General features: G+C 45.0%; 1 protein-coding gene and 1 pseudogene across 3 annotated transcripts; both read right to left on the bottom strand.

Moving 5' to 3' along the window:
• Positions 1-326: 326 nt before the first annotated feature.
• LOC139276923 (monocarboxylate transporter 5-like) lies at positions 327-82,623 on the bottom strand. 3 transcript variants are annotated; one of them, XM_070894917.1, is made up of 8 exons: positions 82,411-82,623; positions 22,080-22,212; positions 17,785-17,928; positions 16,519-16,680; positions 10,846-11,523; positions 6,630-6,841; positions 4,668-4,761; positions 327-3,355 (listed from the first exon to the last, which is right to left on the bottom strand). In XM_070894917.1, the coding sequence occupies exons 1-8, from the start codon at positions 82,498-82,500 to the stop codon at positions 3,117-3,119; spliced, it is 1,752 nt and encodes a 583-aa protein (XP_070751018.1). In that variant the 5' UTR covers positions 82,501-82,623; the 3' UTR covers positions 327-3,116. The 3 variants fall into 3 exon arrangements, with proteins under 3 accessions (XP_070751018.1, XP_070751020.1, XP_070751021.1); XM_070894919.1 differs by lacking the exon at positions 17,785-17,928; XM_070894920.1 differs by lacking the exons at positions 22,080-22,212; positions 82,411-82,623 and adding an exon at positions 81,966-82,028.
• On the bottom strand, positions 72,117-72,354 carry LOC139277753 (U2 spliceosomal RNA; annotated as a pseudogene).
• Positions 82,624-121,896: the final 39,273 nt, after the last annotated feature.

Below are 121,896 nucleotides of genomic sequence, written 5' to 3'. Positions count from 1 at the left end.
CTCCCTGACATGAATGTTAATGCATGTTTCACTACCAGGCTACTCTACTGATCAGGCACTTTAATTAACCTCAATAGGAAATATTAAGGACAAATGGAATGTCTCAGAGCTATGCATTAAGGGCTATAAACTTGTTTCATTACTAGTATTTAATATATGTTGGTGACAAGTTGTTCATTTTAAGTCAATGCTGAAAAAATACTTTTACCAGCCTGGCTCGGAGGAGAGATGTGCCTGAGAGCAGGTCACCTCCCCCCACCTTCCCCCCTCCCCCACCTCCCCCCTCCCCCCTACTTTCTGCCACAGCTGCCTTGTGACCAGGGAAGCTGGTGAGGAATTGGAAGGATTTCCCTCTTCAGAAACTTTTATTAGCCCCACCAATGGCAAAGGGAGAGCTGGAAAGCTACCATACTGATGGCAGGAGTCTACCACATTGCTGCTGGAAGTCTGCCATGTTGATGTCAAGAGTCCATGACATCTGACAGCAGATGAGCACCACGCCAGACTAGAGTCTGCAGTGACAGAGTTTTAACCAACAACAGCAGCCTGTCCACCATTGGAGGACAGTTACCTATAAACACTAATCCTGGGCTACATTCAACTCATTGCACCACCCAACTCAGTAATTCTGTTGAAGTACTAATGCTGAGGGTTTGCTGGAGAAAATGTGAACATATCAAAAAATAAAATCCTGATGTACCATTCTCATCGACTGCCTGTCATTTATTATCTAATAATGATTTGAGCCTGATATTTGTCTGTGAGTTTGCTGAAAATGTACCAGGGTACAAGTAATTAAGCAAACTGTTCACGACAAATACAACATCCAGAAAAATGGTTACCTCTATATTTCAATCAACTAGACTATGCAAGTTACAATTAGTGACAGCACAATTGATATTTTATAACATCTTCATGATAAAATTCCTCAACTGTTTACATCATAAGTAGAAATCTCTGTCAATGTATTAAGTACCTGTGTGTATTATCCTTTCTAATTGGATATTTTCTATTTGTTATTTAATCCATATATCACACATAACCTTTTTAATTTTCTCTTCAATCATGTTTTGGCCATTTACATTTCAGCAACGAAGTACTTTTTCCCTCGATACGGACACCTTAACAGTTCCCCATATACTTTACCACATATCCCCACAACTAAAATTTATAACATAATAAATACATTTAAAAGTCTACAATTCCAACAAAAAAAATCACAGATGTACCAAGACAAGCTCAAATCACTCCACCAACATTCCCCCACGTAGCTCGTACACCCCGCTGGGTCTTATGAACATCTCTGACCTCGGAGAAACTCTCCCTCAACACTTCATGACCTCACTTGTCCCGCCTGTCTGACCTGAACAACAGTTACCAGAAATACACCTTCTTCTCCCCAACTATGTAAAACAACATGGGAGGTCATTGAGGACAAATAATTAAACAAATGAGACAATTTGCTGCAGAAAATGAGTAAGGAATTTGCTGAAGAAATATAATTAAATAATGTCCAGAGTATGTGCCGCTTCAGCTAAATTCCAAACCTTATTTTTTGAACCATTTATGAGGGAGAGAAAATGGAAAGCAGAGCAGTATAGCAACAAGGCCAGGACAGGTACAAGTGTACGGCAAATCAAGTGTGCACCATCTATAAGATGCACTGCAGCAACTCGCCAAGGCTTCTTCAGCAGCACCTCCTAAACCCGCGACCTCTACCATCTAGAAGGACAAGGGCAGCAGGCGCATGGGAACTCCATCACCTCCAAGTTCCTCTCCAAATTACGCACCATCCTGACTTGGAAATATATCGTCGTTCCTTCATCGTCGCTGGGTCAAAATCCTGGAACTCCCTCCCTAACAGCACTGTGGGAGAACATTCACCACACGCACTGCAGCGGTTCAAGAAGGAGGCGCACCACCACCTTCTCAAGGGCAATTAAGGATGAGCAATAAATGCTGGCCTTGCCAGTGATGCCCACATCCCAGAACGAATAAAAAAAATACAACGCTGGAGAGGAGAGGTAGGAATTATGAAGTAAAATAATATCGATCTGAGAGAGAGAGCGAGAGAGAGAGAGATGGGGGCAGTGAATGAGCTTGTATAGAGAGAAGAAAGGTATTAAATCAGTTGAGTAAACTGGGAGAGAACAAGGACTCTACCAGTCACAAAGCACTGAGGCAGGAAAGGGCAAAAGCAAGAGGCCAATCAATAACAACTTGCCTTTATCTAGCAACTTTAATACAGAAAAAATGTCCCAAGGCACTATAAAGATAGGGGGGAACAAATGCCATATTAATTAGTGAGCAATCCTGTAGTGCATCATGCAATCGATAATCAATGTTTCGTCCCTCACAGAACTAGATTTGGGCTCTGAATCAATGCCCACCCATTCCATGACATTGATACACTAACCCTCTGTTCCACATAGATCTTCAGCTATTTGATATTTGTTCTTTACTTAATATGCATTTGCCCCCAATTTCTTTCAGGTAATTTTTGCTACTTCATGTGTTATACATAGTTAGGATTTCAGGTGATATGTTCTCAGGATTCTCCCAGTGTTGAGAATACACTAATCCCAGAATGGGGCTAATAGCAACATGGGAATTCATTTTGAACTCCACAAGATTTCTTTATTGAAAATATTCTAGTCACCGTCAATCCAGTAAAACTTACTTTTCAGCTCTCCGACAATACTGATGGTCTCATTTGTACCAGTCCCTGGGTTATGTGTTATAAAATACATTCAAAAAGATAAAATACGAAAATATCAGAAATATTGCTCTGTTGAAATTATTATACTTTTCAGTATTCAATATGAATTTTCAATTAAAGTGCTGCTTTCCTTCTTTCCAACTTTGATTGGTCTGAAATTGGTATTTAAAAAGTTCAGCCCAAAAGAGCCATCAAACTTCCAGTTTCTCCTCAACGTGATAGATGGAAATGTGTGACCACCATCCACCAATTGCTTTCTGTTGGACAAGAGTGCTTTCATTCATTTATTATTCTGTTACCATCTAAAGGTCTGTATAACTGAAGACACCAGGAGTAGCAGTATCAAAGGCTTGGTACTCCCAGTCTAGCTAAAGCACCGGTGGGTCTGAGCCTTTCCTCAGACCATGCTTTCCAGCTCGAGGCACTCCTTCTTCATGGATGAGCACTCAGGAGATGGAGGGAGAACATTCCCCTGAGCCAAGTTGTTGGAATCTTCCATTACACTTTTCTCAGCCCCTTGCGACAGTTTTCTCTCAGCCAGTGGTACCAAAAATAAAACGAGGCATGACAAGAGGTAACAAGCGCCAGCCAACTGAAATGAAGCGTCGTAGTTCTTGGTGAAGTCATAAAGAATCCCTAAGAACAAGAGAAGTGGACTTTAGCCGACTAACAGGAATTTTTAAAACTTTGACACAATCAAAACCTGTTTGGAGTGTAATTTTGCAGCTTTCAATATATGATTTCTAAAGATTATAAACAGAGGATAGTTACTTTGGATAGGAACATGTGAACAGGAGGAGGTCATTCAGCCCCTCGAGCCTGCTCCGCCATTCAATTAGATAGGGGTACGTTGGCATAGTGGTTATTGTTACTGGGCGAGTAATCCAGAAGGCCTGGACTAATGATCCAGAGGTGTGAGTTCAAATCCCAGCACGGCAGCTGGGGAATTTAAATTCAGTTAAATAAATTCGGAATTAAAAAGCTTGCGTCAATAATGGTGGCCATGAAACTATTGGATTGTTGTAAAAACCCAACTGGTTCACTAATGTTGTTTAGTGAAGGAAATCTGCCGTCCTTACCTGGTCTGGCCTATATGTGACTCCAGACCCACAATATGGTTGACTCTCAATTGCCCTCTGAAATGACCTAGCAAGCCATTAAGTTGTATTCAAGAAGGCAGCTTACCACCACCTTCTTGAGGGCAATTAGGGATAGGTAATAAATGCTAGCCTTGGCAGTGACGCCCACATCCTGTGAATTAATTTTTTTTAAATCATGACTGATTCTGTACCTCAACTCCATTTACCCACCTTAGCTCCGTACCCCTTGATACACTTACCAAACAAAAATCTATCTATCTCAGTCTTGAAAGCTCCAATTGTCCCAGCATCCACAGCCTATTGGGGGAGAAAATTTTAAATTTCTACCTTCCTTTGTGCTTCTAGATTTTGCTGCTGAATAGCCTAGCTCTAATTCTAAGATTATGTCCCCTCATTCTTAATTCTCCCATCAGAGGAAATAGTTTCTCAATATCTACCCTATCAAATGTTTTTAACATTTTAAACATCTCGATCCGATCACCCCTCAATCTTCCATACTCAAGGGAATACAAATCTGGGACCTACCAGACCTCTGTGCATCAGCTATACTTACTGCCTTAACCAGCTGAGCTATGGATAGAACTAACCTATATTCTTTCAAGCAATTGCTTTCAAAATCCATTAACATCTTTCAGCACTTTCACAGTAAGGAAAGGACATTCACTTGGGACAGGTGAGATATCTGTGCCCAACCGGTGAGTTGAAAGTATCATGTTTGAATTGTATCCACAATCACTGAAACGCCATGTCTCAACCTTTTCTACACTCCCAAACTACAGCTTTTGAGTCTAACTTCATCTGATGATATTTTAGGTGAGGGTAGGAGCACACCACGAGGTTCTGCTTACCTGCAGCTGGCGGTCCTATCAAACAGCCAATCCCCACAAAGAACTGGAAGAGGCCTATTCCTTTCTGTATTCTATCGATTCCAATAAAGTCAACCTAAAAAGAAAATTCCAATCAAAGCAGAATTCAGACATAAAATGCATTGAGAATTTTCATAATTCTGAAGCCAGGATAATGAATACACTTTAAGAATGTTTATTAATAAAGGGGGAGGCTAGCTCCAGCTCCAGTACTGCAACATTCTATTATATTCAAAAAGGATTTAGATGTAGTCCTTACTACTAGGGGGATCAAGGGGTATGGCGAGAAAGCAGGAATGGGGTACTGAAGTTGCATGTTCAGCCATGAACTCATTGAATGGCGGTGCAGGCTAGAAGGGCCGAATGGCCTATTTTCTATGTTTCTATGTTTCTATTCGCACAACCAAGGACCTCACTGTAAAGTTCAAAGCTGATATTTAAACTTGCCGGACGTCACTGATTTTATTCTGCTGGATTTTAGCTAAGATGCTTTCTGACTGAAATTATGCACCTACCATGTTGTAATTTAAATAGATTTACAATGCGGCCTATTGTAAAAGACCCTTAATTTAAGTTTGCTGCAAGTTATTGTGGCACTGAATACTAAGATCTGAATTTCGAGCCATAAATACTCACCTAACAGTTTACTGACAAGTTTCTTTACATGAAATAGAATTATATAGAATGACATAGAATCTGCAGCACAGGGACAGGTCATTCAGCTTAACTGGTCTATCCCGGTGTATATACTCCACATGAACCTACTCCCACTCTAATGACCTCTTTCCACCATGCTTGTCGCCCACTCCCACCCAAATATCCCTTAATCCTTTCTCCCTCATGTTTGCATCAAGCCTCCCTTTCAATACTTCAATAATATCCACATTACAACAGTGACGACACGCCAAAAGTACTTCATTGGCTATAAAGCACTTTGAGATGAATTGTAGTCATGAAAGGCGCTATATAAATGCAAGTCTTTCCTTCTTTCCTTTCAACCACTCCATGTGGCAGCGAGTTCCAAATTCTCACCACTCTCTGTGTAAAGAAAATCCTCCTACAATTTGAACGGTTAGTGATTTGTGCCCCGCCCACAAGTGGAAACACTTGCTCCACATACACCCTATCAAAATCCCTTCATAATTTTTAAGACCTCTATCAAGACTCCTCTTAACTTTCTCTTTTCCAGTGCAAAGAACCCCAGTCTGCCCAATCTTTCCTGACTGTAGCATCCCGACAATTCTGGTAACATCCTTGTAAATTTTTTCTGCATTTTTTCCAATGCTTCAATATCCTTTCTGTAGTATGGAGACCAGAACTGTACATAGTACACAAGACACCATCACCTCCAAGTTCCCCTCCAATTCACACACCATCCTGACTTGGATATATATCGTCGTTCCTTCATCGTCGCTGGGTCAAAATCCTGGAATTCCCTCCCTAACAGCACTGTGGGAGTACCTGCACCACACGGGTCTGCAGCGGTTCAAGAAGGCAGCTCACCACCACCACCTTGAGGGCAATTAGGGATGGGCAATAAATGCTGACCTTACCAGTGACGCCCACATCCCGTGAACGAATAAAAGAAAACTCCAAGGTGTGGTCTAACCAAGGTTCCCTATAAATTTAACATTACCTCCCTGCTTTTGTTTTCTAATCCACTAGAAATGAACCCGAGTACTTTTTCTGCACTCTTTATGGCCACATCCACTTGTGTTGCTACATTTAGTGATAAGGTGGCTGGTTGGAGGCTAGAAAGCTTACTGGCATAAAGGGAGGTGGAATCACCCTCGGTGATTCAGACATACCTCCCAGTGGCTTCTTACTGAGCAGCTTAGATTGAGGGCTGGAAGGAGGCAGGTGAACTGTTTGCAGTGAGTGGTGGGAAGGACCTAAATGGGGTAGGAATAAAAGAAGTAAAATGATGAATAAATTCCCTCTCACCAAGACTGGAAGCAACAAGGTCAGATAACCCCCACAGAAGATGGCAAAGAACACTATGTACACCATCAGTGTTGAGAATGTTTGTGCTGGGGGTGACAGAAGATTGACAGCTCCACAAAACAGAAGGTAGACTTTATGGTATTGATACTTCTTCGTCCAGTTACGGTCAGCGACATAGCCAGAGATGAGCTGAGCCACAATCTCAACGATTCCTGGGGGGAAAAGTTGTATGTTAGGAGAGTACTCTGTGACTGTACGTCAGCAGTTAAAATACACAAGTTAGAAACATACTGTATGTGGCAAGAAGGTTACTCTTTTTTGTAAAATCATACAGCACAGAAGGAGGCCATTTGGCTCATCATGTCCATGCCAGCCCTTTGAACGAGCTGTCCAATCAGTCCCTGCTCTCTCCCCATAGGCCTGCAATTTTGACCCCTTCAAGGATATATGTATATTAAATCTGAGCACATAATCTAGGCTGACACTTCCGTGCACTCCTGAGGGACTGCTGTATTATTATTGGACATCTCCTTCTCTTTCTCCTTGGAGCAGAGAAGGCTAAGAGGAGATTTGATAGAAGTAGCTCAGTGGGTAGCACACTTGCCTCTCAGTTAAAAGGTTGTAGGTTCAAGTCCCACTCCAGGGAATTGAGCACAAAAATCTAAGCTCACACTCCAAGTGCAGTGCTGAGAGAATGCTGCATTTTCGGAGGAGCCGTCTTTCGGATGAGACGTTAAACCAAGGTCCTGTCTGCTCTCTCAAGTGGACGTAAAAGATCCCATGGCATTATTTCGAAGAAGAGCAGGGGAGTTATCCCTGGTGTCCTGGCCAATATTTATCTCTCAACATAACAAAAACAGATTATATGGTCATCGTCACATTGCTGTTTGTGGGAGCATGTTGTGCGGAAATTGGCAGCCGCATTTCCCACATTACAACAGTGACTACACGCCAAAAGTACTTAATTGGCTGTAAAGCGCTTTGAGACATGCAGTGGTCATGAAAGGTGCTATATAAATGCAAGTCTATCTTTCTTTCTTTAAAATCATGAAGGATATAAACAGAGTAAACAAAGAGAAATTGTTTTCAATGGTTGAAGGGTCAATAACGAGAGGGCACCGATATAAGGTGATTGGCAAAAGAACCAGAGGCGATATGAAGAAAAATTTCTTTACACAACAAGTGGTTAGGATTTGGAATGCACTGCCTGATAGGGTGGTGGATACGGATTCAATAGGGAATTGGAAAAATACTTGAAGGAGAAAAAATTGTAGGGATATGGGGAAAGAGCGGGGGGTGTGGGACTAACTGGATTGTTCTTCGAAAGAGCCGGCGCAGACTCGATGGGCCGAATGGCCGCCTTCCGTGTTGTACTGTTCTATGATTCTATGATCCCAGATGAGATATTCAACTGATGTCTGATCTGCCTTCTTAGGTGGATGTAAACAATGTCATTGCACTATTCGTAGTGGAGTTTTCCTGGTCAACATTTATCCTTCATCACTAAAACATTATCTGGTCATTTATTGCACTGCTGTTTGTGGGATCTTGCTGTGCACTGTGTTTCCCTATATTACAACAGTGACTACACTTCAAAGGTATTTCAGAAACTGCGATGTGATTTCCAATATCCTGAGGTCATGAAAGTGCGAGATATCTCTGTTTTCTTTACTGATTTAAATCTATTTCCCACCACTGCATGGCACCATGTGCATATTGTTTGAAGATCCCCGAATGGCCAATTATAGAATGACATTGGAAGTTGCCTCAGTAGCAGCTATGTCATGCACCCTCCAGGATAGGACGGGGTGACCCCAAAAATCGGAAGAAAACCCGAAAAATGGGCGAGAACAACAACAAAACTGAATAATGATTTCTGCAGTGTAATCTAGATTCGTTGCCAAAAGTAATGATTGCGATCAAAATAGTTACCGCGACCACAGCTAACTAACTAACTAACAGAAAACAGAGAGTCGGGATAAATGGTTCATTCTTGGGTTGGCAATCAGTAACTAGTGGGGTGCCGCAGGGATCAGTGCTGGGATCCCAACTATTTACAATCTTTATTAATGACTTGGAAGAAGGGCGGCGTGTAACGTAGCCAAGTTTGCTGATGATACAAAGATGGGAGGAAAAGCAATGTGTGAGGAAGACACAAAAAATATGCAAAAGGTCATAGATAGGCTAAGTGAGTGGGCAAAAATTTGGCAGATGGAGTATAATGTTGGAAAGTTTGGCAGAAAAAAGCAAAGATCAAGTTATTATTTAAATGGAGGAAAATTGCAAAGTGCTGCAGTACAGAGAGACCTGGGAATACTTGTGCATGAAACACAAAAGGTTAGTATGCAGGTACAGCATGTGATCAGGAAGGCCAATGGAATCTTGGCCTTTACTGCAAAGAGGATGGAGTATAAAAGCAGGGAAGTCTTGCTACAGTTATACAGGGAATTGGTGAGGCCACACCTGGAATACTGTGTACAGTTTTGTTTTTCATATTTACGAAAGACTATACTTGCTTTGGAGGTGGTTCAGAAAAAGTTCACTAGGTTGATTCCGGAGATGAGAGGGTTGACTTATGAGGAAAGGTTGAGGAGGTTGGGCCTCTACTCATTGGAATTCAGAAGAATTCAGGTGATCTTATCGAAACGTATAAGATTATTAGGGGGCTTGACAAGGTGGATGCAGAGAGGATGTTTCCACTGATAGGGGCGACTAGATCTAGGGGGCATAATCTTAGAATAATTTAAAACTGAGATGAGGAGGAATTTCTTCTCTCAGAGGGTTGGAAATCTGTGGAATTCACTGCCTCAGATAGCTGTGGAAGCCGGGACATTGAATAAATTTAAGACAGAGATAGACAGCTTCTTAACTGATAAGGGATTAAGGGGTTCTGGGGAGCGGTCAGGGAAGTGGATCTGAGTCCATGATCGGATCAGCCATGATTGTATTAAATGGTGGAGCAGGCTCGAGGGGCCGTATGGCCTACTCCTGCACCCATTTCTTATGTTCTTATGTTTGTTGTACTATTAAACACCTCACTGATTATTGATACTTAATTTAACTTATACCTTAGAATGACATGTATTTTGCAACAACCAAAACAATTTTTTTTCAAACAGAAAATTGTTATGTTGTGAATCTGTCTCTATTCATTATGACAGAACACATTGTTAAAGCAATGGAAAAAAAGTTGATGCATCCTGTCTCATTTGAATTTGTTGGATCGGGAATTGGCTTGGATCCAGACACCCTGCTCTGAAGAACTAACTTAGACAAAGAAGTGAGGAGCGTCAACAAAGCAGCGAAATGAACAGTTCACTTTCAGACTCGCACTATTGTGGTTTCCAATTATAGCACACTTACACAATCAAAGGCAAGCGCACAGATCAACTCACTGTGTGCGCCACTCAGTAGCAGTCTACAGCTGAAATCTGTCAGCGATAGTCAGTTGCTTTATATGGATTTTAATTCTGGAAGTGGGAGAGTGGTATGGTGCGATGGATCACATCCTGGTGTAGTGAGCTCCCAGTTCCAGTGGGGCCGTCTGAATTGAATGAGGTGGGTGGCAGCAAGGAATAGCGAGATTTTCTCTAGAGAACGCAAGAGAAGATCAGGCCAGTCATGGTCCAGCAGAACCGCAGGAAATGAAACAAATAATTAAACATGGCAGAATCCGAAATCCTTCAGTTTTGATTTTTTTTTTTGCTGGTACCAATCAAATTCTGGGCTGTATATTCAGCTTATTGTATCCAAACATTGTTACCATTTTAACCACTGCCATCAGGTCCAACAAGGACCTATTTCCCTTAGCAGGAAGGCCAATAACCAGCGGGCATAGATTTAAAGTAATTCTTAGAGGGGAGTTGAGAACTTTTTTCACCCAGAGGGCGGTGGGGTCTGGTACTCACTGCCTGAAAGGGTGGTAGAGGCAGGAACCTTCAGCACATTTAAAAAGTACTTGGATGTGCACTTGAAGTGCCGTAACCTACAGGGCTACAGACCAAGAGCTGAAAAGTGGGATTAGGCTGGATAGCTCTTTTTGGCTGACACACACACGATGGGCCGAATGGTCTCCTTCTGTGCCGTAAATTTTTATGCCTCTATGCTTCTATAACTGAGTAACAAGGGGCTGATATAAGGAATTATCTGTGTGTGTGTGTGTGTGTGTGTGTGTGACTAGCTGTACATGTACATAACTATATAGTAAAGTACTTACCAGCAACAGAAATGAGTAAGGTGGCTTGGAACGGTTCAATGCCCAAAGCCTTGGCCTTGGCTACCAGGTGAAAATATGGTATGAAGTAGGCCAGTTGGCTGAAGAAGGTACAAGTAGTGAAAATAATGAAGAGTGGGTTAGTGAGTAGCGTAAAATCGATGAGGTGTCTCACACCAACAGAAACAGACTTCAGTTGGGCACCAAGCTCACGACAGAAGCCCTTGTGCCTTGTGTCAGTTGGCATGGCAACTGTGGTCAGTATTTGGTTTGAATTTCCATTCTGGACTTTGCAGCCTGGCAGGGTAGTGGAAGGCAATTGGCTTAATAAAATCGGTTCCTGAGATAAAGGGAACTCCTTGGGCTGTAAAACTGCCGAGCCTTCGGCAGCACGATGGTTTTGCGCAGGGGCAAGTTTCTCAATACGTGGTACAGAATTAGATTCCTCCAGGCCATTCTGAGTTGAGAGAGATGATCCCTTGACTGGTTCATGGTGGTGACTGACTGGAGGCGGTGCCCTTGACACTCCACCCGCGATCGCGTCCTTTTTGCCTTCAAGAGGTTGCAGCTTCTTCTGGTGCTCGCTATCCACAGCCGAGTCTTGCTTCAAATAAAGTGGGCGATTCAGCATTCCCAGCGGAATCAAGTGCAGGGTTAATCCACACAGAATAAGTATTGCACCTGCACAACACGAGCAGCCAAAATCATTAACTTGTTAACAAATGACTTTAAAAGGCACACTGTTAAGTGCCTCTTTTCATTTGCAAATAGTAAAAAAACAAACAAGTTTGGGAATGTGCAAAGTTGACAATGTCAACATTACCAAAATATACCGTGCGAAGTGAGCAATTGTACAGAGTTTAACAGATACTTACTTACAGTGCAATAGCAACAGTAAGCCAATTAAATAGCTTTATATGTAGAATAACAACAACAACTTGTATTTATATAGTGCCTTTAACGTAGTGAAACATCCCAAGGTGCTTCACAAGAGTATTATGAGCTAAAATGTTGACACCAAGCCGCCTAAGTAGAAATAATGGTTATATGGGAGGGAGGTGCAAGTTATAATCTAATTGAGGAGTTCAGATGGGTTTTATGCAATGTTTTCGTTGAGGTGTCTGGAGGTCACACGCAGACCGCTTGTCAGCTTCACAATGGAAAAACTGTGCCTGCGCGGTAATTTGAATGGGTGTGCAGCCCCTTAAAGGGGCCGGGCACCCCCAAAAAATTAGAGGGAACATTAAAGAGTAACTTTGCAAGGCTCCAATTCCAGTACACAGAAGACTAAGTCACACAATTGGCCCATCTCTGGCCTGCGCTCCTATCTAGTAAGGCTTCGTGTTGGGAGCCTCATTTTGCAAATTTACCCCTGCAGAATAAAGATCACCTGAGGATGTTACCAGGAACTAGGATACAACAGCCCCTGAATTTATTTCACTTCAAATCATTACAGCCATCAGGAAAAGGGAGCTTTACTCCCACGCATTTTATAGGTGCTGCCCTCCAGTCAGTCACTATTGGCCGAAACACGGGATCAGGTATCTCAATCTCCCAGAGTGCAGTGCAGCCTGAGGTATCGATGGGGCCTTTTCTCCGCTGCGCTGCATTTTGGGAAGGCAGGGTCACCATGTCGCCTCCTGTTCAAACGGTTCCTGAGCTCAAACCGGGCGCTGTTGGGGAGGAGTTAAACTAATATGGCAGGGGGATGGGAACCAATGCAGGGAGACAGCGGGAAACAAAATGGAGACAGAAGCAAAAGACAGAAAGGTGATGAGTAAAAGTGGAGGGCAGAGAAACCCAAGGCAAAAAACAAAAAGGGCCACTTTGCAGCAAAATTCTAAAGGGTCAAAGTGTGTTAAAAAGGCAAGCCTGAAGGCTCTGTGCCTCAATGCAAGGACTATTCGGAATAAGGTAGACGAATTAACTGTGCAGATAGCAGTTAACGGATACGATGTGGTTGGCATCACGGAGACATGGCTCCAGGGTGACCAAGGGTATTCAACATTTAGGAAGGATAGACAGAAAGGAAAAGGAGGCGGGGTGGCGTTGCTGGTTAAAGAGGAAATTAATGCAATTGTAAGGGAAGACATCAGCTTGGATGATGTGGAATCGGTATGGGTGGAGCTACAGAATACCAAAGGGCAGAAAACGCTAGTGGGAGTTGTATACAGACCTCCAAACAGTAGTAGTGATGTTGGGGAGGGCATCAAACAGGAAATTAGGGGTGCATGCAATAAAGGTGCAGCAGTTATCATGGGTGACTTTAATATGCATATAGATTGGGCTAACCAAACTGGAAACAATACGGTGGAGGAGAATTTCCTGGAGTGCATAAGGGATGGTTTTCTAGACCAATATGTTGAAGAACCAACTAGGGGGGAGGCCATCTTAGACTGGGTGTTGTGTAATGAGAGAGGATTAATTAGCAATCTCGTTGTGCAAAGCCCCTTGGGGAAGAGTGATCATAATATGGTGGAATTCTACATTAGGATGGAGAATGAAACAGTTAATTCAGAGACCATGGTCCAGAACTTAAAGAAGGGTAACTTTGAAGGTATGAGGCGTGAATTGGCTAGGATAGATTGGCGAATGATACTTAAGGGGTTGACAGTGGATGGGCAATGGCAGACATTTAGAGACTGCATGGATGAACTACAACAATTGTACATCCCTGTCTGGCGTAAAAATAAAAAAGTGAAGGTGGCTCAACCATGACTATCAAGGGAAATCAGGGATAGTATTAAAGCCAAGGAAGTGGCATACAAATTGGCCAGAAATAGCAGCGAACCCAGGGACTGGGAGAAATTTAGAACTTAGTAGAGGAGGACAAAGGGTTTGATTAGGGCAGGGAAAATAGATTACGAGAGGAAGCTTGCAGGGAATATTAAAATGGACTGCAAAAGCTTCTATAGATATGTAAAGAGAAAAAGGTTAGTAAAGACAAACGTAGGTCCCTTGCAGTCAGAATCAGGGGAAGTCATAACACAGAACAAAGAAATGGCAGACCAATTGAACAAGTACTTTGGTTCAGTATTCACTAAGGAGGACACAAACAACCTTCCGGATATATAGGGGTCAGAGGGTCTAGTAAGAAGGAGGAACTGAGGGAAATACTTATTAGTCGGGAAATTGTGTTGGGGAAATTGATGGGATTGAAGGCCGATAAATCCCCAGGGCCTGATGGTCTGCATCCCAGAGTACTTAAGGAGGTAGCCTTGGAAATAGCGGATGCATTGACAGTCATTTCCCAACATTCCATAGACTCTGCATTAGTTCCTATGGAGTGGAGGGTAGCCAATGTAACTCCACTTTTTAAAAAAGGAGGGAGAGAGAAAACAGGGAACTATAGACCGGTCAGCCTGACATCGGTAGTGGGTAAAATGATGGAATCAATTATTAAGGATGTCATAGCAGCGCATTTGGAAAAAGGTGACATGATAGGTCCAAGTCAGCATGGATTTGTGAAAGGGAAATCATGCTTGACAAATCTTCTGGAATTTTTTGAGGATGTTTCCAGTAAAGTGGACAAGGGAGAACCAGTTGATGTAGTGTATTTGGACTTTCAGAAGGCTTTCGACAAGGCCCCACACAAGAAATTAACGTGCAAAGTTAAAGTACATGGGATTGGGGGTAGTGTGCTGACGTGGATTGAGAACTGGTTGGCAGACAGGAAGCAAAGAATAGGAGTAAATGGGTACTTTTCAGAATGTCAGGCAGTGACTAGTGGGGTACCACAAGGTTCTGTGCTGGGGCCCCAGCTGTTTACATTGTACATTAATGATTTAGACGAGGGGATTAAATGTAGTCTCTCCAAATTTTCAGATGACACTAAGTTGGGTGGCAGTGTGAGCTGCGAGGAGGATGCTATGAGGCTGCAGAGTGACTTGGATAGGTTAGGTGAGTGGGCAAATGCATGGCAGATGAAGTATAATGTGGATAAATGTGAGGTTATCCACTTTGGTGGTAAAAACAGAGAGACAGACTATTATCTGAATGGTGACAGATTAGGAAAAGGGGAGATGCAACGAGACCTGGGTATCATGGTACATTAGTCATTGAAGGTTGGCATGCAGGTACAGCAGGCGGTTAAGAAAGCAAATGGCATGTTGGCCTTCATAGCGAGGGGAGTTGAGTACAGAGGCAGGGAGGTGTTACTACAGTTGTACAGGGCCTTGGTGAGGCCACACCTGGAGTATTGTGTACAGTTTTGGTCTCCTAACTTGAGGAAGGACATTCTTGCTATTGAGAGAGTGCAGCGAAGGTTCACCAGACTGATTCCCGGGATGGCGGGACTGACATATCAAGAAAGACTGGTTCAACTGGGCTTGTATTCACTGGAGTTCAGAAGAATGAGAGGGGATCTCATAGAAACGTTTAAAATTCTGACGGGTTTAGACCGGTTAGATGCAGGAAGAATGTTCCCAATGTTGGGGAAGTCCAGAACCAGGGGTCACAGTCTAAGGATAAGGGGTAAGCCATTTAGGACCGAGATGAAGAGAAACGTCTTCACCCAGAGAGTGGTGAACCTGTGGAATTCTCTACCACAGCAAGTTGTTGAGGCCAATTCACTAAATATATTCAAAAAGGAGTTAGAAGTAGTCCTTATTACTAGGGGGATCAAGAGGTATGGCGAGAAAGCAGGAATGGGGTACTGAAGTTGCATGTTCAGCCATGAACTCATTGAATGGCGGTGGGCTCGAAGGACCGAATGGCCTATTCCTGCACCTATTTTCTATGTTTCTATGTTTCTATGTTTCTAAGAAGCTCGCCCCACCCCCGGGGTTTCTGTACATTCATATTTAAAAAAACAAAGATTGAATTTTTCCAGTTTATCCAAAAATAAAGTTGAAGTCCAACAGCTGCCAACCAGAGGGCTAATGAATATGACTCTATTTGGGGACAAGTTTCCTGAACCGGGGACTCTTCTGGGGATGCTGTTTGCCCAGGGACACAATACCTCATCCAGGGACTGTCCCCAGAAAACGGGGGCATATGGCCAGCCTAGCCTTGCTAATAAAGGCAGCAGTGGAATTGCAAGTATACCTTAGTCTACATAGGAAAAAAAACACTTGACAATGCTGTTTTGATCTCCTTAATAAGGAAGGATATACTTGCCTTGAAGGCGGTGCAACAAAGGTTCACTGGATTGATTCCTGGGATGAGAGGGCTGTCTTCTGATGAGAGATTGTGTCGATTGGGCCTATACTCTCTGGAGTTTAGAAGAATGAAAGGTGATCTCATTGAAACATACAAGATTCTGAAGGGGATTGACAGGGTAGGTGCTGAGCGGTGTTTCCCCTGGCTGAAATATCTAGAACTAGGGGGCACAGTCGCAGGATAAGGGGTAGGCCATTTAAGAGATGAGGAGGGATTTCTTCACTCAGAGGGTTGTGAGCCTTTGGAGTTCTCTGCCTCAGAGGGCTGTGGATGCTGAGTCTCTGGCTGAGATTAATAGATTTTTGGAGTCTCGGGGAATCAAAGGATATGGAAATGGGGTGGGAAAGTGAAGTTGAGGTCGATGATCAGCCATGATCTTATTGAACGGCGGAGCAGGATCTCGGGGCCATATGATCTACTCCTGCTCCTATTTCTCATGTTCTTATGTATATGTATCTGCTTAAGAGTAATTCATTTGTAATGAAATTTGCAATGAGAATTTAGCTGGTTACCTACCTTGCCAGCCGTATTCATTGAGAAGGTACTGAAGGAACGGAGCCAGGGCAAAGGTGAGCCCTGTTCCTGAGCGGGAAATGGCATAGGCGGTGGTAAGCCTTCTGCGGAAGTACTTGGTTGTGTTTAGAGCTGCAGCCTGGGACAGGAAGGCAAACCCACACCCTGCAAAGAGATACCAAGAAATACATTACAGAACAAGTGCTTTCAGGGTTAACGGTGATTTCTTACCTTAGGGATTCCCTTTACACCAAAAGCTTTATCATTCAGCAGCGCTGTGGCACAACAATGTGGAGGTTTAATGCTGTGATCTACGGCGGGAGAGGGGCGTAGGTAAAGCCTGTGATTCCTCCATGAAGAATTTTCCGGTGTCAGCAATATTGACAGCGGGAGGCTCAAAGCCGAGGGTAGGATCTCCGCCTCTAGACAGCTCTCCTCCTTTAAAGCCTACCTTTTTGACCAGGTCACCTGTCCTAACATCTTATGTGAATCAGTGCCAAATTGTGTTTGATAAGGCTCCTGTGATGTTTTACTACAGTAAAGGCACTACATAAATGCAAGGTGTTGTTGTAGGATGAGAGGGAGGAATATTAGATGTCTGACTCTCACAGACTTGGTGAATTATACAGAATGACGTTAGCAAAGGGCTGGGGGGCGAATCTCCAGCATGTCCCTTTGCTAGGATTGGCACACGGCACAGAGAGACTCTTGGGAGGAAAGGGCAGGTGGGGGAAATAACTTCCCAAACGTAAAAGCGATGGAAGGGTAAACTCAGTGATGTTGTGTTCCCTGCGTGGAGCATCACTCGATGGGAGCACAGGTATGTCTCTGACTATTACAGGGCCAGCTCTGGAATCTAGGCCATAAGTGCAGCATTGCTGAATTTTCCTCGAATAGAGGTTGTACCCGTGGAACTACAGTTACACAACACCCTCTGCTGCACCAGTAATAACTGTGTGTGATGGATGAGCTGTCTATAGTGCAAGTGGACTGGCTGATAGGGATATCTTCAATGATCAGGTTTGGCCATGCCCTGTGTGCTCATCTTCACTCAGAGCCTTATCTTCCAGTCTGAGACCCTGTTCCTCCCTGAAGTGAAACATTTAAGTAGCTCCCTTAATATTGTAGAATCATAAAACACAGAAGACCATTCAGTCCATTGTGCCTGTGCCTCTCACACTGGAAAATAGAAGCACTGGAGTTCACAACCAGCTCCTGCTGCTAGTAAAGCCTTATTACAAGGGACATTTTAGTAAATATTGCCCTTACCTGCCAATAAACCAAGGGTGACATACAGAAAGGCAATTCTCTCAACATAGGAACTTAAGAACAATCCAGTAGATACCATGACTGCTCCCAGAATTCCAGTCTGCTTCTCACCTATCTTTGCACAGGATATACCAGCAATTGGACCTGGAACAGAAACACAAGAAAATCCCAAAATAGTGTGACTTCAGGGAGAAAACCTGGGCTACGATCACTTGGTGTTCTCCTATTAATAGTGGCTCAGAATCATTTCCATTGGCAGCATTCAGTGTTAAATAAACACTGACATCACCTCCCACCCCACCAATGGCTCACTCTGTAAAGGCAGTGAATAGATAGTGAGTCACACAGACAATTAAGATTCCACATTTGGTACCCAGTCTGTGCAGAGTTAATGGACTTCAGTATGAGTTTGACGATAGGTGTGCTACAATTGGCCATAGCACCCCTGGACTAGGGAGCGGGAAATCAGCTATGGTTCCCTACATAAACTTGTGCTCATCCAAAACTCTGCTGCCTGTATCGTAACTCGCTCCAAATCTTGTTCCCCCATCATCTCTGTGCTCGCTGACCTTCACTGGCTCCCGCTCTGACAATGCCGCAATTTTAAAATCCTCACCCTTGTTTTCAAATCCCTCCATGGCCTCACCCCTCCCTATCTCTGTAGCCTCCTTCAGCCCTAGAAATCTTCGAGATCTCTGCGCTCTTCTAATCCTGGCCTCTTGCACATCCTGATTTTAATCGCTCAACCATTGCCGGCCGTGTTTTCAGCTGCCTTGGCCCTAAGGTCTAGATTTCCCTCTCTTGACCTCTACGCTTCTCTACCTCTCTCTCCTCTTTTAATATGCTCCTTAAGACCTACCTCTTTGACCAAGCTTTTGATCATCTGTTCGGATATCTACTTCTGTGGCTCAGTGTCAAAAATGTCTTTATTGATATTATTATTGTCAAGCGCCTTGGGATGTTTTGCTGCGTTAAATGTGCTATATAAATGCAAGTTGTTGTTGTTGTTCAGCTCCTGATCACTATCCAGTGATCCCTGCTCCTTGTGCAGTGGGCAAGGACAGGATTTGCCTGGTTTTAATCCCCCCATGGTAGAATAGCCTTCCTAACGCTCACTGCATAACCGAACCTATATATTGATGGTCTTTCGGACAATATACCAGAGGACGACTAAGCACTAGACACTAACCTCCAGCAAGAGAAAGGAGATCAAGAGGATGGAAAAATTGGCAGAAAAATTAGGAAAAAACATACGTTGACACTGCAAACCTAAACTACCTCTATGCCCCAAAATAAGCCGCTTAACGTAATAACTTCAGCTTAGCGTCTACCAGTACTGATGTTAGCTGCTGTGCTTTCCTGTAGAATAGGATGTTGTGATTGTGACTTCTTCGCAAGTGAAAACAAGGAGAGGGTGACTCCCAAAAGGGGTTGTTCTGGAATGATGGGTTTTAATTACATTTGTTTTAATTGCTCATATTGGTACTTAGCAGCTGTGTTCCTACACGCACAAATCCTGTCATATCTTTCGCACTGTATGTGAGGTTGGAATCGGAGAGCAAGTCACCTCTTTCTGCATCACTTATAAAATGAAAATTAGATCTAATTAAAGAGGCAGAACCAATTACTCGAAATGAGTGCATCGAAATGAATCCTTGTGAAATAGTCCATTAAGGGAAAACCGGACTGATCATTAGTATTGTACACTAGAACAAATTACTAGACGCTGAGTATGGCTAATTAATAATGACAGGTCATTTTTACTGCCATTATACGGAAAATGTAGTCTTCGATTTCCACAGGTCCGTGGCCCACTCCTGGTGTAAGTTGACCAAGAATGCAATGGAGGGAAATGCGTTGTCCAGGACCAGGCTACACCAGATCCCAGGCCAGCTAACCAGTTTGCACAGCCCTGGGCTCTCGAACACCGAGTGACCTGCCACCTGCACCTGAGGGTCCAGGTGACTGTCTCAGGCCTGGACCCTCCTAAACATCCTGACAGCAACATTTTATTCAAGGGGGACGATCAAGACAAGCAGATAGCTAACACACCTGCAGACCAATGAACAGCTGGTCAACGCTGCTTATCCCGCATTCCCCCCCACCCCCCACCCCAACCCCTCGCTGGTGCCTGCCGCTGCCCTTTAAATTAGGTGACCCCCACTTCACCCCTGACCCCGATGTAACTAGTAGAATGGACAAGGGAGGACCAGTGGATGTGGTGTATTTGGACTTTCTAAAGGCTTTTGACAAGGTCCCACACAAGAGATTAGTTGCAAAATTAAAGCACATGGTATTGGGGGTAATGTATTGACGTGGATAGAGAACTGGTTGGCAGACAGGAAGCAAAGAGTAGGAATAAATGGGTCCTTTTCAGAATGGCAGGCAGTGACTAGTGGGGTACCGCAAGGTTCAGTGCTGGGACCCCAGCTATTTACAATATACATTAATGATTTAGACGAAGGACTTGAATGTACTATCTCCAAGTTTGCAGATGACACTAAGCTGGGTGGCAGTGTGAGCTGTGAGGAGGACACTAAGAGGCTACAGGGTGACTTGGACAGGTTAGGTGAATGGGCAAATGCATGGCAGATGCAGTATAATGTAGATAAATGTGAGGTTATCCACTTTGGCGGCAAAAACAGGAAGGCAGAATATTATCTGAATGGTGACAGATTAGGAAAAGGGGAGGTGCAACAAGACCTGGGTGTCATGGTACATCAGTCATTGAAAGTTGGCATGCAGGTACAGCAGGCAAATGACATATCGAGAGGAATTGATTATAGGAGTGTGAATGTTTAAAAATGTATAGAGACATTGAAGTTGAGAACGTGAAAATTGTATAGGGACAGTATAAGCTAACAAAGAATTCATGGAGGAATAGCCATGACATCTCAGACTCGAGACTGCGAAATGTTACAACACTAACACATATTGAAACAAAACCCACAGTTTGCAGAAAAACCTCAAGGTCTTATTAAATCATGTTATTAACCTGAAACATTAACAGAAGGTCTTTGTTTAAAATCAGACCATACTTAGATTGGCTTATGAGTGGACAAAGGGAAAGAGGGATCAAAGGGGATAGGCTGAACTAGGATGTCACTCATATTGTATCTTGTTATCTTTTTCCGAAAATGTATAACCGTCGTGCCTTTACAATGTAACGTCACCTTGTCCATAGGAAGTGTGTACGCTCTATCAAGAGAGTATTCCTTCTGTCTGATAAGGTCCCCGATCGGGATTTGCTTTTTAAATAAAAGCTTGCTTTGTTTAAACCACAATCGGTATTCGACTCAGTGATTTCACTGAACCAGATTGAGGTAAAAGAATCCAGGAATCAACAGGAGCAGGGAGGTCTTACTACAATTGTACAGGCCTTGGTGAGGCCACACCTTGAATCTTGTGTACAGTTTTGGTCTCCAAATCTGAGGAAGAACATTCTTGCTATTGAGGTTCACCAGACTGATTCCCGGGATAGCAAGACTGACATGTGAAGAAAGATTGGATCGACTAGGCTTAGATTCACTGGAATTTAGAAGAATGAGAGGGGATCTCATAGAAACATATAAAATTCTGACGGGATTGGACAGGTTAGATGCAGGAAGAATGTTCCCGATGTTGGGGAAGTCCAGAACCAGGGGTCACAGTCTAAGGATAAGGGGTAAGCCATTTAGGACCGAGATGAGGAGAAACTTCTTCACTCAGAGAATTGTGAACCTGTGGAATTCTCTACCACAGAAAGTTGTTGAGGTCAGTTCGTTAGATATATTCAAAAGGGAGTTAGATGTGGCCCTTACGGCTAAAGGGATCAATGGGTATGGAGAGAAAGCAGGAATGGGGTACTGAAGATGCATGATCAGCAATGATTATATTGAATTGTGGTGCAGGCTCGAAGGGCTGAATGGCATACTCAGGCACTTATTTTCTATGTTTCTATGTTTCCATGAATCGCGGCAGTCAATTTGCGCACAGCAAACTCCCAGAAACAACAGTGTGATAATGATGAGATAATCTGTTTTCAGTGATGTTGATTGAGGAATAAATATTGGCCAGAACTCCTCTGCTCTTCTTCTAAATAGTGCCATGGGATCTTTTAAGTCCACCTCGATTTTAACGCCTCATCCGAAAGACATTGCGGAGAAAGATTGATAAGCAAGTGTGGCAATAATATGCCAACATGTTTTGTAGACAGCACGTGCATGCAAATGTAATATTTTAAATATATTATATAGTTATGTGCCATAATTTTACACTATATAGGAAGGAAATATAGGAAGGCCTATTACTAGTACCTGCTGTTAAACGTACACATGACATAATAGATCCAATCCAGCTGATCTGTTCCATAGATGTTTGGAATGTTTCCTGAAGTGCAACAGATAAGATCCCAAACGATTTTAGTATTCCCATTGCCAACAGATTTATCTACAAAATCAAAGAGAGAGAACAGTAATTACATTCAGAGCTTTAATCTGGTATCTTCCCCGTGGCTACCCACTGCTAAGCAACATATCATGTGTGCTTATCAATGGAGGATTGAAAATCAAGGTCCCACATGGCACAGACTGTTGTTAAACCAACAAAGCTGTGCGACTATTTTCGCAGTTGTGAGCAACATTGCTTTTATTAGTGTTATTAGTGTTATTGTTGCTCCACTGGGCACTGATATTGTGCTACACTTCCATAAAATTACATGGTTCATTCACCTGGAATTACAACACCATCACCACCAACAATAAATTATGGCCTAGAAATTGGCCCACTTACCGCCACGAGTCACCGCTGCGATCCGATCTAAAAATGACGGCTGCCACTCTAGCGCCCTTATGTGGCGTGGAACTCGGCAACTGCCATTTTGGTGTGGCCCTCAGTATGTTGGCATATTCTTGCCACACTTGCTTGTCAATCTTTCTCCGCAAATGTAAATTAAGAGGTGACGTCAATCAGCGTGCAACGTCAACTTAACGTTACCTCAGCGAACTTGTACCTTAGTGTTGAGTTCAGCGCTGGGTCCAAAGCTCTCCATGAATACCCAGTATTCAGCAGATTGACAAAGGCACTGTCAGCACTTCTTAAAGCGACACACACATCTTCCAGGCGCTGTCAGCACCTCTTAAAGTGACACACACATCTTCCAGGTAAGTTTGCATTTAAGCTTTTGGACTGGATTTTTTTGATTTTATTGAAGTAGTGGCTTGGTGCAATACATGTTAAAAGTTTTTCAAGTGCGCAGGGAGTGCAGGGATTGCTACTTGACGCTTGCAAGGCCTCGGATGGTAAAGGAAGGCCTCTGAGAAGACAGTAACTGCTGGAAATACTCAGCAGGTAAGGCAACATCCGTGGAGAGAGAAATAGAATTCATGTCAAGATGCTGTTGATCTGCTGTGTATTTCCAACATTTTATGTTGTCATTTCAGATTTACATCATCCACTCGCAGAGAGAAGAGGAGGAAGCAGAAGAGGAGGAATCATAAGGAAGGATGCAACCCAGACAGCCCCTTTCTGGCCGGGATATCCAGGGTGAAATCATCCAGTTGCGGTACCAGTGACCATAACTCCAATTCTCCTTTCAACATTTGTCCCACACCTTACTCTGTCGCTGACCATCACAATGTCCATGGCCACAATGCTGAAATAAAAGTCACCACAAAGCAAACTTTCCAATCCAACTTTATACATCTATCCATCCAATATGACATCAAGAAATCAACTCATCACCCTCACACATTCCCTTAGTGACTATCTTTTGTGTGCCTTTGCCTATCCTACTGATGCAATGCAGTGTTACCCCAGTGGCTGCAGCATGGCTGGTGGAAGGCTGCTGATTTTCAATGGGGGACACTGCAAGTGGCCTTGCTGGTTGACCTTGAGGAGCTAGTAGCTGGGAGCGTCAAATCGAGTGACGGTTTTTTGTTCTTCTGCTTCATTCTCCTCTCCCTCTTCTTAGCCAACCACTGGCTGGGCAGGTTGGATTCGTGGGTGTGTGAAATGAGGAAGGCACAAGGGTGGAGTTGTGGTGAGGGGAGGGCGGGAAAGCAAAAGGTGCATGACTTATGAGGATACCAGCATTTTGTGTTTTCTCAGCCTTGCTGCTGGCTAAGAATGGCCTGTGCCATCTCCTCCAAGGAGGTGAGGTGAAGTTAGGAATGGGAACTGTGCCTCATGATTGTTGGTAGGTAAGTGATTTGGGGAGGGGGGAGTCATGCATTGAGTTGTGTATATGGACTGGAGGCGATTACAGAGATGGGGAGAGGTGAAGCCATTAAGGGAATTAGGAAACTGCTTTTTGGCTATGAATACAAGACACAAGTATTGAGAGTGTAATTTCTTCTCTCCTTCTCGGCTATCCATGTTCCTGTGCCTTGCAGCATTCTTGGCCAGATAGGGTTACAGGTGGTCAGCTCTTAATCATCACTTTCTGCTATTTCATATTATCTGGAGTTGTGTGAGACACCTACTGTGACTCACCAGCAATTTGTTCTCCCCTTTCAGTGGGGAAAATCTTCTTGATTCTCAGTGCCTTATGTTGTGACCTATCTGTCCCAATCTCCAATGGCTTGACATTTATGGAGCCACATCACACCACATTCCTCCGGGGCTCACGCAAGTCACACAGGGAGATGATAAGATGGGAATGGGTTAAATTCTAAAGGTTTGTTAAGTTTTTGATGAGTCACAGGATCGAGATTGCTCAGTGGGTTGCAGTTTTCAGCTTATCACTATGCTTGCTGAAACAGAAATATGGCCTTGAAGTGACACTAATTGGCTGATAAGGCAAGCCATTATCTACATAATTCCAGAATGACTCAGGTTACCATGGTTAGACTTATTTATCTATTTATATCTGAAAATGAAATGTGATTCAGGAACCATAATGGGGTAGAAATTCCGACATCCCTGGGCCCGTTCGAAGTTCCTACGGACCCAGGAAGGCATCGGAAAAGCCAGTTTTCAGTGCGCAATGCGCATGCGGTGAAAACCAGCTTTTCTGATCTGTCAAGCTGGAGCTTGACAGATCGTAGATATCTTGGGAGCAAGGACATTTGTAGGGGCAAGATTGCGGGATTTACGCATATCTTGCCCTGCAAATGTCCTCAAAAATCTTGCGCCAGAAAAAGCAGGCACATAGCCTACTTTTACAGGCGTAAGTTTAAAAACATAGAAAAAACATGATTACAATAAAAATTTTAAAAACATATTTATGTTAAAACCCTGCCCACTCAGGTAATGTTATTTTAAACCCTAACCCTAACTTTTTTTTAAAGTCGGCAATTATGTTTTCTTTAAAAAACATGTATAACAACTTTAATTTCTATTAGTGTATTGTGTGAGGTGTTTTTAAAATGTTTTATGTAGTTTTTGTACGTTTTGGGGTTTTTCTTAATCATTGTAATAGGAGTTTCATAACTTACGAAACTCCTATTAAAATGAATGAGAAAATACTTATCTGTGATTGGGTGTCCAGGCACACGTGACTCCTGCGCAAGTCCCTACGAGCAAGCGACGGCAGGGAGAGGAGGCCTGTGGATCAGGAGTTCTAGGGGGCGTAGCAGGTTCAGCTAAGTGCACATTTTATATCTATTATTTTGTGCGTTGCCCGCAGGGAGTCCTTGAGAGAAATTTCTGCCCCAATGAGTTCCTGAGAGAAAAATAATTTCTTGTTTTAAAAAAAAGGCTCTGGTTTATGGTGTATAAAGTTTGTTAATCACCTTCATATTGCTTGATTCAAATATAATTCTGATTGAAGTATAAATTATAACGGACCAAAGCAGTATCCATTTTCTCCAATTATTTAGAGTTTGCATAGATCATGGAATGATGTGTGACATAGGAACCTCAATGGAGAGAAAATTACATTTAAAATGGACAGGGATAACCAAAATATCATACTTGTCATGAATAGGTATAGTTGTAGTATATATAGTGAGCACCTTGAGACGTTTTACTACGTTTAAGGTGCTAGATAAATAGAAACATGGGCCCCAAGTTTCCACATGATTTGCTCCTGATTTTTAGGAGCAACTGGTGGAGAATGGACTATCTTAGAAATTGCAATTCTCCACATTTTTTTTTTGCAGTTCTAGTCAGTTAGAACAGCTTCACTTAGGAACAGAATTTTTTCTTCAAAACGGGGCGTGTCCGGCCACTGACGCCTGATTTGAAAGTTTCCACAGTGAAAACGTACTCCAAACTAACTTAGAATGGAGCAAGTGAAGATTTTTGTAGGCCTGAAAAAACCTTGTCTACACATTAAAAAATCAGGCGCAAGTTACAAATCAGGCGTCCGGAACGAGGTGGAGTGGGGGGGGGGGGGGGGAGCGGGCGGAAGGGAAGTCATTAAATTCTACAATAAATCCTTATTTATACTTATACAAATATTATACAAATAAATCCAACCTGAATAAAAATTTATAAGCAAAGAAAAGATTAAATAAACCATCTTCCCACCTGTGTGAAAGTGCTTCAGGCAGGGAGAATGATGCAGGAAGCCTCAAGTTGAGGCAGCCGTTCCCGATGGCAGGGGTGGGGGAGGGTGTGAGGGCCCGACCGACCACAGCGGGGGGGAGGCAGGGAGGAGGCAGCCATTCCCGATGGCATGGGGGGGGGGGGAGGATGCAGTAAGGGCCCGACCGACCGCAGCGGGGGGCAGGCAGGGAGCAGGCAGCCGTTTCCGACGGCGGGCGGGTGGGTGGGCGGCGGGGGGAGGCAGTAAGGGCCCGACCGACCGCAGCGGGGGGGAGGCAGGGAGGAGGCAGCCGTTCCCAACGGCGGGGGGGGGGGGTGGGTGAGGAGGCAGTGAGAAGGCTGCAGGAAGCCTCAGAAGACTTCTGAGGCAGCCGTTCCCGACGGCAGGGGGTCGGGGTGGGGGGAGGCCCCCCCTGCCGTCGGTCGGGCCCGTCGGGAAACGGCTGCCTCAACTTCTGAGGCTTCCTGCAGCCTTCTCACTGCTGCAAGAAGCCTCAGTGCTGATCATGGAAGGGCAATGTGCTTTTATTAAAAAATTTTAAAAAATTAAACAGCTACAAAGAACTACAAAAATGGCCGAGTGCCAATGTTACCTTCACACTGCACGTGCGCGAACGCTCCAACGCGCACGCGCAAGGTTGCCGGCACGAAAAAAACTAATTTAAATGGTACCCGCCCCCTCCCACTTACAGAATCAGCGCGAGTGGTAGGCTCCGCCCCCTGGGCGCCACGCCAAGCTGCCATGGAGCTGCAGGGCGCTCCAGAATTGCGCGTTTTTTTTCAGGCGCCGTTTTCGGCGCGAAAAATGGGCGCCCAGCTTGGAGGGGCGCCCGTTTTGTAGCGTGTGGAAACTTGGGGCCATGGAAACATAGAAAATAGGTGCAGGAGCAGGCCATTCGGCCCTTCGAACCTGCACCACCATTCAATAAGATCATGGCTGATCATTCCCTTAGTACCCCTTTCCTGCTTTCTCTCCATACCCCTTGATCCCTTTAGCCGTAAGGGCCATATCTAACTCCCTCTTGAATATATCCAATGAAATGGCATCAACAACTCTCTCCGGTAGGGAATTCTGCAGGTTAACAACTCTCTAGATGAAGAAGTTTCTCCTCATCTCAGTCCTAAATGGCCTACCACTTATCCTAAGACTGTGTCCCCTGGTTCTGGACTTCCCCAACATCGGGAACATTCTTCCCGCATCTAACCTGTCCAGTCCCGGCAGAATCTTGTAAGTTTCTATGAGATCCCCTCTCATCCTTCTAAACTCCAGTGTATAAAGGCCCAGTCAATCCAGTCTCTCCTCATATGTCAGTCCCGCCATCCCGGGAATCAGTCTGGTGAACCTTCGCTGCGCTCCCTCAATAGCAAGAACGTCCTTCCTCAGATTAGGAGACCAAAACTGAACACAATATTCCAGGTGAGGCCTCACCAAGGCCCTGTACAACTGCAGTAAGACCTCCCTGCTCCGACACTCAAATCCTCTAGCTAATAAGGCCAACATACCATTTGCCTTCTTCATCGCCTGTTGTACCTGCATGCCAACTTTAAATGACTGATGAACCATGACATCCAGGTCTCATTGCATCTCCCCCTTTCCTAATCTGCCGCCATTCAGATAATATTCTGCCTTCGTATTTTTGCCCCCAAAATGGATAACCTCACATTTATTCACATTATACTGCATCTGCCATGCATTTGGCACTCACCTAACCTGTCCAAGTCACCCTGCAGCCTATTAGCGTCCTCCTCACAGCTCACACCGCCACCCAGTTTAGTGTCATCTATAAACTTGGAGATATTACACTCAATCCCTTCATCTAAATCATTAATGTATATTGTAAAGAGCTGGGGTCCCAGCACTGAACCCTGCGGTACTCCACGAGTCACTGCCTGCCATTCTGAAAAGGACCCATTTATCCCGACTCTCTGCTTCCTGTCTGCCAACTAGTTCTCTATCCACATCAGTACATTACCCCCAATACCATGTGCTTTGATTTTGCACACCAATCTCTTGTGTGGGACCTTGTCAAAAGCCTTTTGAAAGTCCAAATATATCACATCCACTGGTTTGCCCTTGTCCACTCTTACCAGTTACATCCTCAAAAAATTCCAGAAGATTCGTCAAGCATGATTTCCCTTTTATAAATCCATGCTGACTTGGACCGATCCTGTCACTGCTTTTCAAATGCGCTGCTATTTCATCTTTAATAATTGATTCCAACATCTTCCCCACTACTGATGTCAGGCTAACTGGTCTATAATTACCCGTTTTCTCTCTCCCTCCTTTCTTAAACAGTGGTGTTACATTAGCTACCCTCCAGTCCATAGGAACTGATCCAGAGTCGATAGACTGTTGGAAAATGATCACCAATGCATCCACTATTTCTACAGCCACTTCCTTAAGTACTCTGGGATGCAGGCTATCAGGTCCAGGGGATTTATCGGCTTTCAATCCCATCAATTTCCCTAACACAATTTCCCGCTTTATAAGGATATCCTTCAGTTCCTCCTTCTCACTAGACCCTCGGTCTCCTAGTATTTCCGGAAGGTTATTTGTGTCTTCCTTCGTGAAAACAGATCCAAAGTATTTGTTTAATTGGTCCGCCATTTCTTTGTTCCCCATTATAAATTCACCTGAATCTGACTGCAAGGGACCTACGCTTGTTTTCACTAATCTTTTTCTCTTCACATATCTATAGAAGCTTTTGCAGACAGTTTTTATGTTCCCAGCAAGCTTCCTCTCATAATCTATTTTCCCCCTCCTAATTAAACCCTTTGTCCTCCTCTGCTGTATTACAAAATTCTCCCAATTCTACGGTTTGCTGCTTTTTCTGGCCAATTTATATGCCTCTTCCTTAGATTTAACACTCTCCTTAATTTCCCTTGTTAGCCACGGTTGAGTCACCTCCCCCATTTTATTTTTACTCCAGACAGGGATGTACAATTGTTGAAGTTCATCCATGTGATATTTAAATGTTTGCCATGACTTGGCTAGAATAGACTGGCAAGTGATACTTCAAGGGTTGACGGTGGATAGGCCTCTCATATCATCGAAGTTACCTTTCCCCAAGTTCAGGATCCTAGTCTCTGAATTAACTGTGTCACTCTCCATCTTAATAAAGAATCCCACCATATTATGGTCACTCTTCCCCAAGGGGCCTCGCGCAACAAGATTGTTAATTAGTCCTTTCTCATTACACATCACCCAGTCTAGGATGGCCAGCCCTCTAGTTGGTTCCTCAACAGAAAACCACCCCTAATAAGCTCTAGGAAATCCTCCTCCGCCACATTGCTACCAGTTTGGTTAGCCCAGTCAATATGTAGATTAAAGTCGCCCATGATAACTGCTGTACCTTTATTGCACGCATCCCTAATTTCTTGTTTGATGCTGTCCCCATCCTCATTACTACGGTTTGGTGGTCTGTACACAACTCACACTAGCGTTTTCTGCCCTTTGGTATTCTGTAGCTCCATCCATACAGATTCCACATCATCCAAGCTAATGTCCTTCCTTACTATTGCATTAATTTCTTCCATAACCAGCAACGCCACCCTACCTCCTTTTCTTTTCTGTCTATCCTTCCTAAATGTTGAATACCCCTGGATGTTGAGTTCCCAGCTTTGGTCACCCTGGAGCCATGTCTCCGTGATGCCAATTACATCATATTCGTTAACTGCTATCTGCACAGTTAATTCATCCATCTTATTCCAAATATTCCTTGCAATGAGGCTCAGAGCCTTCAGGCTTATCTTTTTAACACCCTTTGCCCCTTTAGGATTTTGCTGTAATGTGGCCTTTTTTGCTTTTTGCCTTGGGTTTCTCTGCCGTCCACTTTTACTTTCTATCTTTTGCTTCTGTCCTCATTCTACTTCCCTCTGTCTCCCTACAGAGGTTCCCATCCCCCTGCCATATTAGTTTAACCTCTCCCCAACAGCACTAGCAAACACTCCCCCTAGGACATTGGTTCCGGTCCTGCCCAGGTGCAGACGGTCCGCTTTGTACTGGTCCCATCTCCCTCAGAACTGGTTCCAATGTCCAAGAAATTTGAATCCCTCCCTTGTGCACCACTCCTCAAGCCATGTATTCATCTGAGCTATCCTGCGATTCCTACTCTGACTAGCACGTGGCACTGGTAGCAATCCTGAGATTACTACTTTTGAGGTCCTACTTTTTAATTTAGCTCCTAGCTCCCTAAATTCATCTTGTAGGACCTCATCCCGTTTTTTACCTATATTGTTGGTACCTGTATGCACCACGACAACTGGCTGTTTACCCTCCCCCTTCAAAATGTCCAGCACCCGCTCCGAGATATCCTTGACCCTTGCACCAGGGACGCAACATACTATCCTGGAGTCTCGATTGCAGCCGCAGAAACGTCTATCTATTCCCCTTACAATAGAATCCCCTATCACTATAGCTCTCCCATTCTTTTTCCTGCGCTCCTGTGCAGCAGAGCCACCCACAGTACCATGGACTTGGCTGCTGCTGCCCTCCCCTGGTGAGTCATCTCCCTCAACGGTACCCAAAGCGGTGTATCTGTTTTGCAGGGGGATGACCGCAGGGGACCCCTGCACTACCTTCCTTCCGCTGCTCTTCCTGTTGGTCGCCCATCCCCTATCTGGCTGTATAACCTTTACGTGCAGTAAGACCAACTCACTAAACGTGCTATTCACGTCATTCTCAGCATCGTGGGTGCTTCAGAGTGCATCCACCCGCAGCTCCAGTGCTGCAATGCGGTTTGTTAGGAGCTGCAGCTGGATACACTTCCCGCATATGTAGTCGTCAGGGACTGGAAGTGTCCCTGACTTCCCACATAGTACAACACGTGTCCGAGCATTATTATTATTATTATTATTATTAGTAATAATAATACTGAATTGTAATGAACAGATGACAACTGCAGTAAAGTACTTGCTCTTAAAATGGAATTGAGTGTTTCTTCACACAAACAGACTACACTGGATAACAACATGAATATTAAGTAGCGAAGGAACTTGACTGTTGCAATTGGTAATGGTATCAATTAATTTTATTGGCATAGATTCAAAAATATTTGTTGCAGTGAGGCTGTATAGTTCCATGGGTTTCACTAACATTTCTTCTCAAAAGGGCGACCCGAGGTACCATTTACTTCTGAAGTGGCAATGTGATTAGGTAAATATGAAATTGCAGAACCCACTGCCTAAAATCACAACAATTACGGATTGTCTTTGAGTTCTTTTGTTGCAGTGGTGATATCGCTGCCTTAATTAGAAAATATGAACATTCATTATTTTAAAGAAATTAACATTTTGGCTCCATGAAAAGTATTTGGAAATATTTCCATCTCATTCTAAACTGTTGAAAGTAGTTTTGTTTATGGTTGCTCAGCCTCAGAGCTAGAGTGCGTATTGCCTTAACTGTGAAGATCCGGGTTGCACAGTCCTCAAAACTGTGCACACTATACTCACGCCTCTCCTGGGCCCCGATCACGTCGCTCCACGATCACTCGCCACTCCTCCGCCCCAACCTCGCTCCTGCTGTAACTGCCCACGCTCCAATCAACGACCTGGATTATAGTGACGTCCAATCCAGTCTCCCTCTTCACAGCTATCGCTCTCCAGCGCGCGCTGTACCTTGAAGTGGTATGCTCCATGCTGCTCATTTGAAGGTCTCGACCTGCTGATGGTCCTTGCAGGTCGGGGTCGCCGCACCGAAGAGGCGAGGGCCCAGGGCAGCATGGGTCAGCCCACACTGCAATATGTGTGCGCATTCTGTCCGTACATCAGAGCAGTCTCCAGTCGTCTTGGTTAATCCTTGCCACTGGACCAAGACCTAGCTCTGTCTAGCCTGTGTGGTGGCTGGTGTGCACCACACGGGCATCTTCCAACCTTCAACATGTAGTTCGGGACCTGGAATATTAGGTCCTTCATTGAAACACCTGTGAACTCATCCCTTTTTGGCATGGAAGAAAGTCATTCTCAATACGAGGGACTGCCTATGATAAGAACATAAGAACATAATAGGAGCAGGAGTTGGCCATTTGGCCCCTCGAGTCTGCTCCACCATTCAATAAGATCATGGCTGATTGATCATGGACTCAGCTCCACTTCCCTGCCCACTCCGCATAACCCTTTGCTCCCTTATCGCTCAAAAATCTGTCTATCTCCGTCTTAAATATATTCAATGACCCAGCCTCCACAGCTGTCTGGGGCAGAGAATTCCATAGATTTACAACCCTATGAGAAGAAATTTCTCCTCATCTCAGTTTTAAATGGGCGGCCACTTATTCTGAGATTATGTCTCCTAGTCTTAGTTTCCCCTATGAGTGGAAATATCCTCTCTGCATCCACCTTGTCGAGCCCCCTCTTTATCTTATAAGTTTCAATAAGATTTATTCTTCTGAACTCCAATATGCGTAGGCCCAACCTACTCAATCTATCCTCATAAGTCAACCTCCTCATCTCCGGAATCAACCTAATGAACCTTCTCTGAACAGCCTCCAAATCAAGTATATCCTTCCTTAAATATGGAGACCAAAACTATACGCAGTACTTCAGATGTGGCCTTACCAATACCCTGTACAGTTGTAGCAGGACTTCTCTGCTTTAAAACTCTATCCCCTTTGCAATAAAGGCCAACATTCCATTTGCCTTCCTGATTACTTGCTGTACCTGCATACTAACTTTTTGTGTTTCATGCACAAGGACCCCAGGTCCCTCTGTACTGCAGCACTTTGCAAGTTTTCTCCATTTAAATTATAATTTGCTTTTCTATTATTTCTACCAAAGTGGATAACGTCACATTTTCCCACATTATACTCCATCTGCCAAATTTTTGCCCACTTACTTAGCCTGTCTATGGGCTAGATTTTACACATTTTTTCCATACTTAATGCCCACTTAATGTCCATTTTACTGCTGAAATGACGTATAATGCCCATATATCACCCATTTAGCCACAAAATGGAAACTGACGGGCATTTTTCGGAAACTTATCGCCGAGCATTACTTTCCTCATGTGCGTAACGCCGGGAAAAAATAATACCGCCTGCCCACTTTTTTGGGCCGGAATCATCAGAATGGGTGAAATCAACACTCATAATATCGCCCAGCGTTAGTTTCCACACGGAATTAACGCCGAGATTCAATAATACCGCCCGTCCATTTTATTTTGTCGTAAAGATCATATTTTCCGAAACTAGCGGCCATGAGATCGCCCAGCGTCACTTTCACCACCTAGCACACATATCCCCCACAATATCGCGCGCCAAAAAAAAGTGGAACGAACCGGAACTAATCACAGCATTATGGACATCATGGTTTACATCACATGTCACATCCTTTAAAAGGCTGCTGTGCTTCAACTGTGGGGGAGTTCGGATGTGGAGGTCATTAGAATTGATGTGAACATCTGTACAAACATCGTGACCATACTGTGACCGATTGGAATTTAATAGGTGTCTTCGTCAGGACATTCATTGCTTGTGACCAATCGGTGGAAAACAGAGAGCTATTGCAATGGGGCCTGTCATTTCTCACCTTCTCTTGATGAATAATTACATGCTGCAGACTCGAGATGGCTGAAGGTACGCTCCACAGCATTATGTGCCTAATGTAAGATGTGCCAGACTGATGAGGAGGACCAGACATTACACCCCCCGCAGATACAGGGACAAGCGGTCTTACCTCAACTTGCCCGACACCACCTGCCTTCGGAGACTGCGCTTCCACAAAGAGGTTATCACTGAGGTATGCCAGCTCATAAAGGGAGATCTGCAGCCTGCCAGCACCATCAGGTCAAAGTCACCGCGGCACTGTCTTTCTAAGCGTCGGGTTCTTTTCAGGCCTCAGCTGGCGACATTTGCAGTCTGTCTCAGCATGCCACACATTTCTGCATTAGACAGGTCACTGAAGCCCTGTACACATGCAGGAGGGACTTGATCAGATTCCCTATGACCAGGGAGGCACAAAGTGAGAGGGCTTTAGGATTCTTCAGAATTGCAAACTTCCCTAAGGTGCAGGGAGCAAAGACTGTACGCAATCGCGATGCGGGCACCTTTTCAGGATACTGAGGTTTTCAGGAACCGCAAGGGATTCCATTCCCTGAATGTCTAACTCGTTGTCGACCACCAGCAAATTATTATAGCAGTGAATGCTAAATTTCCAGGCAGCATCCATGATGCTCACATCCTGCGTGAGAGCACTGTATCTGGCTTTTTTAACAATCAGCCACAAGGTCAATGCTGGATGCTTGGTGACAAAGGATATGGCCTCGCCACCTGGCTGATGACCCCCCCCTGCATGACACCCACACCAAAGCCGAGAGGCGATACAATGAGAGCCACAGAGCCACTTGCAATATCGTGGAGAAAACCATTGGAGTGTTTAAATGGCTAAAGGGATCAAGGGGTATGGAGAGAAAGCAGGAACGGGGTACTGAAGGAATAATCAGCCATGATCTTATTGAATGGTAGTGCAGGCTCGAAGGGCCGAATGGCCTACTCCTGCACCTATTTTCTATGTTTCTATGTTTAAGCAGCACTTTAGATTTCTGGACTTTAAAGGTGAGCTCCAATGCCACTCTGAACAGGTAGCTTAATTCATGATGGTGTGCTCCATGCTGCACAACTTGGCTATCAGGAGGGGACAAGAATTGCCTGATGAGTCTGACAGTCCATCTCACCAGAGAGAGGAAGAGGAGGATGAGGAGGCGGATGCTGACATCAGCCCAGACAATCAGGCTGATGCTGAAGCCTTGCCCTCACCCACCTGTAGACCACATGAAAGGGCCCATGGTGGCATGATAGCTGCAAGAGCCTTACATCAGGAGCTCATCAATGATCGCTTTGCCTGAAAGAAAGTTGGTATTATTTACCAGGCTGACACACTGCTGGGAGTGTGCAGGTCATACATCAATGGTGGGCATCACCTTGGTAACAGTTAAAGTTTAAGTTGATTGAAGTTAAGTGTAATTATACCCTTTGATGTAAAAGAATCACTAGAGTGTAATCTGAGCCAATGCGCAACAAGGTTTTGTTAAATAAAAAATATTTAAACTGAACAGTTGTCTCAAATCATCAGTGTTTCTGTAAAAAACAACCCTCCCCCCCGCCCCCTGCCCCCCGCTCCCTCCCCCCCCCCCCCACGCTTCTCATCCCCACCTCTACCCCTTCTCCTTCCCCTCCTGACTCCAAGCCACCTGGCCGAGGAGCTCCTCAGGTGATGCTTCATTGGGGCGGGGGGGGATGACGGCCAAACCGCTGCTTGGACAGATACGGGAGAGGACGGTCCCGAGGTGGGAACGTGCTCCGCGCCAGAAGCAAGATGGCGCTCCTGGCTCTCATGTTTGGTTGGCAATGGGGGTTTGGCACTTGGGGTGCAATGCCATGCTCCGGGACCACTGGGAGCCCCCTGCCACCAGTGCTCCTGATTACTGGCGCCAGGGCCTCCACCATCCCTTCCATGTTATATATTATTTGTTGGTCAAAAACTCGGTGCCAACTACGTTCTTAGTGCTTAGTAGGCTTTTTGCTGCTGGTGAATCTCCCTCATGCCTCCCACAACAGCCAAACAAGCACACACACCAGCGACACATGTTTTCAGTCCCTTTCAGCTCCCTCTCTCTCAGTCTCCTCTTCTGCGCATGTCATGATGACCCTTGACCTCCTGAATCACGGGAATTGAGCGTTGCCATGCTGTTGCTAAGGACAGCGACACTTTACGGCAGAAGATCAGCGAGATTTAACGCTACCACCCATTTCATATCGCTCGCGGTAACGCCCAATTTCAAAAATGGAGACTAGGTGCTTTGAGAATGGGCGAGAAGCCGACAATCTCAAAACCCATTTTTACCGCCCATGCCGGAAATAACGCCCATTTTACACAAAAGTGTAAAATCTAGCCCTATATCCCTTTGCAGATTTTTGTGTCCTCCTCACAATTTGCTTTCCCACCCACCTTTGTATCATCAGCAAACTTGGCTACATTACACTCGGTCCCTTCATCCAAGTCATTAATATAGATTGTAAATAGTTTGCCAACCGTAAAATGTCCCATTTATCCCGACTCTCTGCTTTCTGTTAGTTAGCCAATCCTCTATCATGCTAATATATTACACCCAAGCCCGTGAACTTTTATCTTGTGCAGTAACCTTCGATAAGTGGCATCTTATCGAATGCCTTCTGGAAATCCAAATACACCACATCCACTGGTTCCCCCTTTATCCACCCTGCTTATTACATCCTCAAAGAACTCCAGCAAATTTGTCAAACATGATTTCCCTTTCATAAAACCATGCTGACTCTGCTTGATTGAATCATGCTTTTCCAAATGTCCCGCTACTGCTTCCTTAATAATGGACTCCAGCACTTTCCCAACAGATGTTAGGCTAACTGGTCTGTAGTTTCCTGCTTTTTGTCTGCTCCTTTTTTTAAATAGGGGTATTACATTTGAGGTTTTCCAACCCACTGGGACCACCCCAGAATCCAGGGAATTTTGGTACATTACAACCAATGCATCCACTATCTCTGCAGCCACTTCTTTTAAGTCCCTAGTGTCATGTATGTAACCTCTATGTAACACCACTGCAATACTGTATATACTTAAGCAATGCACACCTTGACCACAGGGGGTGAACTTGGGGAGACACTCCTTACCTGGTCATCTAGGTATATAAAGGGAGGTCCCAAGCAGGGTCATCACTTCTTGATCCTGTGAATAAAGGTTCAGATCATAGAGTGACCTTGTCCATAGAATGTGCCTCGTGTGGGTTTTGTGCCATTGAGTAAGAACTTTACATTGGCGACAAGAAACAGAAATCAACGACCCAAGAGAATGGCCACCGGTAGCACAGAGGAATGGTACTGTGTTGGTGAGGACTGGGACGATTTCATTGAGAGGCTGCAGCAAAACTTTGTCACGAAAGAATGGCTGGGGGATGCAGCGGCTGACAAGCGAAGAGCACATCTGCTGACCAGCTGCGGACCTAAGACTTACACGCTCATGAAGGATCTACTAGCACCCAAAAAGCCGGCGGACAAAACCTTTGAAGAGCTCAGCAAACTAATCGGTGAGCACCTCAAACTGGCGAGCAGCATACACATGGCCCTACACAGATTCTATACCCACCGTCGTGAAGGACAGAGCATGCCGGACTTCGTTGCAGACCTCCGGCGTTTGGCCAGCCTCTGTAAGTTCACAGATGCCTGCAGGGGGGAGATGTTAAGGAATTTCTTTATTGAGGGCAACGGTCATGCGGGGATTTTCCGAAAGTTAATTGAGACCAAGGACTTGACTTTGGAAGCGGCGGCGTTGATGGCTCAGACTTTCATGGCGGGGGAGGAGGAAACCAAAATAATATATGCGCACAATTCTGCCTCCAACGCGACGGGGGATCAAGGACTCAATATGATAAATGTGACTCAGAGCCCCACAGGCAGGCAAGGGCAGTTCGACGCACCCCAGACAGTAATAGACCCCAGAGCAGGTTTTCAACAGAGACAATGGCAGGCTGAACGGACATTTACGACATCACAGTGGACAATGCGGTCCGGGATGGGGCCATTGACACCCACTAACAGGGTACTCAAGGGCAGTCAAAGGGATAATCAGTGAGGAATGCCAGGTCATATCTCCTTTGTTCACAACAATGGGAATCTCAGCTCATGCTGGAGGTGTGGGGGCAAACACTCTGCCAGGACTTGCAGGTTTCAACAATTCGTCTGCAGAAATTGCAACCTCAGTGGCCATTTAGCTCGAATGTGCAGGAAGCCTGTAACCAGGCTAACTTACAAGGTGGATGGTCCAGAAGAGGGGTCTGTGATGCAGGATGACTCTTGGGGCAAATCCACGGACGCTGAAGTTCAGCGGGTTCATGTGGCAAACATTCACAGCTCATATACCAAAACGCCACCAATGATGATGAAGGTTTTATTAAATGGCATCCCTGTATGCATGGAGCTGGACACAGGGGTCAGCCAGTCACTCACGAGCGTTCAACAATTCGAAAAGCTATGGCCACACAAAGCCAGTAGACCCAAACTAGAATGCATTGAGACACAACTACGGACGTATACCAAAGAAATCATTCCAGTACTAGGCAGTGCAATGTTGGCAGTCACACACAATGGATCAGTGAACCGGCTGCCGCTCTGGATTGTCCCGGGCAATGGTCCCGCACTGTTGGCAAGGAGCTGGTTAGCTGAGATGAACTGGAAATGGGGGGATGTGCACGCAATGTCATCTGTGGAACGAAGTTCATGCTCAGAAGTCCTACAACAATTTGAGTCACTATTCCAACCTGGCGTCGGGATGTTCAAAGGTACCAAAGTAGTGATACGCATCACCCCGGACGCCAGACCAGTGCACCACAAAGCCAGAGCGGTGCCGTATGTGATGCGGGAGAAAATTGAGAGTGATTTGGACCGTTTGCTGAGAGAGGGCATCATCTTGCCCGTTGAATTCAGCGACTGGGCGAGCCCCATTGTTCCCGTCCTAAAAGCGGATGGTTCTGTCAGGATCTGTGGTGACTACAAGGCCACTATCAATCGGGTGTCCCTAAAAAAAAGCCTTCCAATGAAAGCAAAACAACAAACAAAGTAACACAACACAACAGTTGTGAGGAGGACACAAAAAGGCTTCAAGGGGATATAGACAGGCTAAGTGAGTGGGCAAGCACATGGCAAATTGAAGATAATGTGGAGAATTGTGAAGTTATCCACTTTGGTCGGAAAAATAGAAAAGCAGAGTATTTTTTAAATTGTGAGAGATTGGGAAATGTTGATGTTCAGAGGGCACTGGGTGTCCTTGAACACGAATCACTGAAAGTTAACATGCAGGCACAGCAATCAATTAAGAAAGCAAATGGTATGTTGGCCTTTATTACAAGAGGATTTGAGTATAAGAGTAAAGACGTCTTACTGCAATTGCAGTGCCCTGGTGAGACCACACCTGGAGTACTGTGTACAGTTTTGGTCTCCTTACCTAAGGAAGAATATACTTGCCATAGAGGGAGTGCATGAAGTTTCACCAGACTACCAGGCTGATTCCTGGGATGGGGAGATTGTCCTATGAGGAGAGATTGAGTAGACTACGCCTATATTCTCTAGAGTTTAGAAGAATGAGAGGTGATCTCATTGAAACGTACAAAATTCTTACAGGGCTTGACAGGGTAGATGCTTCCCCTGGCTGGGGAGTCTAGAACCAGAGGTCACAGTCTCAATATAAGGGGTCGGCCATTTAGGACTGAGATGAGGAGACATTTTTTCACTTAGAGAGTTGTGAATCTTTGGAATTCTCTGCTCCAGAGGGCTGTGGAAGCTCAGTCGTTGAGTATACTCAAGACAGAGATCGATAGATTTTTGAATATTAAGGGAATCAAGGGATATGGAGATAGTGCAGGCAAGTGGAGTTGAGGTAGAAGATCAGCCATGATCTCATTGAATGGCAGAGCAGGCTCGAGTGGGGCAAATGGCCTACTTCTGCTCCTATTTCTTCTGTTCACTCTATGCCAGTAAATTTTAACTTTTGCCGACATTGTAAAATGGGCAGTATTAGATTAGCTGCCTGTTATATAGCTATCTTTGTAGACATATGAACATATTCCTCGAGGAAGAAGTCCTGTGCACATCTCAGGAATGCCATTCCCTTTTCTCGCCGTCTCAATCAATGTGTGAATAATTAAAATCTCCATGAACCCTATTCACACAATTATTAGCTCTAGTGATACACGTGTGGGACTTCCATTCAGAACCTGATTCCAATCCCATCTGTACCATTCGAGTGTGGCTACTTCTCTGTAAGTGAGAACTGCAAATTCTTGGCTGTCTTCTATCGTGGAGCGTCTCATGATAACAGAACATTCAGTTGAAAAAAACAGGAAAGAAAACAACAGAAAATATTCAGCGGAGTAGCCTTGACATCCAGTGGAGAATGTATCCATGCAGGCAATACAGAGTAGCATTGACTTCATATATAATGAGGTCTCCACCTAGAACACCTCCCAGTTCAAGGAGGACTGCATCAAGAAGATTGAAAGTGGAGATCTTTCACTGGAGAATATTATTTAATAGCATAGTTAAGCCTGATTCTATCCTCAAGCAATGCCCACACACACGCACTTACCAGTAGAAGTCACTGGATAGCGGTCAGGAGTGAGAATTATGGCTTATTCCCCTCGCCCAGTTCAGGTCATCCACACACAAAATATGCAGTGCCTCCTTTCGCTAACTTAGCTGAGATCATTCAGCGGCAGCTCAGTTGGTATTATTCCCACCTCTGCGTCAGATGGTTGTTTATTCAAATCCCACTCCAGAAACTTGAGCACAAAAATTCTCGACTGTCAGAGGTGCCGTCTTTCGATGTGACGTTAAACTGAGGCCCTGTCTGCTCTCTCAGGTATACATAAAAGATCTCATGGTACTGTTTCGAAGAGAAGCAGGGGAGTTATCCCTGGTGTCTGGGCCAATATTTATCCCTCAATCAACATCACCAATGATTATCTGGTCATTATCACATTGCTGTTTAGTGGCAGCTTGCTGTGTGTAAATTGGCTGCCGCGTTTTTTTTATTATTCATTCACGGTATGTGGGCATTGCTGGCAAGGCCGGCATTTATTGCCCATCCCTAATTGCCCTTGAGAAGGTGTTGGTGAGCCGCCCTTTTGAACCACTGCAGTCCTGGGTAATATCACAGAGCTGTTACGGATGGAGTTCAGGATTTTGACCCAGTGACGATGAAGGTTTCCTACATTACAACAGTGAGTACATTTCAAAAAGTACTTCATTGGCTGTAAAGCGCTTTGGGAAGTCCTGAGGTTGTGAAAGGTGCTCGAAAAATGCAAGCCTTTCTTTCTTGGTGATGATCTGCAATCTTTTGGTCTGAATAGCTCAGTACTACATCAGGTTACTAAGCCAGCAGCATGGGGGGGGGGGGGATGAATTATCTTGTTAATTAAATCAAAACTGTGCACAACGCCCATGGAATAAAAATGTATAATATTTCCAGCTGTTTAGTTTTTACAAAGCACACTGGACCAGTATGATGACACAAACCAATAATCCTAGGGGCTGGATTGTCAGGTCTTCAGCGTCCGTTTTTCGCCCTGGAGCAGCGGCAATGGCACCGGTGAGATGGTTTGGCCGGGCGGGCAGCCTCCAGCGCCCCGCAGCAATACTCAGGTCCGGTTTAGTGGTGGCGCGAAGCAGCACCGTCGGGAAGAACTGCGCCCGGTGTGCAAAGCCCCTGATTGCGACACCGGCGCGAGTTTAAACTTCAGCCCGACCCGTACTCCCCGAAGCCTGGCCGCAATGAATGCCTGGGAAATCAGGCAGTCCAACGATTCAGACAGCAAAGAGGTAAGTAATGGACTCCTAAGGTAAGTGTAATTGTTTTTTCTTTGAATTTGTTTGTGATTTATCTTGTGGTGGCGTGGGCAATGTTTTGGGAATGTTTTTGTTACTCAGGGCCCAGCTGCCCAATTTTACTTACTTAAGCGCAAACTGTTCCCGGCCGCTAACTTTCCCGCCCCGCCGTCTTTACCGCCCCAAAAACATCAAAGCCGAAAATCCTGCCCCATTTCTTTGCCTCCCGATCCTTTTAATCTGTAGTGCTTGGAACAATGGAATAAGGGTTGTTGTTAATATTTATTCTATATATATTCTACATTTATCCGCAGCATAACTAAGACTGCCTATTTCCACCTCCATAACATCGCCAGTCTCCGCCCTTGCCTCAGCTCATCCGCTGCTGAAGCCCTCATCCATGCCTTTGTTGGACTATTCCAACGCATTCCTGGCTGGCCTCCCACATTCTACCCTACGTAAACTTGAGGAGATCCAAATCTCTGCTGCCTGTGTCCTAATTCGTACCAAGTCCCACTGACCCATCACACATGTGCTCGCTGACCTACACTGGCTTCCGGTTAAGCAATGCCTCAATTTCAAATTTCCCATTCTTATTTTCAAATCCCTCCATGGTTTTGCCCCTCCCTATCTCTGTAATCTCCTCCAGCCCCACAACACCCCGAGATATCTGCGCTCCTCTAATTCTGTCCTCGTGATTATAATCGTTCAACCATTGGTGGCCGTAGCTTCTGTTGCCTAGGCCCCAAGCTCTGGAATTCCCTGCCTAAACCTCTCCGCCTCTCTACCTCTCTTTCCTCCTTCAAGACGCTCCTTAAAACCTACCTCTTTGACCAAGTTTTTGGTCACCTGCGCTAATTTAGAAACACAGAAACATAGAAAATAGGTGCAGGAGTAGGCCATACGGCCCTTCGAGCCTGCACCACCATGCAATAAGATCATGGCTGATCATTCATTCAGTAGCCCTTTCCTGCTTTCTCTCCATACCCCTTGATCCCCTTTAGCCCTAAGGGCCATATCTAACTCCCTCTTGAATATATCCAATGAACTGGCATCAACAACTCTCTGTGGCAGGGAATTCCACAGATTAACAACTCTCTGAGTGAAGAAGTTTCTCCTCAATCTCAGTCCTAAACGGTCTGGCCCTTATCCTAAGACTGTGTCCCCTGGTTCTGGACTTCCCCAACATCGGGAACATTCTTCCTGCATCTAGCCTGTCCAGTCCAGTCAGAATCTTATATGTTTCTATGAGATCCCCTCTCATCCTTCAAAACTCCAGTGCATAAAGGCCCAGTTGATCCAGTATCTCCTCATATGTCAGTTCAGCCATCCCTGCACTCCCTCAATAGCAAGAATGTCCTTCCTCAGATTAGGAGACCAAAACTGAACACAATATTCCAGGTGGGGCCTCACCAAGGCCCTGTACAAGATTTCCCTGCTCCTATACTCAAATCCCCTTGCTATGAAGGCCAACATACCATTTGCCTTCTTCAACGCCTGCTGTACCTCCATGCCAACTTTCAATGACTGATGAACCATGACACCCAGGTCTCGCTGCACCTCCCCTTTTCCTAATCTGCCGCCATTCAAATAGTATTCTGCCTTCGTGTTTTTGCCCCCAAAGTGGATAACCTCACATTTATCCACATTATACTGCATCTGCCATGTATTTGGCCATTCACCTAACCTGTCCAAGTCACCCTGCAGCCTCTTAGTGTCCTCCTCACAGCTCACACCGCCACCAAAGTTTAGTGTCATCTGCAAACTTAGAGATATTACACTCAATTCCATCATCTAAATCATTAATATATATTGTAAAGAGCTGGGGTCCCAGCACTGAGCCCTGCGGCACTCTACTAGTCACTGCCTGCCATTCTGAAAAGGACCCGTTAATCCCGACTCTCTGCTTCCTGTCTGCCAACCAGTTCTCTATCCACGTCAGTACATTACTCCCAATGCCATGTGCTTAGATTTTGCACACCAATCTCCTGTGTGGGACCTTGTCAAAAGCCTTTTGAAAGTCCAAATACACCACATCCACTGGTTCTCCCTTGTCCACGCTATTAGTTACATCCTCAAAAAATTCCAGAAGATTTGTCAAGCATGATTTCCCTTTCATAAATCCATGCTGACTTGGACCAATCCTATCACTGCTCTCCAAATGCGCTGCTATTTCATCCTTAATGACTGATTCCAACATTTTCCCCACCATCGATGTCAGGCAAAGGACCTACGTTTGTCTTCACTTGTCTTTTTCTCTTCACATATCTATAATTACCCGTTTTTTCTCTCCCTCCTTTTTAAAAAAGTGGCGTTACATTAGCAATCCAGAGTCGATAGACTGTTGAAAAATTATCACCAATGCATCCACTATTTCTAGGGCCACTTCCTTAAGTACTCTGGAATGTAGACTATCAGGCCCTGGGGATTTATCAGCCTTCATTTCCGTCAATTTCGCCAACACAATTTCCCGCCTAATAAGGATTTCCTTCAGTTCCTCCTTCTCACTAGACCCTCAGTCCCCTAGTACATCCGGAAGGTTATTTGTGTCTTCCTTTGTGAAGACAGAATCAAAGTACGTGTTCAATTGGTCTGCCATTTCTTTGTTCCCCATTATATATTCACCCAAATCCGACTGCAAAGGACCTACGTTTGTCTTCACTTGTCTTTTTCTCTTCACATATCTATAGAAGCTTTTGCAGTCAGTTTTTATGTTTCCGGCAAGCTTCCTCTCATACTCTATTTTCCCCCTCTTAATTAAAACTTTTGTCCTCCTCTGCTGATTTCTAAAATTCTCCCAGTCCGCCGGTTTGCTGCTCTTTCTAGTTCATTTGTATGCCTCTTCCTTGGAATTAATACGATCCTTAATTTCCTTTGTTAGCCACAGTTGAGCCACCTTCCCCGTTTTATTTTTACTCAAGACAGGGATGTACAATTGCTGAAGTTCATCCATATGCTCTTCAAAGGTTTGCCATTGCCTATCCACCGTCAATCCTTTAAGTATCATTTGCCAGTCTAATCTAACCAATTTGCGCCTCATAGCATCAAAGTTATCTTTCCGTAAGTTCAGGACCCTAGTTTCTGAATTAACTTTGTCACTCTCCATCTTAATAAGGAATTTTACCATATTATAGTCACTCTTCCCCAAGGGGCCTCGCAGAACAAGATTGCTAATTAGTCCCTTCGCATTACACATCACCCAGTCTAGGATGGCCAGCTCTCTGGTTGGTTCCTCAACATATTGGTTTAGAAAACCATCCCTAATACACTCCAGGAAATCCTCCTCCACCGCATTGCTACCAGTTAGGTTAGCCCAATCAATATGTAGATTAAAGTCGCCCATGATTACTGCTGTACTGGCGAGAGGCAGCGGCTTATAAAGGCTCAGCAGTCGGGCAGTCCGGGGAGAGAGGCGGGAGTCGGTGAGAGGCAGCAGCCTATAAAGGCTCAGCAGTCGGGCAGTCCGGGGAGAGAGGCGGAGCTTGTGCAGCTCCAGCTGGGAGAGAAAGCAAAAAACAAGTAGAAAGAAATCAAAAGGTGACATCACAGCCAAGGGGGTAAGTGATTGGCTGGTGATTGGTGAGTAGCTTTCTTTTTCTTTCTTTTTTATATCAGTCAGTAACTTTTAACATTGTTGTTGCCAATTTAAGTGTATCTAAATGTTAAGTCATGGCAGGGGAGCTCGGTCACATGATATGCTCCTCCTGTACCATGTGGGAACTCAGGGGCACTTCCGGTGTCCCTGACGACTACATCTGCGGGAAGTGTATCCGCCTCCAGCTCCTGACGGACCACGTTGCGGAATTGGAGCTGAGGGTGGATTCACTTTGGAGCATCCACGATGCTGAGAATGATGTGAGTAGCACGTGTAGCGAGTTGGTCTTACCGCAGGTGAAGGGTCCACAGCCAGCTAGGGAATGGAAGTCCAGCAGGAAGAGTAGTGCAAGGAAGGTAGTGCAGGGGTCCCCTGTGGTCATCCCTCTGCAAAACAGATACACTGCTTTGACTACTGTTGAGGGAGATGACTCATCAGGGAGGGCAGCAGCAGTCAAGTTCATGGCACCGTGGGTGGCTCTGTTGCACAGGAGGGCAGGAAAAAGAGTGGGAGAGCGATAGTGATAGGGGATTCAATTGTAAGGGGAATAGATAGGCGTTTCTGTGGCCGCAACCGAGACTCCAGGATGGTATGTTGCCTCCCTGGTGCAAGGGTCAAGGATGTCTCGGAGCGGGTGCAGGACATTCTAAAAAGGGAGGGAGAACAGCCAGTTGTCGTGGTGCACATTGGTACCAACGACATAGGTAAAAAAAGGGATGAGGCCCTACGAAACGAATTTAAGGAGCTAGGAGCTAAATTAAAAAGTAGGACCTCAAAAGTAGTAATCTCGGGATTGCTACCAGTGCCACGTGCTAGTCAGATTAGGAATCGCAGGATAGCGCAGATGAATATGTAGCTTGAGCAGTGGTGCAGCAGGGAGGGATTCAAATTCCTGGGCATTGAGTGAGTTCTGGGGGAGGTGGGACCAGTACAAAGCAGACGGTCTGCACCTGGGCAGGACCAGAACCAATGTCCTAGGGGGAGTGTTTGCTAGTGCTGTTGGGGAGGAGTTAAACTAAGATGGCAGGGGGATGGGAACCAATGCAGGGAGACAGAGGGAAACAAAAAGGAGACAAAAGCAAAAGAGAGAAAGGAGATGAGGAAAAGTGGAGGGCAGAGAAACCCAAGGCAAAGAACAAAAAGGGCCACTATACAGCAAAATTCTAAAAGGACAAAGGTTGTTAAAAAAACAAGCCTGAAGGCTTTGTGTCTTAATGCAAGGAGTATCCATAATAAAGTGGATGAATAACTGTGCAAATAGATGTTAACAAATATGATGTGATTGGGATTACAGAGACGTGGCTCCAGGATGATCAGGGCTGGGAACTCAACATCCAGGGGTATTCAACATTCAGGAAGAATAGAATAAAAGGAAAAGGAGGTGGGGTAGCATTGCTGGTTAAAGAGGAGATTAATGCAATAGTTAGGAAGGACATTAGGTTGGATGATGTGGAATCTATATGGGTAGAGCTGCAGAACACCAAAGGGCAAAAAACATTAGTGGGAGTTGTGTACAGACCTCCAAACAGTAGTAGTGATGTTGGGGAGAGCATCAAACAGGAAATTAGGGGTGCATGCAATAAAGGTGCAGCAGTTATAATGGGTGACTTTAATATGCACATAGATTGGGCTAACCAAACTGGAAGCAATACGGTGGAGGAGGATTTCCTGGAGTGCATAAGGGATGGTTTTCTAGACCAATATGTCGAGGAACCAACTAGGGGGGAGGCCATCTTAGACTGGGTGTTGTGTAATGAGAGAGGATTAATTAGCAATCTCGTTGTGCGAGGCTCCTTGGGGAAGAGTGACCATAATATGGTGGAATTCTGCATTAGGATGGAGAATGAAACAGTTAATTCAGAGACCATGGTCCAGAACTTAAAGAAGGGTAACTTTGAAGGTATGATGCGTGAATTGTCTAGGATAGATTGGCGAATGATACTGAAGGGGTTGACTGTGGATGGGCAATGGCAGACATTTAGAGACCGCATGGATGAACTACAACAATTGTACATTCCTGTCTGGCGTAAAAATAAAAAAGTGAAGGTGGCTCAACCGTGGCTATCAAGGAAAATCAGGGATAGTATTAAAGCCAAGGAAGTGGCATACAAATTGGCCAGAAATAGCAGATCTCAACTGGTGGAGAACTAGGGGTCACCAGTACACGACAGGTAACCAGGTATAAAAGGGAGTTCACCATGCTGTACCCTCTCTCAGGAGCTGTAATAAATGGACTAAGGTCACCCAATTCAAGTACAATACCTTGCCTCGTGGAGTCATTACTAGAGTGCTTACAGACACAATGCTTAACTGATCAGTTTGACATGAGATCTTTTTTTCCCCTGCAGTTCTGGGTTCCTAATGACTCAAAACATGATCTCACTATGGTATTATGAAGTGCTGCAATAATTAAAGATTTATGGTCCTGTAGCTTTACATTTATGGTGTTATTTTTTAGTCGAGTAAACAAGTCTAGTGTCATGTTAACAGTAATGTGATTTTGCAATAATGGAAATGTAAAGCTGTCACTTCAGTATAAATATTGGGACTACACGTCTTTGCTGCATCTGTCACACATTGCGTACTCTGTCCATATTGCAAAATGCTTCTCAGAAACCACGAGTTTGTGTAATATGATGAAGGGTGAACAATCAGAAATCTCCCATAGCTTTTTATGCTAGAAAAGTAGTGAGTCATGGCTGTTACTATTATAACTGAGGGTTTTAGAATGTGGATGGAATGTATAACGGAAATAATGTTGTAACTAAGAACCTAATATAGGAATGGATTGCAACAGAGATTGGCAAAACTGGCAGCTTGATAAGAGTTGGATGTAGCACAGAAATAATATCATAAATGAGAGAAAGAGGCCATTTTCACTGCCTCCTCAAATTATGGTAAGTTCTTTCTCTAATATGATATATTAAAACATCTCATTCCCTGCCCCATATGATATATTACATACTTCAACACATATATAATATCCACTTTTAAATGCTTCCCAAAAATCCTTAAAAACCAAGTTATTGTTTGAAGTCTTATGTAACAGTTAGAAAAATGCCCCAGATGTTACAAAGTGCAAGGTCATAGATCCATAATGTTACAATCTCAGGCTCTCTCTCAACACTTTTAGCCGATTCCATGCAAAGAGCTAATTTTCTTCAGCAGATTTTCATCTTCTATGAACCAGAATGCACATCCTTAAGTATGTTCTGAAGTAATAGCCTGCATCACAGAATTAACACTTATCCCATTATATAGAGTTAGTCGGCCCACTATATTCTCCTTTCATTTTGGAAGGGGGTAAATAACACTCCATCAGACTATTAAGTTTTGGCTAACAGGTTTGTCAGATTTATTTATACATAAGATAATTACACAGAAGGAAAAAATACAACCAGAGAGCAGCAGTGCAATACTTCCTTTACACTGTACATCTTATTGAAACTTATAAGATAATGAGGGGGCTTGATAAGGTGGATGCAGAGAGAATATTTCCACTCATAGGGGAAACTAAAACTAGGGGGCATAAAACTGATAAGGAGAAATTTCTTCTCTCAACGGGTTGTAAACCTATGGAATTCTCTGCCCCAGAGAGCTGTGGAGGCTGGGTCATTGAATATATTTAAGACGGAGATAGACAGATTTTTGAGCGATAAGGGAAGGGAGTAAAGGATTATGGGTAGCAGGCAGGGATGTGGAGCTGAGTCAATGATCGATCAGCCAAGATCCTATTGAATGGCGGAGCTGGCTCGAGGGGCCAAATGGCCTACTCCTGCTCCTTTTTCTTATGTTCTTATGTTTACAGTAATCTTTTCAAAATAATTAAAAAATCCCAATCTTTAGCAATTTTCCAATAACATTTTAGTAATAGTCTCTGATTGAAAATTCTGTGGGAAATGATTCCTGAAGGTGTTCCTATTCCTTCCCCAACAAGTATAATGGAAGGATAATGTAGGACACTGCAGACTGCTGGGTTGTTCGTCAAATATAAGTCTCTCCTTACTTTGATTATAGAGCAGTTAGCCTAACAAGTGTTGTCTGGAAATTACGAGAGTCTATAATTAAGGATAGGGTGTCTGAACACCTTGAAAACTTTCAGCTGATCAGTGAGAGCCAGCATGGATTTGTGAAAGGTAGGTCATGCCTGGCGAATATGATTGAATTTTTTGAAGAGGTGACTGAAGTGGTGGACAGATGAATGTCTATGGAAGTTATTTATATGGACTTCCAGAAAGCATTTGATAAAGTCCCTCATAAGAGACCGTTAGCTAAAGTTTTAGCTCATGGAATTGTGCAAGTTATTGACCTGGTTAGGAAATTGGCTGAGTGGCAGGAGACAGAGAATAGGGATAATGGGTAGGTACTCAAATTGGCATTTTGTGACTAGTGGCATCCCGCAGGGATCTGTGTTGGGGCCTCAACTATTCACTGTATTTATTAATGACTTAGATGATGGGATAGAGAGCCACATATCTAAATTTGCCAATGACACAAAAATAGGCAGCATTGTAAGCGGTGTCGATGGAAGCATAAAATTACAAAGTGAAAGTAATAGATTCAGTGAGTGGGCAAAACTGTGGCAAATGATTTCAATGTAGGCAAATGTGAGATCCACTTTGGGACTAAAAAGGATAAGATCAGAGTACCTTCTAAATGGCGGCATTAGGTCACAGATCAGCCACGATCTCAAGGAATGGCGAAACAGGCTCGAAGGGCTAAATGGCCGAATCCTGTTCCTATGATGCTAAAGCAGGATGATTTGATGATCACATTACGTATGTAATTACGATTACTGTAGGTGTTAAGCATGAACAATCGAACTCTATCTCTTTGAACCAAAATGCCATATCTGAGAGAAAGGGGACTTGCTTAACTAATGAATACTTTGCACAGGACCATCACTCCCCTTGCTTTCCTAATTACCAGCTATATTGATTGTCATGTTTTCCCATAGACAACCTGGCTCTGGTCTCACTCTGAAATCCAGCAAGGAGAAAAAAAGGTTTCTCCATCTTAGCTCCAGTTACAAAATAAAACAGCACCTTTTCCATGTTTGGAGATATGGAAAATGCAGAGTACAACACAGAAATGTTCTTGATTGAAGCATTGCAGTGTTCTTCTTCCATCACACATTAAAAATTTCACTGTGTCCACTCCAGGCATATTTTAGGACCACATGCTGAGAAATTGCAAATTCCCAGCCCATGATTCTCCTTCAATGGCTGCAAGATACAGGCGGGAAGAGTGCAATTTTCTGATATGCATTCCCAGTATGTACCAGCAGGGGGCAGAGTGAATTTTTTACCCCATAAATCCTATATCCGCACTAGATAGTTGTAGGGTATGTTAGTGCAATGGTTATCAATATTCCCTCTATTTTGGGGGGGGAGGGTGCACGGTTCCTTTAACTGGCTGCGAGACCCATTCAAATTTCCGTGCATGCGCGCTTTTTTTTCATTCGTTCCTGGGAGGTGGGTGTCGCTGGCAAGGCCAGCATTTATTGCCCATCCCTAATTGCCCTTGAGAAGATGGTGGTGAGCCGCCTTCTTGAACCGTTGCATTTCTTGCATTAAAAAGCCGGTGAGCGACCTGCGCGGGACCTCCAGACCATTGTGCGGCCGTGTAGCCGCGCAGCTTAACGAGAACATTGGTGGTCATCTTACTAATGATCCAGAGGCCTGGACGAATGGCAGTTTGAGAATTTGAATTCATTTGAAAAAGGTCTGGAAATAAAAGTGATGCCCGAAGCCTGTCAGATTGTTGTAAAAAAAACAAACTGGCTCAGTAACATCCTTTAGGGAAGGAATCCTACCGTCCTTACCCGGTCTGGTCTATACATGACTTCAGTCCCACACCAATATAGTTGATTCTTAACTGCCCTCTGAAGTGGCATGGCAAGCCATTCAAATGTATATCCGATCATTAACAGCGGTTCAAGTAAAAGGCCCATCACCACCTTCTTGGGTCAACTAGGAATGGGCAATAAGTGTCACACTTGTCCGCAATGCCCACCTCCACAGAATGAATCATTTAAAAAACTGATCCACCATGTAACGGTATTAATAACCAAAAATTGTGTCTGAGGAAGACAACTCTGAAGATTTACAGATAAGGGGATGAGATCAAACGTCCAACATCTGATAAGCACAACAAAAATATCAGGAGCTTGCCAGTACAATTTGAAGAGCTTCCACTGGGAGTGGCATATCAGTCGCATGGGTTCAGAAGTAGTCCTCCCATCTAAAGTATTCGCAGCTTTTTTTAAATAACTTTTTGGGCTAGCAGAAGGCAAGAAAGGCAGAATTTCCCTTTTCATTATACAGCACTTGTATTAACAGTCTTTCGATTACCATCATCACAAGCGCCTCTGTATAACATATTTGTACACTTCTCCTAATATGGCAGGGGGATGGGAACCTATGCAGCGAGACAGGGCGAAGTAATATGGAGTCAGAAACAGATGGTAGAAAGGTAAAAAGCAATAGCGGAAGGCCGAGTAAACAAAGGCAAGAAACAAAAAGGGCCACACTACATCATAATTCTAAAAGGACAAAGAGTGTTAAAAAAACAAGCCTGAAGGCTTTGTGTCTTAATGCAAGCAGTATACCTAATAAGGTGGATGAACTAACTGTGCAAATAGATGTTAACAGATATAATGTGATTGGGATTACAGAGACGTGGCTCCAGGATGATCAGGACTGGAAACTCAACATCCAAGGGTATTCAACATTCAGGAAGAATAGAATAAAAGGAAAAAGAGGTGGGGTAGCATTGCTGGTTAAAGAGGAGATTAATGCAATAGTTAGGAAGGACATTAGTTTGGATGATGTGGAATCTATATGGGTAAAGCTGCAGAACACCAAAGGGCAAAAAACGTTAGTGGGAGTTGTGTTCAGACCTCCAAACAGTAGTAGTAATGTTGGGGAGGGCATCAAACAGGAAATGAGGGGTGCATGCAATAAAGGTGCAGCAGTTATCATGGGTGACTTTAATATGCATATAGATTGGGCTAACCAAACTGGAAGCAATACGGTGGAGGAGGATTTCCTGGAGTGCATAAGGGATGGTTTTCTGGACCAATATGTCGAGGAACCAACTAGGAGGGAGGCCATCTTAGACTGGGTGTGTGTAATGAGAGGGGATTAATTAGCAATCTCGTTGTGCAAGGCCCCTTGGGGAAGAGTGACCATAATATGGTGGAATTCTACATTAGGATGGAGAATGAAACAGTTAATTCAGAGACCATGGTCCAGAACTTAAAGAAGGGTAACTTTGAAGGTATGATGCGTGAATTAGCTAGGATAGATTGGCGAATGATACTTAAGGGGTTGACAGTGGATGGGCAATGGCAAACATTTAGAGACCGCATGGATGAACTACAACAATTGTACATCCCTGTCTGATGTAAAAATAAAAAAGGGAAGGTGGCTCAACCATGGCTATCAAGGGAAATCAGGGATAGTATTAAAGCTAAGGAAGTGGCATACAAATTGGCCAGAAATAGCAGCAAACCCAGGGACTGGGAGAAATTTAGAACTCAGCAGAGGAGGACAAAGGGTTTGATTAGGGCGGGGGAAATAGAGTACGAGAGGAAGCTTGCAGGGAACATTAAGACGGATTGCAAAAGCTTCTATAGATATGTAAAGAGAAAAAGGTTAGTAAAGACAAACATAGGTCCCCTGCAGTCAGAATCAGAGGAAGTCATAACGGGGAACAAAGAAATGGCAGACCAATTGAACAAGTACTTTGGTTCGGTATTCACTAAGGAGGACACAAACAACCTTCCGGATATAAAAGGGGTCAGAGGATCTTGTAAGAAGGAGGAACTGAGGGAAATCCTATTAGTCGAGAAATTGTATTGGGGAAATTGATGGGATTGAAGGCCGATAAATCCTCAGGGCCTGATGGACTGCATCCCAGAGTACTTAAGGAGGTGGCCTTGGAAATAGCAGATGCATTGACAGTCATTTTCCAACATTCCATAGACTCTGGATCAGTTCCTATCGAGTGGAGGGTAGCCAATGTAACCCCACTTTTTAAAAAAGGAGGGAGAGAGAAAACAGGGAATTATCGACCGGTCAGCCTGACATCGGTAGTGGGTAAAATGATGGAATCAATTATTAAGGATGTCATAGCAGCGCATTTGGAAAGAGGTGACATGATAGGTCCAAGTCAGCATGGATTTGTGAAAGGGAAATCATGCTTGACAAATCTTCTGGAATTTTTTGAGGATGTTTCCAGTAGAGTGGACAAGGGAGAACCAGTTGATGTGGTATATTTTACTTTCAGAAGGCCTTTGACAAGGTCCCACACAAGAGATTAATGTGTAAAGTTAAAGTACATGGGATTGGGGGCAGTGTGCTGACGTGGATTGAGAACTGGTTGGCAGACAGGAAGCAAAGAGTAGGGGTAAATGGGTACTTTTCAGACTGACAGGCAGTGACTAGTGGGGTACCGCAAGGTTCTGTGCTGGGGCCCCAGCTGTTTACATTGTACATTAATGATTTAGATGAGAGGATTAAATGTAGTATCTCCAAATTTGCGGATGACACTAAGTTGGGTGGCAGTGTAAGCTGCAGGGATGATGCTATGAGGCTGCAGAGTGACTTGGATAGGTTAGGTAAGTAGGCAAATGCATGGCAGATGAAGTATAATGTGGATAAATGTGAGGTTATCCACTTTGGTGGTAAAAACAGAGAGACAGATTATTATCTGAATGGTGACAGATTAGGAAAAGGGGAGGTGCAACGAGACCTGGGTGTCATGGTACATCAGTCATTGAAGGTTGGCATGCAGGTACAGCAGGCGGTTAAGAAAGCAAATGGCATGTTGGCCTTCATAGCGAGGGGAGTTGAGTACAGGGGCAGGGAGATGTTACTACAGTTGTACAGGGCCTTGGTGAGGCCACACCTGGAGTATTGTGTACAGTTTTGGTCTCCTAACTTGAGGAAGGACATTCTTGCTATTGAGGGAGTGCAACGAAGGTTCACCAGACTGATTCCCGGGATGGTGGGACTGACATATCAAGAAAGACTGGATCAAGTGGGCTTGTATTCACTGGAGTTCAGAAGAATGAGAGGGGATCTCATAGAAATGTTTAAAATTCTGACGGGTTTAAACAGGTTAGATGCAAGAAGAATGTTCCCAATGTTGGGGAAGTCCAGAACGAGGGGTCACAGTCTAAGGATAAGGGGTAAGCCATTTAGGACCGAGATGAGGAGAAACTTCTTCACCCAGAGAGTGGTGAACCTGTGGAATTCTCTACCACAGAAAGTTGTTGAGGCCAATTCACTAAATATATTCAAAAAGGAGTTAGATGTAGTCCTTACTACTAGGGGGATCAAGGGGTATGGCAAGAAAGCAAGAATGGGGTACTGAAGTTGCATGTTCAGCCATGAACTTATTGAATGGCGGTGCAGGCTCGAAGGGCCGAATGGCCTACTCCTGCACCTATTTTCTATGTTTCTATGTTTCCTTCCATCCAGTGTAGCTTCGACTAAAACATTGGCCCAGAACTTGCAGTTATAATGACGGCAAAACTATCAACAGTCATCGCCATTGTTGTGTAAAACTGACAGCAACTCCCGGAGTCTGCACACACGGATTTAAAAGCAGAAATCCTGAAGTTGCTGTAAGTGATATCTTGCTCCTCCACAGGGTGCACTATTGCGGTCCTTGTAGATGGAAATCAATTAGAAATCATTGTATTCATATGAACTTCCATTTTTTAAGTTCTATTCTCGCTGTAAAAGCCCTTGTAAAAGTTACGCCTTGTTCATTGAGGTGTAACTGAGTTTTTAACTATGTACTATGTCGTAATTATTGCTGAACAACCTCTCTGAAAAACTATTTTTTTATTTGTGAAGTCTAGTTTTCTCCATTCCATGATAAAATTCCATAGATCTTTAAAATAATAAAAATTCATTCTGAATTTTTTTTAAGTTTATGATATTTCTGTTTCCACCATAATTCCAATGTGTATGTCCCAATTTTTATTTCACTTTCTTTAAAATTATAAAAAGTGAATGATAAACCCTGTTTGTTACTTCTTCGTTTGCTGACTGTGAGAATGCTTCAATGTGATTGGCTGCTTAGCCTCCTTGATGACACCACTGTTGTTGGATGGCAGAGATGGTGCAAGAATTAAATTAATGTCAGAAAAGGTGAAATCAATGCCACAAAGCCCGCTAAAGGTTGTGGGCAGCTATCTTTAAGGTCAGCAGTGAGCACTGTCACTTCGCTGCTGACCACAAAATCCGGGCCAATAACTTATTACTCAGCTCTACCTTCACACTTTGAGCAGCTCTCTTTCCCTTTTATAATAGAGTCTGCTGGAGAGTGTCCTTCACTCTCAAACTTAACCCTCACTTTGTGCATGTACCTGTCTTCTGTCTCCTTCTCAGTACGTATCCTGTTTTAGTTTCACATTCACTTTATTAAACGTGAATGAGTTGACAATTAAGAATTCTGGAGCAGGAGTGTCAAAACTTTGTGGCTTTGTGGGCCGTTTATGTGTGCACCTTAAGCCTCATGTCGCTTAAATCCATCTTGCATATATCTCAAGTTGCTTACACTGATGGACCTTGGTGTCTCTGATTTAGGAGTTAGTCACCAGTAAGATAACCGTGCTAAGAAGAACTCTTTCCAAAAGGCCAGGCTCTCAAAATTCCAACGTGGTAAACCAGCAAATAATAATGATGCACACCAACAAGCTCATAACATGCCAAGTCCAAATAAGGTTGACTTGCCAGGGCGCGAGAGCTGCATGTGGCTTTCAGACTGGAGTTAGGATAGCTTTGTTCTGGAGAAAGACATTGCAAGCCGAGTGAACACGGCTATGTTGTAAGGCACACTAGCAAACATTGGTTTGCTACATCTATGCCAGTTGACCTTGGTGTTCTATAAACTTCACTGAAACGCTTTGTGCTCTTTGTTATCAAGCCAGACCTCATATACTGGATAATGGGTAAGACATTCCTCACATGTTCCGGTCTTAATCTTTCCTTTTTCAATGTATGTGTCTACAGCCTTGAAATTAGACTGTATGATATTAGCCTACCAACCTTCAACACGTTCCTATGAAATTCCTTTATCTTCTATTGTAATGCAGCAGCTAACCCATTTAACATAAATTATGCTGTGTGAAATTATTATACAAATCCTCAATTAACTTATATTAAGCTTCTCTGCTCTATTTTATTTTAAATGAGTTAATGCCTCTGCTAAAATATCGGCCAAAGAAATTTCATAAAATAATGTAAAATATTAATACGCTAATATTCACATAGCATAATTTCAAGGCCTATGATTTTTTTTTCGCCACAATTTGACTCTTGATCATGGTCATCTCCAGCTGCAGTAACAGCCATGCCTTCAAATGGCTGCCAACAACTAAACAGAAAAGGTATCGCCACTGTTTACATGTGCGCTGAACTTATCACTAATTCAGGTGAGCCACGTTCCCACCTTGTGTATTTTACCTAAACTCTCTCTACATACTGCTCTATAAGCCAAGATGGTGAACAAGCAACGTCCTCTTGCTCCTCTGCCAAGTTCTTCTTAAAGCAGGATCCAGGCAATGCAAAGGAGTGATCTTGTGTGACTAACCTTCTGATTTTGCCTTTCATCCTTGCTAAACCATTCCTCCATTCTAACAACGAAGTGACCATTTGTACTGTGCTTTTTCGTCGAGTCCCCGCCCCCAATCCTCCTGCCCGGTCAAGTACCCGCCCCCGATGCCTCCCGCCCGAACAGGAAGTGCCGGAACCAGAAGTGTGGCCCCGAACCGGAATTAGTCCAACCGCATGTGCTGCTGATCCTCCGAGAGCCTGCCGACGGACCAAACTTGCTGATCCTCAGGCAGCTGGACGGGCAGAGGGACGGCTGGGTGGGGAAAGAATCGGCCGGCGGGGAGAAAGAGCTGAGCCACAGAGGCGGCGGTCGGCAAGGGGGAAGATAGAGAGCTTCGGGGAGGGGGGGGCATCTATGGAGAGCTTGGGGGATGGGAGAGAGAGCTTGGGTGGGAGAGGGAAGAGAGAGCTTGGGGGGAGGGGAGAAAGAGCTTGGGGGGGAGGAGAGAGAGAGTTTTGGGGGATGAGGGGAGAGAGAGCTTTGGGAGAAAGAGAAAGAGAGAGAGTGCTTGGGGAGGGGGAGTGAGAGTTCTTCGGAGGGGGGGTGAGAGTGCTTCGGGGGTGGGGGGGTGAGAGTGCTTTGGTGGGGGGAGAGAGCTTCGGGGGGGGGGAGAGAGAGCTTTGGGGGGGGAAGAGAGAGCTTGGCTGGGGGGAGAGAAAGAGTGAGTTGGGGAGGGGGAAGAGCGAGTCTGGAGGGGAGAGAGAGCCTGAGGGGTGGGGGGGGAGAGAGACATGGGGGGGAGGGTAGAGAGAGACAGGGTGGGGTGAAGAGAGAGACTGGGTGGGGGATCGGAGGGAAGAGAGATTCTTCTAATCCAGAAGTCACGACACTGTCATTATTCACTTCGTACCCAATAAACCTGTTAACAATCCGCACACAATGCCCTATCTATAGCGGGGGGAAGGGGGTCATGCACTTACGCTGGGGCAAGGGACTTCGGCTGGCACATGATGGCTTCTGGGGAGATGTATTCTCTGTGGCTTCAAAGTGCATCGAGTTAAAATTTGTGAAGTCAGTTAGAACTTGGGCTGGGCGGTTCCAGTTACACATTCCAGAGAAACATTAGAGTGTGACTTATCCTCCAAGAGGACCAATCAGAGACAATGGGCGGCCATCTTTACAGTACAAATAAACACGTCCTTCTAACAATGCTACATAGACCAGGAGCTTACCAAACCCCTGTGCCTTCTGAACCCTTCCATTCCCCCTAGACACACAACTCCGCTGCCACAGCCATAGGTTTTAGTTAAATCAATACAGAGGCAATCCCAGAAAATCACCTCGACATGCAGTTGTCACTAATCCAATCTACTGCCTTGTCTCTGTAGAACTTATTAACACATTTGTTGAGCGACTGTTACTAAGAACAAGTCTCATACACTCTGGAGTGGTTAATGATTACAGCACACCGCAAGAAAAGGGTGACTCAGTGTTTCTTTCATTCTGAAGTGGGCAATTTATCTTACTTCCATGTGAAAGGCTTCCTCTACTCTGTAACCACCCCCCCCCCCCCCTCCCTCCCCACCTCAAATACACCTTTCTCATGTTGCATATTCCCCAACAGTAATGGCAAAATAATAAAGTGCCCTCTAAATTTTAAATTAATCCCTGCTCCGTGTCTGGCTGCAGTACATCAAACCGATTTATAATGGTGCACATTGGTACCAACGACATAGGTAAAAAAAGGGATGAGGTCCTACGAAACGAATTTAAGGAGCTAGGAGCTAAATTAAAAAGTAGGACCTCAAAAGTAGTAATCTCGGGATTGCTACCAGTGCCACGTGATAGTCAGAGTAGGAATCGCAGGATAGCGCAGATGAATACGTGGCTTGAGCAGTGGTGCAGCAGGGAGGGATTCAAATTCCTGGGGCATTGGAACCGGTTCTGGGGGAGGTGGGACCAGTACAAAGCGGACAGTCTGCAACTGGGCAGGACCGGAACCAATGTCCTAGGGGGAGTGTTTGCTAGTGCTGTTGGGGAGGAGTTAAACTAATATGGCAGGGGGATGGGAATCAATGCAGGGAGACAGAGGGAAACAAAAAGGAGACAAAAGCAAAAGACAGAAAGGAGATGAGGAAAAGTGGAGGGCAGCGAAACCCAAGACAAAAAATAAAAAGGGCCACTGTACAGCAAAATTCTAAAAGGAAAAAGGGTGTTAAAAAAACAAGTCTGAAGGCTTTGTGTCTTAATGCAAGGAGTATCCGTAATAAGGTAGATGAATTAACTGTGCAAATAGATGTTAACAAATATGATGTGATTGGGATTACGGAGACGTGGCTCCAGGATAATCAGGGCTGGGAACTCAACATCCAGGGTTATTCAACATTCAGGAAGGATAGAATAAAAGGAAAAGGAGGTGGGGTAGCATTGCTGGTTAAAGAAGAGATTAATGCAATAGTTAGAATGGACATTAGCTTGGATGATGTGGAATCTATATGGGTAGAACTGCAGAACACCAAAGGGCAAAAAACGTTAGTGGGAGTTGTGTACAGACCTCCAAACAGTAGTAGTAACGTTGGGGAGGGCATCAAACAGGAAATTAGGGGTGCATGCAATAAGGGTGCAGCAGTTATAATGGGTGACTTTAATATGCACATAGATTGGGCTAACCAAACTGGAAGCAATACGGTGGAGGAGGATTTCCTGGAGTGCATAAGGGATGGTTTTCCAGACCAATATGTCGAGGAACCAACTAGGGGGGAGGCCATCTTAGACTGGGTGTTGTCTAATGAGAGAGGATTAATTAGCAATACCGTTGTGCGAGGCCCCTTGGGGAAGAGTGACCATAATATGGTGGAATTCTACATTAGGATGGAGAATGAAACAGTTAATTCAGAGACCATGGTCCAGAACTTAAAGAAGGGTAACTTTGAAGGTATGAGGCATGAATTAGCTAGGATTGATTGGCGAATGATACTTAAGGGGTTGACTGTGGATGGGCAGGGCAGACATTTAGAGACCGCATGGATGAACTACAACAATTGTACATTCCTATCTGTCGTAAAAATAAAAAAGGGAAGGTGGATCAACCGTGGCTATCAAGGGAAATCAGGGATAGTATTAAAGCCAAGGAAGTGGCATACAAATTGGCCAGAAATAGCAGTGAACCCGGAGACTGGGAGAAATTTAGAACTCAGCAGAGGAGGACAAAGGGTTTGATTAGGGCAGGGAAAATGGAGTACGAGAAGAAGCTTGCAGGGAACATTAAGACGGATTGCAAAAGTTTCTATAGATATGTAAAGAGAAAAAGGTTAGTGAAGACAAACGTAGGTCCCCTGCAGTCAAAATCAGGGGAAGTCATAACGGGGAACAAAGAAATGGCGGACCAATTGAACAAGTACTTTGGTTCGGTATTCACTAAGGAGGACACTAACAACCTTCCGGATATAAGAGGGGTCAGAGGTTCTAGTAAGGAGGAGGAACTGAGGGAAATCCTTATTAGTCGGGAAATTGTGTTGGGGAAATTAATGGGTTTGAAGGCCAATAAATCCCCAGGGCCTGATGGACTGCATCCCAGAGTACTTAAGGAGGTGGCCTTGGAAATAGCGGATGCATTGACAGTCATTTTCCAACATTCCATTGACTCTGGATTAGTTCCTATCGAGTGGAGGGTAGCCAATGTAACCCCACTTTTTAAAAAAGGAGGGAGAGAGAAAACAGGGAATTATAGACCGGTAAGCCTGACATCGGTAGTGGGTAAGATGATGGAATCAATTATTAAAGATGTCATAGCAGCGCATTTGGAAAGGGTGACATGATAGGTCCAAGTCAACATGGATTTGTGAAAGGGAAATCATGCTTGACAAATCTTCTAGAATTTTTTGAGGATGTTTCCAGTAAAGTGGACAAGGGAGAACCAGTTGATGTGGTATATTTGGACTTTCAGAAGGCTTTCGACAAGGTCCCACACAAAAGATTAATGTGCAAAGTTAAAGTACAAGGGATTGGGGGTAGTGTGCTGACATGGATTGAGAACTGGTTGTCAGACAGGAAGCAAAGAGTAGGAGTAAATGGGTACTTTTCAGAATGGCAGGCGGTGACTAGTGGGGTACCGCAAGGTTCTGTGCTGGGGCCCCAGTTGTTTACGCTGTACATTAATGATTTAGACGAGGGGATTAAATGTAGTATCACCAAATTTGTGGATGACGCTAAGTTAGGTGGCAGTGTGAGCTGCGAGGAGGATGCTATGAGGCTGCAGAGTGACTTGGATAGGTTAGGTGAGTGGGCAAATGCATGGCAGATGAAGTATAATGTGGATAAATGTGAGGTTATCCACTTTGGTGGTAAAAACAGAGAGACAGACTATTATCTGAATGGTGACAGATTAGGAAAAGGGGAGGTGCAACAAGACCTGGGTGTCATGGTACATCAGTCATTGAAGGTTGGCATGCAGGTACAGCAGGCGGTTAAGAAAGCAAATGGCATGTTGGCCTTCATAGCGAGGGGATTTGAGTACAGGGGCAGGGAGGTGTTGCTACAGTTGTACAGGGCATTGTTGAGGCCACACCTAGAGTATTGTGTACAGTTTTGGTCTCTTAACCTGAGGAAGGATATTCTTGCTATTGAGGGAGTGCAGCGAAGGTTCACCAGACTGATTCCCGGGATGGTGGGACTGACATATCAAGAAAGACTGGATCAACTGGGCTTGTATTCACTGGAGTTCAGAAGAATGAGAGGGGACCTCATAGAAACGTTTAAAATTCTGACGGGTTTAGACAGGTTAGATGCAGGAAGAATGTTCCCAATGTTGGGGAAGTCCAGAACGAGGGGTCACAGTCTAAGGATAAAGGGTAAGCCATTTAGGACCAAGATGAGGAGGAACTTCTTCACCCAGAGAGTGGTGAATCTGTGGAATTCTCTACCACAGAAAGTTGTTGAGGCCAATTCACTAAATATATTCAAAAAAGTGTTAGATGTAGTCCTTACTACTAAGGGGATCAAGGGGTATGGTGAGAAAGCAGGAATGGGGTACTGAAGTTGCATGTTCAGCTATGAACTCATTGAATGGCGGTGCAGGCTAGAAGGGCCGAATGGCCTACTCCTGCACCTATTTTCTATGTTTCTATGTTTCCATAATAAACTAGCTGTTTGGACTTTGAAAATAACCAATATCTCTCTGAAGTGAAAGCAATGAACTCTAACAGCCTTTATCATGTACAGAGGAGAGGGCAAAATTGTGCAATTAATTCTGTGCCAATGTGCTGATCTGTGCGAATGTTTTGTCTTCTGCAGGGTCCCCCGCTCCTGGTCTGTTACTAAATTATTCCTTCGCAGCTTTAAACAATTCACAGTGCACTATCGAAAAGTAAACACTGCCTTCAAAAAAAGAAAACATTGCACTAAAAACATAAATGCTGGAAATACTCAGCAGGTCAGGCAGCATCTGTAGAGAGAAACAGAGTTAAGGTTCATCAGAACTGGAAAAAGTTAGAGGAAGGCAGAAGAGATTAAATGACAAAAGGGATAATGGTGCGAGGCAAAAGGAAATGGTAATGGGCCAAGTTAAGAAACAAAAGGGTGGAAGGGGTAGCAGTGGGAGAGCATTTCGGTGTTAGTGATCACAATTCAGTTAGATTTCAGGTAGTTATGCAAAAGGACGAAGATCAACCAGGAATAAAAGTTCTCAATTGTGGAAAATCTAACTTTGCTAAACTGAGAGGTGATTTAGCCATAGTGGGCTGGAAACAGCTACTTGAAGGTAAATCAGTGTCAGAGTAGTGGGAAGCATTCAAGAAGGAGATCCTGAGGGTCAGAGCAAGTATGTTCCCTTAAAGAAAAAGGATGGGACTAACAAGTCTAGAGCCCTCTGGATGTCAAGGGACATACGAGGTAGGATAAAGAAAAAAAGGGAGGCTTATGACAGATACCGTGGGCTCAATACGGCAGAAAGTCTAGAGAGTATAGAAAGGGGTGCAATTAACATAAGAACATAAGAAATAGGAGCAGGATTGGCCATACGACCCCTCGAGCCTGCTCTGCCATTTAATACGATCATGGCTGATCTGATCATGGACTCAGGTCCACTTTCCATCCCACTCCACATAACCCCTTATTCCCTTATTGATTAAGAAACTGTCTATCTCTGTCTTAAATTTATTCAATGTCCCAACTTCCACAGCTCTCTGGGGCAGCAAATTCCACAGATCCACAACTCTCTGAGAAAATAAATTTCTCCTCATCTCAGTTTTAAATGGGCGGCTCCTTATTCTAAGATTATGCCCCCTAGTTCTAGTCTCCCCCATCAGTGGAAACATTCTCTCTGCATCTACCTTGTCAAGTCCCCTCATAATCTTATACGTTTCGATAAGATCACCTCTCAATCTTCTGAATTACAATGAGTAGAGGCCCAACCTACTCAACCTTTCCTCATAAGTCAACCCCCTCATCTCCGGAATCAACCTAGTGAACCTTCTCTGAACTGCCTCCAAAGCAAATATATCCTTTCGTAAATATGGAATCCAAAACTGCACGCAGTATTCCAGGTGTGGTCTCACCAATACCCTGTATAACTGTAGCAAGACTTCCCTGCTTTTATACTCCATCCCCTTTGCAATAAAGGCCAAGATTCCATTGGCCTTCCTGATCACTTACTGTACCTGCATACTAAACTTTTGTGTTTCATGCACAAGTACTCCCAGGTCCTGCTGTACTGCAGCACTTTACAATCTTTCTCCATTTAAATAATAACTTGCTCTTTGATTTTTTTTCTGCCAAAGTGCACGACTTCACACTTTCCAACATTATACTCATCTGCCAAATTTTTGCCCACTCACTTAGCCTGTCTATGTCCTTTTGCAGATTTTGTGTGTCCTCCTCACACATTGATTTTCCTCCCATCTTTGTATCGTCAGCAAACTTGGCTACGTTACACTCGGTCCCTTCTTCCAAGTCGTTAATATAGATTCTAAAAAGGACATTAGGAATGCATCAGGAATGCAAAGAGAGAGCATGAAAAATGTTGGCAAGTAAAATCAAGGAAATCCCAAAGATGTTTTATAAATACATTAAGAGCTAGAGGATAACTAGAGAAAGAGTAGGGTCTATTAGAGATCAAAAAGGTGATCTGTGTGTGGAGGCGGAAGACGTGGTTATGGTTCTGAATGAATACTTTGCGCCTGTTTTCACAAAAGAAAGGGGCGATGCAGACATTGCAACCAGGGAAGAGGAGTGTGAAATATTAGATGAAATAAACAGAGACGAGGAGAAATTTCTTCTTTCAGAGGGTTGTTAATCTGTGGAATTCGCTGCCTCAGAGAGCTGTGGAAGCTGGGACATTGAATAAATTTAAGACAGAAATAGACAGTTTCTTAAATGATAAGGGGATAAGGGGTTATGGGGAACGGGCGGGGAAGTGGAGCTGAGTCCATGATCAGATCAGCCATGATCGTATAAAATGGTGAAGCAGGCTCGAGGGGCCGTATGGTCTACTCCTGTTCCTATTTCTTATGTTCTTATCTAAACATAGTGAGAGAGGAAGTATTAAGGGGCTTAACAACTTTGAAAGTGGATAAATCCCCAGGCCCGGATGAAATGTATCCCAGGCTGTTAAGTGAAGTAAAGGAGGAAATAGCAGAGGCTCTAACAATCATTTTCCAATCCTCTCTGACTATAGGTGTAGTGCCAGAGGACTGGAGGACTGCTAATGTTGTACCATTGTTTAAGAAGGGAGAAAGGGAGAGACCGAGTAATTACAGGCTCGGTGGTGGGAAAATTATTGGAAAAAATTCTGAGGGACAGGATAAGTCTTCATTTAGAAAGCCACGGATTGATCAAGGACAGTCAGCATGGATTTGTTAAGTGAAGAGGTAACACGGAGGGTCGATGAGGGTAGTGCATTTGATGTAGTGTATATGGATTTTAGCAAGGCTTTTGATAAGGTCCCACATGGCAGACTGGTTACGAAAGTAAAAGTCTCTGGGATCCAGGGCAAAGTGGCAAGTTGGATCCAAAATTGGCTCAGAGGCAGGAAGCAAAGGGTAATGGTTGATGGGCGTTTTTGTGACTGGCAGGATGTTTCTAGTGGGATTCCGCAGGGATCAGTACTAAGTCCCTTGCTTTTTGTGGTATATATCAATGATTTGGACTTGAATATAGGGGGTTTGATTACGAAGTTTGCAGATGATACAAAAATAGGCTGATAATGAAAATAGGCTGAAAATAGATTGATAATGAAGAAGAAAGCTGCAGGAGGTTATCAATGAACTGGTCAGGTAGGCAGAACAGTGGCAAATGGAGTTCAATCCAGAGAAGTGTGAGGTAGTGCATTTGTGGAGGGCTAACAAGGCAAGGGACTATACATTAAATGATAGGACACTGAGAAGTGTAGAGGAACAAAGGGACCTTGGAGTGCAGGTCCACAGATCCCTGAAAGTAGCAGGCCAGGTAGTAAGGTGGAATACTTGCCTTTATTAGTCGAGGCATAGAATATAAGAGCAAGGAGGTTATGCTTGAACTCTATGAAACACTAGTAAGACCACAGCTAGAGTACTGCGTGCACTTCTGGTTACCTCATTACAGGAAAGATGTGATTTCACTGGAGAGGGTACAGAGGAGATTTACGAGGATGCTGCCTGGTCTGGAAAATTTTAGCTATGAGGAAAGATTGAAAAGGCTGGGTTTGTTTTGCGTGGAACAGAGGAGGCTGAGGGGTGTCCTCATTGAGGTATTTAAAATGATGAGGGCCCAAGATAGAGTGGACAGGAAGGACCTATTTCCCTTAGCAGACGGGCAACAACCAGGGGATATCAATTTAAGTAATTGGTAAGAGGTTAGAGGAGATATGACGGGAAATTTCTTCACCAGAGGGTGGTTGGGGTCTGGAACTCACTGCCTGAAACGATGGTAGAGGCAGAAACCCTCACCACATTTAAGGGGTGCTTGGATGTGCACTTGAAGTGCTCTAACCTGCAGGGCAACAGACCAAGAGCTGGAAAGTGGGATTAGGTTGGATAGCTATTTGTCGACCGACACGGACACGATGGGCTGAAATGGCCCCCTTCCGTGCCGTAAATTTCTATGATTCTATGAAAAGATGAGTCTAGGTAGGGTGTAAATGGCAGAATCATCAACGGCTGCGGTGGGAAAGAGAAAAAGTAAAAAAAGAAAAAAAATATGTGCAGAGGTTATGGTTTGAAATTGTTGAACTCGATGTTTGAGTGCAGAAGGCTGTAAAGTACCTAAACAAAAGATAAGCTGTTCCTTGAGCTTGCATTGAGCTTCATTGGATCAGTGTAGGACAGAGAGATCAGATTGGGAGTAGAGCATAGAATTAAAGTGACAGGCGACCAGAAGCTCAGGGTCACGCTTACGGGCTGAACGGAGGTGAACTGCAGTTGTAGTGCTGGGAATCAGTTCCATTACTAGTTATTATTCAGTAATGTTTACCATTGCTTGCATTTGATGAGAAATAATTACTTCTTGGCGGGGGTGTAGGGGTAGACACAGGAACTCCAGTGGTGTCTGGAAGACATGTTTCTATGCCTGTTAGCCTAGCTTGTATCTACTGCATTTCATGCTTCCTGTCCTATGTTGCATTTACTTGGGAAACATCTCAAGCCTTGCCTCCTAGCAGCTAGTTCCAGAATTGGTACACATCTTGGTTTAAGTTCTAGACTCATATCTCAGAAGTTCTTACAGTTCTGCACAGGACTGTATTGTTGCGAGTATACATCAACAATTTGGATTCAGAAACCCAATGCATACTGGTCAAATTCATAACCAATTCTAAACTGTGGCTGGGGGGATGGGGGGGTGGGGGAGGGGGGAGAACAGGCAGAGTAGTCAAAGAAAGCAGCCAGAATTTATTTTTTATTCATTCAAGGAATGTGGGCATTACTGGCAAGGCCGACATTTACGGCCCATCCTGAATTGCCCTTGAGAAAGTGGTGGTGAGCCGCCTTCTTGAACCACTGCAGTCCATGTGGTGAAGGTACTCCCACAGTGCTGACTTTGTTGTGGCGGTTGGTACAATTGACTGGCTTGCGATGCTATCTCAGGGGGCAGTTAAGAATCAAGTACATTGCTGTGGGTCTGGAGTCACATATAGGCCAGACCGTAAGTACAGCAAATTTCCTTCCCTAAAGGACATTAGTGAAGCAGTTGGGTTTTTCCGACAATTTGATAGTTTCATGGTCAACATTATTGACACGAGATTTTTAATTCCAGATTTATATAATTGAATTTAAATGCTACAAATAGAGTTATACAAGATCTGTAAATGGGAAGAGCAGCGGCAGATTTTTGTTTTCATTCGTTCATGGGATAGCAAGACCAGCATTTATTGCCCATCCCTAATTGCCCTTGAGAAGTGGTGGTGAGCCAAGTCCAAGGTACTATTATATTGCAGAAAAATGCAGATCATAAATATGTTTGTGAGGGGGTTGGGAGCTTGGTGTTGAAATTGCTAAAGGCAAATTTTCATGGACTCTGTAGTTGGTAGTAGATGGCATTGAAATGTCATATTGCAGTGGAACAGGATGCTATACTACATTGCTAGCTCAGTTGAGCACGTCAAAAGATGCCATACTAAAACTGTATAGTGCTCTGGTCAGACAGCCCCTTGAATATTGTGTTCAGTTTTATTCATCAAGAGATTTTTTTTTTAATTCACATTATAGAGACGATGCAGAAAAGAGACATAATGCTGATTCCTGGCATCCAAGGAATGAGTTAGGAGGGAAGACTGAAGAAACTGGGCTACTTAGACTTTAAAGGAATTGACTGAGTGGGGCCTTAAAAAAGTATACAAGATGGCATAGATAAAGTAATTTGTCCAACTGAACCCAGACATGAGAGCAAGGCATGGGCTAAAAAATTTTTAATTACATCTTAAAACAGATGTCAGAAAGAATTTCTTCCTGTCAAGAGACTAAAACCTTAGATTCGTTCAAGATATATTTGGATAAAGTGATGGGCAATGTAGGTTTTTTTCTGGATGGATGAGCCAAGATAAAGAACTAGCTGAACGCACACAACAGAAATGACCTTCTTCATCCTCAAGGCCACCAATTTATGGGTTTCATGGAAAGATGGATGGCATTACAGAATTTAATCCCCAAGATCGTGGTAAGAATCTCAGAATGCAATGTAATTAAAATCAGATTCAACTTGTTCAATCACTGCAAATGGATGGAATTGCAGAATGTGCTTCCCAAAAGACTGGCAACGATCCCAGAATCTCTCACTAAATCAGTAGCCCTACTCATCTGTATTTACCTTGTGCGCACTGAGGATCCAGGTAAAAAATCCATTCAGATTCAGTCAGCATGCTAGTGAAGCACTCTCTTGTACCATGTCATTATCTTTTATTTATCTTAAGTTACGTACACTGTTATAAAATACTGGTTCTTTTTGTTTACCTTGACTTATTTACCTTTAATAATGTTGGGCAGAATTATGAACATTCTCTTTGACATGAAGTACTTTGAGAGATTTCAATGTGATGTAGCATTATATAAATGGAAGAATTAAATTAGAATATTGATTATTGGTTATTAATGTATGCCATTAAGTAATTAAATATATTTTGTCGATCTTTGAAAAAACACATTGATTGAGGTTATCAGGTAGAAGCAGAAGTCACCATCAGAAATTCCTTGAAAGATTTTGTAGATTTTTGAGAAGCAATGAAAACATAGAGGGAAGATTTCCTCTGTGCTCTAAGCATCACAAATTCCGTAAGCCTGTTTTATGATTTAAATGCACAAATGCACAGTGAAATCTCCTACCCCATTTTGGGAGTTGACTGCAAAAAATCCTACCAAAATTTGGAGGGGGGATTGGGGAACCTCACCACCATCCTCCAAAACCATGAAACTTTCATGAAATATTTCAAAATTAAAGATAAATTATTGGATGGATTCTCAAATAATTCTTATGACCTAATACACTGGCCATATTTCTTAGGCGCTTAGCATTTTCAATCTATTTAGGCCACAACACAGCGGTAAGAGGCCTAGAAGGTGACCCAGTCAAGGAGCCTGCACTGTGGGGTGCAAGGAACCAAATAGAGGAAAATACAAAAATAGGGATAAGGAAAATGTATTCTCAGGATTTCGCATGTTTATAAACAGAGTAATAATCTAGTGCGCCTGCATGTTATAGAATTGTTTCTTGTATTTGTGAACTGGCCAGTATTTATGAGCCAGTTGTGATTAGTTCACAGATGGCTTTTTTGTGTCTTACCAAATGTAATGTATTTGCTTCATGGGTTCTTTGCTTAAGAATTCATAGCAACACATTGCTATTAAGAACTAGTTGGTTTATTAACAAAGGTTAAACAATCACACTACACATTACCAATTCAACCACTGGGCTCACAATTGCATACCTGATCGCGAATGACCTAGACTCAACTGACTGAGGTTTTATTGGGGTCTTGTGAACATCACGTGACTGGCTAAGCCATTCATAATGCAACAGCTCCAAAAACCTGTGAGCATCTTCACAGTTGCATACATTACACCAGAGGAGGCCATTTGGACTGACTGGAGAGTTAGAGGCCGACTGCACTCTCAACGGCGGTGAGGCTCCGACCAGCTCCAACCACAGGTTTTGGCCCTACCTTCACACCTCGCCTTCACGCATGAGCCTTCCCTGCTTCGGGCCTTCACTCCACCGCTGACGTTCGGGCCTTCACTTTACCGGCGATGTTCGGGCCTTCACTCCATCGCCAAGGTTCGGGCCTTCACTCCACCACCAACGTTCGGGCCTTCACTCCACCGGCGACGTTCAGGCCTTCACTCCATCGGCGACATTCAGGCCTTCACTCCATCGGCGACATTCAGGCCTTCACTCCACCGGCGACATTCAGGCCTTCACTCCATCGGCGACATTCAGGCCTTCACTCCACCGGCGACGTTCAGGCCTTCACTCCACCAGTGACGTTCAGGCCTTCACTCCACCACCAACGTTCGGGCCTTCACTCCATCGGCGACGTTCAGGCCTTCACTCCACCGGCGACGTTCAGGCCTTCACTCCACCACCAACGTTCGGGCCTTCACTCCATCGGCGACGTTCAGGCCTTCACTCCACCGGCGACGTTCAGGCCTTCACTCCACCGGCGACGTTCAGGCCTTCACTCCACCACCAACGTTCGGGCCTTCACTCCACCGGCGACATTCAGGCCTTCACTCCACCGGCAAGGTTCGGGCCTTCACTCCACCACCAACGTTCGGGCCTTCACTCCATCGGCGATGTTCGGGCCTTCACTCCACCAGTGACGTTCTGACCTTCACTCCACCGACGACGTTCGGGCCTTCACTCCATCGGCGACGTTCGGGCCTTCACTCCACCGCCAAGGTTCAGGGTTTCACTCCACCGGCGACGTTCGGGCCTTCACTCCATCGGCGACGTTCGGGCCTTCACGCCACCAGTGACGTTCTGACCTTCACTCCACCAGCGACGTTCGGGCCTTCACTCCATCGGCGACGTTCGGGCCTTCACTCCACCGGCGAGGTTCTGACCTTCACTCCACCAGCGACGTTCGGGCCTTCACTCCATCGGCGACGTTCGGGCCTTCACTCCACCAGTGACGTTCTGACCTTCACTCCACCAGCGACGTTCGGGCCTTCACTCCATCGGCGACGTTCGGGCCTTCACTCCACCGGCGACGTTCTGACCTTCACTCCACCAGCGACGTTCGGGCCTTCACTCCATCGGCGACGTTCGGGCCTTCACTCCACCGCCAAGGTTCAGGCCTTCACTCCACCGGCGACGTTCGGGCCTTCACTCCACCGCCAAGGTTCAGGCCTTCACTACACCACCAACGTTCAGGCCTTCACTCTACCGGCGACGTTCGGGCCTTCACTCCATCGGCGACGTTCGGGCCTTCACTCCACCGCCAAGGTTCAGACCTTCACTACACCACCAACATTCGGGCCTTCACTCCACCGGCGACGTTCGGGCCTTCACTCCATCGGCGACGTTCGGGCCTTCACGCCACCAGTGACGTTCTGACCTTCACTCCACCGGCGACGTTCGGGACTGCCTCCCTCCGGCGACGTTTGGGACTTCCACCCACCGGTGACATTCGGGCCTACATCCCTCCGGCAATGTCCTGGCCTTCATTCCTCCAGCAATGTTCTCCCCTGGTCACTGGCCCTACTCAACGGTGGAGTCTCTGTCGAGCACGTGTGTGCACAATGGCTGTAGCCACTCTGACCTCTCCTCCTTCCACAAAATGGACCTCTGACCATCCCAATGCCTGCCCTCAGCCAGGCCTCGGTTTTCTCACCACCTCACCGAAGGATGCTGCTCAGTGCCGAGATTACGGCTCACATCCCGTCGTAAGCAACTAGGCTCATACAGCAGTGCCTGGTCTCCAGTCGTCGTGGACCCCCTTACCACTGGACCAAGAGCTTGCTCTGCTAAGCCCGTGTGGGAGCCGTTGTGCAACGGCCACCCCACGTTAAAAGAACTCACGCACAGGCATCTTCCACCCTTCAAAATGAAGTTCGGGACCTGGAACTTCAGGACCCTCATGGACAACTCCAACAGCGACAGATCACACTGTCATCGGTGCCCGGGAACTAAACAAGCGCAGGCAGCGGAAGGAGCGTGCAGCAAACCAGACTCCCCACCCTCCCTTTCCTTCACCGACTGTCTATCCCACCTGTGACAGAGACTATAATTCCCATATTGGACTGTACAGTCATCTGAGAACTCATTTTTAGAGTGGAAGCAAGTCTTCCTCGATTTCGAGGGACTGCCTATGATGATGATGATGGTGTACTCTACTGAGAATGAGTTATTTTTTAACTAAATGAGGAAGAAATGACTACATTTCCACTGATTGTGTCATGATGACTTTCAAAATTCTTCTTTGCCAATTCATTGCATTAGGTTTCAAATTGCTGAGTCAGTGCAATTTTTCGTTACCACTATTGCCAGGTGAAGAAGTCTTTTTTTTAAATTATGGCTTCCGACGGTAAATTTGATCCCAAGCATAAATATGCCCGACATTACTGGGTCTAATTTCCCCAGACTGTTAAAGAAGGATGACTATTGCGCATTGACATGGTCAATAACTTGTTTTTAATTCTCAACAGAAGTTGTAACTTTTTCTAAAATCGCAAAAATGTCCATTCATTACTTTTTCCATGCCCTATTTCTGGAAGGAATTTCTCTCTCATATTAGATTCTTTCTACCACCCCCGTTCCTCTCCAGAGAGTATGTGTGTTTTTTTTTATTCGTTGCCAATCTTTCCAATTCTTTGTCAAATCACAAACGCCAGAGGTCACCTTGCACACATCAAGGATCACTCTGCGCCAATGCTCTTAGCCAAAAGGCCTAGAGCCACTGCACCGTTCCTGGAAGTACTGCAATACCAGATTCGTGCCATGGAGGTGGATGGGTCAGGCCCCCCACATACCTCCGTGGAGGTGGATGGGTCAAGCCACCCCACCCACCTCCTATTTCCAAAAAGCATAGGAGAATCACCTTCCTGATCCAGGGAGAACCACGTTGGGGTCATGGTTACTCCCCTGTCAGGTCAGTTACGCATGATCTTAGCCAAAAGGCCGAGAAGCGATCCTTTTGGCTAAGATCATGCTTATGTGTTACTTGGAGACTAACCACTTGAGCATCCAATGGATGAACGGTCTTCCGAACGAACTGCTTCCTCTCCTGCAGAGGAATACCTCACAGTCAAACTATGCACAGTTTCACGCCTGGCTAGGCAGCCAATATCAGGCATCTATCAAGCGTGGACAAAGACTTTTCTTAAGTATCCCATCCAATAAGTGGCCTTTCCCCCAATACTTAATATTAAGTCTTTGCGTTCTGCCACTGTGGCGATTTCAGGAGGATTATGAGGTCCAGAATGGTGTCAAAACATAGAGAGTCTCTTTAGTTTTTGCCCCAGCCACTATTGGAAATCCTTAGCAGAAGGTTAGTTATTATACCTAATGTTTCATCCAAGATACCTCTTCCCGGAGACTCAACTCATTTAGAAACATGGCAATTTTTATGCTCTTAACATTTTCAGTCTCTCTAAAGCACAGAACAGGCAAGTTACTGACTCTCTCAGTTAGCTGTTCAGGCCTGGAAACATAAATGGGTAGAAATTGGAGTAATTTGCGCCTCCTGTTAGCACTGCCGTTAACGACTCCCGCTAAATTTGGCAGGAATTCAGCGGCGGCACTACGGCGTTGCGCCCCGATCTCCCGCGCCCGGAGATTGTGATGTCATTGCCGTGCGCATCTTCCCGGACCCTAAATTGGGTATCGCCCCCTGAAGCTGCGCCGGGCAATGACAGCGACAGCTTCAGGGACCACGTACCGGGGGATCAGCCGCTAGCAGGGCGAAATTTAAAGGCGAGGTGGCCTGCTGTACCTGAAAGAAAATCTCCATTTTTCTTTTCTGCACAGGTGCCGCTTTGGACGTGGGGTCCGAGCCGCGATCGCTTGGCCCGGCACTCTGCTTGAGTGATTGGCGGCACCCCTGCTCCCCGGTGGTCCAGGTAGGTGGGTTCCCAATATGCAGAGTATGCAGCTTTGGCCCTTTCCTTTAATTCAGGGACGAGCCCCCCATACACGGCAGCTCTACGCGGCCCAGTGCGTAGTGCTGCTGATCCGTGCCCCCATGCTCCCGCCCCAGGAAGGAAGTGGAGCGCTTGATTTAGCACTCCACTTCCCTTCGGGGGCGGTAACCCAATTTATCGCAAGGGGCGAGACTTCTGCACCTGCCGCAAAGTCTCGCACCTTACGAGGTGTTACCCCTCCTTCCAAAATATGGGACGCTCCCGAATTTCTCGACCAAAGGGTTGAGATCACCCGAGTGGGTTTTTAAATGACTTTATGCATACAGAAAATATATAATTGCCACCAATCTGTAACCTTAAATGCTGCATGGGAGTTTACCACACCCATGCAGCATTTAAGAATCACACCATCAAGTGATGAGTTACAAGAGAACTCACTTGACAAATGTGACTTATTCCAAATAAGTCTCAAATTGCCAATAAGTAGTGTCTAAATTCAAAGCTACAGGAATGAATGACTGGGATCCACAGAGCGAATTGCATATATTGCTTCAACAATTTATTAAATAACATTCTTGGACTTCCTTGGAGCTAGGCTAAGAGAACATGAACAATAAATGCGTTCCATTATTACGATGGATGCCAAGATGCTCCTTAAAACCTATCTCTTGATCAGGCTTTTGGTCATCTGCCCTAATTTCTCCTTATGTGGCTCAGTGTTAAATTTTGTTTCATGACACTCCCGTGAAGCGCCTTGGGACATTTTATTACATTAAAGGCTCTATATAAATAAACATTGTTGTGGTGCAACATAAGAAACAGCTGAATGGCCTCCAAAAGATGAAGCAGTTAAGTTGGTCCATGATAAATTCTGAATAGGAAGGATATGGTTAGAAAATTGACACCTAGAAAAAGACTGCGACTCAACAAAGGATAGGAATGGTACTTAGCATGGCATAGAGGTGGCAACCACATGCACTGTTAGGTTATATTATGTCATGTCATTTGCCTTGTGTCAATTTCCACATTACTTGTAGTTCATCAATTTGATATGGAGGTAATATGGCACATTGTAACATATAAAACTGTTCATTGTCCTCTTGCATATGCATCCTTGAACAGCTTTTACCATGCATGCACACATTCTTGAGGTTTCTTTTCAGAAGATAAAACACTCAACAACACCCCCTTCACTATGACATTATAAATGGACTGTTCATGGATCCTTCTCCACTCGGGAAACCATATGAAACACCATCTAGCAATCTACTCTAACATGACTCATGTTATTTACAGCTTATTTTCTAATATCGAAACCATATAAAACATACTTTTGTTAATATCCCCCCTCACTGTAACACTCTGTCCAGAATTCTGAGTAAAACCACATCCAGAATGATTTCTGTCTCAATGAGTGAGATTAACTGTGCAACTCATGAGCAAGGAACCAACATCTGAGTAATGGGAGGAAAAGCAATAAGTGAGGAGGACACAAAACATCTGCAAAAGGACATAGTCAGGCTAAGTGAGTGGACAAAAATGTGGCAGATGGAGTATAGTGTTGGAAAGTGTGAGGTCATGCACTTTGGCAGAAAAAAAATCAAAGAGCAAGTTATTATTTAAATGGAGAAAGATTGCAAAGTGCCGCAGTACAGCGGGACCTGGGGGTATTTGTGCATGAAACACAAAAGGATAGTGTTATGTATTCAACCTTATGTAACCAGTATTATAACGCCACCAGAGGGCGAACCTGTTGGAGTCCTAAGGGACCCTAGCATCCCTTGGGAGCACTGTCTATAAGCAGGCCTCCCATGCTGTACTGGCACGTTGGAGTTCGAATAAAGGAATTAAGATCACACTTACTCATGTCTACAGTACTCAGTTACATTACTTTAGTATGAACATAACAATTGGTGATGAGATAACGAACCATCACGCGAAAATGCAGAGAACTGTTGGTATCCTGGAGAAATTCTCAGAAGGGGACAATTGGGAGGCCTTCGTGGAGCGACTCAGCCAATACTTCATGGCCAACGAGCTGGAAGGGGACGAGAACGCTGCCAAAAGAAGGGCGATCCTCTTCACCGTCTGTGGGGCAACAACCTATGGCCTCATGAAGAATTTTCTCGCTCCGGTGAAACCAACAGCCAAATCATATGAAGAACTGTGTACGTTGGTCCGGGAGCACCTAAATCCGAAGGAGAGCATTCTGATGGCAAGGTATCGATTTTATACATGTCAACGGTCTAAAGGCCAGGAAGTGGTGAGCTACATTGCCGAACTAAGGCACCTTGCAGGACATTGCGAATTCGATGGATTCCTGGAACAAATGCCAAGAGACATTTTGTGCATGGCATTGGCCATGAGGTTATCCTTCGCAAACTATTGACTGTTGAAACACCGAACCTGAGCAAAGCCATAACGATAGCCCAGTCATTTATGTCTATCAGCGATAACATCAAACAAATTTCGCAGCATAAAGAGGTTTTGGCAAGTACTGTACACAAAGTAACGTAATTTTCAGGCAGGAATGCATATGGCAGAACGTACAAGCCTGCAGTTGCACGACCTCAGATGACCCAGAGTCCGCCATCAAGCGTTAATGCGAGGCAATTGACACCTTGTTGGCGGTACGGAGGCGATCATCGAGTCCATCAATGCCGCTTTAAACACTATGCGTGCAAAGGCTGTGGAACAATGAGACACCTCCAGCGAGTGTGCAGACGAGCTGCAAAACTTATGGAATTCCCTGCCGCAGAGAGTTGCTGATGCCAGTTCATTGGATATATTCAAGAGGGAGTTAGATATGGTCCTTACGGCTAAGGGGATCAAGGGGTATGGAGAGAAAGCAGGAAAAGGGTACTGAGGGAATGATCAGCCATGATCTTATTGAATGGCGGTGCAGGCTCGAAGGGCCGAATGGCCTACTCCTGCACCTATTTTCTATATTTCTATGTTTCTATGTTTCTATGTTAAACCACCACGTTGCAGAGGAAGACCGATCCATGGCGGATCAAATTGAACTAGAGACTCAAACCGAGGAGGCAGAAGTGTATGGGGTATACACCTTCACCACGAAATGTCCACCGATCATGTTAAAAGTCGAACTGAATGGAATTCCAGTATCCATGGAACTGGTCACGGGTGCTAGTCAGTCTATCATGAGCACAAAGGCCTTCGACAGGCTGTGGTGCAACAAGGCACACAGGCCCAAGCTGAGCCCCATTCACACCAAGCTGAAAACTTAACTAAAGAGCTGATCCCTGTAATTGGCAGTGCAGCAGTAAAAGTCTCCTATGATGGAGCAGTGCATGAACTCCCACTATGGATTGTACCAGGAGATGGCCCCACACTATTCGGCAGAAGCTGGCTGGCAAAAATCCGCTGGAACTGGGACGACATCTGAGCGCTCTCGTCCATCAACGATGCCTCATGTGCCCAGGTTCTGAGCAAGTTTCCGTCGTTATTTGAGCCAGGCATCGGAAGTTTCTCAGGTGCGAAGATCCACCTGGTTCCCGGTACACGACCCATCCAACGCAAGGCACGGGCGGTGCCATATATGATGCGAGAGAAAGTGGAGATCGAGCTAGACAGGCTGCAATGAGAGGGCATCATCGCGCCGGTGGAGTTCAACGAGTGAGCCAGTCCGATTGTTCCAGTCCTCAAGGGCGATGGCACGGTCAGAATTTGTGGGGACTATAAAGTAAAAATTAACTGTTTTTCGCTGCAGAACCAGTACCCGCTACCCAAGACAGACAACCTATTTGCGACGCTGGCAATAGGGAAGACGTTCACCAAATTGGACCTGACCTCTGCCTACATGATGCAGGAGCTGGTGGAATCTTTGAAAGGCCTCACCTGCATCAACACGCACAAAGTTCTGTTCATCTACAATAGATGCGCATTTGGGATTCGATCGGCCGCAGCTATTTTTCAAAGGAACATTGAGAGCCTGCTAAAGTCGGTCCCGCGCACCGTGGTTTTCCAGGACGACATATTGATCACAGGTCAGGACACCATCGAATATTTGAAGAACCTGGAAGAGGTTCTAAGTCGGCTAGATCGTGTGGGACTCAGGTTGAAATGCTCGAAGTGTGTTTTCCTGGCGCCAGAGGTAGCGTTCTTAGGGAGAAGAATCGGCAGACGGCATCAGACACCAAGATGGAGGCCATCAAGAATGTGCCGAGGCCACAGAATGTGAGGGAGCTGCGGTCATTCCTGGGACTCCTCAATTATTTTGGTTATTTCCTACCCGGGTTAAGCACCTTGCTAAAAGCTCTACATGAGTTGCTATGCAAGGGAGATGACAGGGTATGGGAGAAATCACAAGAGGTTGCTTTTGAGAAAGCTAGAAATCTGTTATGTTCCAACAAACTGCTTGTTCTGTATGACCCATGTAAACGTTTAGTGCTAGCTTGCGATGCGTCTTCGTACGGGGTCGGGTGTGTGTTACAAGCAAACGAATCGCGAACATTGCAATCGGTCGCCTATGCGTCCAGGAGTTTGTCCAAGGCCGAAAGGGCCTACAGCATGATTGAAAAAGAAGCTCTGGCACGTGCTTACGGGGTAAATAAAATGCACCAGTATCTGTTTGGTCTTAGGTTTGAGTTAAAAACTGATCATAAGCCGCTCATATCACTATTCTCAGAGAGCAAAGGGATTAATACCAATGCCTCTCCTCGCATCCAAAGAAGGGCACTCATGCTGTCTGTATATAACTATGTAATCCGCCACAGACCAGGCACAGAGAACTGCGCTGATGCTCTCAGTCGGCTACCATTGCCCACCACCAGGGTGGAATTGGCACAGCCAGCAGATTTGCTCTTGATGAAATCGTAAAGTCACCCGTTACGGCCCGCCAGATCAGGACCTGGACCAGCCAGGATCCTTTACTGTCCCTTGTAAAAAAGTGTGTCCTCCATGGGAGCTGGTCCAGCGTTCCAGCGGAGATGCATGAAGAGATCAAGCCATTCCAGCGGCGCAAAGACAAAATGTCCATACAGGCAGACTGTCTTTTGTGGGGTAATCGCGTGGTTTTGCCTAAGAAAGGCAGGCAAATGTTCATACGCGACCTACACAGTACCCACCCAGGCACAGTAATGATGAAAGCTACAGCCAGATCCCATGTGTGATGGCCCATCATCTGATATGTTCTTACTATACAGTATAAATGCACACGAGGCCCATACTTGAGAGAAAGTCACTCTGTGACCAGTAACCTTTATTTGCCAGCACTGAAGTAATGAAGGTGGGTGGAGCTTCCCCTTTTATACCTGAAAGTCCAGGTTAGGAGTGTCTCCCACAAGTTCACCACCTAGTGGTCAATGTTCTCACAGTGTACAACTTAGGTCAGTTTATACATGGGTTACAATGACAGTTAAATACATGACAGCATCAACTCAGATTTGGAGTCTTGCATGCGCCAATGCAACACTTGCTCTCAACTAAGCAATGCCCCCAGGGAGGCACCGCTAAGTTTGTGGTCATGGCCCTCCAAACCGTGGTCTAGGATCCACGTTGACTTTGCTGGCCCGTTTCTAAGCAAAATGTTTTTAGTTGTTGTGGATGCTTATTCAAAATGGATTGAGTGTGTAATGTCTGTGAGCACGAGAACTGCCCCCATCAAAAGCCTATGAGCCATGTTTGCCACGCACGGCCTGCCTGATGTCCTTGTCGGCGACAATGGGCCGTGCTTCACCAGTGCTGAATTCAAGGAATTCATGACCTACAATGGGATCAAACACGTCACATCTGCCCCGTTCAAGCCCGCATCCAACGGCCAGGCAGAACTGGCAGTCCAAACCATCAAGCAAAGCTTGAAACGCATGTCGGAAGGCTCCCTGCAGACCCGCCTGTCACGAGTCCTGCTCAGCTACCGCACCAGACCCCACTCGCTCACCAGGGTTTCCCCGGCTGAGCTGCTCATGAAAAGGCTCTCAAAACAAGGCTCTCTCTTGTCCACCTTGATCTCCATGATCACGTCAAGGAACTAAGGTCACACTTACTCACGTCTACAGTACTCAGTTACATTACTTTAATATGAACATAACAGATAGGTACAGCAAGTGATCAGGAAGGCCAATGGTATCTTGACCTTTATTGCAAAGGGGATGGAGTACAAAAGCAGGGAAGTCTTATTCGAGCTATATAAGGTATTGGTGAGGCCACAGCTGGAATACTGCATGCAGTTTTGGTTTCCATATTTACGAAAAGATATACTTGCTTTGGAGGCAGTTCAGAGAAGGTTCACTAGGTTGATTCCGGGGATGAGGGGGTTGACTTATGAGGAAAGGTTGAGTAGGCTGGGCCTCCACTCATTGGAATTCAGAAGAATGAGAGGTGGTCTTATCGAGATTATGAGGGGGCTTGACAGGGTGGATGCAGAGAGGATGTTTCCACTGATGGGCATGATCTTAGAATAAGGGGCTGCCCATTTAAAACTGAGATGAGGAGAAATTTCTTTTCTCAGAGGGTTGTGAATCTGTGAAATTTGCTGCCTCAAGAGAGCTGTGGAAGCTGGGACATTGAATAAATTTAAGACAGAAATAGACATTCTTAATCGATAAGGGGATAAGGGGTTATGAGGAGCGAGCAGGGAAGTGGAGCTGAGTCCATGATCAGATCAGCCATGATATTAAATGGCGGAGCAGGCTCGAGGGGCCGTATGGTCTACTCCTGTTCCTATTTCTTATGTTCTTTTGGCCAAGTTATCAAACTAGTTTCATTAAGCCCATTGTGATGAAATTAGAGTGAAACACAAAATATTATGTAGGTAAGGTCAAACTTATAAATACACAAGTTATAAAATCATTGGAATTTCAGTATTGAAGGAAGCCTATCAACCCATTGCGCATGTATCGGTTAATGTAGTTGAGCTATCTACAGTAATCCCAGAGCAATTAAAACAGATTCATGGTTATCCTTACATCTTCTGTTCTGCAGGTTTTTTTTCTCCACAAAGCTAAAGTTGTTCAAGAACAAAATGTACCCATCATATTGAGGAATAGCAGTGTCAGGGAATGGAATGCTTCTCCACTTTATATTTATTGTCAGCATCAAGCACTCCTTGAGCAGATATAGTCACCAGATATAATGCAGGATCATTATTCATTCACAATGTACCATAAATAAGCCACAGGATATAGTAGGAAAAAAGGGAATTTGAATTGATATGGTGGCATGTCATGTCTGCTGAAATGTCTCAAAGCCCTTCACATTGCAGTCACCGCTGTTCGATAGGGTAGGCAAATGTGACAGCACTTATATATGCACCAACCAGTTAATCCATCTCTGGTGGTATCGATTGTTGGCCGGAACACTGACCTGTTCCTCTTCAAATAGAGCCATGGAATCTTTAATATCCACCAGAATCACTGGAATAAACAGATGGGACTTTAAAGTCTCATCCAAAGGAGAACACTGAAGTGTCAACCGAGATTATGTTGTCTGATAGGAAGAGGCTCATACCCACTCCATTGAGTTTTTTAGTCTTGGCATCACATTGCTGTAGGAACATACCTGGTCTTCATTCAGGACCACTTCATGGTGAGGGGGGGGAAGGTGTGCAAGGAGATGAAGTGACAGAATTGTCATGAAGCTGCTCATGTCCAGCACCTGTTGGCAACCATCTGAATATCGCCATCGGAGGCCTGGAGCAGGTTTCAAGGACACCCTCAAAGCCTCCTTAATAAAATGCAACATCGCCACTGACACCTGGGAGTCCCTGGCCAAAGACCGCCCTAAATCTCATCACCGAGAGCATGCACAAAAAAAGCGCTGATAGCGGAAGGAGCGTGCGGCAAATCAGTCCCACCCACCCCTTTCTTCAACCACTGTCTGTCCCACCTGTGACAGAGACTGTAATTCCCATATTGGACTGTACAGTCACCTGAGAACTCACTTTTAGAGTGGAAGCAAGTCTTCCTCGATTTCGAGGGACTGCCTATGATGATGGGTGACAATGGAGCAGATCACCCAGCTGTGTAGATATGCGACCCACATGAGGCCTGTACAGGAAAAAGTAGCAATTTCCTACCCTTCCAACAAAAGAATAAGAATTTCCCTGTATTCAATAAATCTGGTCAATGTGTATTGTCAAAACCCCCCATTAAAGGTGACCCCAACCCCATACTATGCATGAACTCTTAATTATAAAATCATAGAATGGTTACAGCCTAGAAGGAGGCCATTTGGCCCGTCAAGCCTGTGCCAGCTCTCTGCAGGAGCATCTCAACCAGGCCCACGACTTCGCCCTTTCCCCGCAGCCCTGCAATTCTTTTTTCTTCAAGCACTTACCCAACTCCCTTTTGAAAGCAGTGATTGAATTTGCCTTCACACCCTTTCAGGCAGTGCATTCCAGATCCTAACCACTCGCTGCATAAAAAAGTTTGCTCTTATGTCGCCTTTGGTTCTCGACCCTTCCGCCAATGAACAATATCTCTCTACCCTCTAATGCCCAGCAAACCACTCAGTTTTTACAGCAATCACTGGAAGGCGGCTTCTGGGGGCAACTTAGGAAGTTTGGCCAAGCCAATTTTGCCCACACACCCGAGAACAAAGGAAAAAAGAACTGCTCAGAACGGTCTTCACAAAGTTCAATGCTAAAAGAATTGATGTACACCGTTACCATTATTATATATACATACTTATGTAACTCCGCACCTGCTCTCTCATGGGATCTCATTCAGCCCTGCGCTGCATCAATGTCAGGGAGCCCCACCAGAAGCCCAGTTGAAATTTCCAGCTTTTACCGGCCTTACCCCTAATTTGTAGAACTCTGTTTCTGCTGGTAACTATCGAATCCGATCCTAACATCGGGGCGCTTACTTCTACCCAGACTTTCACGTTGTTTAATCTCCACCAAGGCTCTTCCTGTTATCCGTGGCCCACTGACTTTAAATTAAATTCTCTCCCCCCCCCACATTGCTGCTGGGGTGAGCATTTTAGCGCAGCAACTCAGTGATAAGACTTGTCACAACAGCATTCAATGCAGTAACACGGGTTCGGTGTAATCCACTGATTTGCAACTCACTCCTGAGATTGCAACAGGTAGTTGTTGCAATTCATCCCTTTCTCGCTCTCTCTTGCTGTAAAACTTTTCACTCACCACAAAGAAATTGAAGACAATAATCCATCCCCAGCCTCCTTCCGGAGGATTAGCCACTGTCCGATGCTGGGCTCCGCTTGGACCGGACATTGTGTTGGTTCTGGTTGTATTTCGCTTGATTTGTTTTTCTCTCCCCGTGCTGCCGATTCACTTTCTGTTGCACCTCCCTATGCCTCTCCCGGTTGTCTCCAGCGGTGCTTTCCAGCTCTTTGCCTTCTTACACAAGCACAGCCCACCCCTAGTGGCTGAGGTTAACAAGTCCAGCTCACACCAACAGGGAGATCACTCGGTTTACTCAAATCTGTCAAGAGCATCAGTTGAAGGAGTCGAGGGTTGAATTGCCAACTGTCCCGGATTGCCCTGGACTCTCCAGGAATTAAAGGTTAATCTCCACCACACTGCTCGGAGAAGCCCAGGGGAAAAGAAAAACTTGGATTTATATAGCGCCTTTCACGACCACCGGACGTATCAAAGCGCTTTAAAGCCAATGAAGTACTTTTGGAGTGTAGTCACTGTTGTAATGTGGGAAACACAGCAGCCAATTTGCGCATAGCAAGCTCCAACAAACAGCAATGTGATAACAAAAACAGATTATCTGATCATTATGTTGATTGAGGGATGAATATTGGCCAGGACACCGGGGATAACTCCCCTGCTCTTATTCGAAATAGTGCCATGGGATCTTTTACCTGAGTGAGCAGACGGGGCATCAGTTTAAGCTAAGACGCTCCTTAAAACCTACCTCTTTGACCAAGCTTTTGATCACCTGCCCTAATTTCTCCTTATGTGGTTTGGAGTCAAATTTTTCATCTTATAATACTCCTGAGAAGTGCCTTGGGACGTTTCACTACGTTAAAGGCGCTATATAAATACAAGTTGTTGTTGGGCGAGCAATGGCAGGAGTGTGGGGCACCTCCAGGAATACGTCCAACCAGAGTTGGCGACCTTAGCAGGGGAACAACATATAAATAGCACACCACATTCTTAAATTATTATTCCAGGATAAACCTTTCTGTAACTATTGATCTGTCAGTCCCGGCAAAAGCTTCCTTTGGTCATACATCAGTCACTTACTCTTGCTTGCCATAACCGATTTTTTTGGTCTGCCTTTTCCATCTCTCCTTATCCAGTCTTGGCTTTTTTTTTAATGTTCTTTCTTTTAGGTCTGTGGCATGCACCATTTCTTCACTGTGGGATGGGTAACTTGACATGCCCAATGCCACACTCAGCATAGTTACTTGGCATCTGAAAGTAAGTTGGGGTCATCAATTTGGCAATTTTAACCTCCGTTGGTTGGTGAAGTGTGTGATCTCACCTGACAGCACAGATGCAATCATGGCTAAAGAGTTGGAGTTCAGTGGAACTCTCAGGATAAGGAGTGGGGGGAAAGGGGGACATAACCCCATGTCAAAAAATTGGAAGAAAACACATTCCCCTCCCCCATTATTCCACTTATGCCTGTTAGTACAACTGGAATCAAGAACTTAGAGTTGGAAAAACTCATTGGAGTCTCAGCCCAATGCTTTCCTCACCCACTTTTAAGACTTTCCAACAGTGGGCAGTGATCAGGAGTAGGAACCCTAGCTCTTTGCAGTCCTGACTGTAATGTATTTGCTTCATGGGTTCTTTGCTATTACAAACGAGTTAGTTTATTAGCAAAAGGTTTAACAATCACACTGCACATTAACAGCTCATCCATCAGGCTCACAACCACCTGCTTTGTCGTGGATCTCCTGATCCCAACTGGCTGGGGTTTTATTGAGTCTTATGAACAGCACATGACTGGCTAAGCCACTCCCCACTCAACAGCTCTACAATTATTTTACTGTAAAACTGTAAATCAAGTACCCCCTTATTAAAGGGGCACTAGAACCGACAAATTAACAAAATAAACTTTGGACATTTAACAGTCAAATTAAAAGTCGTTTGCCGGGGATGATGATGCACTCCAGTCCCTCCGGCGCCCACCTCTCGCAGAAGGCCGCAAGCGTACCAGTGGACACCGCGTGCTCCATCACCAGGGACACCCTGGCGTGAACGTAACCGTGGAAGAGAGGCATCAACAGCTCTACAAACCTGTGAGCACACTCACAGGTGCATACATTACACTGACCTCAGCCTGGTTGTCACTGTTAAGCAGATGACAGGTATTTGCCACACTCACAGCAACCAACAACACATGGTTGTAGCGTAACAGCAGTTGCTTTTCTGTATTGCTTATTTGATTCTTCTTCCTTCCTCTCTTCAAAGACTTATGAATGGGGAAGTTCAGCGCACATCTGTAATTCATTCCCAATCTTGGAGGAAGATTTGCTCTGGTCAGCAATATCATAACTGCATTCAAAAAGAATGCGTTTACAATAACATAATGCTACACACACATACCAAAGTAAATGTCCTCCTGCACTTTATTCATGTAACACTCATGGAATACCTTTTTCTTGTCCTCCAATTAAAAAAAGTGGATAATTGTAGCTTTGAATTCTGTGCAGTGCTGAGTGCTACACTGAATTCTTTGCTGGATGCATACCAGTTCACCACTATGAATCAAAAACTAACAATGACCTTGTAGACATTAAATAAATGAATTTGCGGATGACACCAAATTGGGTGGGGGCTAATCAATATTGAGGAGGACTTCAACAAATTACAGGAGGACATTAATAAACTTGCAGAATGGGCATATAATTAGCAAATGAAGTTCAACACAGATAAATGTGAGGCATTACATTTTGGTAGGAAGAATAGGGAAGTCAGCGAGTCTGGGTGGGGTAGAGGAACAAAGGGATCTCAAATACACAAATCACTAAAAGTTGCGACACAGGTTACCAATGCCACAAAGAAAGCCAAGCACTAGGGTTTATTTCTAGAGGTATAGAATTGAAAAGTAAGGAAATTACGCTAAACCTGTATCAAACCTTGATTAGACCACAATTAGAGTATTGCATACAGTTCTCGTCGCCATATTATAAAAAGCATATAAAGGCACTGGAGAGGGTGCAGAGAAGATTTACAAGGATGATACCAGAAATGTGACACTATACCTATCAGGAAAGGATGAACAGGCTGGGTTTCTTTTCTCTTGAAAAAGGAAGGCTGAGGGGTGACCTAATAGCGGTCCTTAAAATTATGAAGGTTTTGATCGAGTGGATACAGAGAGAATGTTTCCACTTGTGGGGAAGAGCATAACTAGAGGCCATCAATATAAGATAGTCACCAAGAAATCCAATAGGGTATTCAGAAGAAACTTCTTTACCCAAATAGCGGTGAGAATGTGGAACTCGCTACCACAGGGAGTGGCTGAAGCGAATAGTATAGATGTAGTTAAGGGGAGGCAAGGCAAGCATATGAGGGAGAACATAAGAACATAAGAAATAGGAGCAGGAGTAGGTCATATGGCCCTTCGAGCCTGCTCCGCCATTCAATAAGATCATGGCTGATCTGATCATGGACTCAGGTCCACTTCCCTGCCTGCTCCCCATAACCCCTTATTCCCTTATCGGTTAAGAAACTGTCAATCTCTGTCTTAAATTTATTCAATGACACAGCTTCCATAGTTCTCTGAGGCAGTGAATTCCACAGATTTACAACTCTCAGAGAAGAAATTCCTCATCTCAGTTTTGAATGGATGGCCCCTTGTTCTAAAATCATGCCCCCTAGTTCTAGTCTCCTCTGTCAGTGGAAACATCCTCTCTGTATCCACCTTGTCAAGCCCCCTCATAATCTTATATGTTTCGATAAGATCACCTCTCATTCTTCTGAATTCCAGTGAGTAGAGGCCCAAACCACTCAACCTTTCCTCATAAGACAACCCCCTCATCTCCCGAATCAAGCTAGTGAACCTTCTCTGAACTACCTCCAAAGCAAGTATATCCTTTCTTAAATATGGAAACCAAAACTGCACGCAGTATTCCAGGTGTGGCCTCACCAATACCCTGTAAAACTGTAGCAAGACTTTCCTGCTTTTATACTCCATCCCCTTTGCAATAAAGGCCAAGATTCTATTGGCCTTCCTGATCATTTGCTGAAGGGAATAGAAGGTTATGCTGATAGGTTTAGACGAGGAAAGACAGGAGGAGGCTCGAGTGGAGCATAAACGCTGGCATGGACTGGTTGGGCCGAATGGCCTGTTTCTGTGCCTTATATCCTATGTAATCCAATGTAAATGCAAAAGAACACCTTCTTACCATTAGAGATACCAAGACGGCAGCAACATAATCTGCACATGACATTTCACTCACTTCGTGCCAGAAGTAATTGCACATACAATGCCCTCACATTAACAGAGAAAAATTGGCAAATAAATTTGGCAAGGAAAAGCATGCAATGATTCGCCCAGTCTACAAGGACTAAAGCTGACAAGTGCACTTGTTACAAAAGGATAGAGACCGCTTTTTTTGTGTGGAGATGTTTATTTCCAATAGGGTGCACCTTGGTGGATAAAATATAATGAACACAGATCTTTGTTGTATTCATATCGTTGCACCTCGATCAAAGGGATTGTGTATTATTGTTCATTTCAGTACTGATGGGAGAACTGATCATTTTTTCAATTAAATTATATATTGTGATTAACATATTCACTATTCCACCAGGGTTACTGTTTTGCATATAGCTGGGCAGAGCAGACTAGATGATGTCATATGAGCATGGAGGATGGTCGAGTGAGAATATTTACCCTTTAGAACTAATTCTATGATTCTTTCCCCTTCCTCCTGACTTTCTGGGCAGTGAACCATTCGCTGGCAGGCTAATCACTGAAAAGGCCTTCACAACTCCACTTAAAAAAGTATATAAGCATAAACCTTCTTTAATTTTATTCCTGTTAAAGAATAACTTACATTTATATAGCGCTTTCACGACCACCGAATGTTTCAAAGCCCTTTACAGCCAATGAAGCACTTTTTGAAGTGTAGTCACTGTTGTAATGTGGGAAACACGGCAGCCAATTTGAGCACAGCACGCTCCCACAAACAGCAACGCGATAATGCCCAGAGAATCTGTTTTTGTTCTGTTGATTGTGGGATAAATATTGGCCTGGACACCGGGGATAATTCCCATGTTGTGTATCTGTAAAGCATGCACTCCCATGTTCTGCCATCAGGGAGTGCATCATCTGAAGTCCCAAGATATCCCAGCATCCCTTGGGAGCACTGTATATAAGGCCTGTTTCTGTCTCTGGAGTGTCTTAATAAAGACTGAGGTCACTGTTACTTTAACCTCCCTGTGTGCAGTCTAATCTGTGTTAGGAACACAATAACTAGCGACGAGAATACGAATCCAACGCAAAGATGCAGCAAACTGTGGGCATCCTGGAAAAGTTCTCGGAGGGTGAGGACTGGGAAGCCCAAGTCGAACGGCTAGACCAGTACTTTGTAGCCAACGAGCTGGATGGAGAAGGAAGCGCTGCAAAAAGGAGAGCGGTCCTCCTCACAGTCTGCGGGGCACCGACCTACAGCCTCATGAAGAATCTTCTGGCTCCAGTGAAACCCACAGATAAGTCGTATGAGGAGCTGTGTACACTGGTTTGGGTGCATCTTAACCTGAGGGAGAGCGTGCTGATGGCGAGGTATCGGTTCTACACGTGCCAGCAATCTAAAGGTCAGGAAGTGGCGAGCTACGTCACCGAGCTAAGGCGACTTGCAGGACAATGTGAGTTTGATGGCTACCTGGAGCAAATGCTCAGAGATTTTTTGTACTGGGCATTGGCCACTAGACCATCCTACGAAAACTTTTGACTGTAGAGACACCGACCCTCAGTAAGGCCATTGCGATAGCACAGGCGTTTATGTCCACCAGTGATAACACCAAACAAATCTCTCAGCATACAAGTGCTAGCAATGTTCATAAATTAACTGGAACTGTGTTTGCGAGCATAAATGTACAGGGCGGAGCCCACGAGTCTGCAACTGCCAGCAGGCCTCAGGTCACCCAGATGACTCAGAGTCCACAACAAAGGATGAATGCAAGGCAATTCACACCTTGTTGGTGTTGTGGAGGCTTCCATTCAGCCTATTCATGCCGCTTCAAAGGGTATGTTTGCAAGAGCTGTGGAACAATGGGGCACCTCCAAAGAGCTTGCAGATGAGCTGCAAGCTCTGCAAAACCTGCTAACCACCATGTGACAGAGGAAGATCGGTCCATGGTGGATCAAAGCAATTTCGAGCCTCAGAGAGAGGAGGCAGATGCTGAAGTACATGGGGTGCACACATTTTCGATGAAATGTCCTCCTATAATGCTAAATGTAAAATTGAATGGCTTACCCGTAGCCATGGAACTGGACACTGGCGCTAGCCAATCCATCATGAGTAAAAAGATGTTTGAGAGACTGTGGTGCAACACGCCACTCAGACCAGCCCTGAGCCCCATCCACACGAAGCTGAGAACGTACACCACCAAAGAACTTATCACTGTCCTGGGCAGCACCATGGTCAAGGTCACCTACGAGGGCACGGTGCACAAACTGCCACTCTGGATTGTCCCGGATGATGGCCCCACACTGCTTGGAAGGAGCTGGCTGGGCAAAATCCACTGGAACTGGGATGACATGCGAGCACTATCACATGTCGATGAGGCCTCATAAACCCAGGTTCTTAACAAATTTCCTTCCCTTTTTGAGCCAGGTATTGGAAACTTTTCCGGGGCGAAGGTGCGGATCCACTTGGTCTCAGAGGTACGACCCATTCACCACAAGGCGCGAGCGGTATCTCACATGATGAGGGAGAGAGTGGAAATCAAGCATGACTGGCTGCAATGCGAGGGCATCATCTCCCCAGTGGAATTCAGCGAGTGGGCCAGCCCAATTGTTCCAGTACTCAAAAGTGATGGCACGGTCAGGATTTGCGGCGATTATGAAGTAACTATTAATCGTTGCTCGCTACAGGACCAATACCCGCTACCTAAGGCAGACAGCCTATTTGCGACGCTGGCAGGAGGTAAGACGTTCACCAAGCTCAACCTGACTTCGGCCTACATGACGCAGGAGCTGGAGGAGTCTTCGAAGGGCCTCACCTGCATCAACACGCACAAGGGATTGTTCATCTACAATAGATGCCCGTTTGGAATTCGGTCGGCTGCAGCGATCTTCCAGAAAAACATGGAGAGCCTACTCATGTTGGTACCACGCATGGTGGTTTTTCAGGACGACATATTGGTCACGGGTCAGGACACCGTTGAGCACCTACAAAACCTGGAGGAGGTCCTCCAGCGACTGGATCGCGTAGGGCTGCCGCTGAAGAGGTCGAAATGGTCTTCATGGCAACAGAAGTGAAGTTTTTGGGGAGAAAGATCGCGGCGGACGGCATTCGGCCCACAGACGCCAAGACAGAGGCTATCAGGAACGCGCCCAGGCCACAGAACATCACGGAGCTGCGGTCGTTCCTGGGACTCCTCAACTATTTTGATAACATCTGACCGGGGTTAGGCACCATCTTAGACCCCTACATGTGTTATTGCGTAAAGGTGAGAACTGAGTATGGGGAAAAAAAACAAGTAATTGCTTTTGAGAAAGCCAGAAACATTTTATGCTCCAACAAGCTGCTTGTATTGTACAACCCGTGTAAAAGACTTGTGCTAGCATGTGATGCATCGTCGTACGGAGTCGGGTGTGTATTACAACAAGCTAATGTTGCGGGGAAGTTGCAACCTGTCGCCTCTGCTTCCAGGAGCTTGTCTAAGACCGAGAGAGCCTACAGCATGATTGAGAAAGAGGCATTCGCGTGTGTGTTCGGGGTAAAGAAAATGCATCAGTACCTGTTTGGCCTCAAATTTGAGCTGGAAACCGATCACAAGCCCCCTCATATCCCTGTTCACTGAAAACAAGGGGATAAATACTAATGCTTCAGCCCGCATACAAAGGTGGGCACTCGCGCTATCAGCGTATAACTATACCATTCGCCATGGGCCAGGCACCGAGAACTGTGCAGATGCTCTCAGTCGGCTACCATTGCTCACCACGGGGGTGGAAATGGCGCAGCCTGTAAACTTGTTGATGGTGGCGCAGCCCGCAGACTTGTTGATGGTCATGGAAGCGTTTGAAAATGATAAATCACCTGTCACGGCTCGCCAGATTAGGACTTGGACCAGCCAAGATCCTCTGCTGTCCCTAGTAAAAAACTGTGTACTGCATGGGAGCTGGGCCAGCATCCCCGTTGAAATGCAAGAGCCAATCAAGCTGTTCCAGCGGCGAAAGGACGAGCTGTAGTGCTACCCAAAAAGGGCAGGGAGACGTTCATCTCGGATCTCCACAGCACACACCCGGGTATAGTAATGATGAAAGCGATAGCCAGATCCCACTGATACCGGCCTGGTACCGACTCTGACTAGAGTCCTGTGTACGGCAATGAAGCGTGTGTGCTCATTTGAGCAACGCGCCCAGAGAGGCACTACTAAGTTTGTGGTCCTGGCCCTCCAGATCATGGTCGAGGATCCATGTCGACTGTGCAGGCCCGTTTCTCGGTAAAATGCTCCTGGTGGTGGTGGTGGATGCTTTTTCAAAATGGATTGAATGTGAAATAATGTCAGGAAGCACCGCCACCGCCACCATTGAAAGCCTGAGGGCCATGTTTGTCACCCACGGCCTGCCTGACATACTGGTCAGTAACAACGGGCCATGTTTCACCAGTGCCGAATTTAAAGAATTCATGACCCGCAATGGGATCAAACATGTCATTTCGTCTCCGTTTAAACCAGCCTCCAATGGGCAGGCAGAGCGTGCAGTACAAACCATCAAACAGAGCCTTAAACGAGTCACAGAAGGCTCACTCCAAACCCGCCTGTCCAGAGTACTGCTCAACTACCTCACAAAACCCCATTTGCTCACAGGAGTGTCCCCGGCTGAGCTACTCATGAAAAGGACACTTAAAACCAGACTCTCGCTGGTTCACCCAAACCTGCATGATCAGGTAGAGAGCTGGCGGCAGCTGATGGTCACGCCACTGTGTCACGGGAAATTGATCTGAATGACCCTGTGTATGTGCTCAACTATGGACATGGTCCCAAGTGGATCGCTGGCACTGTGTTAGCTAAAGAAGGGAGTAGGGTGTTTGTAGTCAAACTAGACAACGGACAAATTTTCAGAAAGCACCTGGACCAAACGAGGCTGTGGTTCACAGACTGCCCTGAACAACTCACAGCAGACACCACCTTTTTCGAGCCCACAACACACACCCAAAGGATCAATGACACCACCCCAGACCAGGAAATCAAACCCATCACGCCCAACAGCCCAGCAAGGCCAAGCTCACCCAGCAGCCTGCAGGGCCAATAACACACCAGCTCAGTGAGGGCACAGCCAACACACCAGAACAGACATTTGTACCGAGGCGGTCCACCAGGGAAAGAAAGGCTCCCGACCACCTCATCTTGTAAATAGTTTTCACTTTGACTTTGGGAGGGGGAGTGATGTTGTGTATCTGTAAAGCATGCACTCCCATGTTCCGCCACAGGGAGTGCATCCCCTGAAGTCCCAAGGGATCCCAGCATCCCTTGGGAGCACTGTATATAAGCCGGCCCCTAAGGCCTGTTCCTGACTCTGGGAGTGCCTTAATAAAGACTGAGGTCACTGTTACTTTAACCTCCCTGTGTGCAGTCTCATCTATGTTAGGAACACAATAACCTGCTCTTCTTCGAAATAGTGCCATGGGATTTTTTATGTCCACTTGAGAGAGCAGACGGGGCCTCAGTTTAATGTCTCATCTGAAAGACGGCACCTCTGACAGTACAGCACTCCCTCAACACGGCACTGAATTGTCAGCCTAAATTTTTTATGTTCTCAAGTTCTTGGAGTGGGACTTGAATCCACAACCTTCTAGGCTCAGAGGTGAGCATGCTACCCACTGAGCCACAGCTGACACTAGTCTTACTCAGTTTTGCGAGTACTGCAATAGTTGCATAAGAGAGTGGCTGGGTAACTAATGCCAGTGGCCTAACAAACTAGCATATACTTGAAAGCAGCTCAGGGACGACTACAATTTCTCCATCCCCCAATGTGTAGAAAGGACTGGCTGTCATGGTTGAGAGTGGGATCTTAAATATGGAGGATTATGCATGCAAAGCCACATCTCATCACGCCAAGTCACTGCATTCATGCTCCAAGTTGGTGTGTCAACGTGCTGGCCTTACTCACGATGAGGTATAAGCAGCCCCTGGTTTCCACCTTCAGCCTTCTCCCAATGACAAATCTGAGATTAGAAACTTATCGTGTGTGGTACAGTGCACGGGTACCAAACACACTGAGCTTTTTCCTATCGTAACGGTAGACGCAAAAATAGCTTTCAGACTAGAACTAACGGAAACCGATTTCTGATAACCAAAAGAAAATCTAAACTCACCTCCATGTCACCATCACTGGTGCTGTACACCACGGCTTCATCAAAAGTAGCCAGCAATTACACACTGGACAAATTCACCTTCATATCTTGAGAGAAGTGCCTGTCCTCCATTCACCTGATGTGGATGAAATGGAGAACCTGACATGTAGAAACTGGTACAGAAGCTGGACCACTGGTGCTGGACAATTAAACAACTAATAGGAGGAGGAGGCTCCATGAACACCCCCATCCTCAATGATGGTGGAGCCCAGCATGAGATTGCAGAAGACAAGGCTGAAGCGTTTGCAACCATCTTCAGCCAGAAGTGCCGAGTGGATGATTCATCTCGGCCTCCTCCTGAGTACCCCACCATCACAGAAGCCAGTCTTCAGCCAATTCAATTCACTCCACGTGATATCAAGAAGTGACTGAGCGCACTGGACACAGCAAATGCTATGGGCCTCGAGAACATGGTAGCTGTAGTGCTGAAGGCTTGTGCTCCAGAACTAGCTGCGCTTCTAGCCAAGCTGTTCCAGTACAGCTACAACACTGGCATTTACCCGACAAAGTGGAAAATTGTCCAGGTATGTCCTGTCCACAAAAAGCAGGATAAATCCAATCCTGCCAATTGTCGCCCCAACAGTCCACTCTCGATCATCAACAAAGTGATGGAAGGTATCATCAAGTGTTATTAAGTGGCATTTACTCACCAATGCTCAGCTTAGGTTCTGCCAGGACCACTCGGCTTCACATCTCATCCAGCCTTGGTCCAAATATGGACAAAAGAGCTGATTCCAGAGGTGAGGTGAGGGTAACTGCCTTTGACATCAATGCAGTATTTGACCAAGTGTGACATCAAGGAGTCCTCGTAAAATTGAAGTCAATGAGAATCAGGGGGGAAATTCTCCACTAGCTGGAGTCACAAAAGAAGATGGTTGTGGTTGTTAAATGTCAATCATCTCAGCCCCAAAACATTGCTGCAGGAGCTCCTCAGGGCAGTGTCCTGGTCCCGACCATCTTCAGCTGCTCCATCAATGACCTTCCCTCCATCATAAGGTCAGAAGTGGGGCTGTGCGGTGATGATTTCACAGTGTTCAGTTCCATTTGCAACTCCTCAGATAATGAAGCAGTCCATGCCCGCATGTAGCAAGATCTGGACAACCTTCAGGCTTGGGCTGATAAATGACAAGTGACATTCATGCCACACAAGTGCCAGGCAATGACTATCTCCAACAAGCGAAAGTCTAACCACCACCCCTTGATATTCAACGGCATTACCATCGCTGAATCCCTCACCATCAACATCCTGGGGGTCACAATGACCAGAAATTTTACTGGACCAGCCACATAAATACTGTAGTTACAAGAGCAGGTCAGAGGCTAGATATTCTGTCACGAGTGTCTCACCTCCCGACTCCCCAAAGCCTTTCCTCCATCTATAAGGCACAAGTCAGGAGTGTGACGGAATACTCTCCACTTGCCTGGATGTTAGATCTCTTAATTTTAATGAAATACGAACTCCGATGGTAGTTTTAACTTTTTAATCTTGGCAGAGAGCAACAAACTGCTGGCTGATTGCCAGTTTCTTTGTCTTACTGAAACCACATGGTCAAAATGGCTGTATTTATGCCTGGATCAATTTACAGAAAAGAACTCGCCTTCTTTGACCTTATTGGCTCACTACCCAAGGGTCCTAAAATGTCAAGTTGATTGATGCCTTAATGCAACATGCTGAAATGCATGTAGCATCTCTGACTTGTTGTCTGTGAATTTCCACAGCCTGTCTAAATGAGCCTGTTTGAATACTCTATCAATCCCCCCTTTGATTCTTTCACAAACTGAATCATAAAACATCAGGTATCACTGGTTAAACATTCTACAAAATAATTTCATACATGTTAATAGAGTTTCCTTCTAAAATTTGTTGATGTGTTTCGCCACATGTCCGGACTAGTAGCTTCCACACAAATTTACACCAACCCGAGTTCCATCGTGGCCACAATGGAAGTCTGGTTTTAGTAGGTTAATTAACCTTATTCCAATTTAATCCAAATCAATATCTTAATTCAACCAGTAAACAACCTTTCCTTAAGCATAACATACCCCTGTGCCACGTACAGATGGTCTGCTGGGACCTGCAAGGTGTCTCACCTGCTGGACAGCAGCTACAGCCACCTGGTCGCAACAACATTTAATCAACATAAACAAACAATATAAAAGTAAAAGGTATTTACATGTAATTCCCTTGCTACCCTACTATCCCTTTGGTGCAGAGGGTCGGCTAGTAAGAAGTAGGCCTATGCCTAGAATACCTACAATCAATACTACAGTAAATTTATACATTTTCGCAAAAAGTAATTGTCCTTATTAGATTTCAGCTTCAGTTACGGGTGCTCGTTTAACGTGTGAAGCGTGGATCCAGGCTTTCTTTCCTTGGACTTTAACAGCTGCCTGGGTGGTCAATAACACTTGATAAGGTCCCTCCCACTTGGCACCCAAAGATTCTTTATGCAACTTTTTCACATACACCCAGACTCCCGGGATGATGTCGTGTCCTCCTTCGGGTGGATTACCCCAAGCTGCCGATACCTGTCGGGAAACAGAACTAATAGCATTGATTAAGTTCTGACAGTATGATAACAAAGTGTCACTCATTAAGTGAACATCAGCTTTCTGTAAATCGATAGTTCCTGGCAGCGACATGGGTCTTCCTGTTATAATTTCAAATGGGCTTAGACCTGTAGTTCTGTTCGGGGTTGCCCTAATGCTACATAGCACTATTGGTAGTGCCTGGGGCCATGGTGTTTCTTCTTGGTGATATTTGTCAAGCTGTTGTTTCAGAGTTCGATTCATTCACTCTACTTGTCCTGATGATTGTGGATGATAAGGACAGTGTAAATCCCACGTAATGTTCAGTAACCTACAGACTTCTTGGCAGACAGCACCTGTGAAGTGTGTTCCCTGATCTGAGTCAATACTTTTCGGGACTCCCAATCGGGGAATGTAATCCTTCCACAAGACCTTTGCAGTGTGATTAGCTGTGGCTCTTTTAGTTGGGACAGCTTCTACCCATCCAGAGAATCTGTCGACCATGACAAGAATGTTAGTGTATCCTTGGCATGAAGGAAGAGATATATAATCAACCTGCAGATGCTGGAATGGTCCGACAGGGGCAGGGGGCCTCAGTTGGGGCATTACCATGATGGGTCCAGAATTATTTTTCTGGCAGACCACACAGCGGTCTGTTACCAGCTGGGCATGTTTTTAAAATCCCCGACCCCACCAGCTTTTCTGGAACCGTGCCGTCATCTGTTGTGAGGCCAAGTGTCCCCACGAGTGGATCTGTTGGGCTAAAAAAGACATAAGCGCTTGTGGCGCGACTGGCTTGTCGGTAACTCTTTGTCTCCAGACACCATCTTCGCATAGCTTAATTCCTGCCTCGATCCATGTCCATTTTTCCTCTCGGGAGCACTCGCCTTGCATTGTTTGAAGGTCTCGTGTCAGAGTCCTGAGTGCTTTCAATCTGCACATCTGTGTTGGTTCTTCTGGAGGAACACCCTGTGAGGCGGCATCTTTAGCTGCCTGGTCGGCTACGGTATTTCCCTGTGCTTCTGTGGTATTTTCCTTGGTATGGGCCTTACACTTCAGGATGGACACTTCCTGAGGTAATTGTATGGCCTCCAGTAAGTCTCGGACTTCTTTTCCATTTCGGATAGGTGTACCAGCAGCAGTGAGGAATCCTCTTTTCCGCCATAACAGACCAAATTCGTGAGCGACTCCAAAAGCATAACGCGAATCTGTGTAGACATTAGCTGTCTGTCCTTCTGCTATTCGACATGCTTCTGACAGGGCCCGCAACTCGGCCTGTTGTGCTGACGTTCCTGAGGGTAAACGTCCTTTTGCCACTACCTCATATAAGGTTGTAACTGCCCATCCTGCTTTTCTGGTACCATTGTCAACAAAGGAGGAACCATCTGTAAACAGGATGAGGTCTGGGTTGTGCAGAGGCTCCTCTGCTGCTAATGCTGCTTCTTCTGTTTCTTTTAAAATCTCCACGCAGTCATGCTCTTCACATTCTCCCCCCTCTTGCTTCCTCGATTCTGACATCGGGAGCATAGTTGCGGGATTAACCGGGCTGGCCCGGACGATATAGAGATTAGGAGCTTCCAAAACTGCTGTCCAGCGGGTCCATCTTGCTGCTGTCACCTGAGACATTCTATTCATAGACAGCAAAGCGTGTACGGTGTGGGGACACTTGACAATCAGCTTTTGGTCGAGGACTAGACCCGCAGTGATCATTACCGCTCGACATGTAGCTTCCATGGCCCTTAGGCAACTTCCCCATCCGAGGGCTACCGCATCCAGTTTTGCCGAATAATAGCCAATAGGTCTTTGCCGATCCCCATGTTCTTGTGTCAGTATAGCTGTCATATATCCTTCTTTCTCATGAACAAACAGGGTAAATGGCTTACCACTGTCGGGGATTCCCAGAGCCGGTGCCGAACACAAAGCCTTTTTCAAACTCCAGAAGGTCTCTTGCTGTTCTTTAGTGAGGGTGATGGCTTCTTTAGAGGCACGTTTCCCCTTTAAAATATCATTCAGTAGCTGAGCAAGCTGTGTGAAGGAGTCAATCCAATTTCTGTTAAAGTTACACAATCCCAAAAAAGACCTTAGTTCCTGAATAGTGGTGGGTTTTTTAGTAGCCCGAATGGCTGCAGTTCTATCCTGGGTAAGTTCTCTCTTTCCTTGTGAAATCTTTTGTCCCAGGTATACAACCTCTTCTTGGGATATTTGTGCTTTGTCGATGCTGGCTTTATGTCCTTTCAGCCGAAGGTGATCCAGCAAAGCTCGTAAATCTTGTTCATGCTGTTCTTCCGTGTTTGAAGCTAGCAGGATACCGTCTACATATTGGATGACTGTGGATGACAGGGGAGGTAATTCTCGCAAATGGCTTTGTAAAGCCATGTGGAATACCGTAGGGCTGTTGTGGAAACCCTGCGGTAACCGGGTCCAAGTATACTGTTGTCCTTGGACAGTGAAAGCAAACCACTGTTGAACCTCCGGTGCCAGAGGCACCGACCAAAATCCGTTGGCCATATCTATAACCGAGAAATATTTATGTTCCGGTTTGAGGGCATTAAAAATGGTGGAGGGATCTGCGACTAAAGGAGCTTTTTGATCAATACACTGGTTAGCTTTCCAATAATCGACAGTCAAACGCCAAGTCTCATTAGATTTCTGTACCAGCCACATGGGGCTATTGGAGGAGCTATGCGTTTTAATAAGCACCCCTTGTTTCTCCAATTGCTGAATAACCGGTAAGATTCCCGCGATGGCAGTTGGACTGATGGGATACTGTTTAGTGCATGGAGGCTTGGTCCCTGTAAATGACGCAGGCTCCATCTGGAGTAGGCCACAATCGTTCTTATCTTTAGCCCATATCGGGTGTTCCTTCAATTCTTCATTCTTCAAAGTTCTAATTGACCATGTCACCCGACCATCCTCGAAATGCAACAATGAATCTATTTGGATTAGAACGTCCATTCCCAAAAGGGGTTGATCTACTGGGCCTATCCAGACCGGCGTGGTTAGTTCATGTGGACCCAGCCCTATAAGTACCGGTGTTGTCCTTTTAATTTCCATTTTATGGCCCCCAACTCCATAGGCTGTACGTGCCCTACCATCCAACGACAAAAAGTCTCCATATTGTAGGGGTAAGCATGTTAATTCCGCCCCTGTGTCTACAAGACAGTCCACATCCTTATCGCCCACCCTCACAGTTATATATAGCCCATCTCCCCTTTGTTGTATTAGTGCGAGGAGGGGGGCCAGGGTGGGCTCTAAGCGTTTTTTGCTATCCCAAGTAACTCCTTCTGTTGTTGTATTGTCAGTCGCTTAAATGCTTCTATGAGGTCGTTATCTCGTGACAAGCCTGGCTTGTTGGCTGAATTATATCCCTGGCTGCATTCTCTTCCCCAGCCTTGCTGTTTTGCCCTGCACATCTTGGCCCAGTGACCTTCTTTCCCACAATAATGACATTTTCCGGGTAATTTTCCTAATATCTGTTTATCGGAATCCTGGGATTTCCATCCCATAGTCTGTACAGCTCGGACTTTAGCTCCCATAATCCCGATCTAATTGGTTACATCGATCCACCAATGCTGCAAAGGTAGTTCCTCTACCTTCCCAGTTCGGTAACACTACCTTAAGCATTTTGGACAGTTCTGGCTTTAGACCTGCCACGAAAGCTGCTTTCAGGGGTCCAAACGCTTGTTCATCCATTTCCTCATCCATATTATTCATACCCGAATGTTCTAGCCACGTGCATCTAAACCGCTCGTCATACTCCAGGACTTCCTCTGTTCCTTTCTGTTGGCAAGCTGCAATTTTTCCCCAGTCTGTCTTAGCTGGACTGAAGGCTTGCAGCCAGTGTTTAATCGCCTCCCATCCTGCGTCTAATTCTTGCTCATTCTGCCCCAAAGCTTCATCTACCTTGTCGTGCAATTTTCTTCCCTGTGTTTTTGGCACCATTATGGTCAAAATTTGCACTCCGTCCCAGGGATGAAGTTGATATATATTTCTTAAGTGGTCCAATTGGTCCCACGTTTTTACTCCCCCTTTCTTTGGATTGGGCAATTCCTTGGACCATTTATCAATTTTCTCTGGGTCTGCCGGAGCATGAACTAAGTATTCTTCGTACACCCTTCTCTTTGTTTTTTTGGTTCCGCCCTCATCTGCAGTCTCTTCTGATTTGACTACAACTCGTCTTTTTTTAAACGGGGCAAAGCGCACCCCTAATTCTTCATCATCCTCCGACACTGTATCATCAGAGGATTCAGAAACCATATCTATTCCTCGGTCGTGTCTTCGGGTTTGCGCTTTTAATTTATCCAAACATGGGTACCCTGGGAATTGATCAATACATTTTCCTTTTCCTATTACTGTCTCTTGACTTAATGATTTTTTCCATTCTTTAATTTCACCTTTAAGATCTTTAACTTCCGCTTCCAGCTTTTCAAGTTCAAGCTTTTTCTGTCGCAGCTGTGCACAAACAGCTTGCAATTGATCCTTTGTACTGGTCAGTTCTCGATCATGTTGGGAACGCATTATAATGTCATTCCAGTTTCGGATCTGGCCCATAACCGCTAGGGACAATCTAGTTCGCTCTTTATTTTTCATATGGGTCGTTTTTCCCCAGACCCTTTTAATCTCGTCCAAGGACCATTGTCCTTTGGAGGTTCCGTACTTTTGTTCGATCTTAATACAGGTTTTAGATAAGTTGAATTGTTGCTCTATGTATTCTTTCAACTGTTCGAGAATTAAATCTAGCGAAACTTCAGGTGGTGCCTGCCCACCTTTAACAGTTGTAGGCAATTCTTTGTTCTTGTCTCCTGCTGCCATTTCTTTACTAGGGTTCTTTACTGGGGTCTCGAGTCGTAGGCTTGCTAGCCGATCAATAGGTCGGTGATTAATTAACTAACACACTGCCGAAGTTTAGACGTCTATGGGACCTCGAGCCGACTACCAACCAGAGGGTTCGCAAACCGGAGGCTTTCGGAATCGCGTAGAAGGAGAGGTGAATTTAGACTTTTGAACGAGGACTTTTTTTAAAAAGAGGAGTCCTTACCTCAATATGTAGGTCCGATGTCCAAAATTCAGTTTCTTTCCTCAGCGACCCTGCTCGCAGCGCCAAAATTGTTAGATCTCTTAATTTTAATGAAATACGAACTCCGATGGTAGTTTTAACTTTTTAATCTTGGCAGAGAGCAACAAACTGCTGGCTGATTGCCAGTTTCTTTGTCTTACTGAAACCACATGGTCAAAATGGCTGTATTTATGCCTGGATCAATTTACAGAAAAGATCTCGCCTTCTTTGACCTTATTGGCTCACTACCCAAGGATCCTAAAATGTCAAGTTGATTGATGCCTTAATGCAACATGCTGAAATGCATGTAGCATCTCTGACTTGTTGTCTGTGAATTTTCACAGCCTGTCTAAATGAGCCTGTTTGAATACTCTATCACTGGATGAGTGTAGCTCCAACAACTCTCAAGAGGCTCGACACCATCCAGGACAAAGCAGCTGGCTTAATTGGCAACCCATCCACCACCTTCAACATTCACTCCCTTCACCACCCATGGATGTGGTGCATTTAGATTTTCAGAAGGCATTCGATAAACTGCCACACAAGAGGTTATGAAACAAAATTAGGGCTCCTGGGTTTGGGGGTAATATACTAGCATGGATTGAGGATTGGTTAACAGACAGAAAACAGAGAGCAGGAATAAACGGGTCATTTTCGGGTTGGCAGGCTGTAACTAGTGGGGTGCCACAAGGACCAGTGCTTGGGCCTCAGCTATTCACAATCTATATCAATGATTTGCATGAGGGGGCCAAATGTAATATATCCAAGTTTGCTGATGATATAAAGCTAGGTGAGAAAGTAAGTTGTGAGGAGGATGCAAAGAGGTAGGATGAATGAGAGGTGATCTCACTGAAGCATGCAAAGGATTGGATTTTTGGCTTGGTTGCGCCCCTGTTTTTTGCCGAATTTTGCTGAGGCGCAAACCTTTCCCAGGTACAAATTTTACTGTCCCCCCACCATTACCGTCCCGAAATGAGTAAAGTCAAAAATTCAGCCCAAAATTCTTGCAGGGCTTGACAGGGTAGATGCAGAGAGGATGTTTCCTCTGTCTGAGGAGTCTAGAACCAGGGGTCACAGTATATTCAAGACAGAGTTCGATAGATTTTTGGATATTAAGGGAATCAAGGGGCTATGGGGATAGTGCAGGAAAGTGGAGTTAGGTAGAAGATCAGCCATGATCTCATTGAATTTCAAAGCAGGCTCGAGGGGCCAAATGGCCTACTCCTGCTCCTAATTCTTGTGTTATGTTAAATCAGAAAGTGAGATCTGGTAGTGGATAGGCTGCTTGATACATATGCAAATTAACAGGAATATTGCTTTAAACTTTATACATGACCCATGAGACTCAGTGCTGTGCAATTAAGTCGTCCACAAAGATAAACAGCTTGGACATGCCTACAATAACATCTCTTAAATGAGCTGGGCACTCACTGCCTGATGCCATTCGCATCTTGAAGTACTATAACATTTAAATGCGAGTTGCATGTGGGTATAAATTGGCTTCTGATTTGGAGGCCCTATTTTATGAATACAAGAATATAAGAACATAAGAATTAGGAGCAGGAGTAGGCCACATGGTCCCTCGAGCCTGTTTCGTCATTCAATAAGATCGTGGCTGATCTTCAACCTCCAGTCCACTTTCCCAGCCGATCCCCATATCACTCGATTCCTCCAGAGTCCAAAAATCTATCATCTCTATCTTTAATATACTATAACTCAGCATCCACAGCCCTTTGGGGCAGAGAATTCCAAAGATTCACAACACTCTGAGTGAAGAAATTCCTCCTCATCTCAGTCTTGAATGGCCGACCCTTTATCCTGGGACTTTGACTCCTAGTTCTAGACTCACCAGCCCGGGGGAAACAATCTCTCTCCATCTATCCTATAAAGGCCGCGAGAGGCAGCGGGAGTGCGTAGTCACTAAGGAGTGAGTCCGGGGATCGGCAGAGGCCGATAAAGGCCCAGCTTGTGCAGCTACAGAGAGAAGGCAAAAAAGTAGAAAGAAAACGAAAGGTAACGTCACAGCCAAGGGGGTAAGTGATTGGCAAGTAGTTTTTCTTTTTCTTTTTATATCAGTAAGTAACCTTTTAACATTGTTGTTGCCAATTTAAGTGTATCTAAGGGTTAAGTCATGGCAGGAGAGCTCGGACACGTGTTGTGCTCCTCCTGTGCTATGTGGGAAGTCAGGGATGCTTCCGGTGTACCTGATGACTACATGTGCGGGAAGTGCATCCTCCTGCAGATCCTTACGGACCGCATTGCGGCACTGGAGTTGCGGGTGGATGAACTCTGGAGCATCCACGATGCTGAGAATGACATGAATCGTACGTTTAGTGAGTTGGTCTTACCACAGGTAAAGGGTACACAGCCAGATAGGCAGTGGAAGACCAACAGGAAGAGCAGTGCAAGGAAGGTAGTGCAGGGGCTCCCTGCAAAACAGATACACCGCTTTGGGTACTGTTGAGGGGGATGACTCATCAGGGGAGGGCAGCAGCAGCCAAGTTCATAGCACCATGGCTGGCTTTGCTGCACAGGAGGGCAGAAAAAAAGAGCGGGAGAGCGATAGTGGTAGGGGATTCAATTGTAAGGGGAATAGATAGATGTTTCTGCGTGCGGCCGCAACCGAGACTCCAGGATGGTATGTTGCCTCCCTGGTGCAAGGGTCAAGGATATCTCGGAGCGGGTGCAGGACATTTTGAAGGGGGAGGGGAAACAGCCAGTTGTCGTGGTACATATAGGTACCAATGACATAGGTAAAAAACGGGATGAGGTCCTACAAGACGAATTTAAGGAGCTAGGAGTTAAATTAAAAAGTAGGACCTCAAAAGTAGTAATCTCAGAATTGCTACCAGTGCCACATGCTAGTCAGAGTAGGAATCGCAGAATAGCTCAGATGAATACGTGGCTTGAGGAGTGGTGCAGAAGGGAGGGATTCAAATTCCTGGGACATTGGAACCGGTTCTGGGGGAGGTGGGATCAGTACAAACCGGACGGTCTGCACCTGGGCAGGAACGGAACCAATGTCCTAGGGGGAGTGTTTGCTAGTGCTGTTGGGGAGGAGTTAAACTAATATGGCAGGGGGATGAGAACCTATGCAGGGAACTAAAATGGAGTCAGAAGCAAAATATAGAAAGGAGATGAGTAAAAGTGGAGGGCAGAGAAACCCAAGGCAAAAAACAAAAAGGGCCACATTACAGCAAAATTCTAAAGGGGCAAAGTGTGTTAAAAAAACAAGCCTGAAGGCTCTGTGCCTTAATGCGAGGTGTATTCGGAATAAGGTGGATGAATTAACTGCGCAGATAGCAGTTAACGGAAACGATGTGATTGGCATCATGGAGACATGGCTCCAGGGTGACCAAGGCTGGGAACTCAAAATCCAGGGGTATTCAGCATTTAGGAAGGATAGACAGAAAGGAAAAGGAGGCAGGTGGTTAAAGAAGAAATCAATGCAATTGTAAGGGAGGACATTGGCCTAGATGATGTGGAATCGGTTTGGGTGGAGCTGCGGAATTCCAAAGGGCAGAAAACGCTAGTGGGAGTTGTGTATAGACCAGCAAATAGTAGTAGTGAAACAAGAAATAAGGGATGTGTGCAATAAAGATACAGCAGTAATCATGGGCAACTTTAATTTACATGTTGATTGGGCTAACCTAACTGGTAGCAATGCAGTGGAGGAGGATTTCCTGGAGTGTATTAGGGATGGTTTTCTAGACCAATATGTCGAGGAACCAATCAGGGAGCTGGCCATCCTAGACTGGGTGATGTGTAATGAGAAGGGACTAATTAGCAATCTTGTTGTGCGAAACCCCTTGGGGAAAAGTGACCATAATATGGTAGAATTCCTTATTAAGATGGAGAGTGACACAGTTAATTCGGAAACTAGGGTCCTGAACTTAAGGAAAGGTAACTTCGACAGTATGAGGCATGAATTGGCTAGAATAGGCTAGCAAAGGATACTCAAATGGTTGACGGTGGATAGGCAGTGGCAAACATTTAAAGATCACATGGATGAACTTCAGCAATTGTTCATCCCTATCTGGAGTAAAAATAAAACTGGGAAGGTGGCTCAACCATGGCTAACAAAGGAAATTAAGGATAGTGTTAAAGCCAAGGAAGAGGCATATAAATTGGCTTGAAAAAGCAACAAACCTGAGGACTGGGAGAAATTTAGAATTCAACAGAGGAGGACTAAGGGTTTAATTAGGAGGGGGAAAATAGAGTATGAGAGGAAGCTTGCAGGGAATATAAAAGCTGACTGCAAAAGCTTCTATAAATATGTGAAGAGAAAAAGATTAGTAAAGACAAACGTAGGTCCCTTGCAGTCGGATTCAAGTGAATTTATAATGGGGAACAAAGAAATGGCAGACCAATTGAACCAATACCTCGGTTCTGTCTTCATTAAGGAAGATACAAATAACCTTCCGAAGGTACTAGGGGACAGTGGGTCGAATGAGAAGGAGGCACTGAAGGATATCCTTATTAGGCGGGAAATTGATGGGATTGAAGGCCGATAAATCCCTGGGGCATGTTGTCTGCATCCCAGAGTACTCAAGGAAGTGGCCCCAGAAATAGTGAATGCATTGGTGATTATTTTCCAACAGTCTATCGACTCTGGATCAGTTCCTATGGAAGGTAGCTAATGTAACACCGCTTTTTAAAAAAGGAGGGAGCGAGAAAACAGGTAATTATAGACTGGTTAGCCTGACATCAGTAGTGGGGAAAATGTTGGAATCAATCATTAAGGATGAAATAGCAGCACATTTGGAAAGCACTGACAGGATCGGAACAAGTCAGCATGGATTTATGAAAGGGAAATCATGCTGACGAATCTTCTGGAATTTTTTGAGGATGTAACTAGTAGAGTGGACAAGGGAGAACCAGTGGATCGGGTGTATTTGGACTTTCAAAAGGCTTTTGACAAGGTCCCGCACAAGAGATTGGTGAGCAAAATCAAAGCACATGGTATTGGGGGTAATATACTGACATGGATAGGGAACTGGTTGGCAGACAGGAAGCAGAGAGTCGGGATAAATGGGTCCTTTTCAGAATGGCAGGCAGTGACTAGTGGAGTGCCGCAGGGCTCAGTGCTGGGACCCCAGCTCTTGACAATGTACATTAACGATTTAGATGAAGGAATAGAGTGTAATATCTCCAAGTTTGCGGATGACACTAAACTGGGTGGTGGTGTGAGCGGTGAGGAGGACGCTAAGAGGCTGCAGGGTGACTTGGACAGGTTAGGTGAGTGGGAAAATATATGACAGATGCAGTATAATGTGGATAAATGTGAGTTTATCCATTTTGAGGGCAAAAACACAAAGGCAGAATATTATCTGATCGGTGGCAGTCTAGGAAAAGGGGAGGTGCAACAAGACCTGGGTGTCATGGTCCATTAGCCACTGAAAGTGAGCACGCAGGTGGTAAAGAAGGTAAATGGTATGTTGGCCTTCATAGCTAGGGAATTTGAATATAGAAGCAGGGAGGTCTTAATGCAGCTGTACAGGGCCTTGGTGAGGCCTCACCTGGAATATTATGTTCAGTTTTGGTCTCCTAGTCTGAGGAAGGACATTCTTACTATTGAGGGAGTGCAGCGAAGGTTCACCAGACTGATTCCAGGAATGGCTGGACTGTCATATGAGGAGAGACTGGATCAACTGGGCCTTTATTCACTGGAGTTTAGAAGGATGAGAGGGGATCTCATAGAAACATGTAAGATTCTGATGGGACTGGACAGGTTAGATGCGGGAAAAATGTTCCCGATGTTGGGGAAGTCCAGAACAAGGGGACATAGTCTTAGGATAAGGGATAGGCCATTTAGGACTGACTTGAGGAGAAACTTCTTCACTCAGAGAGTTGTTAACCTGTGGAATTCCCTGCTGCAGAGAGTTGTTGATGCCAGTTCACTGGATATATTCAAGAGGGAGTTAGATATGGCCCTTACGGTTAAGGGAATCAAGGGGTATGGCGAGAAAGCATGAAAGGGGTACTGAAGGAATGATCAGCCATGATCTTATTGAATGACGGTGCAGGCTAGAAGGGCCGAATGTTCTACTCCTGCACCTATTTTCTATGTTTCTATCCTGTTAATCCCTCCATAATCTTATATGTTACAATGAGATCACCTCTCATTCTTCTAAACTCCAGAGTATAGGCCCAATCTACTCAATCTCTCTTCATAGGACAGTTCTCTCAACCCAGGAATCAATTTAGTGAACCTTCGTTGCACGACCTCCAAGACAAGTATATCCTTCCTTAAATAAGGATACCAAAATTGTACACGGTCCTCCAGGTGCGGTCTCACTAAGGCCCTGTAGAAGTGTAAGACTTCCTTACTCTTGTACTCCAACTCTCGAGCAATAAGGACAGCATTTGCCTTGCTTGCTGTACCTGCATGTTAATTCTCTGGGGCTGAGATTCCCCTCTTCTGCGCCACCTGGGGGCGCTAACGGGGCGCAAAACTGTCTTCGCCCGAAGTGGGGGGGGGGGGGGGGGGGGGCGGCGGGGCGGGGGGAGGGGGCACTACTGACTCCCGCAAAATTGTACGGGCGTTTGCCGTGATGGCATCGCTGTATGCACTGACACCTTTTCACCCCGCAGCAGAAATTAGCCAGTGTCCCGTGAGGCTGCCCCGGGCGACCTCCACTTGTGGGACGGAGGTTAAAGGGGAGGTGCGCTGTGCCACGCACCATCATTTTTTTTTCTCTGGCCGACTCACCTGTCGGCCAGTTCTGCTTTGCTGCCATGTGGTCCAGGCTACTATTGTACAGTCCGGCACTGTGTCTCGATGCCGGGCTGCTGCCACAGCCCCAAGTGGCCCTGTGGAGGCCTTGAAATGGGCGAAGAGTTCGCAGCGTCTCTCCCCTTTAACGGAAGGGGAAAGAGCATTGAATTGCGTCAGCGCTATGCGGAGAAGCCACATAGCGCTGTGGTACCCGCCAGTGTAGCGGAGCACGGGATATATTGCGCTCCATTTCCTGTGAGGGTGATGTCATTTTTGTAATCTTCACATAACTGTAACCTTTATGTACCAACACTGTACACTGTATACACCTGAAAAATGCACACCTTGACCACAGGGGGGTGAATTTGTGGTATCCAGGTATATAAAGGGAGGTCCCAAGCAGGGTCATCACTTCTTGGTCCTTTGAATAAAGGTACAGGAACCTTGTCTCCAGTATGTGTCTCGTATTGATTTGCTGTAGTGTGTAAGGACACAACATTTGGCGACGAGAAACGGGAATCAACGACTCAAGAAAATGGCCACCTGTAGCACGGAGGAACAGTATTGTTATTTTTAGGAAGCTAATTGAGACCAAGGACTTGACCTTGGAAGCAGCAGCATTGATGGCTCAAACCTTCATGGCGGGGGAGGAGGAAACCAAGATCACATACGCGCGCAACTCTGCTCCCAACATGACGATGGAGCAGGGAGTTAACATGGTGAACGTGACTCAGAACCCCGCAGGCAGGCAAGGGCAATTCGACACCAACCAGGCAGTAACTTATAATTTATAACTTCTATAACAGACCTTCCCTTTTGTTCTTTCCCCCCCTCCCCCTTTCACTGCCCCTACATTTCCTTAAGAATCTGTTACATCTCAAACTTTTCCAGTTCTGACAAAGGGTCATCGACCCGAAACATTAACTCTGTTTCTCTCCACAGATGCTGCCTGACCTGCTGAGATTTCCCAGCATTTTCTGTTTTTATTTGCCTGATTTTCCTTGCCTCCCTCCCCCTCTGCTATAACCATTTACAACTCTTTTGGACCCAACATTTGTTTCTTTACAAGTGCCATTATCACCCCCCTTTGCCTCGCACTACAATCCCTGACCTTCCCTTTTGTCCCCCCCGCCCCCCACCTCCACAGCTCTGCACTTATTTTAAAACCATTAATCTTTAACATCTTCCAGTTCTGAAGAAAGTTCATCGACCTAAAATGTTAACTCTGTTTCTCTCTCCACAGATGCTGCCTGACCCGCTGAGATTGGCAGCATTTTCTGTTTTTATTTTGAATATTCTACACTTGGAGCCATGGGAGGAGCAAGTGATGTTCATGTTAAGTGGAAAACAAAGATAAAGTGAAGTGATGGCGCCTTTTCTTTCTATGTTTCACTGGTCTTCACCAACCTCACTGACAGAGCACATGATATATTCAGATGTGGATGGGTCTATTGTATCTTGCTTAGTTCATGTGCAGCTCCAGCACACATCCCAAAGCCAAAGCATTCATTTGCTGCAATCAAAAAACACCATAACCATGTGTCCAAGAGGGGCGTGCTCTCTGTAAACGGTAGCTCATGTATTATTGATGAGTGCGTCCATGCTGTGTGTGATGTTCGTTGGGTCTCGCAGGAGGTAGCTTGTAAATTTCATCTGTCTCACACTCTGGTCCAAGGAATCCAGCCGATGGGAAATCTCCCCAAGTTCTTTGTTCATTTTTTCTGATAAGATTAATAAAAAATATTAGCTTAGGTTTCAACTGTGATGCACATTCAGAATTTCTTCCTGGAAATTAAATTAATTCTTCCCTTTCTTTCTGGAGTTCTCCTGCATTCCTGAGCAAAAAGGGTGAGCTGGACAACTTGCTCCAGAGACTTTGCCTTTGCTACTTAGGGGTAGACAATGCATGAGAGTGGGCTGGAGTCAATCTCCTTCTAAACTTTCCCTTCCTTCTTCTGAGACAGTATCTAATCTCTGGTTAGATTCTCTCGCTCTCCCTCCCCCACCCCCACCTCGCCAACAGCTGAGTTTGCAAACTGAGCCTTGTGGGGAATTATTGGCACAAGACAGACAGACACAGAGAAAGACACACACACACACACACACACATTAGAGACAGAGAGCCAGAGAGAGACAGACAGAGAGAGTGACACACACACACACAGAGCGAGACACACAGAGCGTGCGAGAAAGAGCGAAACAGACACAGAGTGAGCGAGCGCGACAACATCCTACCACACTGTGCCAGAGCACATTGGTACTCCAAAGCCAACATGCTGCCCCTCATTGAGAACATTTTTAACTGAATCTGCCTGCAACACTTTCAACTCAGAACTAAGTGCTGGATAGCAGCAGGAAAAAAATATTCCTAATCAGGATAATGTACTGAAGTGAACATCTCCAGCAATCCACAGTACTTATTAGGCTCCAATATAGAATAATTGTCAGTGAACACAACTGTGCAACTGGAGAAGCATATGATAAAACTAAGGCACAACTCTCCTCTAAGCCTTTGTTGCCTCTAGACCTGACTATTCCAATACACTCCTGGCTGCTGCTGAGTGGGCGGGGCTTTCACAGTACAGGCACCACTCCTTTTAATTCAAGAATTCCATTGGGGTCCTTCTTCCCTACATAAACTAGAGGTGATCCAAAACTCAGCTACCGTGTCCTAACTCGCACTAAGTCCCGCTCACCCATCACCCCTGTGCTCGCTGACCTACATTAGCTTCCGGTTAAGCAGCACCTCGATTTAGAAGTTTCTCATCCATAGCCTCACCCCTCCCAATCTCTGCAATCTCCTCCAGCCCCTCAAACTCCCCCCCCCCCCCACCCCCCGAGATATCTGCACTCCTCTAATTCTGCCTTCTTGAGCAACCCTGATTGTAATTGCTCAATCATTGGTGGCCATGCCTTCTGATGCATAGACCCTAAAGCTCTGGAATTCCCTGCCTAAATCTCTCCGCTTCTCTTTCCTCCTTTAAGACTTTCCTTAAAACCTACCTCTTTGACCAAGCTTTTGGACATTGCCTAATTTCTCTTTATGTGGCTCCGTGTCAAATTTTTTGTCTTATAATACTCTTGTGAAGTGCCCTGGGACACTTTACCATGTTAAAGATGCTATATAAATACAGGGTGGTGTTGCTGTTCACTATGAGTGACAATAGCACCAGATAGAGAGTGGGGTTAAGTCAGAAACATAACACAATCACACAACACTGACTATGCACCTCACCATTCAGATTACTTAGTTTTGAATTCAAATACAGGTTTGGGAAATACTTTTTTAAAAAAATGGAATCTGCAAATCTTTAAACATATGTGCACCCTCTCCCTCTGCCAATACCTGCCTCCCTTTCTGCAGTAGGGAATACACAGCAGAGAGAGAGACCGGGAGTAGCTTCGCTTCCAGATAAAACTCCCAACTCTTGCAGTACGTCTCAGGCCAGGAAGCGGTAATTAATTAAGGAAGCAGTCTCAGGTAGGCTTGGGGAGAGATGAGGAACACTGGGATGAGGATGAAGGCCTGAGGCACATGTGTGAGCAATTCATTCCCATGGTTCTAATTGTCTGGGACACAGGAAACAACAAAGAGGGAGGGGGGATAGGTAGGTGGGAGAGTTAGGTGTAGGTCTGAAAAGTAAAAAAGTACAGCAGAGATGAAGAAACAGCAGAATGAGAAACACAAACATTAGAAAATACAATTATTTTAAGGAACTAGTAGCCTGAGTAAATACTAAGTTGCCAAAATTATATTGCAACCTTAGATTTAGAAGATAATTTCAGGTACAGCAGGTGGTGAAAGCGGCAAATGGGATGTTGGCCTTCATAGCTAGGGGATTTAAATATAGGAGCAGGGAGGTCTTACTGCAGTTGTACAGGGCCTTGGTGAGACCTCACCTGGAATATTGTGTTCCATTTTGGTCTCCTAATCTGAGGAAAGACATTCTTGTTATTGAAGGAGTGCAGCAAAGGTTCACCAGACTGATTCCCGGGATGGCAGGACTGACATATGAGGAGAGACTGGATCGACTGGGCCTGTATTCACTGGAGTTTAGAAGGATGAGAGGGGATCTCATAGAAACATATAAAATTCTGACTGGGCTGGACAGGTTAGATGCGGGAAGAATGTTCCCGATGTTGGGGAAGTCCAGAACTAGGGGACACAGTCTAAGGATAAGGGGTAAGCCACTTAGGACTGAGATGAGGAGAAACTTCTTCACTCAGAGTTGTTAACCTGTGGAATTCCCTACCGCAGAGAGTTGTTGATGCCAGTTCAGTGGACATATTCAAGAGGGAGTTAGATATGGCCCTTACGGCTAAAGGGATCAAGGGGTATGGAGAGAAAGCAGAAAAGGTGTACTGAGGTGAATGATCAGCCATGATCTTATTGAATGGTGGTGCAGGCTCGAATGGCCGAATGGCCTACTCCTGCACCTATTTTTATGTTTCTATCCTCGTGTGCATCCCTGATGTCCTTCAGCCCATCATTGGTGGCTGTGCTTTTAGCTGTCTAGGCCCTACGCTCCGGAGCTCCCTCCCTAAACCTCTCCACTTATCTCTCCTCCTTTAAGATGTTCATTAAAACTTAACTATTTAATCAAGCTTTTGGTCACCTATCCTAATGTCTCCTTCTTTGGCTCGGTATCAATTGTTGTCTGATTATGCTCCCGTGAAGCGCCTTGGAAGGGTTTACTACATTAAGGACACGATACAAATGCAAGTTGTTTTGCTGGAGTGCTGAATACAGTTGGATGCAATTAGTTTACTGAAACAGAAGGTTATCTCCACTCAGTGCACTCAGCCCACAGGCCAATTCAGTATACTGTGCTGGAAATACTCTGAACTGCTGCACATAATTTAGTCCGGATCAATCAATATAATTTTGCATACATTAAAGCAAAGCAACTTATATCCAGCAATAACTCTATTTCACACATAGTACCTTTTCATCTAAAGTCAACCAGAAGCGTACTACTTATTTCAGGAGCTATACGTCACTGAATCTTGTGTCAATATACATCATCTGACTTGAAGTTACATGTTTGGTTTCACACTAGCACACTCTCGTAATACCTGGTAGCTGCCACAGAGATGGGGAGAGGGAGGATAGCTCAGGTTTTAGTCATAGGAGAAAAACAAGAGCTTCAGTCTGATTAGTTATTATTTTTTTGTAAATTAGTTCCGGGATGTGGGTGTTGCTGGCAAGACCAGTATTTATTGCCCAATTGCCCTCGAGAAGGTGTCAGTGAATCGCCTTCTTGAACCGCTACAGTCCGTGTGGTGAAGGTACTCCCACAGTGCTGTTAGGGAGGGAGTTCCAGGATTTTGACGCAGCGACGATGAAGGAACTGCGATATATTTCCAAGCCAGGATGGTGTGTGACTTGGAGGGGAACTTGCAGGTGATGGTGTTCCCATGCGCCTGCTGCCCTTGTCCTTCCAGGTGGTAGAGGTTCGCGGGTTTGGGAAGAGTAAATGTTGAAGGTGGTGGATGGGGTGCCAATCAAGCGGAAGTGATGAGGGAGTGATCTTAAGGGAGAGATGTACTGTCAGATATGCCATGTTTCAGATGAGCTGTTAAATCGAGGCCCTATCTACCCTCTGTACAAGATGTAAATGATCCCATGATAATATGTGAAGAAGAGCAGGGGAATTCTGCTGGTATCCCTCAAATATCATCAACGCAGATTATCTGGTCATTTATCTCTTTGCTGTTTGTGGGGACTTGTTGTGCATAAATTGGCTGTTGTGTTTCCTTACATAAATAACATCAGTGACTACACGTTAAAAGTACTTAATTGATTATTAAGCACTTTGTAATCCCCTGAGGTTGGAAAATGCGCTATATAAATGAAAGTTCTTTCTTTCTATTTATCAATTCAATGCATCTGATCCTTGTAGCTGCTACCTATTTGATAACAGGACACTTATCTGCAGACAGACAGCTGGATTGCAGAACTGTAGTAGTGATTTCTCGAAGACCGTACAAAAAAACAAGCACAATCCTCCAGAGGTGTATGAAGTTGGCAAATCAAGGCATCACACGACTTGCAATAATGGCCAAGGCGTGCGTCGAGTTTGAAAAAAAATGATCAGACAATTCAAACTTACCTGTGTGGTACACAGTGAACAGGCCAATGGCAATGCTGGCCAGTACCAGCACGATTAACACTGCATAGAAAACTTTATCATAGCCAGTCAGCCGGCAGCAGATGCAGCTGCACTCACATCGATCACGGGACTCCTGGACTGGATCAGCCGAATGACTGAAGGCTGACTCGCACTGTCTCTGTTCCAGCAGAGGAGCAGTCACCAGCCCATTTGCAGAAGTTTCTTGACCAATAAAGATGGTTGAAGGCCGCGAACGGGTTCGACCTGCAATGTGAACATTGCAACAAAGTTTTAGATTTGCGACCATCTTCTCTAAACAGCTGGGTGATGCTTCTATGCAAAATCTGCCCGTCGATTGAAATGCTTTCTGACAAGACTTTTTTGGAGATTTCTGTGGGAATCATAAAAGTAGGCTGACCATCTGTCCCCATTTTCCGGGGACAGCCCCCTGGATTAGGGATCGTCTCCCTGGGCAAACAATGTCCCCGGAAAAGTCTGCGTCCTGAAGAGAGCCATAATCATTGGCCGGCTGGTTGGCAGGAGTGGTTTTTAACTTTATTTTTGGATAAAAATTCAATCTTTGCTTTCTAAACACCAATGTACAGAAACCCCGGGGGTGGGGAGAGTGGGAAGGGGGGCTTCTTGTCCCGTTCGCGCCCGGTTTGAGCTCAGGAACGGATTCCAGGAGTCGGTTGAACAGAAGCGACGATGGCGGCCTCGCCTTCCCACAATGCAACATGGCAGAGAAAAGGCCCCATCTATAGCTCAGGCCGCTCTGCACTCTGGGAGATTAAGATACCTGACCCAGTGTTTCGGCCAATAGCGACTGGCCAGAGAGCAGAACCTTTAAAAAGCGTGGGAGAAACCGAGGGCGCGGTGAGAGCTGGTGGGTTGGTAGATTTACTTTATCGCAGAGATCAGTATGGTGCATCGTGTTTCTTTAATGAATAAGTCAAGCTTTAAATTCTCCCACTGGGAAGAGGTTTCTGAAATGTTCTGAGACAGAGCAGGTTTCACACCTTAAATGGAGGTCATAAAAGGCACTAACTAAATGTAAGCCTTTTTTCACACACTGATATATATTTCTAGAGTAGGTTACTAAGTTGGGTGAGGCTGTGGATACACAATAATAAACAGGTTTTGAAAGAGGACTGGGTGTTTCAATGGGTTTACAATATTGTCCTTTCACCACTAGCCTGAGTTCAAATGCAACCTAAACGAATTGGATAACTATAAGGATCTTGGATGAAATGAACTTGGACAGTATCTAAAACAGTTCCTAGTGGCATTTGTTATGATTGGGGTTAGTTTTTAAACACATACCCAATGCAACAGTCCACACCCATAAAGCAAGGTCATACTCCCCCTAAACTGGAAAGAAAAATATCTTGAAAAATTGTTTTTTGTTTTGTAGGAAAATAGTTTGGTATGAAGACGTGAGCAACTACTTTTATGGAATGTCAAAATCAATTCTGTTTGACATCAGAAATCCTTTATTTTTTTTAAAAAAAGTTCCAGGATAGCTGATAAAATGCAAAAGGGGTGGTGGGGGTGGGGGGAGATGCATCACATTTTTTTTTCGCTGTTTACCCTCTCAAAGCCTTTCAAAACTTTGAATACTTCTATCAGATACCCCCTGCCACAAATATGCTCCAGTGAATATAGTTCCAGTTTTTCTAAGTCTTTCACCATAACTATATCCTTTAATCCCTGGTATCAGCCCAGTAAATTTATAATGTACCTTGGCCTTGATTCCAATATCCAGACTATAATCCAGTGCTACAACTGTGCTCTCATCAATATCTTGCACAGATTCATCTTCATTTGCTTGCTTTTGTACTCAGTGCCACCATATATAAAATCCACAATGTCATTTACCCTTTTTTTGAATATAGCTTTCTGTAACCAGAGATCACTTTTTTCCTCCACTCCATTGAAATGTCTGCGGGTACTATTTAGGAGATATTTCCTTTCTCTTTTCCCCCAAAATGTCCTACATATTTATCTACACTTGTCATATATCTGCCCACTCCCCCAATTTGTATATGTCCTCTTGCAATTTCCCTCAAGTTTTCTATGTCCCCTAGCTACTTTTTGTCAATCTTACTCTCTGCAGCCCTCTATCCATCTCGTCACTTCAACATGGACCTTAATCTTTATCAGATGCGTTGATTTGATTTGATCTAATACACAGGATGTCAACACAGCAGTTACCTGAGTAAGACTTAGCAACCTCAAGGTTGGAGTTGGTGCGATGTAGGTCATTAATGGACTCCACAGCATGGAGCTCAATTTCGTGCAGGTCACTGTTGCTCTGCATTGAGGATCTAAATGAACTGGAGGGTGCCACTTTCAATATCTGCGTTAAAACAACAGCAAAAACACCATTGTCATATACAAAGGGATTAAAGTATAGTGAAAGCTGCTTAAACAGCAGATAGTCTTTACAGGCTAACAGCTTACTTTAATGGGGGCAGTGCTTGATCCAGCAGGTGATTGAGAGGCAGCTGTGTGACCAGCAGACAGTGGCGGATGAAGCTGCCACCAAGCTCATGGTCTACAGGGCTGTAGTGATACCCATCCTCCTGTATGGCTCAGAGACGTGGACCATATAGAAACATAGAAAATAGGTGCAGGAGTAGGCCATCCGGCCCTTCGAGCCTGCACCACCATTCAATAAGATCATGGCTGATCATTCCTTCAGTACCCCGTTCCTGCTTTCTCTCCATACCCCTTGATCCCTTTAGCCGCAAGGGCCATATCTAACTCTCTCTTGAATATATCCAATGAACTGGCATCAACAACTCTCTGCGGTAGGGAATTCCATAGGTTAACAACTCTCTGAGTGAAGAAATTCCTCCTCATCTCAGTCCTAAATGGCTTACCCCTTATCCTAAGACTACGTCCCCTGGTTCTGGACTTCCCCAACATCGGGAACATTCTTCCTGCATCTAACCTGTCCAGTCCCGTCAGAATTGTATATGTTTCTATGAGATCCCCTCTCATCCTTCTAAACTCCAGTGAATACAGGCCCAGTCGGTCCAGTCTCTCCTCATATGTCAGTCCTCCAAACAGTAGACACCTCAAATTGCTGGAGAAATACCACCAACGATATCTCCGCAAGATCCTGCAACTCCCCTGGGAGGACAGACACACCAACGTTAGCGTCCTTGATCAGGCCAACATCCCTAGTATCGAAGCACTGACCACACTCGAGCAGCTCCGCTGGGCAGGCCACATTGTTCGCATGCTTGACACAAGACTCCAAAGCAAGCGCTCTACTCGGAACTCCTACACGGCAAGCGAGCCGCAGGTGGACAGAGGAGACGTTTCAAGGGCACCCTCAAAGCCTCCTTGATAAAATGCAACATCCCCACCGACACCTGAGAGTCCCTGGCCAAAGATCAGTGGAGGAAGAGCATCCGGGAGAGCGCTGAGCATCTCGAGTCTCGTCACCGAGAGCATGCAGAAAACAAGTGCAGACAGCGGAAGGAGCATGCGGCAAACCAGTCCCACCCACCCTTTCCTTCAACGACTGTCTGTCCCACCTGTGACGGGGACTGTAATTCTCCTATTGGATTGTTCAGTCACCTAAGAACTTACTTTGAGAGTGGAAGCAAGTCTTCCAGCATAACACCAAGCTTGTCCCTTCATAACCTAGAAACCAGTCACTCTCACCTCCCATCTATTACGTTATCTGAAACACAGTCCAAGACTGTCATAGCTTACTGTCATTAGTCATATATGGCATTTATGCATGCATCCAGATAGTCAACTTGTGAGGGGGAGGGGATGGGTGGGGAAGAAGGAAAGATCTTCAGGAAGGAAGGTAATCTTTGACTCCAGCCCCACCATTGGTGGCCATGCCTTGATTCCAACATCCTGACTATAATCCAGTACTCCAACTGTGGATTCACAGTTGAATAGCCCCTACTCTATGGAATTTGCTGCCTAAACCCATCAACCTCCCTAATCTCCTTTAAGACCATCCTTAAAGCCCACTTCATCGACCAAGCTTTTGGTCACCCCATTGTAGTATCTCTTTCTTTGCCTTGTCATCCATTTTTTGACTTATATCAACAACAACTTGCATTTATATAATGCCTTTAATATAGTACAATGTTGCAAGGTACTTTAGTGGAGTGTAATCAGACAACAATTGACATCGAGCCAAAGGAGACAAAGCTTGGTCAAAGAGGTAGGTTTTAAGTAGCGTCTTAAAAGAGGAAAGACAGGCAGGAGAGGTTTAGAAAGGGAATTCCAGAGCTTGGGGCCTAGACAGCGGAAGGCACGGCCACCAATGGTGGAGTGAAGGTAGGCGGGGATGCAGAACTCTGCGAAATGCCCTGGAATATTTTTTCTGCATTAAAGGTGCTATACACAAGCCAGTTGTTGTTGTCTCTCCTAGTCAGAGCTGAATAATACCTTTTCATTTGCTTTCTTTATTTGTATTCTTGGGTTGACTTCCTGGTATTTGCTGGGAGGTGAAGGTTAATGATTGTTACAGTTTTGTTATTTCAATAATTTTTGACTTTTCAGAGGAAGTGAAGGCTACTGAATGCTACGGTTCTTTATATTAATACTATATACTTAAAGAGGAGGTTATATTCCTCACATTCTTATTTCTAACAAGGAACAGGAAATCAGTAAGGTACCCTGGTGACTCAGCTGATTAAAGCAATGAATAGCTGCATTATAAAGACCATGACAGGTTCAACTTTGATCCCCAGTCTAGGTGGAGTTCGGTGACAATAGATTTAGGAGGGAAACGTGACTGGGATTTCAATTCCTGACACCTGCTTGAACTGAACACATATAGATACCAGGTGAAGGCAAGACTGGGTTTGGCTAGGAAACCGGTGCTTAAGTAGCCTCTTGAAACTAACCATTTGGGCTTATATATGGAAAATGACCTCTTGCAAAAGTTACCAGAGGGAAACAAGTGTCTGTAGAACTGTACAGCAGCAAAGGATCAGTGACTTTAGGAGAGGAAGGAGGAAGAAAAAAAACAATGGCTGATGGAGTGGAAAAAAACATGGTGCCTTTTTAAAATTTAAAACAAAAACATTTTAGAAGCAAAGTACAGAGTTGGCAATTCTTTTCAAATAAACTCAAAATAGTCCCATTTTTGCCATCATTACACAAGCAATGGAGAGCTTGTGAATTTTCTCTAGCCTCTCCCTAATCCCCATACAAGGAGTGCAGCACTTTTAGATGTTAAACTCAATTTTAATATGTTGTGCGCACTTGCCTGGCTTTATGCATTGGAATTCTCCATATTATAAAAAGGACATAGAAGCACTAGAGAAAGGTTGACCAAGTTGGGGCTTTTTTTCTTCAGAAAAGATACGACTTAGAAGCAATGCTCCCTGTAATTTCATTTTGGGTCCATGGCCCATTCAAATGTTTGCACATACGTGGTTATTCCAATTGAAAATCTGGTGAGTGGCCTGCTTGGGAGCTCCAGACCGCCGCACAGCTTAACGGGAACATTGCTTAGAGGCAACCTGGAAGAGGTCTTTAAAATTATGAATGGATTGGACAGGGTAGATATGGAATGTTTCCACCTATGGGAGAATCCAAAACTAGGGGCCATCAATACAATGAATCCAATAGGGAAATAAAAATAAATTTATTTACTCAAGAGTGGTGAGAATGCGGAACTCACTAGCACAGGAAGTGGTCAAGGCAAATAGCTTAAATGCTTTCAGAAGGACACTAAAAAAACTGGATGAGTACATGAGAGAAAAGGGAATAGAAAGATAGGCTGAAAGGCTTAGATGAAGGCTTAGTTGGGGGTAAAGGGCAGGGGAGTGGGACTAGCTGAAATGCTCTTGCAGAGAGCTGGCACAGACTCGAAGACCAAATGGCTTCCTTCTGTGCTGTAACCATTCTATGAGACAGATAGAATGGGAGGACACTTTTGTGGAGTATAAGAACATAAGAAATAGCAGTAGGCCATGCAGCCCCTTGAGCCTGCTCCACCATTCAATAAGATCATGGCTGATCCGATCATGGACTCAAGTCCATTTCCCTGCCCATTCCCCATAACCTCTTGTTCCCAATTCGGTTAAGAAACTGTCCATCTCTGTCTTAAATTTATTCAATGTCCCAGCTTCCACAGCTCTCTGAGGCAGTGAATTCCACAGATTTACAACCCTCAGAGAAATTTCTCCTTATCTCAATTTTAAATGGGCAGCCCCTTATTCTAAGATTATGCCCCCTAGTTCTAGTCTCCCCTATCAGTGGAAACATTCTCTCTGCATCCACCTTGTCAAGCCCCCTCATAATCTTATACGTTTCGATAAACTCCAGCACAGATTAGTTGGGCCGAATGGCCTGTTTCTGTGCTGTACATTCTATGTAATACATGGTGGAGTGTTCGCACATTATAGCTAGTCAGCACTCTCCTCACTTTCCAAATAAAACGTTAACAAATTTAATTTTAAAAGTATCACCTACACATGTAAGAGAATACATGGTATAGGTTGCAATGCCCAACAGTGATGATTAATTCAGTGCTAAATTAGTGGTAACAAATACTCAGTAGTTCTTTTTCTGAATTCCTGTTTTCCCCTATCTCCTCTGACTCATGCACGAGTACAATTTCACAGCTGTTAGTCATCCTTCTGTAATTCACAAACTGCCAATCTTGGTGAGTGAATGCAGAGTGAGCGGGATGCAATGCAGCTGAACCCATACATCTCCTCAGCTGACATCTATGCTTTCCAGCAGGGCTCACTAGTTTACAATGAGCTAACTTAAGCTGATTGTTTCCCCCTAGTCCAAGGCCACTGGAACATTGCTATCATCACTCGAGTTCAGATCAGTTATCGCAGTCTGTACAGCTCAGTTCTACACTGGACCGTACACCTACCAACCCATTCAAAGTAAATTTTACAGCTTAAAAACTATTTTCCATTGAGCACTAATAAAAAGACTTGCTTTTCTATAGCGCCGGATTGTACTCGTGCATGGGTCAGAGGAGATTGGGGAAAAACAGGAATTCAGAAAAACTACTGAGTATTTGTTACCACTCATTTAGCACTGAATTAATCATCACTGTTGGGCATTGCAACCTATACCATGTATTCTCTTACATGTGTAGGTGATACTTTCATAACCACCGGATGTCCCAAAGCACTTCACAACCAATGAAGTACTTTTTTGAAATGTTGTAATGTAGGAAATGTGGCAGCCAATTTGCGCACAGCAAGCTCCTACAAACAGCAATGTGATGATGACCAGATAATCTGCTTTATTTGATTGAGGGATAAATATTGGCCAGGACACCGGGGAGAACTCCCCTGCTCTTCTTCGAAATAGTGCCACGGTATCGCCTATGTCCACCTGAAAGGGCAGACGGGGCCTCGGTTTAACGTCTCATCTGAAAGACGGCACCTCCGACAGTGCAGCACTCACTCAGTACTGCACTGGAGTGTCAACCTGGAATTTTGTGCTCAAGTCTGGAGTAGGACTTGAACCCACAACTTTCTGACTCAAAGGCAAGGTTCTGGCCAACTTAGCCACTGGCTGACACACAATAACGCTTTGGTACTATTTATGTATTAGGGCATGGGAAGATCCCAGTCATTGTCATTAACGTAGTGATTTCTCACCATTCTCATTACTCCGGATCTATTTATTTTTGATCATCAAGGTGAGGGTTGTCAGTGCTGAGGAATGGAAAACTTTTTGGCATGCAATGTTAGCAACGAGTCCCAAATTAGGTGCTAACTTTCCACTGTCCTAATATACCTTAACTCCTGTCTCAAGAGAATCTTCTACTGCACCAAAGTAAATGTTTCCATTCCCTACATGAGCAATGATGTGAAGGCAAATTTAGAAAGAAAAAAGAATTGCATTTATATAGCACCTTTCACCACATCCCAAAGCGTTTATAGCCAATTAAGTACTTTTGAAGTATAGTCTGTTGTTTGCACACAGCAAGCTCCCACAAACAGCAATGTGATAATGACCAAATATTCTGTTTTAGTGATGTTGATTGAGCGATAAATACTGGCCAGGACACCTGGGATAATTCCCCTGATCTTTGAAATAGCGCCATGGGATCTTTTACATCCACCTGAGGGAGCAGACGGGGCTTTGGTTTAATGTCTTATTCGAAAGACGGCACCTCCGACAGTGCAGCATGCCCTCAGTATTGTATTGGAATATCAGCAGAGTCTCTGCAGTGGGACTTGAACCCACAACCTTCTGACTCAGACGAGAGCGCTACCAACTGAGCCATTGCTGACACTCAAATTTATGACAGACATCAGAAACTATTTCTTTACACAGAAGAAGCTCAACAAGCTGGAACAGGTGACTAGAACATAGCGAAGGCCAGTATTCTGAATTAATTCAAGAAACAAGCTAAAATGGGAAGACTGTAGGATTGCCTCCTTCACCTGAATAGCCCTTGAGCATTTACCTTGCAGTGGTAGCCCAGTTGCAACTCTTTTTGCAACGACAGTGGTGTTATTGAGGTAGAACTACACCATCTGTTGGCTTTGAGATTCACATAAACCGATGGATTTCCACTAATGCCTCCAGAGGAAGCATCTCTCTGGCTACATTATAAACAATACAGACAGCGATTTTTTCCTGAGGCTGACTTGAACAACCTACCACCAACCTGTCTCAAATCTAGGCCATTTTGGAGCGTCGCCGAAGTCCTTCAGCGATCTCCTCCAGCCT

Source organism: Pristiophorus japonicus, chromosome 12 (genome assembly GCF_044704955.1).
Source record: "Pristiophorus japonicus isolate sPriJap1 chromosome 12, sPriJap1.hap1, whole genome shotgun sequence".
NCBI lineage: Eukaryota > Metazoa > Chordata > Chondrichthyes > Pristiophoridae > Pristiophorus > Pristiophorus japonicus.
Note: the sequence above shows the minus strand (reverse complement) of the source record. Positions and strands in the feature narration are given on the sequence as shown.

Bases quoted from the DNA above. Each gene is read 5' to 3' on its own strand.
- LOC139276923 (XM_070894917.1), bottom strand. From the start codon at position 82,500: ATGTCCGGTCCAAGCGGAGCCCAGCATCGGACAGTGGCTAATCCTCCG. The intron at 11,524-16,518 runs GTAGGTAACCAG...CGTGTTGTGCAG, and splicing joins CAATGAATACGGCTGGCAAG to GTGCAATACTTATTCTGTGT. The intron at 4,762-6,629 runs GTGAGAGGGAAT...TTTTCTTTTTAG, and splicing joins CCTTGTTGCTTCCAGTCTTG to GTTGACTTTATTGGAATCGA.